At 37.6% G+C, this 121,896-nt stretch overlaps 14 protein-coding genes across 21 annotated transcripts; 8 read left to right on the top strand and 6 right to left on the bottom strand.

Moving 5' to 3' along the window:
* Positions 1–5,739: 5,739 nt before the first annotated feature.
* On the bottom strand, positions 5,740–6,474 carry LOC136408351 (helix-loop-helix protein 6-like). 2 transcript variants are annotated; one of them, XM_066389281.1, is made up of 3 exons: positions 6,056–6,474; positions 5,893–6,004; positions 5,740–5,833 (listed from the first exon to the last, which is right to left on the bottom strand). In XM_066389281.1, the coding sequence occupies exons 1-3, from the start codon at positions 6,310–6,312 to the stop codon at positions 5,759–5,761; spliced, it is 444 nt and encodes a 147-aa protein (XP_066245378.1). In that variant the 5' UTR covers positions 6,313–6,474; the 3' UTR covers positions 5,740–5,758. The 2 variants fall into 2 exon arrangements, with proteins under 2 accessions (XP_066245378.1, XP_066245377.1); XM_066389280.1 differs by having other exon boundaries at positions 5,893–6,474.
* A 3,864-nt stretch (positions 6,475–10,338) lies between these two features.
* Positions 10,339–15,383, top strand: Sec24AB (Protein transport protein Sec24AB). The gene is made up of 10 exons (XM_066389550.1): positions 10,339–10,472; positions 10,641–12,424; positions 12,480–12,550; positions 12,609–12,887; positions 13,331–13,559; positions 13,615–13,781; positions 13,833–13,982; positions 14,035–14,155; positions 14,206–14,678; positions 14,728–15,383. The coding sequence occupies exons 2-10, from the start codon at positions 10,650–10,652 to the stop codon at positions 14,976–14,978; spliced, it is 3,516 nt and encodes a 1,171-aa protein (XP_066245647.1). The 5' UTR covers positions 10,339–10,472; positions 10,641–10,649; the 3' UTR covers positions 14,979–15,383.
* A 1,090-nt stretch (positions 15,384–16,473) lies between these two features.
* On the bottom strand, positions 16,474–19,201 carry LOC136408528 (ESF1 homolog). Its single transcript, XM_066389562.1, has 4 exons — positions 18,674–19,201; positions 18,384–18,617; positions 17,241–18,331; positions 16,474–16,811 (listed from the first exon to the last, which is right to left on the bottom strand). The coding sequence occupies exons 1-4, from the start codon at positions 19,122–19,124 to the stop codon at positions 16,542–16,544; spliced, it is 2,046 nt and encodes a 681-aa protein (XP_066245659.1). The 5' UTR covers positions 19,125–19,201; the 3' UTR covers positions 16,474–16,541.
* Positions 19,202–19,562: 361 nt separating this feature from the next.
* LOC136408532 (leucine-rich repeat-containing protein 58) lies at positions 19,563–20,988 on the top strand. Its single transcript, XM_066389568.1, has 3 exons — positions 19,563–19,977; positions 20,038–20,732; positions 20,786–20,988. Exons 1-3 carry the CDS (start codon positions 19,778–19,780, stop codon positions 20,956–20,958), a joined length of 1,068 nt encoding a protein of 355 aa, XP_066245665.1. The 5' UTR covers positions 19,563–19,777; the 3' UTR covers positions 20,959–20,988.
* A 146-nt stretch (positions 20,989–21,134) lies between these two features.
* Positions 21,135–21,966, top strand: Spase22-23 (Signal peptidase complex subunit Spase22-23). Its single transcript, XM_066389576.1, has 4 exons — positions 21,135–21,353; positions 21,407–21,569; positions 21,624–21,727; positions 21,786–21,966. The coding sequence occupies exons 1-4, from the start codon at positions 21,211–21,213 to the stop codon at positions 21,913–21,915; spliced, it is 540 nt and encodes a 179-aa protein (XP_066245673.1). The 5' UTR covers positions 21,135–21,210; the 3' UTR covers positions 21,916–21,966.
* Positions 21,959–23,569, bottom strand: LOC136408537 (FGFR1 oncogene partner 2 homolog). Its single transcript, XM_066389575.1, has 5 exons — positions 23,411–23,569; positions 23,198–23,334; positions 22,393–22,617; positions 22,187–22,339; positions 21,959–22,130 (listed from the first exon to the last, which is right to left on the bottom strand). Exons 2-5 carry the CDS (start codon positions 23,330–23,332, stop codon positions 22,038–22,040), a joined length of 606 nt encoding a protein of 201 aa, XP_066245672.1. The 5' UTR covers positions 23,333–23,334; positions 23,411–23,569; the 3' UTR covers positions 21,959–22,037.
* A 274-nt stretch (positions 23,570–23,843) lies between these two features.
* Positions 23,844–26,907, top strand: LOC136408534 (N-alpha-acetyltransferase 30-like). 2 transcript variants are annotated; one of them, XM_066389571.1, is made up of 4 exons: positions 23,844–24,403; positions 24,455–24,618; positions 24,681–24,860; positions 24,914–26,907. In XM_066389571.1, the coding sequence occupies exons 1-4, from the start codon at positions 23,992–23,994 to the stop codon at positions 25,049–25,051; spliced, it is 894 nt and encodes a 297-aa protein (XP_066245668.1). In that variant the 5' UTR covers positions 23,844–23,991; the 3' UTR covers positions 25,052–26,907. The 2 variants fall into 2 exon arrangements, with proteins under 2 accessions (XP_066245668.1, XP_066245667.1); XM_066389570.1 differs by having other exon boundaries at positions 23,844–24,618.
* A 2,248-nt stretch (positions 26,908–29,155) lies between these two features.
* On the bottom strand, positions 29,156–34,527 carry crm (cramped chromatin regulator). Its single transcript, XM_066389033.1, has 13 exons — positions 34,102–34,527; positions 33,857–34,015; positions 32,926–33,121; positions 32,632–32,832; positions 32,345–32,573; positions 32,106–32,297; positions 31,877–32,054; positions 31,677–31,826; positions 31,297–31,623; positions 31,045–31,240; positions 29,858–29,973; positions 29,657–29,803; positions 29,156–29,609 (listed from the first exon to the last, which is right to left on the bottom strand). The coding sequence occupies exons 1-13, from the start codon at positions 34,282–34,284 to the stop codon at positions 29,346–29,348; spliced, it is 2,538 nt and encodes an 845-aa protein (XP_066245130.1). The 5' UTR covers positions 34,285–34,527; the 3' UTR covers positions 29,156–29,345.
* A 304-nt stretch (positions 34,528–34,831) lies between these two features.
* On the bottom strand, positions 34,832–53,099 carry wgn (wengen). The gene is made up of 5 exons (XM_066389572.1): positions 52,891–53,099; positions 48,400–48,704; positions 47,775–47,995; positions 36,468–36,629; positions 34,832–35,626 (listed from the first exon to the last, which is right to left on the bottom strand). Exons 1-5 carry the CDS (start codon positions 52,912–52,914, stop codon positions 35,547–35,549), a joined length of 792 nt encoding a protein of 263 aa, XP_066245669.1. The 5' UTR covers positions 52,915–53,099; the 3' UTR covers positions 34,832–35,546.
* A 1,251-nt stretch (positions 53,100–54,350) lies between these two features.
* Positions 54,351–56,352, top strand: LOC136408307 (mitochondrial import inner membrane translocase subunit TIM44). Its single transcript, XM_066389210.1, has 5 exons — positions 54,351–54,670; positions 54,726–55,167; positions 55,242–55,389; positions 55,444–55,722; positions 55,778–56,352. The coding sequence occupies exons 1-5, from the start codon at positions 54,620–54,622 to the stop codon at positions 56,109–56,111; spliced, it is 1,254 nt and encodes a 417-aa protein (XP_066245307.1). The 5' UTR covers positions 54,351–54,619; the 3' UTR covers positions 56,112–56,352.
* Positions 56,353–57,281: 929 nt separating this feature from the next.
* LOC136408196 (INO80 complex subunit C) lies at positions 57,282–57,795 on the top strand. Its single transcript, XM_066389059.1, has one exon. It carries the CDS (start codon positions 57,398–57,400, stop codon positions 57,752–57,754), a length of 357 nt encoding a protein of 118 aa, XP_066245156.1. The 5' UTR covers positions 57,282–57,397; the 3' UTR covers positions 57,755–57,795.
* Positions 57,796–60,214: 2,419 nt separating this feature from the next.
* LOC136408519 (uncharacterized) lies at positions 60,215–83,462 on the top strand. 6 transcript variants are annotated; one of them, XM_066389544.1, is made up of 19 exons: positions 60,215–60,505; positions 61,210–61,347; positions 70,979–72,973; positions 73,776–73,937; positions 74,202–74,552; positions 74,608–74,796; positions 75,921–76,067; positions 76,134–77,546; positions 78,780–79,214; positions 79,645–79,767; positions 79,827–80,126; positions 80,180–80,551; positions 80,601–80,687; positions 80,734–81,087; positions 81,204–81,497; positions 81,555–81,715; positions 82,018–82,288; positions 82,348–82,492; positions 82,742–83,462. In XM_066389544.1, exons 2-18 carry the CDS (start codon positions 61,279–61,281, stop codon positions 82,468–82,470), a joined length of 6,846 nt encoding a protein of 2,281 aa, XP_066245641.1. In that variant the 5' UTR covers positions 60,215–60,505; positions 61,210–61,278; the 3' UTR covers positions 82,471–82,492; positions 82,742–83,462. The 6 variants fall into 6 exon arrangements, with proteins under 6 accessions (XP_066245641.1, XP_066245639.1, XP_066245640.1 ...); XM_066389542.1 differs by having other exon boundaries at positions 76,134–77,657; XM_066389545.1 differs by having other exon boundaries at positions 60,218–60,505; positions 76,134–76,979.
* Positions 83,463–85,060: 1,598 nt separating this feature from the next.
* Positions 85,061–96,724, top strand: Ets98B (DNA-binding protein Ets98B). The gene is made up of 5 exons (XM_066389566.1): positions 85,061–85,375; positions 89,502–90,525; positions 91,858–92,012; positions 94,619–94,742; positions 95,524–96,724. Exons 1-5 carry the CDS (start codon positions 85,340–85,342, stop codon positions 95,859–95,861), a joined length of 1,677 nt encoding a protein of 558 aa, XP_066245663.1. The 5' UTR covers positions 85,061–85,339; the 3' UTR covers positions 95,862–96,724.
* A 3,840-nt stretch (positions 96,725–100,564) lies between these two features.
* LOC136408440 (uncharacterized) lies at positions 100,565–101,913 on the bottom strand. Its single transcript, XM_066389398.1, has one exon. It carries the CDS (start codon positions 101,811–101,813, stop codon positions 100,671–100,673), a length of 1,143 nt encoding a protein of 380 aa, XP_066245495.1. The 5' UTR covers positions 101,814–101,913; the 3' UTR covers positions 100,565–100,670.
* Between the last annotated feature and the right edge of the window lie 19,983 nt (positions 101,914–121,896).

Genomic DNA, 121,896 nt, shown 5'->3' with positions numbered 1-121,896 from the left:
AATGGACTGGTGGCGTACGAGCAAAGTTTTCTACAAGATTTTATGGACCAAGGCCTCAGAAAATGCACTACCCTGTATAGTAGTTGGAGGATCATATAAAATTTGAAAGCTCTATCTGCAGTAGATTAAACACAATAAAACAAAAACGTAATTTTTCCTTAACTTTTAGCACCCTGTAACTCCGCTTCCGATCGAGATCGGAAACATACTTATATGAACTTTTTTCTTTATTTTTCACTGGAGAAGACATATCTCAAATAGTGTCGTGCAATTCTGAAACGCCTTGTATAATTTTCCTTGTTTATTAACCTTCTTTCACTATTGTGTCAAACAGGCCTCAGGCCGGCATGTGGATAGTTATTTGCCGCTTCAAAATCCTTCCTTAATTGATCACGGACTTGAAAAAGTCCAATAATAAAAGATTTGTTTAACGTTTCCATATTAATATCGAACGATTTTGGCCAGGTGGTCAGTCAGAATTTAACCAGATGTAAAAGTTCAGCTGCCTGACCCACGTGCTTAGCAATATCTACGATGATTCAAAAAAGATGTATAATTAATTTTATGTGATTTTTGATTTTTTATGAACACCTGGAAGGCAAGGAGAACCCGAGAAAGGACTGCATCTGCAAGGAAAAAGTGTTAGCTTGTTGTATCAGTTCGAAGGCTAATGAGCCAATCATCGAGCGGACACATTTCCCTATACAGGGTGTAACAAATTCAAATCTATGTTTGGGGATTTCGAAAATGATAAGAGACACAAAGTCGGTTAAATGGAAGTGGCGTATTTTGGAGCTCAACAATACTCCATTTGTGAATTTTTAAAAATCCGGATACTTTCGGAAATATCCGATGAAAACCGAAAATTTGGATTTTAATTTTTTTCGAAAAACATTTTTCGGAGAAAGCTGATGATGAGATGTTATTAGAACACTTTTTGTGCACCGGTGTGATCGGTATTTTGACCACGATTGCTTTCTGAGATATTTTAAACTACTTTGGATTTTCTTATGGGCACCGTCTTGGATTTTTACAAAGTTGGAATCGACATGAAATTTCCTTTCCAGTAATGTATTATATTTCAGTATTTTAGGAGATTTTACATAAATAAAAGTAAAAAAACCATTTCCATGTAAGGAGCCTTGAGTTGCATTGTCACGTTAAGTCAACAAACGTCAGATTGTATCTTATTAATTTGTTTATTAAACAATGAAGTTAACAAAACACGATCTGACGTTTGTTGACTTAATATGACAATGCAAGTCAGGGCTCCTTACATGGAAATGGTTTCACTTCTTTTATTCATACAAAATCTCTTAAAATACTGGAACATAATACATCACTGGAAAGGAAGTTTCATGTAGATTCCAATTTTGTAAAAATCCAAGATAGCGCCCTTAAGAAAACTCAAAGTGATCCGTAATATTTCAATCTTCTAGTAAAAATATCGATCGCAACAATAGAAAGCTAGACAAAAAGTGCTCTAATGATATCTTATTATCAGCTTCATCCGAACGATGGCTTTCGAGTTTTTTGAAAGAAACTAAAATCCAAACTTCGGTTTTTATCGGACATTTCCGAAGGTATTCGGATCTTTAAAATTCGCAAATGGAGCACTGTTGAGCGCCAAAATACGCAACTTTGCCTCCATTTGACCGACTTGGCGTTTCTCGCCGTTTCCGAGATCCCCAAACGGGGACCCGAATTTGTACACCCTGTAGACACCCTGTATCTTCCAACAGGCAAGTGGAGACACTAACTCGAATGCGAAGCTAAAAATGAGTACTATGTCTGTCCTGGTTATGTGGTGCTAATTCCACTGTGAAACAAATTATCCAATACGGGCCTCGTTCTACTTTCCCTCTTTACGTAATTTGCGTAATCTACGGTAAGGAAGCGCCTGATTAGAGATCTGCTGTAACACTTCCAGGTACCGTTATTCCTCTAGATTAACCCTCGCGCTATGTTAACAACTGCCAAACATGCAACAATAAATAACAGTTCGCAAACTGTTTCACGGGCTTGTCTCAGACGTAAATAATCGTTTTCGCATTCGTAGTCGGTGGCCACTATCGTTATTATTAAATCAAGTCATACAAGGGGAATTGTTGTAAGAGAGGAGGTTTTTGCAATAACAATAACTGGACAGCCGCACGATGTGAATTTTAAGCGAGCATTGGTTCATAGCTTCAGAAGAAGTCAGTGACAGCAACGATTTTGCCGTTTCAACCTTCACCGATGGTGTTTCAATATAACGGAAATAAGTTCGTCGAAGCATTCCCACACGAGCAATTAAGCCGATTCCACCTTAAAGGATGTTTCTTATTGGAATTCCTCGCCTATTTCATCGCTACAATGTCGGTGATTCCGCTAAGTCCTCTAATTACCGGTAGACCGTAATTAATTCCCGACTCATAATTTACGCAGGTTATTGAAGGGAACCTGCGACTTTTTGACAAGTAAATTATACCAGACTTTTTCAACATGCCGGATAAGTAATTGCTGCAAGTGCGAACCGGTATATCGGGTATGATGTGTTTGACTTGGCTGGATCGGTGGATGGCTTGGATGGCGACCAGTGCTGGAGGCTGCACACCACTCTGCCCTTTCGATCCTTCCCCCTGTTCCAGGATTTCTTTCCATCGTCAACACTATCCAAATTGCGATTAGGACCTGCCCGTAGCCCTGCACGGTCGCCGGAGTTCGCTTTGTCTTCACGAAGACCAGAAACAACGCATCTCCGCCTCTGTGCGGAAGTACTTATCGACTTGGAAAATACTTTTTAGTTTTAATAAGTAGATTCTCGGAATCTTCGACAACTCGAGCTGTTCATGTGGGAATACCGTGAAGACATGACCGTTTCTGGGTAGGGCACCTTCTGCTATGTAAATACTAAGACGATTCGGTCATTTTGTTGTTTACATAATACAGAGTGATTCATTGACAATGGGACAACAGAAAGCTGGAGATACTACAGGTCAAATGATGAGGATTGGGAAAACATGCCTTATCCGAAAGTTGGTAATTTCGGATATACAGTGTCCGTCATATACATATATGGAATAATGGCGATAACTTTTTTAATAATTTTTCTATCAAGAAATGTTTCAAGTCAAAGTTACAAAGCTAATTTGTTGCCACTTTTTGATGACCTTGAACTTTTGTCTTGCCCCCGAACACTCCAGTGAAGTCCAACTATAGTTTCTCAAAGTCACCCTCTATTTCCGAATTGTTTTATGGAATGTGCACTTATTTGCCCATGCACATATATCAAATTTTACTAGGGTTAGATAAGAAAAATTTTGACAAAATATTATTTTCGTTATATTATTCGAAAAAATTAAAAAGCAAAATAATAAAAACGTCCTGTGTGTTTTTTAAAAGTCAAGGAAATAACATTCCGGGAATTAAAAAAACAGTCTCAATTTTTCGCTCGGTGAAATAGAATGGCCAACCCGGTCATCAGATTTAAATCCCTGTGACTTTTTCCTTTGGGGGCATTTAAAAGATTGACTTTATGAGGATCGGCCAAATAACGTAGATGACTTGAAGGCTCGTATCGTTGGTGTAACGTAATCAATCAGGCAAGACACCTATGTTCAGATGAGAAGATCATTCATGCAAAGAATAGCACTGTGTTTAAATAATGACGGAAAACATTTTGAGCAAATGCTTTGAACATTAAATAACAATGCATTCTTGTAAGCAGTAAATTGTTATTTTGCTTTTCTTATCGAATTTAATTTTTTTGAATAAACTAAGGAAGCTATTTGTTTTCTTGAATTTTTCTTGTCTAACCCCAACAATTTTTGATACATCTGTATGATTAAATAAGTGTAGATTTCATAAAATAATTCGGAAATAGAGGGTGACTTTGAAAAACTATAGCTGGACTTCCTTGGAGTGTTAGAGGATAAAAAAAGTTAAAGTTATTAAAAGGAAACAACAAATTAGTTTTGTAACTTTTACTTGAAACATTTTTTGATAGAGAAATTATTTAAAAAGTTATTGCAATTTTCCCATATATGTATATGCCGGACCCTGTATATCCGAAACTACTAACTTTCGAATAAGGCACATTTTCCCCAATCGTCACCATTTGACCTGTAGTACCTCCAGCTTTCGGCTGTTCAATTGCTAATGAATCACCCTGTATATTCTCCAAAATGTAGTTTTTGCAGCCGCTAATTCAACCTGTTTTATTTCAATGTTGTTCAGTGGCGAACATAGATGTAACCGGGCGCGGGGGAGCACTACCTCTTGATCGGCGCCTGATTGGAAAATAGGGCTCCATAGGACCAATTTCCTACCAGACCGGGTACCTATGAAGATTCCCTCCTTTAGGAAAAAAAAGGTTTCTCTCATGCCGGGTTCCCTGATGCGTCTGGCAGCCAACTGCCCCAATTTCTGCCAGCTAATCACCTCTTCTTTTAGAGATAATTCCTGTTCATGTTCAGCTAAATTTAATTCCTCTCCACCTTTATTTGTATCCGAAATCACTTCTTCTTCTCTAGGAGTGTAAAAGGGCCTTGGGCGCTTTTCTTCGTCCCAATTCGGGAGCAAATAGAATGATTTTCGGAATACCTTTCTCAGTAAATTTCTTCTTACTTCTGTGAATGCTGAGCTGTCCAGGCTGGTTTTGAACACCTTCAAATCTCTTTTCCAAGAGTAAAAATTGCGGTTTCAATCGAAGCTAGGAGGTAGCTGGAAAGGCGGTTGTGTCCTGCTTCTTTGTACATTTTAAGTTCGAGATTTTCAGGTACTTCGATGGAATATTATCAGAATTTAGTGGTATTTTATGAGTTTTTAGATCAGAAACTCAGTTATGGAATTCCAGAGTAGAGTGTCACTTCCGCCATATACTGGAGGTTGGAAGTCCGAAGAAGAAGGAAGGGAATTTTAAGGCAGGTCTTACCTAGGAGGTATGATTTTAGTTTTTGAATCATTGTTACAGTGATTTGTTCAAATCTTCTAATAAATCTTTTAAAAGCGGTTCTACGGGTCTTTCTTCATTTAAAATATTCATCAATTATGACAAAACCAGTTTCAATATCTTTGAAGTATTATAAGATATGAAAATTCTATGTATGGAAACAGCAACTCGGCACTAAAAGAAGGTATTAAGAACCCAGTTAAACCTAGAATTCTGAGGATTTTGCAGAGGGAAACTTTAAAAAATGGAATAATGACGTCTCCTGCAATATGCATTCAAAAATGCAAACTTCTCTTCTTTAAAATAGACATATCTTTGCCAGGTATGCTCCTCAAAGTCCATACTCAACCAGACCTTTAAATTATAAATACCCAGCGCAGACACTAACTGTCTATCAGAAAGAAGCTTATTATTAATGGATAAAAGTGTTAGAAAAGAAGCTCTTTACATTATTAATTAGCTTTAACCATATCCTTTGGAGGAGTACTATCAGACTGTGTCATATGAGTATGAGAGTGAGCATGCGTATAAGTGTGACCGGTGAGCTGCGACTTGTGAGTGTGACCTGTGAGCCGTGAGTGTGAACATAAGGGAAAGTACGAGTGTGAGTTTAACTTGTAAGCTGGAACCTGAGCGCGAATGTGAATGTAACAAAAACTGCTTATTCTTTGAACGCTCTTTGACGTCACGTTGATAATACCAGAAAGAGACGAATTTGAGAGATCTATAATAAGCTTTTTACTTCCTGAGAACTATTATATTCGATACAAAAAAATGACTAGATAAAATTGATTTCACAATTTGGCTTGTAGGAAGTAGGTGCTCCTAGCATTCCCTGCTCTGTGCTGCGTGTGCACTATAGCTCCAGTTGCCAGGACTCTCGTGGGTACCCAAATCCCCCTTAAATCACAAATACCTTATATTCCCTAATTCTAGCAGCCTCACGCCTAACAACATACCCAGTCGTAGCAATCAGAGCTGTAGCCTGCACACTCCCTCAAAATTCCATCCAAAGTGCGAATGTAGTCGATGGCATAGAGCAGTGTCTTGACCTTACTTATCCTCTTGCCTCTGCAATCATAATTTTTTAACGTAAATTGCCATTTTGGCAAAATAACAGACCTGGTGTTTTGAATGGGAATTGCGTTCTTCAGCTTAACAAAAGCATTGTTAACAGCATGTACCCTCCTCCTCTCCCTCGCATTCCTGTTCGCCACCACTTGCAGAGGTTTTTGGCTGTGGGGCACGTGCTTGTTTTTCTCCCTCAGAGGTCTCTTGGTCTGCGTCTCTTCGATCTCCCCATTAAAATATAAATGGCACTTCACGTTGTTGATATCTTCAAACCAATTATCGCAAGCTATTTCGTCCATTACGCTCATGTGGGCATCCCCTGATGACCTTTAACCGCCGAAACTTTAGTAAAACTGAAGATGGTATCATGGCTGTAAAAAGGTATTATCTATTTGACTCGTGTTGTTTTTTACCCGCATTTTACACCTGGACGATAGGGCGTGGTTAATAATGTACTCCTTCGCAACAAATTTCAGCTGCCTCCCGAAATACAGGGTGTCCATTTAACAGAACCTCGGACTCCTATGAGCTTACTTGTGATTTCATAAAAAAACCAATGTTGGGGGTGTATATGAGGCGAATTTTAAAATTAGGGGCAACCCTACGGGGTGTCCCAAAAAAGCTGGACGTCGTGAAGTGGCATTTTTTCCACGTGATAGAATGCTCTGTTGATCTTGTGTTTTTTTACCCCTGGATGCAGCGATTCGAAGCTATGAGGTTTTAAAAGAAATCGTAAAAAAATTAATATCTGTGTTAGCTTTACATAGATTTTGATCATTTTCGGACAGATTCTCATGTGATATCAGCTTAGCAGGCGTGAATACTCATTTTGCCAAAAATATACACAGGGTGTTCGCAATAGCGACTTTAATTTCCACCTTTTCAACCTCAATTTTTTCGATTTTTCCAAATAGAATGGAGTGTTTTTTGTGGTGTAGGATGAAAGAAAATTTTCTTCAATTCGATGTAAAATATTACAACATTTATTTTAAATGTTAATGGATTGATTAATTATTTCGGGAAAAGCCGCATTCACGGCTAAGTGCCTGAGTGTTAATCATACGTTGCCATGGCTCGATGTCTTTTTGTTTTAAATTTTGACAGCTCATTTGCTATTTTTGTTCCTTCAAAATCAGTTTATTTTAAACCTGGCCATCAAAGTGAATAATACTCAACAAGAATTTACTAGTGCGGTTTGTGTGACTGGTTCGTGTGATGGAAATTGTTCATTAACATAACGGCACAACGATTCCTAATAGACCACAGCGATTTCCTAATAGAAGACATCCCAACGTAAGAAGCCTAGAAAGTTTCAAGGAGCGTTTTGAACAAGAATAGGAAGTGAACAAGAAGTGTTAATTATGAAGAGAAAAGTTGAAAGAAGAGCGTCCTAAGAGAAGAAAATAAACTGGACATCACTTTATCAGTACTAGAAAATCCAAAAATTAGCGTAAGAGAAATTAGTCAGGAGGTTAATGAGCTGTCAAACCTTAAAACAAAAAGACATCAAACCATGGCAACACATGATTAACACTCAGCCACTTAGCCGTGAATGCGGCTTTTCCCGAAATAATTCATCATTTCATTAAGATTTAAGATAAATATCACAATATTTTGTACCAAAATGAAGAAAATTTTCTTTCATTCTACGTTACAGAAAACACACCATAGTATTTGAAAAAATCAAACAAATTGACGTTGAAAAAGTGAAAGTTAAAGTTGTTATTGTGAGCGCCCTGTATGTGTTATTGGCTCAATGAGTTTTCATGCCTGCTAAGCTGATCTTACAGGAGAATCTATTCTAAAATTACCAAAATCTAGCTTAAACTGACAGAGATATTGATTTTTTATAGGACACTACACACGTCTAAAATATCTTTTTAAATTTCGCAGTTTTGAGTCGCTGTATCCCAGGGCAAAAGAAAATTAGGAGCTAACATGGGACCAACAAAGAATTCCATCACATGGAAAAAAATACCATTAAGAAAAGGCCCTTCACGACGCCCAGCATTCCTGGGGCACCCTGCAGGATTGTTCCCAATTTTAAAACCTACTTTCATTAGATTCATATACAGGTGTTTTAAAAAAAGGGTTCAAGAATGAAGTGTGTGATTATTCTAAGTGAGCCCATTCTAAGAAAAATAGTTCCTATTAATACGTGTCTGCAAACTCACCGTTTTCGAGATACAGGGTGTCAAAAAAAAGAATGCCAGTGTTGCTGTCTTTGTTGTTGTTGTTATTGCTTTCTGTTCATAGAAATGTAATGTTGCAAATGTTATTTAGTAGTGTTAACTGTTGTGCTGCCAGTTTCTGTTAGTAAAAAAATACGTTTTTATACTAATTCAGAGATAGCCGATATGCACTGTATGTACGGTCGTGCAAAAAAATCGTCTAGCTTCTTTTCGGCGAAGATGTGAATTCTGTGTGCAAATGGCAGGTGAAGATGTACATCTTCCTTAAGTAAGGAAAAAAGTTAAAACTGTTTTTGATCTTGTTTTTTTTGACACCCTGTATCTCAAAAATGGCGTGTTTGCAGATCCATGTTAATAGGAGCTTTTTTCTTAAAATAGACCGAAGAATCACATCTTTCATTCCTGAACCTTTCTTTTAGCACCCTGTAAATTCCGATAATCGTTTTTTTACAAAATCACAAATAAACTAATAGGAGTATAAGGGGCTGTTAAATGGACACCATGAATATGCTTGAATTGGAGGACTGATTGGCACCTAATGAACGTGCTGGTCAGAAATTACGCGTAAGGGGTTGTGAAGCTTAAAAGCAATTTTTTTACTCATCGCCACAATTTTCCTCATTAGAAAGGTACCTACTGAACTTCTAGGGAAATACCAAATGCGGCAATCAAAATGCTGAAGAAGTCATTTCCTGTCCTGGGATATGTATATATGTGCATGACATATCGACGGTATGCGAAGGAATTCGACGATGTTATCCGTCGTGATATTCTTGCCTTATAACGTTATTTCTTGCTCCTACGTGCCGCCTCGACATAGAAGGTAGGTACCTCGAACAATTTTTTTTACCATGGTTCTCTATGGCATGCCAATTGACTTTAAGAATTTACTTCTTTAATGTTTCAGTTATGAGACCAAAGGTAGAGGAATTCAAAGTAGGGAATACATCGAAGGAAGTTGAAGACTGTGGTACCGAACCGGTCTTATTAAGGACGCTGCTACAGGTGAGCGGATATAGCAGGTTTCAGAGGAAATTGGTTCGGTGGATAGATGGTTATTTTCCCAGTTTTTGTTTATTTCTAGTTGGAGGAATGTTGTTGGTGTGAATGGCCACTTTGCTGGGAATAAATAGAATTTTTGATAAGTATATGATAAAATTCAAATATTCAACGCAGACTCAGAAATTGAATATAGATATGATCTTTGCAAAGCATGAAAACATTTTTGGGTCAGTAAATATAGTGGTTGTTCCAAGATTGAAATCAATATCTCGCAAACTGAAGGAGCTGTGATATGAAAATTAAACATATAAGTAATCCGTGAATTGTTAGGTTGAAATATTTATTTTGTATTTTTTCAGATATATTTTATATATTTTTCATTCTACAGTATGTCTCCATACGGGGTTCTCAAGAGGAGAAAGTTTCTTATTTTTCATTTCATGAAAAAAATGCATTCTTCATGAAAGTTTTTGCTTGTTTCAAAACGGTTGAATCATTTCTCGCTGTTTCAATTTTCCTTTTCGTTACAGAGAAATGTCGAAGAATAGTTTCGTTCAGTTGAAAATTTTTTACGTCCCAAAAATCGGTTCTCGTTTTCACGGCATCGTAATCTAAATATTTATTTATTAAGCTTTTATTCAACAAAAAGGAGGAAACTACAAATAAAAATTTCATTCGATGAGCACTCAAATCAAGGATAACCAATACTTTTATTGAGATATTGTATTCTCTGATACAACCACGTTCTCCACTAACGGTACTCTTTCATCTCAACATGTAAGGTACTGGATCCATCACAATCCCTATTTCCAAATCGCCCGTAATTGGTAATATTCTTATTATTTATTATAATATTCTTAGTACATCTTATTAGTCATTTTAATGGCCTATCTTTCTACGAGCATTTAGCTACGTATAACTTTACTGTATCTCTAATTTTCGCAAAAAGTAAAGTAAACGCAGAATACTTTAAGGTAATGCGTATTAAGGATTTTAAGATCAAACTCCTTGTATATCAAAAATTTAAACAATGCTATGGCGTCACCTATTGAAGAGAAGCTTAAGTCGCACACTTTCCTACGAAGGAAATCTACCGATTTACTATACAGATGGAGCCTCAACATTTTTTGAAGCGGCCACGTAAGATTTGACATTGACATTAAAACAGTGACGTTTAACAATTTGCAAAAATGTGAAATTGATAATCGAAAAAGAAGTTTTAATAATGTTCGCAGTTTTATAATTCATTTTTAATTAAATTGCAGTCCAATCAGGTTTGTATACCTACTTATTAATCCACACATTTCCACACCCAAAATTCCCACTTCAGCAATACCCTAGCCTCAATAGCCATAGCATTATAATTTTATTGTCCAAAGGTTGAATATATATTCTTAATAGGCAGTTCTCCTTATACATTAAAAAGTGCGTCACAATTTCAGATAAGCACCATGACTGAACCAAATAATGGGGTCGCAAGGCCGCCAGTCAAGGCTCAATATCAATTCAATGGCATCAACTCTAATAACTCCTCTAGGGGTGCTTCCCCAGTATCTCGTGCAGGACCAATTCCCTCATCGCAACTGCCCCCATCTAGAGCTAATATACCAATGGCCCAGTTGCCTCCTGCAAGAGGAACAGCACCCGTGATGGGATTGTCTCAAAGAGTCAGTCAGCTAAGTGTTTCCAGTCAAAATACTCCAAATTTAAGTCCAAATAAGTTCAGTGCCTCAACACCCAATCAAGAGCTGCAAAATAGTGTGTTTAATGACGTATCACCTATAGTGCCAAATGCATTGGAAAGTGTGCCATTAAGTAGTACATCAGATACTGGAAGTAAGACAACAGTCACACTTCCAAGTAATACTGCCATAAGCAATACTGTTTCAAGTAATTCAAACCAGAAAGTAAGTCAATATTTTGATCAAAGTGAGGCTTTCGAGGCACAACTTAACATGTCTCCTGTGGGTATGCAGCAAAGCAATCCTGCAGTGCAAAACAACCTTCCTCCATTTATTCAATCTTCACAGCCTAGTGGTCAAAATATAGCTTATTTATCACAACCCAATGTTCCTAAGAGTCAAACATCAGTTGGTCAGGGAAGCAGTGAAATGCAGTCTTTACCATCATTTAAACAAGCACCTAATGTAATTAGTCAACAACAACAAACTCCTATCAATTCACAAATGACGACAACCACTGCAGCACAATATAGCTCCACTGCCAGACAAAACCAAAACCCTCCATCACCTGCCCATATTCCCCCCTCAGCAAGTCAAGAAAATATGCTTCAAAGGCAAAGATATCCTCAGACAGTACCCCTAAATCCTTCACCTCAACAATTCAATACTGGGCTACCTCCAAGGAGTTCTCCATATAGACAGACAACTGCAGCCCCTTTACCATCTCAAAGGTACAACCCACAAATTAATTATAATGTGGGTCCTCCCATCAACAACCCAGCAATTAGCAATGCAAATGGACCTCTAAATATGCCTCCATCAGTCCAAAATCAGCAAAGGCCTCCAATAACCTCCAGTAGATATCCTACAGGGCCACAACCTCAAGGATATCCCACAGGGCCACAACCTCAAGGATATCCCACAGGACCACAACCTCAGGGATATCCCACAGGACCACAGCTTCAAGGATATCCCACCCAGCAGGGACAATATGTGTCTCAGCCCAGTGTTGTTCAAACTGGATTTAGTAGATTGTGGGGCGCAGAGAAATATGATTTACTACAAAGCCCAAATATCTTGCCCCCCACTAAAGTTGAACCACCTCCAGTTAATTTGGGACAGGAGCAGCTAAACCAAGCCAACAGTAGTTTAGAAGTGTTTCGATGCACCGTAACAAAGATCCCAGAAACTGCATCTCTTTTGCAAAAATCACGTCTGCCTTTAGGGCTATTGATCCACCCTTTCAAGGATCTGAACTATCTGCCAGTCATCCAGTGCACTGTCATTGTAAGATGCAGATCCTGTAGGACTTACATTAATCCTTTTGTGTATTTTGTGGACTCAAAAAGGTGGAAGTGCAACTTATGCTTCAGGGTGAATGAGCTACCTGAAGAATTTCAGTTTGATCCTGTCAGCAAAACATATGGAGATCCCACAAGGAGACCAGAAATCAAGAGCAGCACCATTGAGTATATTGCTCCTGCTGAATATATGTTAAGACCACCACAGCCTGCTGTTTATTTATTTTTGTTGGATGTTTCCAGGTAGGATTTAAAAGAAAAAAATTATTAAGAAAACTCTTGTTAATCTTTCTTACAGATTTGCAATAGAGAGTGGATATCTAGAAGTTTTAAGTACAGTATTGTTAGAGGAAGTAAAAAATCTGCCTGGTTAGACAAGTTCTTGCATTCTTGAGGTTTAAGATATGTTTTAAGTTGTTATTTATAGGCGACGCTCGAACACAAATAGGTTTCCTTGCCTATGACTCAGCTTTACACTTCTTTTCCCTGTCGGAAGGTCTGAATCAGCCTCACGAAATGACCATATTGGATATTGAGGATGTATTCTTGCCCACTCCTGATACTCTTCTGGTTAATCTGAGAGATCGGATGGAGCTGGTAGAAGATTTATTGAAATTGCTGCCTCAAAGATTCGCCAATAGTTTTGATAGTAATAGTGCTTTGGGGGCAGCGCTGCAAGTCGCTCATAAAATGATGGGTGCAACTGGTAAGTGATTTATTTTCATTTAGGTTAATTTACTTATTAGAAACGTTTTTAGTTAATAGTTAGTGTTCAGGGGGTTTTTAGGTTGAGGAATTTGATTTTTAGAATTTTTAATACTGACGGTATTCAGTGCTTCACAACTTTTTTGTGTCTTGTCTATTTAGGTTTTGTGTGAAAATATTTTTTTCCATCATTTATTGAGAGAAATTTACTCTCAAAGTTTGTAATATTAACGCTTTGTATTTAAGTTGCGAGAATTGAATCAAGTTAATGCAATTAAATCATAATAAAGACGATGTTTGCTTATCTAAGAATGAATCAGTAAGTATTTGCTGCTTCAAACAATGAGTAAACGATTTTGCTTCGGTTTGATATGATTGTTCCTTGTAATTTCGTTTTTCAATATTGCTGATACTGAAGTGATCATGGATTATCTTTACAACCAGGAGGTAGAGTAACAGCCTTCCAATGCGCCTTGCCTAACGTGGGTCCCGGGGCAGTAACTGCCAGGGAGGACCCCAGTCGAAGAACCACGGCCGAAACTCCCCTTTTGAATCCCGCGAACGATTTCTACAAAAGGCTGGCTTTGGAATGTTCAGGGCAACAGATTGCGGTCGATTTGTTTATAGTGAATTCGCAATATGTTGATATCGCCACGATCTCGGGCATTAGCAGGTTGGTGTTAATAGAATCAAGGCTATAAAACAAACAATCGCATATCTTGATTTAGATTCAGTGGAGGCTCAATTCATCATTTCCCGTTGTTCAAGTCGTCAAGACCGCAAATGGCTCAGTCTTTCCAAAGAGAGCTCAGGAGATATTTGAAGAGGAAAATAGGTTTCGAGGCGGTTATGCGGGTGCGATGCACTCGAGGCTTGACAATTAACACCTTTCACGGTATTCGTTAACTAATTTACGAGAAGATTTTGTAATTGTCTAGATTTGCAGGAAATTTCTTCGTGCGGTCAATCGATTTGCTCTCATTGCCGAACATCAATCCAGACGCGGCTTTTGGAATGCAAGTCGCAATCGAAGAGAATTTATCGGAAAGTCAGAGTGTTTGTTTCCAAGCGGCTTTACTTTATACTTCAAGCAAAGGTCTGCCTTTATTTTCTTATTTTTAATTAAGTGAAAATAGGAGTATTTCCAGGCGAAAGGAGAATTCGCGTCCATACTCTGTGTTTGCCTATCGCCAATACATTACAAGACGTTATTTATTCAGCAGATCAGCAATGTATTATAGGCCTTCTTAGTAAAATGGCCGTAGACAGGTACTAAAAATTACCTATTAAAGTATTAAATAAATAACTCGCAAATTCAGGTCAATGCAAGCATCACTATCCGACGCAAGAGAGGCTTTTATCAATGCCGCAGTGGACGTCCTTACATCCTATAAATTCTCCTTGAATATGGGCAACTCGAGCTCCGGACTTTTAGCTCCAGAGCGTCTTAAATTGTTGCCCCTCTACATAGCGGCAATTCTCAAACATCCCGCTTTCAGAATAGGGGTTCCCACTCGGTTAGACGACCGCGTGAAGGCGATGATCGACATGAAGACCTTGCCACTGCCGTTGCTGATGCAGCAAATTTATCCCGATCTGTATCCAGTGCATAATCTGGAAGCACAAGAACTGGTGCTTAATGGGGAAGAGGAACAAGTTCCCATGCCCCCCCGGCTTCAATTAAGCGCGCGCTGTTTGGAGAATAAGGGAGCGTTCCTCATGGACTGTGGAAGTCGTATGATGATCCTGGTGGGGCCTAATGTTTCCAAGCAATTTTTGAACGAAGCTTTAGGTGAGTCACTTAAATATGTCGATGTTTTATAAAATAAACTTTCTTGCAGGTGTCCCTGACTACAATTCTATCAATGAGGAAGCGAATGAAATTCCGATTTTAAATAATTTGGCCAATCAACGTTTGCATCAATTCATCAACTATTTGAACGATGAAAAACCGTTTACCGCAACCTTGCAAATTCTCCGAGACAACAGTCCCAATAGAGTGGTTTTCTTGGAGAGACTTATTGAAGATAGACTTGAAAATTCATTGTCATACCATGAGTTCTTGCAGCATCTGAAGACTCAAGTGAAATAGCAGTACGCGAGGGATTCTTATTGGTTAACGTATTTCGGGTCGGGGAGGTTATTTTAACGTGAAGCAATTTCGTGTTTAAAGCGGGGGTTTCACAAGACTATAATTGGTGAAATGTGTAAGTACCTATAGAATAGAGTGTAAAGACTTTTTAGGGAATATTATCTGATGAAGGGAAGGCGGTTTTGTTGCTACGAAAACGGATATTGTGTTTTAATGCATTTGATGGAACCATGGGTGCCCGTTTTGATTTACAGTGGCTTAGCTTAATTTCTGATAGTGTTTATACCAAAAAAACACAGTTTTATTACATCTAATTAGGTACATCTTTAATTAATTCTTGTCTAAACGTCAACTTTAATCTGTTATTGTTATGAAAAATATTGTATTAAAGATTAAGCACAGCAAGTTCTTGTGCATTGTGGAGTAGTAGTAGAAGTAGTAGTAAAGTGTGTGCACTGGGGGAAAGAGTCGAAGCTTAACGATTAGGTCCTTTTCCCTCCCCAATCCACCCCTTTTACGTGCTTCAATTCAAGAGTTGGAAATTCATCTCGGAAGAGAAAAGCGGTACTCAAAATTCTAGTGTGCGGGTTGGACAAGATACCCTACCTTGTGTATATCCCGCTGAATCCGGTATAGCACAAAACAAGTACGAGCCCTAACAACTAAATGTTCGAGCGTTCTACAATTTTTATAAAAAAATTGTTTCTCAGCACTACTCCAAGATTTTTGGCAATTCACCTAAACATTATTGTTGTATAATATATTTTATATCGTTATGTGATAACATTTTTATGTTTAATTTGTTGCATCTACAGGATTAGAATTTAACTTATTTAACACATTTTGCGTGCAACTTAATATTCGGACGAACTTACTTGGGTTATAAGAAATCAATTGAAATTTCATATTTGAAACCACTGACGTTGCTAATGTTATATAATCGATCCTTCGTGTTGAACAAGGTGACCGAACTTGAATGTTTTTAATAGGTTACTTATTAACTACTTCAAATAAAAAAAAAATAAAAAGATATTCCTTAAATATTTTTTTCGAGATAAGATGGCGGAATCCGGACCAATACAGAGAGAAAGGTGGAAGTTTCCCCTTTTCTTAGACTAGGACTAGGGAGCTTCTCTTCCGTCGATAGGCCTCACTCGAACTATTACCCTTCATACACGGACATGTGTTGTGTAAATCTCATTGTTTATGCAGAAGCCAACGTCTTCGACAAGTTGATAGTAAGTATCTTTACCTTTTTTTAAAAATAGCCTGTATTAAAAACAATAAAAATTTAATACACGATAAATCAATTTTTGTAAGAATGGCAGCTATTTATATTAAGTTGCCAATCTGTACGAATGACTTTAATTTTTTTATCTTCCACAAGCTAACTTTATTTTGATACTTTTTTGTCTTTTGTAAAATTTTTGCAAAGCATACAGTTTCTGTACAGTTTCATTGTTATTTCAAGGACACTTTGTATAACTTAGTTTATTTTCTGAGCATAATTTACAAAAATTATATCTACATTTTATCAAATGTTACTAAAACATAAATATTTAGTTAATTTTTCCGTTTAAATTCATGCGCTCTCCTCTTGATGTTTTTGACCAACAATTTTAGCTCCACATTTTTCATTTTTTCAAAACTCTTTTCCTCAAGCTTCGTTCTTTTTTTTTGTTTTCCTGCAGGGTCATCATCTTGTCTGCGTTTGATTTTCTCTTGTATTAGCGTCTCCATACCTTTGGTTTTTTTGTAATGTGGATCTGTGGGATCTATGTTGTAATGATGACTAGTGAAAATGGCGGAAAACCGTTCGTCCTCTACGTTAATCTGTAATAATAGAATGTAAAAATGCATTTAAAAATAGTTTGTTATTGGACAAGCACATAATGAAGGACATCATCCTCGACGGAGAAGTTAGGTTATTACCGAAGCGAGTGGCGCAATTCTCCTTAGGGGTTGATGCTCATTATATGCGTGTAGAATCCTAATACTTTGTCCACGACTAAATATCTATACTTTTCACAAATCAACTAAAAATCAATTTTTTAAAAATTTCATTAGCAAAAGCATTTGTTGTTTACCTTTTAACCACAAACTCCAATGCATAAATAGGCCAAATTAATATTAAATTAACTTTTTTTCAACATTTTCTTGTCTCCTGATTTAAAGCAGGCTTAATTTTATGTTTACAAACATAAGTAATATTACTCTGTTCTTATGAAGCCATAAACAAACAATTTTCTTGGAGGATCTTACCTTAAAATCATTATCACCACTAATTTCTTCTTGGACTTTTTTCTTATTTTTATTTTTCCTCTTCTTGCTTTTCTTTTCCCCATCATTCTCCTGGATCTTCTTAAGGCTAAAATGCTTTTTATTATCTTCCCCTTCCTCATTCATTAAGAGCAAATCTAGTTCTGCTCGTTTCTGATGCTCTTCTTCCAGATCCACTTCTTGCACATCTTTCTTTTTATTCTGTTTGCTCCCCTTTTTAAATTCTGGATTGTTGAATTCTTCAGCAAAGTATGGGTCATTCATATCTATATCAGAGGGTATGTCACTGTATGAGTCTTCTTTATTAGATGTCTTTTTCATTTGCTTCTTTTCTTTTCGTTTTTCCTTCCTTTTATCTAGGTATTTCTGGAAAGGGGTTTTTTCCTCCCCCTGTGCCAGTCTTTCTTTCATGAGCTTGTCAGTTTTTTCTTTGAGGCTGACACCCCAAGAAATCTCCATTCCAAGATCCTTGCTGTGTTTCTCTTCTTCCTTTTCATGAATGTCTTCCAATAAGGCCTTATACTTGTCAATTGCACTCCCTGACTTGAAATCTTCTAACTCAGAGTCTACACCACTGTTCTCTTCTTCTTCCTCTTCACTGCTGGAAGCTAAAAAATTCTGCAAATCTTTCTGAGAAATATCATCAATCTTCCCATTATTTAATTTCTCAGCAAACTCCAATCTCTCAGGGTTAGTTTCATCCCAAGTTAGCTCCACTTTAGCTTGCTGTAATGCAGTGGTAGTAAAAAATCTTGGCTCATATTTATCAGGCATTTTGTCACAAGATTCTTTTGGGATATCATCAAATGTCATGTCATCAGGAATGAATCGCAAATCCATTTTAGTTGCACTGGATTCATACTCCATTCCATCACATTCTGTATAAACTTTGTTAGCAGAATTTGGGCTATCAAAAGTGATAACTGCATAGTAATATTTGAGACGATTTAACTGGTATTGTCGCAGTTTCTCCATGTGGAAATTTAAGCCTTCTTCAGTCTCATTTTCTTCTTTGTTTATATGGTTGTTTTTAACTAGTTCAATTGGGCCTTTCACCTCTTCTTCTTTTAATCCTATATACACTTAAGGTGCAATTCATGTAAAAGAACATGTATGTATACTTACTCTTTTTACCATATTCTGATGGGTATATTACAACTGATTTGATAATTCCTCCAGAAGGCAAAAAGGAACTTAATATAATCATAACATCCATAGCTCTAATACGGTCCCAGTCTAAATTACAGGCTGCCAATCTATATGTTGCTTCTTCTGTTCTGTCAGCATCAGCATCAAGTTCCCCCCATTTGTGGTCAAGTTCTTCAGACTCTGACACCTCATCATCAGTTTCTTCATCATCTGTTAATTGATTTTCATTTAAATTACCTTCAATGCTTGAAGACCTTATTAATTACCTGAAGAACTTTCTGAGTACAAAGTCTTTTCACCACGAGCATAATCTATACCCAAATCTTTTAGCTTCAATTTCACCTCAACACTTATGCTTTTATCTCCTTTAGCTTTTGTGTTTAGTGTGTTGGTTTGATCCTCCTCATTGTCACTCAAACTAATTTCTTGATCACTATGAACCTGTTTTGAAAGTACCTGACCACATTTTTGGTCATTTTCATCCTCAGAAGAGTCTGATACATCATCTTCTGAGCTGAGCTCATAGTACTTTCTCAAGTCGTTCTTTGAGCGAAACTCGACTGGTCTTCCCCTTTTATCCGAGGTGTAATTCGCTTGAAACTGTTTGCCTGTGAACATGGACTGAAACCGCTTGTCGATTTTCACTTTGTTGTGAGCTTTGGGAACCTTGCGGAATTTTGGTTCTTTGGAAATGCGGTCAAAACGTTTGTCTGGCATTCTGGATTGTTTTCAAAGCGGGAAATGGGTGAAATTGAGGAAGTTTCAAAGAGAGGCACGCACAAAAACGCTCTAAACGAAGAATTGGTTTTTGAGGTTAGGTTTGTCTTCAGAACGTGTTATTTATGTCAATGTTTTGTCTTTGTTTCATATTGCGCGATAGACAAAGATAAGTTTGCTTTTGACTATATAATGGATACGTTTTAAGAATTTTAATTTTCTTTTGTTTTAGCAGAATCGTGTAGACAATGTAGAATTGGTTGAGAATTGTCAAGTTTATTTTATTTTAGTGCTAAGTTTTAATTCTTTCATAGTGTTTAAGTACTTATTATCTCTGGCAAGTAAATACTCAACTATCTGAATGAATCGTGGGTAGGTGATTTAGAAAATAATCTGCTGCTTAACACCGAGAAGAAAATGGTAAAAATAACTTTATGTTTCTTTAAATTTCGTTTCTCATTGTTTTGAAATCAGACCCCATTAAATGATAGATTGGGCCGCAGGCTAAAGGTCAGCCGCCTTATCAAATTACATCGTAATAAGCGACTGATTTTATTTATTTAATAAGACCTGTGGTGGAGGCCTAGTCAGCAGTAGCATGAGATATTCTACGCATAAAACCGGTTGTGAGTGTTTGAAATAGTGCGTTTAACATGGAGAACTATACATCTGATAGCAGCGATAGTGAATCGAGTAACAGAATTATAGATTTAGCTTATTTACTAAGGAAGCCTGAAGAGGTAGAGCGGATACTTAATGAGCATTTGCAAGATGATGCAAAAAAGAGGTTTGAAGTGGAGAAAATGATTTTACATCATAATGAGCTAAACTTTCTTCCTAGCAATTTATGTAGGTACGTAATAAATTAAATCTACAAGGCCATGGCGTCCAATACCTCACTAATACGTTACAGATTTGTTAATATTAAATGCTTAGATCTAAGCAATAATGGTCTAACAACTCTGCCTAATCTATTTGAACACTGCCAGTTAACAAACCTTCTTCTGAAAAATAACCTCCTGACGAGTGAAAGTTTGCCCAAGGAATTTAGTCGCTGCCCCTCATTAAAAGAACTGAACTTGGGAGGAAATTCCCTGAACGAATTCCCGGAGCAGATCTTCAGCTTCCCCAATCTGCGTTATTTGTATTTAGGGGGAAATGGCATGAATAATATTTCAAAAGATATTTGGAAACTTAAACAACTTCAAGTTCTGTCTTTAGGAGGGAACAACATTACAGAAGTGCCTCTCTCAGTGGGCCAACTGAAACATCTGCATATGTTGGTTCTCTGTGAGAATCAGATCGAAATCCTCCCCTCTAACATAGCAAATCTTCATAATTTAAAGTCTCTTTTGCTGCACAAGAACCGTCTGAGGACTTTGCCGCCTGAAATTATCGCTCTGAGAAATTTGTCAGAGCTGAGCCTAAGGGAAAATCCTTTAGTGGTCCAGTTCGTGAGCGATATTACCCACCAACCAGCTTCTTTACTCGAACTTTCAGCCAGAGTTATTAAACTTCACAACGTGGAAGTACGACCCCACGAAATACCGCACACTTTGAGTGTTTATTTGGATTGCGCGCATAGATGTGTTAATCCTTATTGCAAGGGTAAACAGATAAACAAAAACATTAAATATTGTTGATTTATACATTTTTTTTAGGTGTGTACTTCGATAACAGAGTGGAGCACATTAAATTTGTTGATTTTTGCGGTAAATATCGGATACCACTGCTACAGTACTTGTGTTCCTCGAAGTGCGCTAATGGTCCCATGGAAGAAGTTCCCATGAGGCCTCTCAGGAGTTATTTAATGAAGAAAGTATTATTAGGTTGAGAGATTGGTTGAAAATTTTTAATATATAAAACAAACAAGGATTTTGTGTTCAATTTTTACGCACCATAATTGTCCGCACCAGTATTTCAAATTGAGCAATTAAAAAAGCCTTGCGTGCTAGCACCATCTATGAGGTTTTCAGTAAACTTTTAATAGTGACAGTAAACCTAACCTAACTTTGCTCTATAGAAATTTTACTCGAGTTTCTGACGTGTCTTTGCACCTAAGGCTCCTTAACATTTCCCCTCAAAAATGCATTCGGTTTTACAAAGAGGCAATTCTATACTAGCTTATGCTCTCAGTGTCTTGGCAGTTCTAACTTTTTGTTGCTTCATATCCACAGTTTTCCTAAACTATACTACAAGCGCTGATATCAAAACTGTAACGGTTGTAGTGTAAGTTTTTCCTGTTTTCTTAGAGTTTTGGATAAACTAAATTCAATTTTCAGTAAAAATGTTCCAGACTATAGTGCGTCGAGAGAGAAAAACGACTTGGGATTCCTTACTTTCGATCTGAAAACCGATTTAACTCACTTATTTAATTGGAATGTAAAACAGTTGTTTCTATACTTGACTGCCGAATATACTACCCCTAAAAGTGAACTCAATCAAGTCAGTTTAGTAAAAAATTTTTATGAATTGTAGACAGAGCGCATTGTTTTGCAGGTTGTCTTATGGGACAAGATAATATTGAGAGGAGAAAATGCTGTTTTAGATTTTAAAAACATGAATACCAAGTATTATTTCTGGGATGATGGAAACGGTTTGAAGTCTGTTAATACTCATTAAGTTAAATTCATAGTGGCTCATTTAATATTAATTTTTCAGGGCCAATAAGAACATCACATTAACTCTCTCTTGGAACATTATTCCAAATGCAGGGCTGTTGCCAAATATTTTCGCTAGTGGGTCACATTCATTCCAATTCCCTGCAGAATATACATCGTCTAGAATGTAATTTAAAGTTTTTGTTATAAGTTTTCAATAATAAAATAAAAATGCTTTTCAAGTGCAAGTGTTTAATATTAAGCAAGATAAAAATAATCTATGAAGTTAAACAGTACAAAACAATAATTGTTATTATGAAGATTCAATTTGCATGTTTTTTTTATCGCTTGCATCAATTACCATATTATCTGGCTGTTTAGATATCTGCAACATTTCCCTTAATCCCTGAAAATGTTAAAACCAAGTAAACAACAATTGTACATTATTACAAAAAAGCACACCTGATTTTCAGCCTTTAACTGTGAAACAACTTCATCAATCTTAAAATCTGTTTCCTCTTCTGTATTGGCAGCTTTCCACATTACAGCAGCCATTTCCTGAATTTTATATGCTTGTTGTTGAATTATATGTTGGTAATTTTGATTTTGAAGAGCCTAAAAATGCAAAAAATTAGTTGATACTACACCTACCTTTAAAGTACACACACCTTTAAATTAATTTTCGACTGGTAAATTTGCTCCTGAGTGTGCTCTCTATATTTCATCATTATATGCTCCAAAGTATAATGATAGTCTTCTAAGGCAGACCTCAATTCACGATTCTCCTGTTGGATTTCTCTTAAATGTCTGTTCTCCTTTTGGATATTTGCTATAAGCTGAGAATGGGGCTTCTGATTAGCCACCTCATTCAATTGCTCTACTTCTTCCTGAAACTATTTTAAGTTTATTAGAAAATGTCTACTGCTGTCAGTGAAGTGGAATTCAGGGGTACTCAACTAAAACAACTAAAAGACTTATTTTTGTTCTGAGGAGTACTGTACAATTTGCCACCAAAAAGGATGATTCTGTAGACATTTTACGTAAAAAATATCTTACTAAAAATATGTAGGATATATGGATTTTGAAAAAAATTGCCTTTTATGATTGAATGCACCCAGGGCTTAACTAATTTCTTAAAAAAGAGTTGAAGTGAGCTGTTTCTGCATCATATTTTCTCAGAGGTTTTTCAATTTTAACCATGCAGCTTAAACAGTATCTGATGTAATGAGAAAATGTGATTTATGGGGCACTACCTTCAAAATGTTTTAGCTCATAGTTAGATTCTTTTAATCTCAGGAATTCCCTCCTGGAATATAAGAATGCTGTGATTGGGCATCCTGTATAATATTTTGAACAGATTTGTCTTATTAAATTCCTTTCAATACATTTGAGTATCTTTTAGTAAATATTCAGTAAACTCTCAATGTGTGTATACCAAAATTTATCAGTAATTTTCCTCTTAATTAAACATACTTGTTTCATGTCGTCTATTTTCTTGTTAACAGCATGGCTCTCCATAAGTAGAGCCCCAGCCAAGGCATCTCTTTCTTTGAGCCTTCCAGCCAACCTCTCGGCATCAGTAATGATTTGTTGGATAGTTAGAGACATTGCTGTGTAAGAGTAAATTTAATTTAAAATCGTAGCAGGAGCCTTCATTTCTTTTCATGTTATTTCTAGTGAACTTACCAGCTTTTCTGATTCAAAGTCTTAGTTTTCTTTGAATTTACATATTAAATTATGACCGTTTAAAATCGCAACAAGGGAATTCTAAAATAAATCAAATCAATAAAATTTTTAATAAACTTTAATTAAAAAAACAAAGAAAATATGTCATAAGAGCCTTGTAAAATTTGAACACGATCGCGTGTAGTTTCATCTTTTGTTTTAGCTGCAAGTTAAACAAAGAAAAGAAACTTCTCTGAACGATCCTAAATAATTATCAATGGAGTATTAAATTACCCATAAAACTATTGAAGATAGGTATTTCTTCGTCTTGTCTACTTAACATAATCATTGTATTCCTTTCTCTCGCATGGTGGGTGTATGTTTCTGTCTCGAAAGAAGTAAACATCATTCATGTTGACTTTGACTTACAGCTGTCAGTGTCTTTCATCCGTCGGTTTTAACCTCACATTTCCTGACCCTCGCTACTTCAGTTACTTGTCAAAAAATGTTTTCTGGGAGCCCTAAAAAAAGTTTCTTTTCTTTGCAATGAGCATAGTGCAATACCCCTTTTCCTGTTATTTCGACTTAGTAATTTATTAACAATGAGTACTGTAATGTCCGAAACGAATTCGGTCGAGAAGTGTCCCACGAAAGTCGTGAGCACAAAAGAAACTAAAGAATGCAACAAAAATGGTTTGGTAAATGGGCTGATGTACCATCAAATGAATAAAAATCTTAGCAGTGATATTAAGGAGCTTAATGAATCCGACGTAATATTGCCTAACAATAGTGAACCTGTGAATGACGACATTATGAGTAGTGTAGATAAATCGAAGAGAAGAAACAAGAAGAAAAAGCATAAGGCACAGACTGAATCAGATGATTCAGTTGAATTAAAAGTAGATCTTAATCATAGAGAAGAAAATGAGGTAATTGTGCCTGAAGAGCTCCCAACTCAGTCTAATGAACACCAACAGGAATGCATTATACCATCATGTAGTAATACTGAGAATGGTATCGATAGTCACACTCTTTCTAGCACAATGGAAAACTTGTTAATTACAGAAGAAGTCGGTGTTTCTGATTCTAAAAAAATTGATTTTGTGCCCTATGAGTCAGAATTACAAATGCCTATGATCATGAAAATCATCCAGAAAGACTTGTCTGAACCATATTCCATATATACTTATAGATATTTTATTCACAATTGGCCCAAATTGTGTTTCCTAGTAAGCTTAGATGATTTAGTAAATTGTAAGGTTATCTATAATTTTGACTTCATTATATTTAGGCTATGTGCGATGGACAATGTGTAGGAGCTATTGTCTGTAAACTGGATCTTCACCGTAAGGTTGTGCGTAGAGGCTATATTGCAATGCTGGCTGTTGATCAGAATTATAGAAAATTAAGAATTGGGTCCACATTGGTGCAAATGGCAATACATGAAATGACCAATGGAGATGCAGATGAGGTATTTTTGAGGAATACTAAAATTTTTGGATTTGAATAATACATTATTTGAAGGTCGTCCTTGAGACAGAAGTGACTAATAAACCTGCTTTGAAACTCTATGAAAAGCTTGGATTTGTTAGAGACAAGAGGCTATTTCGGTACTATTTAAATGGAGTTGATGCTCTAAGGCTGAAATTATGGCTCAGGTAGGGACGTGACTGCAAAACCCTCCTCAGCAGAACCACATTTAACCTATCGAGGCTATTTAGTAGTATGGAATGGTTGATTTGGCTGGTATTTTTTCTGCTCTGTTTGAGCTTATTCTCTATTGTCAACTGTTACAGATACATACTATTTAAACTATTCTCTTGAGATCATTTTATATCAGGGCAGGCATGATTAAAAACTAATAACATTTGGTTATTTATTTATTTAAATTATTCTTACATCTATCGCAGGTCATTTAGTGATTTCTAATTTTAAAATGATTATAGTTTTTAAATTTGATTTTTTTCTGAACAGTTATGGCCCTTTCTTTGAAGCTGATGGTGGCAGCATTGTTTACATATTATGAAGCTCAAATTAGATTCTAAAATGGTCTTTGAGTTTTGAAATTGTGGTCCAAGGCTATTTCTTTCGTCCACATCAGGGGTAGATAGTAGTTGAGGTTAAAGTTGTTTCGTGGTGATGACTGAGAGAGCACCTCGACCGGCCGTGGCATTTATAGTGTGTGAAGATCTTGACGACCTCTGGTTAGTCTAGGATAATAAATTGAAACTTATTTGAGATATCCACTTCATTGAAAAGTATTTGAAGACTTTCTGAAAGTGCATGTTATGCTTCTGTTGATTTTTCTGTTTGCTCCAACTTTAATATTTGTGCCCTGTTTTGTGGTAAGATTTCGCACCTCCATATGCTCGATTTATAATTATTCAAGTTGCAGATTCAACTCGATACTCTTTGCACTTTTTTTGTTTATGCACTTACTTTCCGCACTTGAAGCATAGCTGAGACCGGTCTGGTTCCTTGCAGTGTCTTGCAAACTGATCTAAAACCCAGCATTTAAAGCATCAATATTTTTTTGTCCATTTTGCATCATACATATCAAGTACTGATATATGTATTCGACACATGCATTTTGATTATTCTTCAACAATAGAAACTGTTATTGCTTGTGTCGTTTGTATTTTTCCTAAGGTAACTCAGGGCGTAATCTTTTTCATTTAGACCCCCAGTTTCTGGGTCTGCTTTTAGTAGTAACCCTGCTACATCCTTAGTTTCTCATAACACTCATTCTTCCATTGAAAATATGTTCTGGTTATAAATTTGGCAATGTTTGGTAGGAATTCTTTTTCAATACGTTCCATAGCGTTTCTAATTGATACCATTGTGAATAGGAACTCGATAACAAAACTGTAAAGTTAGGGAGTTTAACTTTTAAACGAACATCGCCTTCGATAATATCTTCTTCACGGTGAACATCGGAGAGAGATTTTCTTGGTCCAAGGCCTCAAAACCCAGAAAACGTTTTAGAATATAATTGTTTGCATATTATAAAAGTTGTTAACATTTTTGTTATTTTATGAGTTTTCCTTTAAAACGCTGTTTTGGAAAAATTAATTTTTGCTCCTATTATAAATTTACTAAACATTTATTTAACAGTGTGTCTCAAAATACTGATTATCTTGTGTAAATAGTAAACCGAGAAACGTATCTAAATTCGAAGACCGTGTGACTAAAGGTTTAGCTGAACAAGGGTTATGTAATAATTGATTTAAATCTTAAGGTATAACATTAAAATATGTAATATTAAACTAGTTGTGTGCTTATTGATTTATTTATTAACGCTCTTAAAGAAAAATTCTGCTTTATTCGACTTCTAGCAACAGCTGATAATCATTAAGATAAATAGGATTTTTCTGGTAAGGGCATATTTTTCGCAGGATGAATGTGTAGATCAAACATAACATCATTTGTTTATAGTTATGTATATTTCTGTATATAAAATCTTTTAATGTTTTACTTTAGCCTTGTAGCAAACTAGAATATACCAAATTTATTATTTAGATGGATTTCGTGTTTGTTTTGCAAGCCCCTAAAGTGAAAACGTAAGGTGATTCGGCAGTAGCTCCCTAATACTTGAAAAAAAATTTTTTGATGCACATTGTAACGTATATCAATAAGTTCTCTTTAATAGTAAAAGACAAAACGTTTCTAACATAAAAACTTTACCATGTTCACCTAACAATGCAGATGCAACTCTAACGCGTGAAAAATTCAATACGGAAGCTTTGTCGGATACATTTTCTATAACGTTAACGGAACGTCCTTCGATAACAGCTCTCTAATGCATCATCAGAAATATGCACCCATATTGCACCTGATGCACTGATTTACGTAGTTACGATATCACTATTGCCCAATTATTTTCAAGAAGTTCTTGCAAAAGATCGTTTTGAAACTCATAAATAATACAATTTCGTAAATTTCATAATTGAAAAACCAGTGGCGTACATGCCAATTTTATGCAAAATAATTAAGGGAAAATTGATGTGCTCCAATTTCAGCGAGATTTGGTTCCGCAGTAGCCCTATGATACAATTTTGATATGCCGCGGTCAAATCTCGAATCGGACAACTTCGATTTTTTGGCCCGAAAAATACCATGGACTTATACATCATGAAAATTTTTGACCCAAAAAATCGAAGTTATCCGATTCGAGTTTTGACTGCGGCATGTCAAAGCTGTACTGTAGGGCTACTGCGGAACCAAATCTCGCCGAAATCAGAGCACTCAATTTTTACCAAATTTTTTTAGTGCAAAATTGTCATGTACGCCACTGGTTTGACGAAGCTAAATTTTAAGGTAAAGTGCACATTATGGAAATTTTTTTGCAAGAAATTTTTTCAACAAAATTTTTTTCAAGGAGACAGTGGCGTACAAGACAATTTTGTGCTAACAAAATTTTTAAAAATAAGATGAAAATTGAGTGCTCTGATTTCGGCGAGATTTGGTTCCGCAGTAGCCCTACAGTACAGCTTTGACATGCCGCAGTCAAAACTCGAATCGGATAACTTCGATTTTTTGGGTCAAAAATTTTCATGATGTATAGTCCATGGTATTTTTGAGGCCAAAAAATCGAAGTTGTCCGATTCGAGTTTTGACTGCGGCATGTCAAAGCTGTACTGTAGGGCTACTGCGGAACCAAATCTCGCCGAAATCAGAGCACTCAATTTTTACTTAATTTTTTTAGTGCAAAATTATCATGTACGCCTCTGGTTTCGTTAAAACCAAATCGTTGGGCAAATTATAAAAAAATCGCCAAAAATTTCAGTTCAAAGTTCAATCCAAGTTTAACTGAACTCATAACTACATAGAATGCCGTCGTTTTCTATACGCTAACATTTTTCTAAGAGATGGTGCAAACTATGAATTACGTGACGCAATAGCATTTTTACACAAGTAGATATTTTTAATTTTATAGAGCTTAATTTGATCACTCAACTCTAGATGGAACCATATTAAAAATTACAGGTTTCTTACATAAATAAAGCAGATTTCTTCCGTGACATACTACTCAGTTTGTTTATTCATACCTAGATGGCGCATGCACAAAAACTACAAATTTTTTTAATGAAAAATTTAATAGAACGCTTTAAATATTTTACTCTAAAATGTCTATTTGTGAATAAATAACAACAAACAAAAATACTGCACTAACAATTTTAAGTTTTCAATTCACTCAAAATTTTTTAATGATTCTCTTGATGTCTTGCAGTTCTTCTTTCATAAACCCAACCGCCTTTTACAACATGAACCTCTTCTCATTTGCTAACTTTAAATTGGCCTCCAATTATCCAACATGCTACTCTGTCTTTCTCTTTAAACGATATTTTCCTGCAGTTCTTTAGTTTTAATCATCATAGTTACTTCTCGAAGTGTCATTCTTAGTGTTACCGAGTACCTGGTAATGCTTCACGTTTTGGCGAATGAGGAAAGTCTCTACCAATAGATTCGTAAATTGTAACAATTTGTATTCCTTACCATCTTCTCTCTGGGATGTTTTCAGAATAATGGTGTCTTCTCTACTTTACTACGGAGGTTCATTGTTGGTATCGCTATGACGCTATTTAGCGCTTTCTATGAATAAATTGGAATTGTCCGATTTGTATTCGTCTTGGGAAGACTTTTTGAGGTATATTTCTAAAAAGGGAGATCTAAGAAATTGCCTATGGTAAAAACCTATGCTAATGCGCCCCTGTGTCTAAAAATAGATAAATTATTTAGGTAATTTCATTAGATGATATAGGAAAGTAGCATATTAAAGCTTTATTTTAGCAGCAAGTATATATGTTAAAATTGTTCTTAGATAAGTATACGTCTCTTTATATAAAAAAGTAAATTTGGCACTTAAAAAGTTTACAAAAAGCAAAAAAACTACGCCCACTGCAAAAATACAGTGTCCTACCAACAAATTTTGACTTATAGAAACAACAATTTAAAACTACTTATCGTTAACGACACTGGCAGCCAGGTCTGCGAAATTGGCAGCAAAATCCATGCTACACTCGGTCATCAATGACCTAAGTTGCGCGTCTACTTCCCTGGATAAATCAGAGCCCATATTCGAGCTGGACGTCGCTGTAGGCGGAGTTTTCACAGGAATTTCCAAATGTCCCAGTAAACTGCTTAAGGAATAGTCCGCTACATCGGCATTAATCCAGTCGGCCTCACCTTCCTTCAATATTCTGGAGGGGCTCGGGGGCACCTACGAACGCAAAATCCACAAGCTGTGAAGAAAATAACGTTTCTTACCGTTGATACAACGCTATTCTCTTCCTCTGGGTCTGTGATGACTTGCTGGAGATTCAGATCTTCTTTTAACGTTGCCGGAGGCTCCTGGGATATAATGCTCATGCGAACTATTTGATGGCCGCTAACGTTGTTTGGCATCAAAGGAAGCTTTCATTTGTGGCTTTTATTAGTAGGCGAAATGAAGGAGTTTCATGGGCATACCTTCCTCTCCACTACAAGCGGTTTCTGTCTTAATCTTCGGCCTTTTTTGCTGCAATACTTTGGCTTCAGCTTCTGTATGGAACTGAGCTGTTGCTGCATACTAGAGGTTTGAGAAGCTGCAAAAAAGTGGTAATGAGGATAATAACTATGTCATAGTAGATATATATTTTTACAATTATTTAAACGTACGATTCTCTAAATAACAGACAGAAAAATACATGATTCATTGTAAAGGTCTGCTTTTAAGAGGTTTTAGTATATTAACTGTGAAATATGATGAAAATACTTAGGACCATCTTTGACCGTGACTGAAGCAAGATATCGCAACTTGAGCTATTTCGAAGATTTAAACATTTTTTTCAGGAATTAATATTGGATCCTTTTCAAGGATTATATAAAATTGATTTTTTTTCAACGCTGCAGATTATTTTAAAAATAAATCCGACGCGATGCCTGAAGTACAGATTAATTTTTCGAAACGAATTTATTTGTGTATTCAAGAAAACGATCAAAATTTTGAACATTTGGTATAAGAATTAAACTAAGTTGGTAGTTATTTAGAATTCAAACTGTTTTTATGTTTTCGTTTCAACTAAACAGCAATGATGAATTGCAAGGTACCGTAAATATATATATTTTTAATAGAAACTGTATGCTTGGCGAAAATTTTACAAGAGACAAAAAAGTTTTAAAATAAAAAAAATTTAAGTCATTCGTATAGGGGGTAATAATAATACAAATTTTTATGTGCAAACCTTGCGCCATTTTTTATATTTTCAAGCATTATAGAAAGATTACGTTCACGTTAAAACACGCCTAATTATGTAATAAATCTTAGTTCCAAAATTAATGAAAATCGATAAAAGCGTTTAACAATTATTTCGAAAAAACGATATTAATTTGAGAACTTTGGTGTTCTGTATCGGCAAAAGGAAACAACATTGGATATAGGTAAGTTTGCCTAGAACGTCTTATTTTTGGTTCAGAAATTTTAGGTCAAGCGATGCATAGCCATTTCAGAGACACCCTGTATATAAAATATAACAGTCAAACAATGTCTAAATTAAATTTTTTTTAAGCAACAAATACATTACATATAAACTTTCACAAAAAAGTGAAGACGCGATGAATTCCAATTAAAAAGTTGTGCTAAACAGTACCGGCTAAAATATATATGCAATGCTTACTTGTGGCACTTTGCGGGACCTCTAAAGGTGGCCTAAATATGTCAGTTTCTTGATTTTTAATGGCTGCATCAGACGAGAACTGCGCACCTTCTTCGAGTTTAATCACTATATTATCAGTCAAGTTCTTGCGCAACTTTGGCCCATTAACTGTGGCAGTTTTCAATGGTTTATCACTACATACGTGACCACAATGGCACTAAAATAAACAATTTCCTTAATATAAACTATTATTTCAAATCTCAGTTATTGCACCTTAACATTGTTTTGGCTATGATGCAATTTTGCCAAAGAAACCAACTTGGAAAGCGACGACGAGAAGCTTCGTTGCCTGATCTGCCAGGATTGTTCATATGACTCATTCCACATTTCCAGAAAGTTTCCAGAGGTGCGTGAAGGCTTATCCAGCTTTTCCTCCTCAATTCCATCCCAACTATACTCTAAAATCAGCTTCGCATCACATCCATACATTAAATAAATTTCTCCAATTGTTAAGTTCTGACTGGTCGCTTCAGACCATCCCCTCCTGATGTTCTCTATTTGCTCCAGGTTCTCTTCAGTCATTTTTGGCACTATTTCTTCCTGTAAATGTTTATTTACCCTTCATAAAATGACCTTTCTTTAATAGCAATCACCTTGACAATGTCAGAGATTTTAGGCTCCTCAGCTTCACTAGACTCGGACAACTGCCTTTCAAAATTTTGTAAAGATAAAATGGTGTTTACAGCTTCGTGTACCGCGTCAGCTAATAGAGAATCTTGCTCCCTTTCATCGACACTAGCAGCCTTCAAAGTAAGACTCAGTTCTGGCAGGTGCAAAAGCACTTTTATATCACCTCACGCTCCTCTAATTTCAGCAGCTCCATCTTAGTACTATCACAGACTTCAAGCTCAGATTTTTGTTCAACACACATTTTTGGAAGGGTTTTCCTTTTTTTGGGCATCAATTTCTTGATTTCCGTGTAGGTGTCCATCCCCAAACGACGCTCGTAGGCGGTCAAACAAATTGTTTGTCTAATGCATTAGATGGGTCTATTCATTGTTTTTTTTTAATTATTAACTCACCGTGAGAAATATCCACTTAAGTTTATAGAAGGGAGTTCTATTTTGACCTCTGGAGGGGGGCTTAAACGTAAGGGACGGGTAAGAAATACAGACTTTTCCTCTATCTCCTGCTTTGAGGGGGCACAATCACTTATCAAGGGGTTTTCAGGCAAAACTGCCTTTTCATAAATAACCGCTTCTATAGTTTTCCACCTAAAATGTTGCTTTCTTTTTCAATTCAACTGAAATTCATTACAGACCTTCTATTAAGACACTCAATGAGAGAACTCAGTCTTTTTTGAATGGGCAAAACTGTTTTTAACCGAGGATTCTGGGCCAGGCACTGAACCTTCAAAAAAGATGTCATATCTTTTGGCTTCAATTCCACAGTTACTCTATTGGGAAGTTTAACTTCCTCATATTTCTGATCCAGTTGGTTCAGCTTCACTAAGGCTTTGCACATTGGGGTTCTGACTCTCACATTTTTGCCTAGATTTAGAGTGATAACAATAAAAATGAATCAATATCAATAAAAAAATCAAAGTACCTTTAATTCGTACGCAAGTGCCTCCTCTATAAATTAATTCACTTAATTTCATTAAAGTTTTATCAGTAATAACTCCTAGTTTTCTGTAAAGTTCCCCGTAGTTTATCACTCCATAGAGTTCTTGAACCACTTTCTTGACGCCTTCTGAGAATTTTACATGTTTAGATACCTCATGAAAAGTTCTTATAAAAAACTGCCGAACTATGAAAATAAATTGAAATGATTAAATCACCAAAGGTGTACACTGTGAAAACCAATGTGCTATATTACCCACTTTGGGGCAATTACTCTTACCATGCTCCTTAGTTCTTAACTGTTCTTCACTTGATCCTCTCTTCTTAAGTTTGCTATTAATATATTGCTGAATTGCTTCAAAGTCTTTGCCAAATTCATTAACTGCCTCAAAAAACATCAATTTATCACTGTAGCTCCATTTTCGAACTTCCTTCTTTACGTCACCCTTTGGCTCCTCTTTCTTACTTTTTGATTCCTGATTATTGGTTATAGATTATTGAACATATATCTATCTCTCTTATATGACATTCTCTCCTCAAATTTTTCCATTAAACATCCAAAAAACACACATTTTATCTCAATTATTATTAATTCATTTGCCCTACACAATCTATGAATTTGTACTTTCTATACAATGGAAAAATTTCCTATATCATGAATCTCTTAAAAACTCATTACACATAGTCCTGTAAAATGTCTGATTATTAATTTTTTCCTTGCAAATGACTTCGAGCTTCTTAAAATCTTCACGCATATTATGATTATTATGAGTAAATAGAAACTCCAGATCGCATTGGGATGGAAAAAATGACCTAAATCATTTTTTAGATTTCTGAGCTCTGAAGCAGATAACAAATTTGTCACCAACAGATTAACAAAGATTTTGTCCAAGCTCTTATTAAAGGGTGAATCTTATTCTTGGTTAGTTATATCTGAGAATGGTATGTAATTTCAACCTTACTGGAGTGTGAGGCGTTATTCCTACATAACATTTTAAAAAAGCAAAAATATTTGCAATGGCAATGATTTTCAGTCATCTAGAGGAAATCTCTTTAAAAGGTTAAAAACTTAATTTTTAAGTTGCATAATAGTTATCTTTGATAAATGAGGCCTTTTGACTCTTGTCACCATGTCACATGACCAGGCTCATAACATTACTTAAACATATATTATTTAACATATCAAATACTGTATATTAATCAATACTTACTGTCACTGGACCACTTGCTTTCTTAACCAGCCTAGCACCACCTCTATGAGGCTGATTCTTGACCTCGTTCTCCTGAGGCTTTTCTGAGTTCCCTAAGATCATTCCTGGAATTTCTGAGTTAAGTGATGTTAAGGGTTCTTGGTTCACCATTTCATCATGCTATGGGTAGAATTACAACATATTTTCTTCAATGCAAACCTTATATTTCTATTTTAATAAGTTTAGAAGCTAACTGAATAGCCAACCTTCTTGTCTTGCTCCTGTTCTAGTCTCATTTTCTTGAAAACCCTGGCGCTGGAGCGTATTTGAACGCCCCTTTCTTCCTTCAACAAGGTGCTGGTAGTGATGGACCCCAATAGATACTCCTCCGGAATGTATGAACTTGTATTAACTTTGGGAATGTCCTCCTTGGACTCATCAGCTTCCATGGTGTCCCTGTCTGTTTTGGCGTTACATCCATATAAAAATCTTACGATAATTTCTTAAGTTCCAGTTAATTTACATGGTTTCGGCGATTGGAAGAATTTCAACACAAAAATACACCTTTTTTAATGCTTTTTACACGAATTATTACTCAAAGATGCTGGAAAAACGAGAAATTATCAACATTTTTATAGAAAGTTTTGTGTCCTCTGTCGGATTATTTTGCTGAGAGTAGGAAAATGTCATTTCAAAAAAGCAATGTTAATTTATTTGCGGAAGCATCACTAAAGCATGTCTATCTTTTTCTGTTTTATAGAGTAATCAGGCGATAAATATGATCAAGAAGTAATGATTGCCGCGCCCTCGGTTGACGTGACAACACAACTAATCTGAAAATTAGTCTAAACTTCAGTGGCGCATCCTATAGCTATAATAATAATAGCCGAGGTGTAGATTATGTAGAGAATAATCGCAATACTACGGCCAATGATTCTTAATTATTTAATTAGTTTTTTTTTATATAAGTCACGGGAACATTAAAAAAAACAAATATTCTAGGGCTTAAAACTGTTGCAGCAGATTTAATTTATTTATACAATTTTAGTTTACAATTGTAATATTAGATGCCTAATTATACACATATATTCACGTCTTAATTACGCTCTCGCGAGCTTTGCAATGCGCTGAATAAGATTAATTATCAAAAGACGAAGCCAAAATATACAGGAGTAATTTTCTTTCACAATGATAAATAAATGGTCCAATTTTCCCAATGGGGGGTCGGCTCCTTTCTCCCGGACGTTCCAGTATACACACACAGCCATTTAATGACTGAAAAGCTTATTTACAATCATATTACAACTTACCAAAGAAAAATAAATTATTTAATTATAGGTACGTTATTATTGTTAAGTCTATGATACTAAAAATCACCTATTATACAATTTTAACAATGCGTTTGATCAGCGTGTGATCATTGACATCAAAAGCAAATATGACTATAAATACAGATATGTATGGTTCCGGCTAATGGCTAATACATACATAAATACTTAAAACTACAATCAAGGAACAATGAAATTATTAACAACGAAAATATGTGTTTGTTCGTATTAATAAATAATAACATATGCAATCTCATGTTACCTACATCATTGTGCATACAACTTTGTACTCTCTGCTAAACTACCAATTCTTACGTTAAGTGTGATTAACCCTTAGGGATTAGTCACGCACTACGTGGGTGGTTAAATTTCGACAAAATTCCTTACTTTTTCGGCTTGTTTTCTTCGATGTAGACGTTGCCTTTTGGTCTGGAGCTGCTGTTCTTTTCGTCTTCTTTCCGAACTGTAACAAAACAAGATTTTCTTCAAGCCGACACATAAATAGGGCTTCTACAGGAAGCAGTCGAAAGTGTCACATGGTCTGTAGTAAGTTATTTCGGAATGATGCTAATTACGTGAACCGCACACTTCCTGCCTACTCGAAAACTTACCGACTGTTTGGAATTTAACGGAAACTTTTTAGATGGCACCTGGTCGAACAGAAATTTCCTTCGAAATAACCGACATAGCACATGTATCTACCTACATTTCGAACTATGCGAACGAAACATCTGGTGAAGATTAAAGGGAAAAGATGGTCATGTACTAATTGGCGTTTTTTAAGTGTCGGGTTACAGCGCCATAGACAAAATAATTCGGGTAGTCCCCCAAATTAGAAGACAAAAAATGCCGAGCTTCGCATTTTTTCTTTGAGAGTGGAAATTTCCAATAACGTTTGTATTTCACCGCTTCAATTTTAAGAATGTCGGGTGACCGGAGCGTCAGAGGACTAAATCTGAAGGAAAGCTTAAATTTGTATTAGCGAAATCGCTAAAATCCTTCTCATTTTGGAAGCGACAAAAAAACTTTCAGAAATGTTCGTTGAAGAAAGCGTTGAAATGCTGCAACGAAATTGAATTTTTTGCGGTTCAGTCTTAAATTAATTTCGCATCAAACGGAACGGTGCTATGCAGGCAATGAAAAAAGATTTATTGCCTAAAAATACGTCTGAGTTAAATTTAAATACACAAAGGGCCGTTTTATAGGGCCGCATCCCTTGCAGTCGGCCAAAACGGCGTTATTGCTTCGAGGGCCACGTGTTTCTGACTTTTTCCCTTTAGTTTACGGTATTTGATTGGACTTACCGCTGAGCAGTTGTTCCAAATAAACACATCTGGTGTTCAGATAGTTGGGATCTCCCGTCGAACTCGCCGTAAGAAAACCGGAACCTTCGCCTTCCAGAAACTCGCATTTCTCCGTCGAGGAAGCGGCCATCAAGGAGAGACGAGCGGAGAGCTCTTCAACATCTAGAAAAAATGAATAAATAATTTATTTATTAAATAAATGAGGTGTATAGCTGGGCGATCAATCAACCTGACCAGTTCGCGTTATACTAGCTGTCATCAATTCGAATTCAAGTGGGAGCTATTGAGTCGGGGAATTTTAATTTGTAAACATATTCGGGGGTGCGGTTTGAGGCCGATAAATCATTACTTTTATGCCTTTACCACCTACTTCAGAGCGCAATGTGAAACAACTAAATTTTCCAATTTCCTGTCGTTTTTGTTTATGGCGCTGGTTTATGACGATTGATATTTAATCAGAGAATATTTAGGTTGGGATAAAAATAGCCGAAAATCTGCTAAAAATAATCAGAAAAGGATTTTCGAATATTGGGCGTGTGGGAGAAAATTCTCTTGATTAAATGGCGAAAGAGAAGTGTACATTTGTGCATATGCTGAGCTGTCGCGTCCTAATGTAGGCCAACATCAATAGCAGCGCTTCAAGACATTTTAACCCATTTAATTCCAATTCGGAATCGCGAGATTATAAATTTTGATCCCGAAGTTAAATTCCTTCCCCGAAAATCGAATTCCCTAAAAGATACCCCTCAAAAATCCACTATGTTGAACATGATTTCTGCATCATATAAAGTTTTTCCCGTGCGTTTCTCTCTATTTGGAACACCGGTGCTTTTTCATTAATCTTAAAGGGCACCTTGACTTATTCGTATTTTAATTAAGTTCTCCAAGTATAATGTGTATCCTCTATTATAGTCGGTAGTTAACTAAAGCATCAATCATTGTTTACTCAACATTAAGGCAGTCTCTGAACGCAAACATAGCAGTTTCCCATTAAAAAAAAAGTAGTACCAAAAAGCTCTATTCATTGCTCGTTTCCTGCCTCACGCTTTCAAAAATCTGTTGAGTGGTAGCGCACCAGTCCGACGTAATTTGCACAATAATAATTATTTTAGGAACTACTATCTACATAATATCTATAGTAATTGAATGCTTTTGAGTCTTGACTAGGTCGTTTTGCAGGATGTTCGTAGTAATATTTTGTTAGCAATTAGCAGCCTTTAAACTCGGTAATATAAACAAGCCGGTCAATTTGCGTTTATAGAGAATAGCGAGAAGTACGTGCTAATTAACAACAATGATCACTAGCTGGTCCGAGTTGTGAAAAAATACCCATCAGCTTTTGTTTAAACATTAGCAGTTGTAAGTAGATGTTTGGTATGTACGGGCACCGTGATGGGTTTTTAAGTTGTTTACGTCACACCTTTATTGTTATCAACCGTGTTTTTATGCTCATTAAAAAGCAACTCTGTCGTAGAATAGCCGGTTACTAACATGGCAATATTCGAAACCCATTTGTAAATTGACTTTAAAAATACCTGCAACACCAAGAACACATCGTACACGTTTGAAATTTTGGCCCGACTTTGGGTTGGACGATAGATAAAAACTATCAAAATATCAAAAGAACATTTTTATGAATAAATTAAAAAAACTTGATAATAGGTGGTATCTCCCCTTAAATTAATACACTTCTGTAAGTGACGTGACGTGCTCAAAATTAAATCGTCAATATTTTCCTGTGGCATTGTATCCCAGGCAATTTGCACCTGCTCGTGGAGTTCATTTATGGTCTCTGGAGGACGAGCTAAATGTCAAAGTCTCCGACCCATTATGTCCCACACGTGCTCTATTGGGGATAAATCGGGAAATCAAGCAGGCCAAGGCAAAATATCCAAATTTTCGGCGTTCAAATATCTCAAAGTAACGTTGGCTACATGTGGTCGTGCATTACCCTGTTGGAATGTGCTTTCAGGATGGTTGCGCATGTACAGTATCGGTTTTAAGACATTATTAATGCATCTCTGAGCACTTAATCGATCATAAATGAAAACGAGAGGAGACCGACTACCATACTGGATGACTCCCAAACCATGACATCTGGTGTCAAGCCAGAATGGCGCCTTTCTACTAAGTTCAAATTTAATCGCTCTGTGCCTTCTACCAAGTAACCATCCATCCGATCGCTATAAACAAAATCGACTCTCAACACTGAAGATGGTCCTTCTCCATTCATCCACTCATTGCACCCTCAGACGCCACCACTCCAGTCGGGCCACCTTGTGGTCTCGTGAAGCCGGCGCAAAGGACGATATGAGCTTAGTCCGAAACTTTGAATTCTGCGATAAATCGTGCAAAGGAGACTCTTCGATTTAGGGTGGCTACCCAGTTAGTACCAAAAGACGGGATTATTTCAAACGGGGCGTCTGTCGCTGAACTAAGGAGTCGCCGATCTTCTCGATGGTTCGTCCTTCTTGGGCGATAACTACAACGATAACGATTTACTAACCCTTCGTTAGACCAATCTCTCCAAGCCCTTAGAGCTGTTCGATCCAATTTTCGCGCAATTTCGCGGATAGATAAACCCGATTCATGCATTCCAACAATTCTTCCCCTTTCAAAGGGAGTCAATTGACGGTAAACTGCCTCTTGGCGAACATGAGGTGTTTCGCGCTATCAAACGTTAAATGCGATGCGAGTAATAACGCCTTTATCGGTATCTGCCTCTAGAAAAAGTTGCGAAAGGAATGGTCGTCGCAGGCAAACAAGGAAGGGAAAAACTTCATGTCGCGTTAAGGTGTAAAATCGAAATTTTGATCGTTTCTTTCTCTTTCCAAGTCTAACATAGCAGTGAAATTTCAAATGCACACGGTGCGCTCTTCTTGGCGTTGCGGTTTTTTTGAAAGTCAGTGTGTTCGCTTTTACGCCGCAAACCGATCCTGAAAGGTAGCTTCGAGTAAACTTTTCGCGGAATCGGCGAAACGCATATCCAGACCGACTTAAAATAAAATCAAACATCTGGCACAACTTCGTGTTCCACGTAAATATTTGAGCTGACCAGTCAATGCTGGGAAAGTTACACTATCCCAGTCCTCACGGGCAACAACAGGTATTGGCGTAAAAACGGCTAACTAGCCAGATCCGCACGCACCTTCCCAACGTTCCGAGAGGAAGGAAGCCGAAATTTGGGACAAGAGATCCGGATTTTCTCTTTCGCAAATGCCTATTTGCGTTGGAAGCGCTCCAGAAATAACCCATAGTTTCGCCTATAGTCCTATTTCCAAGATAAAAATATACAACCCTAAAAATAACCGGGACAGGTTACTTAAGCCCCCGTGACAGAGCTAAAGAGCGGAGCCTGGCGGCTTTTAGAGCGGGGGAAAAACGATATTGATATGCCGCATAATTTTCTCGTAAAATGCACTCGCACTATCGCAATTAAGTGAGCCCTCGTGAAATTGTAAAGCCGAATTTTCAGGAGACAATTCTATCAACGACTAGTGCAACATGCGTGATCATCGGGCTTTGAGCCGATTAATCAGGCGGTTCACGTGTCTCGATGGTGGCCTCGTCGACAAAGAGGAAGTGTCGATATTGATTAAGTCCCCGTGTTAATAACTCCCATCAGTAAGATAATGCCTTTTTCGTAATTCTTCTCCCCAGGCTTTGGGCGGGCCCGGCCGAAATTCGTGCGTCGAAAAACGAAGTCGTAACATCCAGTATCAATAAAAATATCCGCTCTATAACGCGCTAGGTATCCCATTAAAGCCATCGTGAAACGGAAACTAAAAAGCCATAATTCATTTTTGTGTGAGTACAATTTTTTATTTTTAGCCAGCGGCGAGAGCTGAGATCGGCGTTAAGTTTTGGGTGCGCGTGGAGAAGAGGAAACCCGGCAATAAAACACTGCATTATTGACTTGGAATCGCTCGGAGAGGAAATTCGAAGCACAACAACACGATTTTGGAGAAAAGCAAGGTGCTTTACCCTCCGGAGGCACCGACAAACGATGCGGGCGACGAAGTAATGCACGAAATATTGGAAAGGCATAAACGTGTCAACAAATATTTTTAATATGAATATCTGAGACGACTAACGCGAAGACAAACTACTCCCGTGAGAAAGCCCTGGAAAGGGAGATAGCGTTCCATCGATTCTGAATAAACTCTGTGCTTGAATTGCTCTCTCTTAAAAACTTGGAAGAGAAAATATCTCTACTGTGATCAGGTCAGGTTGAGCCGTCCAGGGGCGGAGCTGGAAGCAAATGGACCGATAGTTTGTCCCCACCAAAAAAGTCGACAAACTGCAACTTTTGAACATTAATTACAACGTGAAAATATTAATGTCCGACTTACTCCTACGCTCTTTCTGTTCCATTTTTTTCCCACATTTGCTCCCACGCTTTTTATGTTCCAGCTTACTTCTATGCTTCTCCCCAAGCCTCTACTCGTATTGTTGCAGATAATTCGCAATCAGCATATGCTCCAATTTAAATAATCCTTGCTAAGTAGAACATGCATGCAATGCATGTAAATTTAAGTTCATAAAAGTCCAACCTCCAAAGCCAGAAAATTACGAATACAGGATCTACTTTTATGAGGTAATTTTGGAACGCAAACAAGGTACCCTAACTTTTTTTAAAATATAATTTAGTCAGGCCAGGCCAAGTTTTCCAGGAAAGGCTTTTTCAATGAACAAAATAAACACTTTTGGGCCGGTCATAATTCACATGCGGTTAAAGAAATTGGATTTCAAGAAAAAGCAAGTTTTCTGTCCCTCGAAGGACATTTACAACGAGCCGTTAAATTCCACCAAATAAAATATAACACTAGAAGAATGTCGCTACTATTGTTTCTATCTGGACGAAGTACCGGCTCATTGCAGCCCGGAGGTAAAAAGGGAGCTTTTTGGAGTGTGCAACAACTAACGGTTTAGGTCCACGGGATTGGCTTGCTAGATCTCCCGACCTTACTCCCATTGATTTCTACTTGTGGGACAAAATGAAAACAAAAAAAACAAGTTTACATCATAGCAGTAAAGAGGAATTGCGTCAAATGTGTTCCCGAGTTTGATGCAAATAAGATCCAGAGGGTCACACATCAATCTATAAATGCCCGCATTTTGAAGTGCTTGGAACAGAATGGTAGTCATTTCGAGCATCTGTCGCGTTTGCTAATGTAGAGGGTGTTCTATTATAAAAACGCATTTTAGGCAGGTTTGGCGTCTAAACGCATTAATTCTGAGCCACTAAATACAGGGCAGAACTACTTTCTCTATATGAGGCAAATTCGTAGATCTTTCCTAAACCATCTCCAAAATTTTGTGTTTTGGTGAATTCACATCGCGTCGTAAAGGAGCTTTTGTTAAGGTCTTACATTCGACAGAAAGAACGTTGTTTAATATTTCGCAACCTGCTAGTAATGGCTCTAGGAATTGTTCTTAACAGAAATGCTCGATCATAGTTTTTTCCACCACTGATGTCATCTGTATCTACTGACCTCACCGAGGCTTTCGATCAGCTGGATCGCTGCATTTTGTTACATAAATTTCGTCACGCCTTCGCCTTCTCCTATAGGCCTCGCCGTCTATTTCAGCTCACTTATCTTCGGCAATTTGTCGAGGTCTGAAAAGGACACAGTTCTCGGATTTTCACTCTCAGCTCTGAAATCGCAGGTGCATCTTGGGATCCCCGCTTTATATTTTGATTATGAGTGATTTGTTTCGAAGCATTTAGCTTCGAAGAACCTTGAAATTTTTTCCCACACGAGACCGTCAAAAACTGTTCAATCGCTTAAGTAAGAAATTAATGGAGTGTGTGAGCGGCGCTTTTCCTTCCAACGGGCTTCACTAGAATGCGGTTACACACAGTATGAAATCTATACTTCTTCTTTTTACATGTGGAACAGATGGCATCCGCGAGCGCTATTCGCCTTTTGACTATGAGAAACTGCAAATTTTTCGAGAATTTTTCCACCGTGAGACTCGCTCTTCTACGCGTTTGTCAGATCTGGAGTGCGTTGCTGCTCCATTGGCTCGATTTCTGCCGCTAAATCGATTCAAGAAAAGTTTATTAAACGTCCCATGTTTCGCCTCGAAGCACGACTTATTGCTATTCGGTTTTCAAGAAGCGCCCTTCTGAAGTTTTTTCCCGAAAAATCCCCGAAATTCAATGCAAATCACTTCACCGCCTCAGCTGTCCCTCGCTCCTACAGAACACTTTCCCCGGGGCTTCACCGACTTTCCGCCTTCCTTCTGCGCTCTTCTTCCGGGTGGCGTGTTGGTTCGGGGGGCGCGAGGGGTGGACCGGAGGCCCTCAGAAGGGAGCAGGCAAATTCTCACCTTACCTCACTCGTTTCCACGTCGGGCCCCGTTGTTTGGGCCTTTGGCAAGTTAAATATTTAACTTCTACAACAACAGTGTAGCGAGAAAATCCCATCACTCCGATTTGATTTATAGGGGGATATTAATTTCCTGGCGATTTTGTTTTTTAGATCGTTAGGTTTGATTGATGATTTATGGACTATCCAGATTAATTGAGCATTGAAACTTTTTGCGTGCAGCTTAACTCCTGGAGTGACTTCGTATGGGGGCCATATATCAGTTTTCTTTTCCATAAAGGAGAAATAAGCACGTGCACGGTCCATAAAAGCGATAAGTCAACATACGAAGACAAAAACAATAAGCTGTTGGACAATGTATTTTGTGGTCAGTATTGCGGTTAAGCCAATTACTAATTAATAAATTAGATGTCTGTTGTGCATGTTAAGCCTTGAATAACAACGACGTGACGGGCACGTTAGGTGGAGGAGTGAACAATGCCCTAGAAATAATGGGGCGCTTGAAAACTCCGAAACTCACTTGCTCGTTCCACCTAAATGATTTATTATTGCAGTTTTAAGGTGACAAAAACCTTAAGTCGTTTTACACGTACACCCGCAAGGTTTTTGAGCAATAATTCCATTACAAAAGCAATTTCACGATTTTCTATGGTTTTTCTAGGATTAATCTCACAATCGGTTACGGAAACCGCTCAGACGTGACCACTTCCAATCACACTCAATTTTATAGATCGCCCAGCACTATTTTTCTCTTTTATTTTCGGTCAACATTGACTCCACAAATAAATTCTCGGTACAGTCGCTCATATGCTCGTCGAATATAAAAATTCAAGTGGTAATTTCCCAAGGATGTATGTAAATCGTGTTTGGAAGCACCGAGATATCGGCTTTTCTTTGAACTTTTCCGTTGCGACACCCAACAATGGCACCATTCCTCCTTTGAATTAATATACTATTATGCACGATGTTCAAAGTCGAAGCTGAAGTGGGACAATAAACTTGCAGATACACACATACAATCTAAATCTTATTCGGAGAATTACCGGTTGACACTGCTGGTTAAGTATTTCGGTCAGGTAAGTCTGCAAATCAAAATTCACGCGGTTTCTACAAGAATATTATACGATCGGGGATTTTAAATCTGTTGGGAAGAATCTTGTGTAAAAGGCCAATGATTGAACGCAAATCACATGTTCCTGGTAAAGTTAACGAGACGTTGATAATTCGGCTTTCAAACTTACGAATGGAACGCTCTCGCGACATGTTATACATGAGCAGAACAAGGACAGATGCATGACTCATTCGGCTGGATTAGTTTTTGTAGAGAATCCGAAAATTCGGCATTGGAAAGTTTTTAGAGTGTTTCTGGGGCCGGCCTTCGACCGCAGATATGTTTCCGGGCCCCCCGAGCTGTTCGGTTCGGTGTCCGGAGGTCCTGGGCTCAAGTGGGGCTATTCACGCGTTTCTGGCAAAGTTATCACGAGGTTGGCAATTTGGCTTTTAAGCTTAGGAACGAAACGCTCTTGCAACGTACGTATGTACAAGGTGTCCCATATTTAACTCTCAACGTGGGGATCTCGGAAACGGTAGGAGATACAGAGTCGGTTAAATGGAGGCAAGGTTGTGTCTTTGTGAGAGGAGTACTTTGCCTTTTTAAGTGTTTAAAAATTCCGATTACTTCCAGAGATATTCACAAATAACCGAAAATTTCTATCTCCTTTTTGCCGCGCTTCAACATGAAAATAGCTTTTCAGAGATATGACTTTTCGGTTTTTCAATACCATCGTCAACTTTTTTCTTTCAAATGGGGATCTGACCGTTTTTTTACGAATTCGGTTAGTAATTGATAATTGAAAAATGTGTCACACTTGCCGATTTGCAAAGTCTAGATTAAAAGTATTCATTTTCGGGAGAAACAATATCCCAACATTTTTACATTCTGCATTAGTGCACCCTACTTACTCCATTTTCAAGGTAGAAACTGAAAACTCTTATGTCGAAATAAATAGCTCAATAAATATCAGATATTGATCACACGACAAGCATAATGATTGGCGTCACTGACGCGGTCTATTTGTCTATTTTATTTATATTATTATTGCTAAATCGAATATTTCCAAATAAGTGGATGGGTAACCGTGGTGCGGCTCATTGGCCTGCCCGCTGTCCAGACCTAAATCAACGACCAGAATGTTTAAAATATATTTTCAAAATCATGACAATGAATATTTTGATCTAGACGTTGCAAATTAGCAAATGTGACACGTGGCTATTTGGGAGCGATATCGCGGAGATTCAAGTTGGAAATAATGTTTACCACCATTCAACGAAATCTGGAATATGTGTCAAACATCAATCTCCAGATAAATTTATCGTTAAGTGCTACTGGATCAATAATAGCCGAACAGCCATTTCAAACCACTGTCAAGGCCCAGGAGGAACTTCTTGAGGTGCCACGGATTCCGCATTTTTCTCAATTTTAAAAACGAAAAATCTGACTCCAACATCTCCAGCATAATTATCTTTTCTTTGGGGAACTAATTCCCGGTCATGTTCAGCTTCCTCTAACCTGTTCCCAGCTTTATTTATATCCGAAATCATGTTCTCTTCTCTAGGAGTGTAAAAAGGCGTTGGGCGTTCGCTCTCATCTGCAATTGGACGGTAAATAAAATGATTTCCAGAATATTTTTCTCAACGAATTTGGGGGATTTCTTCAGTTCTGTAAATGCCGAACTGTCCAAGCTGCTGTTGGACACCTGCTGACTTTTTTTCTGAGAGCTGAAATCGTGGCTTCAATCCAAGCTGGGAGGTCCCTGAAAGGGCGGTTTTACTCGTGCTTCCTAAGTATACTCGGTTTTATGTTCTTAAATTTTAAAAATGTGTGAGAGGCCTGATAAACCAGTGGTTTTCAAAAATATTATGAGATCATAATTTCTAGTTTTCACACCGTATGTGGCCTGCTACGTATGTGTCGTAGTCGAACCGGGAATTGCATAAAGTCACTCAATATACAGGGTGTCTGTAGATCAGTTTATCTGACTATAATCAACAAGCAGAAATGTGTATAGACTACAATATGTGTACTTCGCCTAAAAATAAAAGGAAAAAAAAGATGAGCTCATAGCTCTATTACTCGTTTTACGAGAATATGATTAAAGCAAAACATGCGCTGTTCGAGGTTTTTTGCTCCCTGAAAATATGCCACAATTTTAATGCTAAATAACTTCTAAACCTATCGTCTGATTTGAGTGATTTTTAGTGCTTTTGCCTGAATTGTAGGTCAATTCATCAAGAAGACGTGAAACGATTCACCGCGTCTGTACCTTTTTAGAGAAAGTCTATTGTCATTGAATACCGAGTGCGACAAACGCACGCTGTTTTTTCCTAAAATTTGAAGTCCTGCATGGGCCATTCCAAGGTTTAAAAATATTTCAACTTAAATCACTTTCGAGGCACATTTTGGCCCAACATTTTGTTTTTTGGGTCACTTCTTTGGCTTCGATAAGAAAAGAGTTGCGGACATCTGGACATTGCAACTATTCTTACTTTGTCGAAATCAGATTATTATTTTACTCACTGCATGTGGCCTTTTGATATTTTCCGCGCGAGTTGTTAAGGGATCTATTACCTCAAGGTGACAATTCTCAATTTTATTCAATTTTAATGCCTTAATAAAGTTAAATTTAAACCCTTCGAACGCTCGACTTTATAGAAAAGTGGGAATGGAGCCTGAGTGTTATTGATCGAAATTCGGGTTTTCGATATTGAACCAACTTCGTGTTAAAGTTAACGGCACATTAACAATCCGGCCTTTAAAGGGCACTTTGAGCAATTCCAGAAATACAGAAACTGTGGGAAGCGATGGGAATTTCGGTCTTCTCTTGAGGATTCATCGATCAGAGCGCAATCATTGGTAAACATGTGTCTTCGAGGTACGTAAACAAAAGCATCAGATATGTCCACGTCTAGACAGTTAAGACCAAACCTTTGCCAACATAAAGAGCCCAAAATGGGTTTATCCTTGCTTGGAAGAAGGCCATCTTGTTTTGTTCAGTCAGCCTAGTTAGTACGCAACATGTGACTCGGTACTCCTTTTACAGGTTATTTATTACGAACTATCAATCCGCTTTTGGTTTCGGGAGACATCGCGATGGTATTCGTAGTACCACCAAAAATATTAATGAATGACTGCAACGAGACTGCGGAATGATGGCATTTTGTAATCTAGGCCTTTACCGAGGCAGATAGGAAGGTTCGGCGTCGTTGTTTACGTTGGGGTTCCAGATGTTGAAAATATGAATGATTGTTTACATGTAGCACGCGTGTTTAAAACCATAAAGCCGGAAATGAAGTTCTTATAACGACGTGTTCGCTTTTACACAGGAGGAAATTGTCCAAGCAACGTTGCCTACCTTAATATTAATTAAAAAAGGATAGTACCATGATACGTCACCTTCAAATACTTTTTCTTTAATGATCCGTAACAAACTTCCGCCATTTCATTCAATTACCTTTTTCTAACCGCACTTGGTCACACACACGCACACATGATGCCGGCTGGATTGACCTCTATAAACCTTCAAATCGACGTTTAGATTATGCAACGAAAATTGCAATGATTGCCCTTTATTGTCGTTTTTCACGGCGCAATTGAGACAACTCAGAATTGAGAAGAGAAATTCATATAATTTTTACAAGAAGCGGATATTCTGTCGTCTAGAAGTCTGCAAATCAAATTTCAATTCGAGATAACTGGATTTTCGCATTTCGCCCCGAGATATCCGCCATTAATTGGCTTCGTTTAAAATTTTCCTTGTAAACCCGGATTCCAAAGGGAGGCTTTGTCCGAAGCCGGGATCTCGTTAAATTTTGTTTACGGCCCGGAGAAAAACGGCTCTAATTAATTAGAGATTAAAGGCGTATAAATTTGAACTAGTCCGAATGCGGACCAAAACTAAAACCCATTACTTACCGGCCTCAAAATTTTCCTTGAGCCTTCGCCATTGCCGGGCCTGGTGCAATGAGTACAGGGTGATCACAAGAAAAAACAGGATGCAGGCGAACACTGCTGACGTCAGAGCGATTGCCTGCCAATCCCAAACCAGATTTTCCGCGCTGGAAAATGGAGCCTCCGAACTGGCGACGTCCATGGCCGCCGAGAGGAGACCGCCCCCTTTAACTGCATCTCCATGTCTGTAACAAGACAAATTCAAATTTTTCAAACATACTTCAAAATTTGAATCCGCAATGACGTCTTTCTTACATCACTTTCCCCATGCCGTGGGCAGAGTCCCACCACTACTACACTGGGCAGAAACTGCTGAACTTTTAACATTCGAAACGCGCACTTCTAATAAGCTAATCGTTCGTGCAAACACTAAATGGTAGGCCACCATGTACCACCGTACCAACCCGTCTGACCCACTTTAATCTCTGATTTTCTGTATTTTACCATTTAGCACCAATCGTTACGATGGAATGGTTCGAATAAAGCTATTGCAAGACCGATTGTGGTGGCGATTAAACACGGATGATTACCAATGGTTTATGCTTAACTACTACTAGCATTGAAAATATGAAAAAAGTAATCTTCTTACCTCCAAGCCGTCTCTCCATCCCTGGTTCGATGTCTGTCGTTTCGATGCTTGTCATGATGATGTCGATGGGGATTCCCATCGTTGTTAACAAAAAGATCGTCTAAATCGCTAAGAGGGCCGCAATAAGTGTCTCTGTGCAACTCGCAGGGCCTTAACACTACGGTTCCAGGGGAACATTCTGTACAATTCATGCAACGTTGCCGTTGGGCATTCAGGTACTGTTTTTGGGGACAAATTGAGGCAAGAACAGTGGAGGTGGTGACGATTAGGAGGAGCAAAGATGGGGTATAGGCTTCTACCTTTACCTGAAAAATAAAATTTATCTTTTAGAGAAATATTTTACAGTCCGGCAACGTGGCACTAACAGCCTCAGAACGGCCATAAGAGGGTTTCTCTCTCGCACTTGTGCGTAAATTCTATACAGTTGACATGATTTTTTGACAAGTGAACAACGCTTTGTTGCCATTTAGAGAGATGCAGACTAGAGAACCTGGATGTTGATTAGCTATAAAGGTCCGTTTTTCATGGCAAATATAGTTGTTATTGAAGTTAGAGGCACATGGTTTTTATAATGCTGTGCTCGATATTTGTTTGACGAAAGTTAACAGAGACAGACAAATCGTCGCTGTTCTTGCATCATAGAATTCAGTTGCGTAATTGATAAATATGCAACTGGGAATAAAATTTAATTAGATATTTGTCGATTATTTTCCCTCTCTGCATAAAATGGCGAATGCGCGGAATATTTTTCTCGCCTAAGTGCACAATTATTAAATTTCAGATTGAAAGTTCGTTGACTTCAACAAAACTTCGACAAACAAAAAAGAATTACACGGCCTCTTGATTTTTTCTTCTCAGACCATTAATTTTATGTAGTTATTGTTCACTTGAACATTGTTTTTTTGGGTGCCGCTAATTGCGTTATCCTTGAAAACGGTCATGCCTAATGCCTGCGTCTTTCGTCAACCAAACAATGCTCCTTTTAACATGTCTCGTACTCAGTTTCTGGGTATGTTAATTCAATATTCCTTAAACAGATTATAATGTATGAGATTCATACAATGACTGGTTTCTCCTATTTTTTCTCTCTCTCTCTCTCTAACACATGTCCGCGATCTTTAGAAAACCTAAAGAAATGAGTCACCTACATATAATAAAACCTAAAGTAAAATATAGTAGCTCTCATGAAAGTTTATACAGTCCAGCACACGAGATTGCCATCTTAATGATTCAAGATATAGAAGCCATTTGTCTTGTATGTTATTATAACTGTAGATCTCGAAAGTGCTTGTTATACCTTACGTGTTGAGTAAAGAGCAAAGAACTTAGAATATCGGACATTTTTTGACCTCGAGTAATTTCTAAAAAATCAACTTCAAGGAATTTTAAACGTGCACTCACTAAATGGCAACAGGGCGATGTTCACTTGTCAAAATTACCTGATCGACATATCTGCCTGAAGTGTAAGTGTGAGAGAGACAGCAAAATGTGGAGGCTCTAAGGTTGTGGTGGTATGTTGCCAGAGTTTCATAAATATCATTTTGTTAATAATAAAAGATACTTTATCTCAACTTTAAAATGTTATTCAACCATACCGAAGATTCCATTCCCACATTAAACTCTCCATTTCCGCCCGTGATTTGCTTTCTGTAGTAAACTAAAGGAAGTGGTAGCTGTTAAATTGTGAAATTGTTATTTTTACCACTGGCAATGGTAATAAAATACTACCGTATACCCTACTGGACGTGCATAGTTTTCAACCAGAAATTTTGCGTGAAATATGACCACTTTTACGTATTGCAACCGGTAATCAGGCAGTAAGGCTTGAAGCCATAGAGGCATTTGACCTCACAAAGCAATCCTAATGGAGCCCATCTGTTGTCATTTCTTTTAATTTAAGACTGTACGGAGATTTAAACGATAAATAAACGAGTCCATTATTTAATTTTCTACATAGGGAGATTCTCTTGAGGACATTATGTCATCGGCTTAAGTGAAATTGAAATTACCATTCGCAATGGGAAGAAAAGGTTTTTACCTTGAGAGTGTGTCAAGTGGTAAAATCTCTTGAAAGTCGCCCTATTGTCTTTGTCACAAAAAACCTGGTGAGGTGAGTGGGATTCATATGGAAATCGAGTGGTATCAAAGATTTGAGAGAGACAAACGCCCTTTTTGAATACATCACTCCCAGTCACAGAAACAATAGAATAAGCACAAAAGACCGGGTTTTTGTATTTATTTTTGTTAGAAGACACATGACAATTTAGGGTCTCTCCAAGGGGTTGTTCAGGAGTTTGATTTATTACAGAGACAACGATGGTCATTCATTAAAGCTCTAAACTAAAGATAAAACTATTTTACTCTTTAAACCCTCCTATGCATATCTCTCACTTAGAGAACAGGCTTTAATGTTATGGAATAGAGGACAGAGGTCTCATGTCCCGCATAATTCCATGTGTATGCCGAGAAATAATGTAAAAACCGTTTTGGCAGGACATCATGTATAATTCACTCTTATAATACGAAAACGAACCCGAGTTGGCACACGTTTAATGTACTGGAAAATCCGGAAAGAAAATCAGACGTTTTGTTTTCTTTGTTGTTCTATGTAACGACATGGAACTAACCCGATCTGGGTCACTCTATAGGTATTTATGTATCTTCCAATAAACTGACCAACTTTCGCTTTTTTTCCGAAGGCTATTTATCAAGGGGAAATGGCCGTCCTCTCTCCCCATTCTTGTACCAGCAAGTAAGGGCCAAATAGGTGACTGACACTTTCAAGAATGGAGGATATCTAGGAAATTAAGGTGGAAAGGATTGCAAACGTCAGGAATGTACAAAATGGGGAAAATGATGTATGTTCGGGATATCATTTATTCAGAGGTAATATCGACGCATGGAGAAATTAAAACTCGCCATTAGTAAATAGCAACGGCGCAACGTTCATTTGTCAAAATGACGTGGCCAATGCATTTGACTTTCATTTGAGTGCAAGAGGAACAAAGAACATGGACATAAAGCGCCAGGTTGCCGGACTTTGAAAAGTTTCTTTATTCTACGAGATTTTTATGTCAATGCTTTCCATGAAACGCGAGAAGCGAAATGTGGTCTTAATACTTAATATTATCCACCAAGCGAAGCCCATCAACAAGGCCATAAAACACCGACCAAAGAAAGAATAAAGAAACCAACTCCATAAAATCCGCATGGAACTAAATCTGGCGTGAAAGCGTGCTATGCGAGTATTCCAAGAGTATCTGCTTCGTCTGCCTTAGGTCTCGCCTGTTGTTATTTCATCTTTTTGTCACATCTTGCGAATCTATTTTGACTGGCTATTTTCAGCTGCCTAATAACACCCTCTATAATGGAGAAACATACGCACAAAAATACCTTCAAAAGCGTCCTAAGCCTGTTTCATCCACAATTAATTACGCTTTTAGTCGGCTATATGTAGTTAGTAAGTTTAGTTTTGGCTTAATGTTCTGTGGGATCTACATACATAAAGAAAATGGAAATATGGCCTCATTTGAGCGACGGAGCGTCTAATTTGTTTGCCATTAGACGGGCGAGTTTAGTTGTGTGGGACTCGGAGAGCCTTAACATAACACTGGATTATATGGGTCTTAATGACTTGAAAATATCTTAAAACGATGCTCGAAATAAAAACGAAACTATGCCTCGATATATAAACTCTTGAATAAAACCCATTCCGGTAAAAGCTCGGGAAGGGTCAGTACTTCCTCTGATCTATTGAGGAGATTACGCTCCATAAAAGATAAAATTCATTCGCACCACTGACCATGCGAATGTGCGAAGAGGGCATATTTCAGATTTGTGGAAATCACCCACGTTTCATCTAAGCAATAAAAGGACTTTTACTCAAACGCACATATCTACAGCGAAATAAATAGGAAAACTATTGTGAAAAACGTTTTGTCCAGGTTTCTTTCGACCGTCCATTGTCCGTCTAATGACAGATGGTCTTCTTGAAGTCAGTGACAACTACTACACTCTTATACTCCTTTGAAAGATTCAGCACAGGATGAAAGACGGATGAGAGCGTAAGAAACTTAGAGTTAAAGAATAAGGCAACCGTTTAAAGAATTTGTCTACAATGCAGATAAAATATGGATTTTCTTTTCCAAGGCAAGAAATTAATCGCGAAATTGAAGAAATCTCTCGAACTCTGACAACACTGTACTCAGAACATTGCATTGGTCATTTCTGTCGCACTCACATGTCAATTAATTATATCCATCATGCTATTCTGACGAACGAGCTTCGCATTGTTGTCATTTTTGGGTCACTTGAAAATCTGGGTATTAAAAAACAGTTTTCAGATAATTGGTTCATTGGAAGAATTTCAACGTCCTAAAGTAAGTCCACTCAATGAACTGCAAAATTCCAATCTCTTAACTTAAAATACTTTGTTGTGGGAAGTTTGATTTTTGAATCTTCCTTGTCATCTAAAACCCATCTTAGCCTTACCCTAAAGGTCTTAAAATCCGCCATACGTCCAAGGAAAGGTATCCTGTCTTATAGGTCTATCGCAAAAAACGCCTGCTTCCGAGAACACTCGTGATGGGGAACAACATAATCTTTCCTGGATCGACTGTCGTGAAACTAATGTGAACCCGGCTTTAGGTGAACGCAAACCATCCGATTCGACACGCAAAACGCGACTGGTTCGACGAAATCGAAAGCCCGCGCTATTTTCGAACCAACCACTGATGCGGCGCGCAGGCGATTTGGCACCCACCAGTGTAAAGCTTTAAATGCTGGTTCTACAATTAACTAATTAATTAGTTAATTAAGATTCCAAAAGAAACTCTATAGGGTTTAAAAATTATCCAGGAAAGTTCCAATTTGTTGGGGCACGAAAACACCACTTCTAGAGCCAACATTGCCGGCAAGTATACTGCTACTTCCGCTTGTGACCTTAAATATTCTAATTGTATTCGATCGGGGGACGTTTGGTGCATACCAATTCAAACCCGCACCACAAGCCTCAATCATAGTAAAGCAAAGTTTGAAGGGCTCTCTATTCTAGTCCCCATCTTAACAACGAGGACGTATATATGATGATGGATTATTCCTTCAAACTTGAAATACATAAAGGCAGAGGTCTCGCATCAGGTGTTTAGTGGTTCGTATTTAGATTGCAGTCATTAATTTCCAGAGGTAAATTCTGGGTTATTCTTAGTGCCAGAACTGTATCCTACACTAGGAGGAATCATTCATGAACAGCAGACTGTTTGGCTCTCAGCCCGGTTGTAACTTCTAATTAAAATACGTATAAATATGCACATCTGGTTTGTGGCACTATGGAAATAGGTACAGAGAAAGGTTTTTGGTTCTTTTGGGAACAAAAAAGTAAAAATGGTTTATCAAGGAGAAATTTCAACTTTTAGTTATCAAAGACGCGTCTATACTTAGAAATATAAGCGGTGGCATCAAACTAACATAAACATATAAATATCTCGGCTCATAAAAACTAAGAAACTAGATTACTCAGAAATATGAATGAACTTCTGCTTCTCATTTACTTTGGCTGATGGTTAGTCAAACGTTCCACTTGGGATGAAAAGCTAAATTTAGCTAAATTAAAACAGATTCAAAAGCAGGAATTTATGCCTCATTGAGGTGATAAATGATCAATCTGATAAGAAATATGTGGTACGTCAATGAAAAAACCTAATCAATCAATATTCATTTCGGGATTCCAAACCAACTATGAATTATTAAAAAAATAAAGGTACAAGTACGACATTTACGTAATCTACAGGGCCATGATTTTTCACATTGTTGACGTCTCGATCTCCCTTCACCTACGCCCATGCTTCGAGAACATTTTATATTTCAGCATGAAACGTCACATACACGCGTTCTCTCTCTTATAAATGTACGTAGATAAAGAGAGACGAACTCAAATGGTAAGAACGATAAATATCAGCGACAGTGACAGACCTCGCAATCATGTAATTTGGCTTTGTCAAAAAAAATTATTAAAAAGCTTAAAAAAATGATTATTTGAGCAAACTTTAGCTTTTTATTAGATAAACTCTTATTTTTTGTAAATAATTCTCTACAATTAGCAAATATCGCTCTTCACCCCACAAACAAATTTTGAGGTTAGGCGCGATCAACCATCAAAAACGTGTCAGATCTCCCGCAAAATAACCCTCCTCAAAGTTCTTACTACGTGACTTTCTGCACAATGCACCAGATAAGCAAACTCCTTCTCCTTCAGTCGACTTCCAGAAATGCTGTAAGTTTCTCGGCTCAATCGGCCATAAATTGCATAATATATAAGTGTGTTTTAGTTGTGTTATTACTCGAGAGAGCCCCAAAAAAAAACCACATTCTTGTCCCGCCTTTATGATAATTTCCGGGATGAAATGAACAAAAACAAGGAAATGAAGGAGTCCTTAAAGAAATTCAAAGAGGAAGCTGAAAAGTTGGAGCAGAGCGAGGCATTAAAGGCTGCAAGACAAAAGTTTGAGAGTGTGGAAAAAGAGGCTGCAAAAGGGAGTGACGTTTTGAAAGAAAAATTATCTACAATTAGAGGAAAAGTTCAGGGAGTCATCGATGAGGCAGGGAAGACAGAAATAGCAAAAAAAGCTGGAAAAATTACTGAGGAGATATCAAAAAAAACTCATACAATTGGAGAGAGAGCTCAAGAGATTGGTAAAACTGGAGCCTTTCAAAGCATTAGCAAAGCTACTGAGGCAGTTAAAAATGAAATTGACACCACAAGTATACAAGGTAATGCTGTAAGTTTTATTTTTTATAACAACCTCTGGTTGTATGGGCTTGAATGTAATGCCAATTCTTATTAGGTAGAGTGTATGTAAGTCCCATAATACTGCGAAAAAGAACTGAAACTTCTTCGGTACGCAACCAAAAGTATTATGAACCAAATACTGAGGCAAGTGGGATAGAACTACACAAAGATTCAAAGTTTTATCAATCATGGCAAAACTTTAAGTAAGTTTTCCTTACCCAAGAATCACTGTGTGCTTGATTAAAAGAATATTTTAGGGATAACAACACATATGTCCATAAAGTAATGGACTGGAAACTAAAATATGATGAAAGTGAAAATCCTGTGATTCGAGCTTCTAAACTCTTAACAGATAAAGTGTCTGATATCATGGGAGGGTTGTTCCAAAAAACTGAATTATCAGAAACTTTAACTGAAATATGCAAAATTGACAATACATTTGATACCAAGAGATTTCTAAAGCAATGTGAGACTGACATTATTCCCAATGTTTTAGAAGCCATGACTAGGGGAGAGTTGGAAGTGCTCAAAGATTGGTAAATTTCATAGTTTTACAAGACCTTTTAAGTTATTACATTTTTTAAAACTTAGGTGTCATGAGGGGCCCTACAACCTATTTGCAATACCAATCCAAGAAGCTTTTAAAAAGGGCTACAAAATAGAAAGCAAGATCCTAGATATAGACAGTGTAGATCTAGTCATGGGCAAGGTAATGGACCAAGGCCCAGTCCTCATAATCTCCTTCACCTCACAACAAGTGATGGTGGTGAAAGACATTCAGGGGAATGTAGTTGAAGGCGATCCAGACAAAATAATGCGAGTGAATTACGTGTGGGTTTTGTGCAGGGATATTACAGAGACGGATCCAAGAGCGGCATGGCGATTGCTGGACTTATCAGCCAGCAGTAATGAACAATTGGTCTGATAAGGGATTGGTTTTAGATTCGGTATGAAGAACTGAAAAGGTCACGGTTTGCCTTCTTGTTGTTTTGTTGATAAGTCAAACCAAACGCGATGTAGGACTGGGCAAGGTGGGCATGGAGATCTGATTGATATTACTTCAGATAAATGTGGAACTTTCCAGTTGTACTTTATTGGTACAAATTGTAATTATTGTATAGCTTTTTAAGTTATGTAAAATATATATGATTCTTTTTGTAATTGAAGTATTGGCAAAGTTTGTTTTATTATCAATTTTCAATCCTTGAAGGTCAAAATTTTCATCTTTCATTGAGGATTTGACTTTAAGGGTAGGTTTTTAAGTGCAAAAATAAGTAGGTAGTTTTTATTCAAAATACTCCCTTAATTTTTCAGGTTTCCAAATACAGTGATATAGCTACATTTCTGCAAGGCAGGAAAGTAGTTGAGACCTTGTTAATAATGGGGGTTCAGCTTCATTGATATGTCAAAAATTGCCTCATGTAAAGGTGCCCCATGGTCATTTTATGTTCACTGTCAAAGCCTATTACATTAGCACTAAGAACCCTATGAATGAGGGGAAATGTCATTTTTAGTTAATAAATCTAGTAAAATAGTTACACCACTGCTTAGGTATAACCTTTTGTACCTATATTTAAACTTATGGTTTGACCCGCCTACTCTTAGGTCTTCAAATAAATCCAGGTTTTAGTGGGAATTGGACCTCGAGGACATGTTTAAAGTGGGGATTCTCTGGTATTTTTTATATGGACACTCACATAATTTAATATCGCAACATTTACCTTTTAGCTTGCTCTTAATTTTATCGCCTAGATGTGTGCCTGAAACTTAAAATCCACAATCTAATGTGAACTGAATTCAATCTAGAACCGTCCAAAGTGAAGGGACCTCTGAATATCTCACTGCAAAACTTTTTGAGATATTGAAATATTTTAATAACAGTCTGAATTAAACAAAGAAGGTAATAACGTTCAATAAAGTAAGAACAAGTAAAATTTCTTAGCAAAAGTAAGAAAAACGAAGAATTTATTCAGACAAATTAACAATTATTATGGAGTATGGCTACCGATATTCATTTGTCCTCCAAGTGCCTGTTGACGTTTAGATTTTGACATTTGACTGATTTGTTTGAGTAATGCAATATTCCAATTTTTGAGGTTAGATATCCGTTTATTATCTTCATAATTTTGTTTATTTATATTCTCTAACATTCTCAAATATTAAATAAACTCAATTTTTAAATCCATTTTAAACTATGTTTTTTCTGTAGAGATGAACTCAGACCCTCAAACTCTCGACCAAAAGCCAGTGTTCAAATCCACTTCTTGGTTCCTATTCAGGCAAGGTAATAAAAAACGCTCCTGGAAAGGCCTTAAACAAATTGTCTCATCGGAAAAAATCCTGCCATGGGCTGAAAATGCCTTGCACTATAGCTGCATTAATGCCCCACCATCATTTAAACCTGCCGAAAAGTTTTCTGATCTCTCTGGATTGGTCGCCCCATACACTGATCCTCAAAGCAGGCTGAGGTATGCCAATAAGGAGGAATACGCCACGATTATTGACTTGCCTATGGATATTACTGCTGGATATTTGGCTTTACGAGGGGCTACCAGTATTGTGGGTTAATTAGAAAAAAAAATGGTGATAATCAACTACTTAAAATTCTACAAGTGTTAAGGCTCCATAAGGCGTGACATAAAAATTTGTACAATTTGTACTTAAAAACATTACATATTAGGTAAAATTAAATAAAGTCCTTGTCATTTACAAAACATTTTGCGTGTTTCTTTTGATGATTCCCATTTAGAGGATATAAAATACCCCTCAATATGCAAGCTTGTAATGTGTCTTCCTTGGAACTATCAGAAACCTCATCTTCAATACTTCAACTGGAGTCTTTCTCACAGATTGATCCTTTACCAGAACTATCCTCCTCTGAGCCTGACTTGTCCTCATCACTACCATCTGGTTCAGTGCTTTTAGAAAGAATTCTGATATCAGCACAAGATCTGAAACACTAACTAACTTCCACAACTAAGATTTTCAGTGTCATCCTGGCACATTCCTCAAGAATTTCTTTAAATACACTATACCACAAATAAGTTTTTAACTAAAAATGTTTAAAAGCCAGTCCTATGACCCCTCAAGACACGTTTCTCACATATAAGATCCTCAGGTAATTGAGATACTCTGCACGGCATCAATATGAGAAGAAGTGATTTGGAAATTGGCCTGCCCATTTGCTAATTTTAGCAACTTGAAATATTCCTTTGTTTCGGCCTCTAATGGATTTTCTAGTTCACAAATGCTATAGATAAGAAGTTAGAGGTGTTTTTTTGTTCAATATTTTATTATTTGGTACTTATTGGTACTTCCTGAAAATATAAACTTCCCAGGTTGTTGGCTATGATCATCGAAGTGACTTTAATCGTGGAACCTACAGTGTAATTAGCCACGATAACTCCATTGCCGAAAGTGCCTCCGTTTTCGTTACTTATGAGCGCTAGGTCGCTTCAGTCGTCTTCGCATGGGCCGCATTGTCCATGATGTTTCTCATAACGAATCTTTCGTTTTGTTATGCAAGAGTTATTTTTTTAATTGAGAATTACTCACACGAGTTGCTCCATAGAAATACTCATTACCATTATAGTTGGCTGGTTGGTCCAGTCAACCCGCCAAAGTGAAGCCCTATTAGGGGGGGGGGGGGGTTGATCGTGTAATCATATCCGCTCACTTAATTTATGAAAAGTGAGCACAGAAGAGCTAGAACTCTTAGAGGCGTCATATTGAGGAGTTTTTTTTTACTTGTTATGGACGTGATTGACTTCCTAATAGGCTTTCTATATAAGAAATGAAGAAGAAAATTTGAATCTGATAGAAAAGGTAGAGTCTTAACAATCTTATCTATTATTAATAGATGATGGATCGCAGCTACTTCTTGTTAGCAATAAAAGAAAATAGATACCACGATCAGAAATTACTCTTTCTGGCGCGATATTTGAGTATGAATGAAATTATAGAATAACTGTTCCATGGAACTTGCATAAAATATTTTTCAAAACGCCCCCAATACAACAAATTTCAGGTAGGAGGAAGCAGATCGTCTGCACGCGTGTCCTACCGGTTTTTTTTCGATGGTGGGAGTCTCGAAAAGCGTAGCGGTCCGATCACTAAATATTAAGCGGACATTTCTGCACTGCTGGACAACTACCCATGGCATGCATCAGACTAAAGTCCGGTTTTTCGTACTTCTGGTAACTTTTTCGGCAAGATAATTTCCATAGAAACAATGGAATTAGAGCAGAGGATTTGACAAAAATTCTATAGAAATAATCTTGCTGGCAAAGTTACGAGGAGTTTGAAAAATCGGGCGTACACACAGCTGGTCAAGATGTTAGACGACGAGGCTTCTCCTACTTAAAAGGAGGATGAGCATAATGACCAGTTTACTAATTGTCCACTATTACTTCTCATGACGTCAATCTGTCACCAAACTCCTCCCGTGTTTCTGGAAATGACGTCAAAATTGTTCAATTAACGTAGCTCAGCCATGCGCAATGTCAGTAAACTCACGTCACTCTGACGTGATTACTCGGGAGAGCTCTCCTTCGCATATTGAAGAATTTATTATTTCGGACGTGCTGGAGGAATGTCCAATTTTTTTGTCCCGAATGTAGTACTTGGAACAGCCAACCCTTTTGCTCAATGAGATGGAGTTGCACCCCGGCTGCATTAAATCAGCAAAACTAATGGCAACTTTCAATCAATTAGCCATTCAATAGATTGTGAATGGTAACGCTGGTACCAGTTTAGTTATATTTTTCGGGTAAAAAATTAATCTTAGGATTATTGTCTTAAAACGTCTCATTTCTGTATTAATTGCTGCAATTGAAACTGTCTCAAGGTAGTATTGAATGCATGGTTGTTGTATATCCGCGTGCAAGAAGTGAAGGCGACAGTTGGTGGCGGCCACTTGGTTGGACCCCCTACCATGGGGTACCCCATAAGCGAGGAGAAAGGTTTTTAAGAGCGGCACCACGCCACAGAATTTTCCTTCGCGTATCTCCACAAGCTGCCAAGCAATCGATGAGCAGTGCTGCTGCAGCTAAGAAAAATTGTTTAGGTGACGCCCCCCTCAAGTGAGAGGGAAACCAATGAGTCTTTGGATTTTAGTCGATTTTATGAAATTTTTAATTGAAATACATAACCGCCGCTAACTGTCACAGTTATATCTGATTAGTTGCGATCGTGTCATACCGGGTGTTCGCACGTTTACGGTTCATTTTCGAAATTTGGTTCATATACCGGGTGATTTGCGGACGTTAGGGATAATCAGGAGAGCCGCCGAGTGGATTGCAGAACGGGAGGAAAGAAATGGTAAGATTTAAAGGGGAGCTGGGCACGAAGAGCTCTTTTACTAAATTAGAATTCGGCAACCAGGAAGGGGAATAAAGTTGTCACCTTATGTGTCTGAAACGAATTTTGTATAGTTAAGCCATGATATTCCGCCTTTCCAAAGTAACCTAAATCCAGTTTTCGCTTATTATGTGTTCGTATTAATACCGGTTTGCATACGGATAAAAAAGCTATTTGGCATTTTCGCTTTAATATAGCAACTATCGCAAGAACCATGTTATTCTTTTTCACGTACATATGTTGCAACTCACTTTCGGACATGTTTCGGCCTGCTCCTTCTGGAAATACCGGTCAGGGGCGCCTCAAAATTCAGTTACGTCTTGCGAGCCCCTTATCCGCAACCTTTGACGAACAGTCTTAGGACGAATCGACTGCGATGATAAAAACACTCTTAAGAGAGTTATGCGGTCTAAGATGATTAAGCATTGTTACATAAGAATTTCCGCATGTGTGCATTTAATGAGGTGTGCAGGGAAAATGCGTGCTAATACCCACAAATTAAGGCAAAAACTGGCCTCAGATAAGCGTTTTTGGGTTAAATTTAATGGAAAATTGCGCACTTATGTGATATCTAATTGGGTTCCTTAATAGTAAAGTGGTGAAAATTCAACTGTAATTATTTCGCTATGTAACACTACTCATCAGACATTTGGGTTCCTTCGCAGGGTTTCGTTTGCAGTCACATGGATCTTCGGGTTCGCTGATCTTTTCATGAGTGCCTCCCCGTCCTGAAAATGAAACTGATCCTGTGCTTCGTCCTTTTCCTGTGTTGGGTGGAGATCTACGGGCAAAGGAGCAGGACTGTAAGTAGTTTTTTCTGTTTAGTATGCATTTGAACTTGGATTCGTATGTAAATTCGCTGGTCTTATAATGACGAACATGGGAAGACTGGTTAAGTAATTCGCGCCCATGTGTAGGCTATTGGCATTGTATTCAAATGTGCGTGATTGAACTAATCTCTTTTGGCATTTAAGAGCTTAAATCTGCTACGTAACAAGATTGTTTCTGATAGTAAAGTAGCCACTCATGATCGACGTAAAATGCCACAAAAATTCGAGTTAAATTAAGTATCATACGCGCGTTTGAGAAAGCAAGGTAAGATGGTTAGAATCGATTGATTAATTGAAGATTGGATGGACTTAATAAAATATCAACCTCAGACGTTTCATCAGCAAATCACTGGCCTAGGAGCATTGTGCAAGAAGCGTGAGTCGTACTTTAAGTGTTAACAGGCCATTGTGGCAATTTATTATTATTATTTCACTTATGAGATTCTCGTTACGAGTTACCGAAGGAAGGTGGTCAATAGTTTAATGATTCGGCATAACAGATCGTTCAAATTTACTCCTCATCATTTTAAATGGATGTCCATTTCACCCACTTACTTGTACAGCAGATGGGCGACAGTTATATAGATATGAAGAAATCAAGGTACTATTGCATCTGCGGATGGCTTTTGCGCCTACATTGCAGAAACATGCAAATTTCGTAGATCAATTTGCTTAATGAAGAAGCTGCAACACACCAGTAAAAGGTTATTAGAGCTTTTCAAGAAGAAAGTTCTTTCCACTTAAGTCTCCGTTTAGTACTAGTATTGAAGAATTTCTTATTGGTATAACTCCATATGGTGTTTCTTGTTTTAACGGATTCGCATTGGTAGGAAGGCCCAGTAAGAATTTAATTTCCATAGCGAGTGAGTGCGAGCGACTGGAGGGGGGCTAAAGTGCTTTTATCTACAGGGCGATTCATTAACAATGGGATAACTGAGAGCTGGAAATACTACACGTCAAACGGTGACGATTGGAGAAAATGTGCCTTATCCTAAAGTCGATAGTTTCGGATATATACAGGGTGTTGCTCTAATAGCTGTTAAATAACCTTAAATAGATTTCTCTCGAAAACGGATCGAGATATCGAAAAGAAACAAGAATGCATGATTATTGGAAAAATGATTGCTCTTTCATATTTTGAACCAAATTTCATCAGGTGATAGGTTTGTCAAAATAATTTTTTTTCCAATTTTGAGATTTCAATTTTCCTTTTTTTTCTTATTTGAATTCCTCTTACTTCAAATCTAAATCGATCGATCTCTTATTAGATATTCCTGAATATTTGGAAAATCTCTGAATATATGTTGAATCTATTCCTATACAGAACGTCCTAAATTTTCTTGCTGAGGCTCAAAACTAGTTGGCTACTATCTTTATGCTCTTTCTTTTGGGAGAGAAGACGCTTCGCTGGTAAGGCTTTTGATCCAGCTATGTGTCGCTTAGTCTGCTGTTTAATATGGGCCATGAATGGTAAGCTATACAGGAACACCCCTTAATGATCAATCCCAGTGGCAGAATGTCACGCTTCTGGAGATTCCCACGATCGGTCCAGGCCCGTAGGGCACCGTTCCAAAATTTTGTCTAGCCGAACGATCTACTTTCTTATTGCCCCGAATCTCCATGTATTTTAGACCTCAAAGGATACGAATTTTGTTGCTTTTCCTGGAAATAATTTTCGGGCTTCTTTGTTGTCTGGAACACACGAATCTAGTTATTTTCCTAGAGGGAGAGAAAGTTTCCGGGGTTTCTCGTTACCTGCGACACAGGCTTCTTCACATGAAATTTGTTTTCCCCCCGAGAGAGTTTCCGGACTTTCTCGGTGTCCGATATGATTGGACTATATTTTTTTTGAAAATTCGGTTGACAATCATACGTATTTGAATATGTTATATTTTCTAAAAAAAAGGTTGGATGACCTATCGATTAATTATCGCGCGAGGTGCTACTTTCAACAAAATGATTGTCCTGCTCACTATGCACGAATAATTGTGGAATGGTCGAATCAGAAGTTTGGCGAGAATTGGATCGGTTGAAATGGTCTTCTAGTATGGCCACCCAGGAGTCCTGATTTGACCACGGCAGAGTTTTATCTTTGGAGCCGTTTAAAACAAATAATTTGTGCGAATGATCTTCCTTCGAACGTAGAACATTTGAACGAAAAGATCAGAAATGCTGTGGCGTCTTCACCGCTCCAAGAGGCCCGAAGAAGCTATAGTGAACCGCGTCGAAGACTTGAGCTGCGCGTTTAAGAAGGTGGTGAATAAATTGACTGATTTTTTTTGTATTTCCCTTTTTTTGTCGAATAAAAATCCAGATTATGGTTGGTATGAAAACGATAATTGATTTTTGGGATTTTTTCAACTAAGTGGACCTATTTTTCGATATTTCTCTGTAACGAAAAGGGAAACAAACGTTGAGAACTGATTCAACCGTTTTGGAACAAGCAAGAATTGCATGAAGAATACATTTTTTTAGTAAAATGAAAAATAAGAAACTGCCTATTCTTGGTATACAAGAGTGGAGAACCCTCACTGTAAGTGCCTACATGGAGACCGCTTTTAGAGCTAAATATGGGAGAAGCGAATTGCGCTTCATTAACGTCATTTCCGTCGTTCTTCCCAGAGATAGTGAATGCTCTCCTCGTTGCAAAGGAACCATTAAAGGTATTCTACGAGTGGCAAAAACCCCATTTTCAAATCGGCATCTGCAATCTCCGAGTTGACCAACATAGTTAAACTTACGGAACCCACCCACAAAACCAAATGTATATAATCCAGTCCTTACACAACCAACTAAATATTCAAAGTAAGAACTACAGTTTGGTCTGCGAGCAAAAAACAATGTCCGAAGGCAAAATAGGAAAGACGTAAGAAAATGAAAGGCCGTTCGAGCGTTTACCGGTGCTCCACATACTTCAAGAAACCGAATCGATCAGTTCGGCCTTGTCCAATTGCGCAGAATCGACTTATTGATTCCCATTACGACTTAATCATTTGTTCATCTACACCACTGAAGGGATCTAATCACTGCATCCTTGTATATGAATGTGAGCAAGTGACCTTTCCGACCGAAAAATGCTCTTTATTGGGTCCCGAAATATGGTTTCAACCAGTTTTTTCGCACTTTCGAAATTGCCTTGGTAGCGCAGACTTATCAGAGAAAAAAAATCTTTTTTCATGCTCAACTGACTCAGCAGGGTTAAGTCGTTGCTAAATAGTTTTAAATATTTATGAATTGCACCGGCAGCAACTAATATAATAATTATTGTTATGCAGGCCTTGTTACTTTCAACGTTGTTGTCCGTGTATCAAGAAATAGCTTGACAGCTTCGAAACAAGCAGAAATTGGTTAATTGGATGCGATAATTTGACCGAGGCAATTACAATTTTATTATTTTCTTACGCAACTTGTGCTGCAAAGCTCCGTCTTACTGCACGCAACTTCGGAGCTTTCGACGTAGCTACGCGCAAAATCACGAATCGACTTTAATTTTCCATAATAGCGGTTTCTAAACCAAATTTTAGTATTCCAAACCACTTACATGTATTAGTGGCTGCCGTTAACCATTTAGTAAATCATTATTGCTCAACCAGGAACGAATCTCTATTTTTTTGTCTAAAATTAACGTAAGATTCGCCTCAATTATTCAAATTTAAACCACATTTATGTGCATAATAAAAAAGTGAAACTTGACCAAAAAATATTATGGATTTAGTGTGCATTTAGTGATACTGCGAAAGTGGCCCATTACGCAACTTGGTTGATGCTTATCAGGGGAAACGTTCAAAGATTCCCTTGGATATGAATTTTAATGTTATGTTTATGAATATATATCATGTGAATGTTGCTTAGATTTACTGCGCGTTTTGCATGGCAATTTTGTAGTTGTATTATGGACATCTTGATTATACATGAATATCCTGTAAAGATAAATAGAAAATTCATCCTTTAATGCGTACCTCGTGGGTATATACAGGGTGTCTCACAAACATACCGACAAACTTTCAGAGGATATAGAGCCCGTAAAAACAAATATTTAGGTCAAATAAAGTTAGGTCTGAAATCGCTTCGTCTCTAAGATACAGAGTGTTTAATTTCTTTTTTTAATATTTTTTAAATGCTTCAAAAACGGTTTGGGACACGAAACTACGGACACGAAACTAAGGACATACTATGGCGGGATAAATGTGCACGTTCTGGAGTAGGCAGAATATTTCTACCTACACCAGTGGCGTCCGTGAGGCGGGGTTCAACGGGACGTTGTTAATGACAAAATGACACGATACTGATTTTTTTTAATACGAACATATTTTTTTAGTACTCCATTAGTTCTTAATAAAAAAGGTCTTTTAGTGTTATGTTGCTCAAGTAGCTATTTTCAAGATAAAAAATAATTTCTCACTCCTGTGTCTACCAAAATATTGATAGAGGTTTCCAAGTGAGATTTAAAAAAAATTCTTTAGGATAAATTAATTTAATTCTCTTTTAATAGAGGACATAAAGACAAATATGTGTGAAATACGTTTCATCGTAAAATAATGCTCTTCCTCCAAAGTATGGTTCCGTTAAATTCTGAGCAATTTACACCTGTAGAAGCGTTTCTAGGCGTCATAATGCTGCACCATAGTTAAATTACTTGTTTTGTCATTGTCATGGAAACCCAATGTAATTTTGTTTTAAACAAAGCAGTTCTTGACGGTTTAAATATATGTTTGTCCATAAATAACCGTTGATTTTTTTATCGTTAATTTGCAGACATATTTTATCAGACAAAAAATGTTTTTTTCCATGTCCCCTACCTCTGCTAAAAGAAAATTAAATTTAATTCTAATAAAGAATTAAAAAAAGAATCGCGGTAAAATTTTTTTCACTTTATTTTGTAATAAATTCTTATTTAAAATATGTCATTATTTGATGCAATGATCGCCAAAAATTTGAGTCGCAAATTTCTAAAATAACTTAAAAAAGGCAAACATTTTAATCTTCGAAATTTACTTAAAAAAACACTAACGGCAACTGAGAGCTTCGGTTTTATTTAAAAACTCCTTTTTTTTTAAGTAAGTTTTCGTTTTTTTAATGGTATATTACATGTGATACAAATCATTCAATAAGCGGTGGGAATTAGGGGTGCACCTTTGCAAATACTTTAGAGCATTAAAAGACAAATTTTGATCAGGAGGATTTAGGCGTCATTTTCAACAGTGAGATAAGAAATGCGCCTGTATAAGAAAGGCAGGAGCCTAATTTGAGCAAGATTTGTAAGGAACAATTGCAGCCTTTTTTTATGTCTTGTGTGTGCAATAAAGTATTTTTGTATTTTAAAAACTTTCCTTTTCCATTATTTAACTTCCTACTAAATCATTAATTTAGTCCTAATAATTTAATTGCACAAGTTATTTCATATCCTCAAAGAACTTATTGCGGCATTGTTCGAACCCATTCGCTACAATTATTATTTTTAGAGTCCATAGAAGTTTTTAAATAAAACCGAAGCTTTTAGTGGCTGTTAGTTTTTTTTTTTTTGATAAATTTCGAAGGTAAAAATTTTGCCACTTCTAAGTTAATTTGGAGCGTTGCAACTAAAATTCTTGGGGATCGTTGCGTCAAACAATGATTTATTTTAAACAGGAATTTCTTTCAAAACAAAGCGAAAAAACTCTACGCTGAGACAACTGCCGCCAAAACAGTTTTATGGGTTTGAACGGGAGATTTTGGGTGATTCGAAGAGGAATCTTAAAAAATTAATTTCTCAGTAGCCACAGCGCTTAGGACATTGGAGCCAAAAACCGTGCAAATGACCCTACCAATCCGCAAACAAAATTTTGACGGTTCATGCGCCGAACACCCTGTGTATTGGCGAAACTTTTAGACGCTTAAGAAGACGGTTAGAGAACGGCAAAACTAGATTAAAAATAGAGATTTCTGAAGTTTCTCTAACTCGAACAAATCCACGTTGACTTCGATGAGGAGCATGCTGTCCACGTTTCGATTTGATGCGGTTCAATGCGTTTTTTGCGTATGTAAATCTTTGCAAACGCAACAAAACCATAAAACAGGGGAATAATTATCATCTACGAATTTTTTTAATTAAAAAAATTTCTAACGCAGAGGCCTCGTCCGTACCGGCACGTGATGGCAAATTCCTAATTTTCCCCCCCTAGACGAGCGACAACTTTGATTTCTGATCAATACTTGAACCGTTGTCTCATTCGACATTGTCACGTGGTAAATCCATCACGGGTTTTGAATAATTGTGTGCACATGATAAATATCATGCTAATCCTTGCTCCATATGTTTCTGGTTACCGTACGCTTTGATACGGTTGGAATTTCTCCAGGTGAAAGTTATTGCGCAATTGTACTGCCCAAGTCGCATATTTTGATCAGTTTTAATTATTAATCTATTTCTGATGGAAATATTGATCTTTGACTGCCTTTCACACACACACACACACACACAATAGAATATTACATTACCAATCGACCTTCGTTGTAGGTTTTTTTTCTGCTGCTGAATAAACATAATTCCACTAGGTAAAACGTTATCTAGCTTAAGCCTATGCAAGGTGGAAAATCAGTACCACCACATAAACATTATTGATTGGAATAATTTGCCTGTTTTTGCCAATTGTACCGTGACTTCATAAATGCTTTCCTGAAATTCTATTGTTGATAGGCTAAGCTCAAGTACCTATACAATATAACAATTTCTAATAAATATTCATTGAAATTGACAGTTTTCTAAAAACGCCTAATTGCCATGTGTCCCATTCGAAAGCTTGTGTTGAAAGGAAAAAGATCCGCTTCTATGGACACAAAATTTTTTACAAATTATTACTGCTTCAGTGATAATAATAGAGCAGGTCCCCTTTGAGGTTCAACGCTTGAATAACTCACATTCCCACCAACTTCTTTTAAAAGCAATTTGGCAATATTCATCATCTACTGAGTGTAACAGGAAAAACCTGTCCCTTGCAACCGTGATATTATTACACCGAATAAGTGGCCTCAATTGTTCTTTATTTCGATGATTTCATCAAGGTTGACCAGTGTCCTTTATTAGCCATATTAATTAAGCTTAAGGAAATGACATTTATATCAATCTGGAGTTGCCCTAAACAATAAAAAATTGCTTAATTCTCTCTACGGGGCGATTCACGAACGGAGGACAACCGAAAGTTGGAGAGACCACACGCCAACCGGTGACGATTGGACAAAATATGCCCAATCGGAAAGCTGAAACTTTCATTCATTTTTTTGTCATTATTCTGGAAGTATCTAGGTCAGACAATTACTTAAATCATTATTGCGTATATTAATTGTGTCTTCTAGAAAATGAAAATGCGCCTGGTTTGTTTCGCTTTTAATTCTTGTAATATCAAATTTAAACACGGTGTTTGTTAAATAGATTTTTCTCGAAAATGGACCGAGATAATGAAATGAAACAAGAATGCGTAGTTCATCGAAAACTCAGATTTTGAATCAAATCTCACGTTAGACATACAGGGTTGAAAGTAATTAAATGTAAATTCGTAAGTGGCGGCCTCTATTAGCGACGCGGAAAATGAAACATGTATCTTATTCATCATCTAAAAAATATAACTTTACAAATTTTCAAGTGTCCCAGATATTTTCGGAAAAAGGCAAAAAAATGAATAAAAATTTTAACTTTCAGCACCTTGTATATATCCAGAACTATCAACTTTAGAATAAGGCACATTTCCTCCAATCGTCACCGTTTGACGTGTAGTATCTCCAGCTTTTTGTTGTCCCATTATTAACGAATCACCTGGTATATCAATCACAAATTTCCGCTGTCGGTGGTATTTACACGGTACCAAGAGAGTGAATTAAAATCCATTCAGACTGCAAAATTACTACTGCTGGCTATTAAATTATTTAATGCTGCTTTTTCTAAGAGACATAATAAGAAACCCAATTCTGACGGCGGTTTAGTTCCTGTAGAATTACATGATACAAGGAATTTGCGAAGGCACCAGAGCACGGATAATTGTTAAAGCAGCTGAGTTAGTTCGTTTGTTGGTTTAACACGCACTAATTGAAAAAAAATCAATTCACAAGAACCACCAGTATTTATTCAGAGTTGAGGTAAACGGAATTGGTTCTCATTAACTTCAAGTGTAATGATAGAAAACTGCAAATTTGTGCTGATGATTGTCGACTTTACAGCGACAGAGATTTGGATAAACGACGCGTGTAAGTTTGGTTGCCTACGCGAGGCTCAGCTACAGCTATGAGGGGGAAAACTTGCAAGGAATATTATGATTTAAAAATGATTTTTTTAAGAGCATAGTTGTGCTTTCTTGTGAATTCTCGATAAGGTTGTGAAATAAACTTGTTTTTACTTGCGTAATACATATCCTTATTGATAGTTCCTCGTAGAAGCGCCAGTATAGATCCTTGCAGAAGCGCCATCTACAATTCATGTCAGTACTAAGAAGGCAGTGGGAGAAAATGTCGATTTTAAAGAGAGAATTATCAATTTCTTCCACTAAATGTTTCGGGATTTTCCTAAATATTGCAATTTTCCATAGTAATTGACCATTTATTTTCGAATTGACAGTGGCAAGCAAGAGTTAATTAAAGTATGAATGAACGTGAACGAATAAAATTATGAGAGAAGTGAAAATTATTTTTCAACATTTCGTCCCACAGTATTATTCGGTAGTTTTCTTTAAAAAACTGGGGATTTTCATCTTTTTCGAAGGTTTAAAAACTAAAATATTGCGTACGTAATGTGGCCTATGAATATTTATCACTCTTGAACTTTCGCAGCCCTCAAAGTTGGGTCAAAAGTTTTGCCTCGGACCGCATTATTTTGCTTATTCAAAAAGCGCAGAACTGATTCACAATTTCATCCAAAACTAGTTGCGGATTCTTCACTTTCACGTCACTAAATTTTGATGAAAATCGTTGTTTTGGACTACACCTTCTCGGCATTCCCAAGTCTCAAAAACTGGAGAAGTTGGTTTATACATTGATAAAATTTTTACGTTTTAAATCTTTAAATTATAGAAAAGGGCTGAGCAAAAATTGTGTTCAAAGTTCGAGAGTTCTAAAGGTGAAGGTGCAAAAGATAGGTCTCTGAGGTTTAATTATGACGCAAACTCCTCACTTTCTGGAAGATTTAATTCAGGGTAAAAGTTTTTCAGTCAACTCTACTTGCTACGGAAGTGCTGTCCTAGTTTTCAACATTGCAGGTAAAAGCCTATCAAAGGACACTGTTAGCTATCCGCAAAGAGCTAAGCTTTTGCACACATACACGTTCCTCTATTCTTCCATATTAAAATCAATCTTCCGATTAATGAAGAGAAAGTCCTAACAACCTACAATCAAACCTAACAATGCTATTATGGTTTATATCCCATAATCAATACCTACCTATATGTTTACACTATATAAACACTTTATAAATCATTCACAATGAGTTCAAGGCAAGCGAATACGTTCATTTTACCCGATTTAAACGTTCTCATTTTGTTGCGATATTGTGTGGTAAAAATATGTACCAACCGGGGAGCTAATTGCGGTTTCCGTTAACAAAAGAATAATTATTAAAACAAACATTTCTGACTTGTTTCAGAACCAAGATGCATCCAAAGAATCTCAAGCACCCACGCGAAGTAGGGGAAAATCCAGGTTTTCGGCCACAGAAGAATTTGCTCAGTTATCTGAGGAACCTGCTAGGACCACATCAAACAGAAGAGCCTCCACTAGAACGAGAATACATTCAAATAACCCTAAAGCGGCTGCTGATAGACGATCTCGACCTACTGAAGCTCCGAAAACTTATTCAATAGAAGAAATCAATAACGACTCTCCTATAGACTCGTTTGTTAGGCGAAGCAAACCTAGAGTGCTCTCGGAAAGCAGATTTGAAGTCTCCTCCCCTAGAACTCAAACGTTCGAAGCCTCCAGTCCTTTAGTTGATGTAGAAGAAATTGGATTTGGAAGCACTGCCAGGGCAATACTGCAATCCCGAGGGGAAACTCCTCCTCCAAAGACAACTACTCCAGTTGTAGATGAGCAATATTTGCTTACCAACTTTGGCAGCACCATAAGGTCATTAGCTGCAGCATCAAAAAGTGCTCAGTCAGGATTTCTGAGTCAACGACCTAGTCTTCTACGATCAGAAGCTCCAATTTTGAACGCGGATGACATACCGTCTCGCAGGAGTTCTATTAGAGCTGAACCTTTGCCTTCCTTAAGAGGCTCTGAAGTCACCTCAGCTCCAGTAAGATCAAGGAGTAGGACCTCACGTCCCAAACCTGAACCTCCAATCACAGACAGGCCTATTGTTGAGGATTATGTACCTGTAGAAACTGAAGAACCGTTGATTGCGGACGGCTTGGAGGTAGCTACAGAAGCCGATTTTGGAGATGTTGTTTTACCAGCGGGAGAGGAAGTGAAAACCGCACCTCCTCCCCCTTCTACTACTACAACAAAAAGGCCTGGGAGAAGAAATGGTTCAAGATCTAGGGTTTTTGAGGAAGTCGATAATGCGGTGACTGCAAGGTCGCGATCGCGCACTAGACCTAGTGAAGTCCCCAGACAAAGAGCTGCTCCTAGAAGGAAGGTGGATGATACATTAGGGGCTGAAAGCATTTATCGAGGACCTTCAGTCTTCACTGCAAATGAGCAGAACTCCAAACCTCGCCCTGGCAGGAAAATTGATAGCAAATTCGAAAAGGTACCTGTCAGCATTAGTGACGTCCCCATTTCTAGAGGCATCAGACAAGGAGTAAGGAGATTTGAGACAACCACCACTGCCTCTTCTATTACCCCTAGCACTAGCAGGACTGTTAAAGGGCGTGGTAATATCAGAAGCAGGGCTGCTAGACCTACTGCTGCCGAACCAACTGCAATTCCTTCTAGACGAAATGAGAGTGCTAGGAGAGCTCCAGTTGCTTCTAATTCAAACCGACAAGAGAGTTCTACAACTCAAGCGTCATCTAGAAGAAGAGGTGGTAGGTTTCAAGTAGCTGAATCTACCACTCAAACAGTGCGTTCCACAGCTAAAACAAGTAGAAGTAGCCAGAGGTTTCGAAGTAGGCAACCAGACATGCCTCCTAATATAGATGAATCGAAACTGGAAGTCTTACCGCTATTTGAAAGAGAGTCGAAGACTCTGGTCTCATCTCCGGTTATCAAACCAAAATCAAGATCTTTCACAAATCGCAGAAGTGGGATTGATCATATGCACGTAAGTGCAACCGAAAACGATGTGAAGTTTGTTGAGAAACCTACCACTAATGGAGTCACTAGAGTCAGTGTTACAAAGACTGAGAGCGTGCAAAGCAGCACTGTTACTACTCCTCTAGTATCTTCAGTTTCACCTCCAATTGTAAAGGAATCTGTAGTGGCTGAAGTGAATCAAGTGATATCGAAGAGCACCATAACCAGGAGGAAAAAAGTGCCCAAAGCCAAGGCTGCAGAAATCCTGTCTAGGGGCACCAAGAAAGCAGAAATTAAATTCACAGATGTAGGAAAAAAGAAGAAAAGTTCCGAAGAGGAAATCGGCGAAGACGACAATTACCCGGCTCCATTCAAAGCTTTGATTCAGTCGAAGAAAAACAAGGTAGGAAACAATAGCTTCTGATAGTCCTTGAACCCGCTTAGAGAATCGACCTGGTGATCTCGTCTTCTTTCGGTTCCTCGGTCACGGTCTTGGGAACCTGCTGTAACGAAAGTTTGACGTTACGTAACGGAACCATTCAGGTTCCATTAACGATCCGACTTTCTCGTCGCGATTCGATAAGGAAAATGTTTTGCAGACGGGTATACGGTTTTTCACGGCTTTCGTTACGCCATTTTCTCAATTTTTTCCTCGAATATTTGCCATCTTTTAAGCCCAGTCGGGGGCAGAATTTGGAAATGTTTAATTTACAATTTAAATCGGTTAGGAGACTACCGTTAAAATATGTATTGTAATTCATCAATTGCAATGCAATTTTGATTGTTATGAAATTAGTGTCGGCGGTGAATCAAATTCAGATTGATGTTTAAGAGCTAACAATGAATTTATCATATAGTAGGATGGATATGGATCATATGCATCCCAGAGAATCTTCGAGGAGGATTATTAGTCAGGAACGCATTCCGCTAGATGGTGTTCATGCGATGGTTCTAAGTCATTATATTAATAGACACTCGATAGATGTCGTCATAACAATTCATCTTCACCATTAGGTCAAGAAGATTTTTTGCAGGCGAATATCGTAGAAACTGTGGGAGTGAAGATTATGTGGACTACAAATTTTCAATAATCCCTATGAAATTCTAAGATTTTCTCGATAAATTCAATAAAAATTGCAAAAAACATTCATTTTTCCGTCCAGTATTCCCAATAAAAAATAAGGCCAGCCTTCAATTTCTTGTAGGAAGAACCAAAGTCAGGGTCATTTACAACCACGACTAGCGCTCCTGCGTCTACTGCGAAAGCAATCGTGACTTCCAGCACGGCTTCACCTAGAACATCATCCTTCTTGACTCGTGCCATCACGACGCTACCTTCGAGGAAACCCAAGAAGCTGAATGGGGCCGTAAGTTGTCACAATGATAAGAGCCCAGCCCGTCCCTGTAGCATGTAAAATTCCGCACTAAAATGCACTTTCTCTTTCCTCGAGTCAATTAAAAATATGCAGGCAGGGGTCAACGTGTATCAATTAAATCGCAGTTTTTGTTCTTATTTTGTACATTTTTTGTTGCGAAACTCGTTTTCTTTGCCAGATGGCTAAACCCAGGAATGTTGCACTGCAACGAGGGGGAATTATTAATATTCTTATAACTGTTAACTGCACATGTAGATCACTGAAACTGACAATGAGCTGGACTCTAAATCGACCACGACAGCCCGACCAGTAAGAGCGAAGTTTTCGGAGAAGCCAAAAATCGGAAGGCAGAAAGAAAAATGGCCGCTGAAACCTTCCACTGTGAGGCCAAGTTTGGAGAAATTGAAAACTTCTGCCACTCCAAGGAAAATTTACACCACCAGAGAGTATTCTGACCACCATTCTAGAAGGAAAGCTCTCAGATCCACTGCTTCACCCCCGTCAACCACCCCCTTCAGCTCTATTAATGAGGCCAAGTTTTCTGCCAAATTCATGGAAAAAGAGGCTAATGAGGCCAAAAAGAGCAAATTAGATGTGCTCAGTCAGGTAGCCACCAGTGTTTATACAATTCTTTTGCGGTGGTCAGAAGGGTGTTTTTTAGGACACTAAATCTGCATTTATCAAAAAACCCACCAGTAACTTCAGTAGGTACAGCTCCAGATACCGCAGCGACACCTCTACTAGGAGTACCGTGTTGAAAGCCACCACGATAGCCCCATTTTACATTCCCACCATACCCACCCCTGCCTACGTACCCACAGTGCCCACCATCACCCCACCTGCACCATCGGTAAGTAACTTGACAATATGAGTATCGAGGGGTATGATTAAGAGGATAAAATAGTACGCCTGGGATAGTAATTTTTGTCATTTTGTGAAGGAGAGACAGACGATAAGGTCGGATCTCAGACCGCTTGACTACACCTGGTATTAAGTGAGTGAAGTGAGGACACATTATACACAACACCGCTGCTTATTGTTTAGATTTAGATTGTGCACTATATTAGTTGTTCGTCAGCTTTGTGGAACTTCATGTAAAGGTCCAAAACCTTTGACACAAACCGCAATAGGATTTGAATATTGTACAGGAAATCATTCAGCTCACAATTTACTACACAGAGTTATCCTTAAAAGACTGAATATTTAACTTGGTCATGAATTATTTCAGCTGGGGTTTTGGATTTACCACATTCACAACATTAACACTTAGATTTTAATCTAACTGGTGCTGGATTTCATTCTTTCCTATAGTTAAGAGTAGAATCATTGTCGCCAATTAACACCCATAGTGGACTCGGAATTTGGACCGACTGTACAGGGTGTTCTACCAGGAATGCCGTTAATTTAGTATGAAAAGAAACGTTTTTTAACTTTTTAGCAAAAGTTTTCTATACCAGATCTATGGGATTCCCAGTGGGACACCAGTGTACTTACCCGCATCAGATCATCTTTTAATATTTTTAGGTGTACTATTTTATTTTCTTAATAAAGGAATTTCAAGAGTAACGGAGTTTTTTTTGTTTGCAAAACTTGCATGGGTTACAGATTTGGCACAGTTTCGCACCATTAAGGTGATGGTTGACTAACATTAGAACGTTATAAGGTGTACTATCTTATTCTCTTATACAGTGGATTTATTTAAGTTCCTTATTGAATTTAACAATAGTTTAAACCGGGATTAAACAGCTTCTCAGGGCTAATTGCTGCCGCCTCTAATCTCCCCTTTGCTCCTTTTTCCCTTGGAATAATATTGGGTAGTTGCACAATTTTCTTGCACTTTATCTAACCATGTTTAATAATCTACAACAATAAACACTTTCGCAACCGGTTTACATTTGTTAAGTTCGACAAGGGGCCCTTTTAATCCCCACTAAGACAACCCCACTGATTAGTTTTTCTGACTGACACTTTCAGGTCGAAGACGGGATTGAAGCAGTAAAAGACCGCGACTTGGGAGTGGAAGTTATCAGTTTCGATGATCCTGTTAACACCATTCCGTCGGCCGACTTGGTTAATGGAGAATTTCTGACTACGGACAGAAATCTTAAAATGTCCCCAACGGTAATTAAAGAGAGAGAGGAAAGAAATTTAAATACACAGAAGAGAGGTAATTCTTTTTGTTTAAAGGTCAAGGATGGCATGACTGAGAAACCCGTGTCTATAATCGAGAGGATCATTAACTCAATCACGATGATTTCGACTACTGCGGCCCCTTCTTCGGCTGCAATCCCCGTGACTACTGAAGCCAACGGCAACTCGGCCATTTTGAAGTTGGCTTCGAAAAAACCGACTACCAGCAACGACAAGACTAAACCTGACGTTCGTACTAACATAATCGAGACTATAACCAGCGAAAAACCGACTACGATTATCGAGAAAATCCGAAGTTCCTTGTCTGCTATCCAAACGAATGAAGTAGGTACAGATCTCGAACCTTCTTCCACCACTCCGCTGTCCATTGTCACTACTAAGTATTCGGCAAAATTTAGGGGTGGTTCTGTAGGTACTGCTGAGCTTCCTGCACCACTGCCTTTAAGCACTTCTGTAAATCCTTTGAGCGTATTAGATCAAATCGGCGAAAATCAGGTGATTGAGCAAAAGACCATCGGGAAGTTGCTGGACATTCTTAACGGACTGGTGTCCACACCATCCTCCAGTGAAGCTCCGGACAATTTAGTGGTGGTCACCCCCAAGTCTTTCGGGGGTTTCGTGTCTACTACATTTTCTCCGCAAGAGCCCATCGAGGCGATCACTGTTAGTGACCTGATAACTACTCCTGTATATATTTCTTCGAGTGTAAATACAGCTGCCACAACAGACGTGCCAAGCACCACACTTCTTTCTGAAGCCGAAACACTTACCAGCACTGATTCTATTACCACCACAACGGAATTACCTAGTACCACCACGCAAGAATCTTCCACAGATGTGTTATCGTCCACACAAACCACACTTCTGAATATTCCATTTCAAGTGAGTCCCGGCAGTGTATCTATTTTTTCTGCTAATGACTTATTGTCTAATTCCGTAACTCCCGATCATAACACTGTTACCATTGCGAGTAGAGTAGGATTTGATAACACTGTGCTAACGTCTACTGATGACTCTACGTCTACGACAACCACTGATACTAGCACGGTATCTGCGGAGGCCACCACAACTGTGTTAACCACTACTGCTGTGTTAACCTCTACTGATGTGTTAACTTCTACTGATGTGTTAACCTCTACTGTGCCTACCAGCACTTCGTCTTCTAACACCCCTAATTCATCCTCGAGGGCTGGTAGAGTCCTGTCTGAGGACGTGGGCGTACCGATAGACGACAATAGTATAGAGGGCTCCACGCCCTCCACGACGACTTCTACCACTCCCGACTACTTCATTTTCGCCGTTCTTAACAATAACACAGTTTTGCGCAAACGCCCTCCGGCTGTGCCTAATAAGGAGGTCCCGTTCATCGTAGTGGGACTGTTTCCGAATAACACCGTTGTAAGGAGGTTCCCCAACGGAACCATTGTTCCTATGGACCCCATTATAAAGGTTAGAGGCTTTGATATCAGGCCCAATCCCCCGCCATTGGTAGAAATAACAAGTAACCAAGTAACAGATACCGCCAATGGATTGGCTCCCCCGGACAGTAATTCAATTACGGTATTCACTCCTTGTGTTGTAGAGGGCTAGAGGTGTCGGGGGAATGCCCTTAAAAGAAATTCTGGATATTAATTCATTCAATATCCAGGGTTTTTAGGTTTCATTTAAGGCTGAAGTTTCACCAAAGCACTCGGATTTTCGTTGTTTTAAGTAGGATTTTGCCAGCTTTGCACGCTTTTCTCCACATTTTGTGTCTCTGAATTTTTTGTGATTAATTAGTGTTTAAAATTAAGGTCTGCTTATGTCGCATGATTGTGGCTTTATGTGCCTACGTTGCTCAAAATTTAATCCAGTCCGAGTGTGTATGGAAAGTTGCATGTGCGGTGGAGTAGGGAAATGGTTGGATTTGTAGAGGATAAACTTTTATATTTGAGAATTCGGTTGTTGTCATTACTCGGAAACCGACAAGAAATGTTATACCGTTGCTGAAACATGTGCAGTTTCAATTCTTTATTTTAAAAGATTCATGTGCGTTACTTTTGAGAACACCCTGTAATATTATAGAATTTGGGACACTCTGTGCGCAGAATCATAACAATTATTTGGTCCTTAAATTGCCAGCAATTATCTCAACTGGCCCTTTACTGATCAGTAATTTTTTAATTCAAACTTGACGCCTAGAACTGGGCCATATTGAAAGTTACTCATGATAATATCGAAATCATAATGTTATTCCGATGTTGATAATGTATCAAAAATAATTTCCAGCGCAGTGGCGACATCTCTCAGAGGATTGCTCAATCTATTAGATCTCAGTGCCACTCATAGATGTGGCAGTTTTCGACTTCGGGAAGTTACTCGTAGCGGAAAAATTTTCCTTCGCCATATTGAGCAGAAAATATGAAATTTTGTGCCATTTTTTGATTAATAATTCTTTCCACTGACAAAACAGACTTCTTCGGTATTCTCACTTGTAGTTAGTACTTTACTCTCTTATATAAACTCTTTTACCCTGTACAACTCGTGACGCTTTCCCTATTTCTATCATCTCCCTCTCATCTTCTCATCTGCCGCTTTCATTCGTAGTTCGCCTCATCGCTTCATCATTCGGTACAACTGTCGAGGCTGTACCTCATCATCCTAGCCTCAAACGCAATTTCACTCTTCTTGTATTTATTTTAGGTCGAGTCGAATAAAATGGCTCGGGTACTACAAACCGAGCGACGTTACACATCCACACCTAGAGTTGTAATTACTAGTACCACTTCTAGTCCGCCATCTAGCACGATTGCGACTAGTATCCCTAGCACTACTCTCCCTCTTAGCACTACTATGCAAACTTCTAGCACTGAGAACGTAGTCGAAATTATGGCGGTACCCGGCGAGACGAGAATTAGTAAATCACAAACGACGAGTGCTAATATCGAAACCAGCACAGTACCGTTAAGTACCACGGAAGATAGCACTCTGCTAGTATCTTCCAGCACGATTTCGCAAAGCACTGAAACCATACCACCTGCTTTAGGGGAAATTTTGAACGGACGGACTGTCGAGGCTCTAAATATGTTGATTAAGCCTCAGCCGACTCCTAATTTTAAGACTCTAAAAGTCAATCAGGTGAGCATTAGAAGTGTCTTTAGAGGTGCTTGTGGCTTATTGCAACCATCATCATCTTTTTTTGGCAGTATAATGAGGTATTGAATATACAAGACTTGTTAAGTCGAGTCAATGGGGATGTGGTGTATCGCTGGAAGCCGGTCACCAAAACTGAGTATAAAAGCATCAAGGCAAGTCGTGTAGACAGCAGTAGTTGTTTTGGTAGATCTAATCCGACTAACAGACCAACTGACTGATGACTTTATATGAACTCACATTATCATTCTTATTAACATCAAATCATTTCTTGGCTCCCAATAAGGCGACTGAAGACACTGTTTTCCTTTAATGTAAATACATAGTCTTGGTACTCACAGCACGCAGCATCGCATGTTCTTTCTTTCTCCTGGTTAATTTTTAGGCACCAAAGAAACTATTTACTTGTTTTTAGAACTCTATAGTTAGTAGTAGCACTGATTCGACTAGTACTACCGGAAAAGAAGCGCCCCTGTTTACTTCTCCTCTTTCAACTACTAGTGAGGTGAGTCCTACTCAGTCGACTACTTCTAAGCGGGTAAGCTATTGTGCAGTGCATTCAAACTACAGCTTAAAGTTATACTAATCTTCTCATAGTTTTTGTCGACAACCACTCTGCCTCCTAGTACTACAACCAAAATACCCAGCACAATCACCACAAAGAGAATTGAAAGTACCACTGCCGTCGCTTCAACTAGCCTCCCGCCAAGAACTACCTCTACCATGGAGGTGCCTACATTTACTCCTGCTTCAATATTCCCGACCATTTTGACTACTTTATTCCCAAATTTGCTCAAAGTAACTACACCTAAAAGCAGAATTTACAGCACTAGCAGTCCCGAATTTTCTAATAGCATTGGAAATCGATTTGAAGAGTTAACGGCTGCTGGTACCACTGTAAGCGATAAAAGGGAAATTTTTGTAAATTACTGATATCTGTCATTCAATAGGCGCGGCCTACAATTGTACTCTCGCAAACTCCGACATCGCAGAGAATTTCCACCACAACGCCTAGGACTACAACCACAGTTTTTACAACTACCAGCGAACCTGCTACCACAACCACTGCCACTACTACAACCACTAAAACCACCACCACCACCACCACTACGACTCCTAAACCCACAACTAGGAGGACTACTCAGGCAGCTAAACTGACTTCGGCCAGCAAAGAAGAGACGGATAAGATTTTTAATCAGCTAAAAAAAAATGGAAAATTTAATAATTTGAATGAAGAGCAACGCAGGAATTTGCAGGAAATTGAGAAAATTGAGCAGGAGCAAGCAGAGCTGTTGAAGCAAATTAATTTGCTCACAAAAATGGTAAGTCATATTTGTTCTTGGAGTATGGTTGGTTAATGAAGATGTTTAGTTTGGAGGGGCGAATGCGAGAGCTCCGAATTTGCCTCCAATAGCAAATCCTCTTGCTGGAGGGACTGCGAATAATCTGGCCAATAGAGTAAGTAGTAGTTTAAGAGCTAATTTGGTTAAACTCAAATCTGAAGATCATTGCAATGGCTGTGGAACGAGACAAGTCTCACGCGACTGAAACAGCCGCCCCTCCAACCACAACACGGAGGACTACCACTCAAAAAACAACCACAGAAAGGCCTACCAGCAAACGTCCCAATTCGATCCAGGACAAGCTACTTCTGACAGATTTAGAGGACAGCACAAAGAAGACTACTCCCTCCTTGGAGGACGTCTTGAGGCAATATAATCTGAACGGATTGACCACCAACACCCCTCTTACTTCCACTTACGGAAAAACTGACGAGGCAGTTTTGGCAGCTATTCTGAAAGAACACGGGATTGGGCCTACTACCCCTAAAGTTCTTGGGGAGAAAGTTAAAGAGGCTGTAAGTATAGCCATATACAGCGTTGTCCACTAAGCGCGCGTCGGACGATTACGGCCCTATTTATATTATACCCTATCTATATATCTCGAGATGGCTAATTTCTAATCATTTTAAAGGGGATATTCGAAGAGATTCCAGTAACGAAGAAACCAAAACCCAAATCCAGGGCGGTTGGTACTACCGCAAGACCCATCGGGGGTAGGTTGATGCAAGGACTCAATTGGCTGCTAGATATCTTGGACCCTCCTACCACTAAAAAGCCATCTTCAGCTCGGAAAAACAAAGCCAAGGTGCCTTCAAAGGAAATTGGGGCTGATGAGGAGTTACTGACTAATCAACCCACTAGGATTACGCCCATGGTGACCGCAGCTCCGGTCACTAAGCCTAGTTTATCACAAGAAGAAATACAGGTATGTTTCCCGTTTAATTAGGAACTTGAAAGCAGCGATAATTGGCTTTGTTAACAGGTATTAATCAAACAATTAGAGGCTGTTCAGAATAATCCAAATGCAGCCGATCAGCTAGATTTTTCGAAAATAACGAGTTTACATAATTTGATAAATGTGAATGAGGGGGTTCAAGTTACGCATGCAGGACAGCACGGGGCTACATCGAGAGCCACACCCAGGTATGTCATAGAGGGGCATGTGATGTATTTTTTGGATATATTCAATCTACATTAAATCAGAGTTTTAGGGCCTTTACGAAAGCATTTCTACAGTAGAATGTTGTTGCGCGTGCGTCTGCTACTGTCTCTTTCTCACTCAGGACTCTTGCTAACAATAACTCTTTTTATCGCCACGTCGCTTGCGGCCCCATCAAAGTAAACAATTGTATTTTGGTCAAAATGTCCACCATATTGTCAAGAATAGCAATTCGATACTTTTTGAGAAAAACTTAGTTTAAATCACTAATTTCCCTCATACTTAGGCCCCAAAGAACCACAACAGCCAGCCCGATCGTGGCTGAAATCCCGATAAGACCGCGTTTTTCCACGGTGTCCACTGTCAGCGTCAGCAACAGCATTGACGACCTGGAACTGGATGTGACCACACCCAGGCCGCGCCCTTTACCACCAGTTAGTTTAAACCCGATCCCTGGAATAGACGATCAGGGTGACTCAATGGTCAGAAGTAATTTGCTGACCGCAGCTGTCAATGTTACCAGAGCTATATCTAGTTTCCTGGGATCTGCCATACAAGTAAGTGTTGGAGAGTTTTTTCAAAGTTTTTCAGGTTTGAAGTTGGAATGGATTTGTAGGACGCCGCTCAGCAAGTCAGAAGCGTATTTTATACCGGTACCTCTGGTGTGCTTAGCAGTCTTTCCTCAGGTTCTGGGGTGCCCAGTATTGCGGGTGCCAGCAGCAGTTCTAGAGTTAACTGATTTTAAAATTTCCCCCATGATGGTAAAGAGCTAAATCACATTGAGCATTTCCGAGCTTTTTTCTTCTATTTCATACTTTATTATCTTCCTAATTTATACTTTACTAATGTTGAAGGAGGTCCAAAAAATGTTTCTCTCATATCATAACCCTTTTTAATCAACTTCTCAAATCTGACTCAAGACTCAGAGGTTCTATTTCTTCTTTATAGCCTGACTTAACAATTTACAAGACTTTGCCTTTAAAATACTAATGAACGATTGAATTTTTTAGAGTGCCAGAGTGGGAATTAGGTCTCTAATTGGCTCAGGATCGAGAACAATGGGCAACTTCTCCCAAGCATCTAGCGCTGCAGCCGGTTGATTTTAACAACATTTTTACCTTTTTTTATGTTTTTTTGGTCTACTCAATCTTATCTCAAATTGTACAAAAAAAATGAGGTACTTTCCCATCATAGCCGATGTATATGTTGGAGGATGTATGCTTTAGTTATTAGGAGGAACGTATGAATTTTACGGTTCAAGTAAAACGAACGTCATCCTATACTATTATTAGTGATTTTTTTATTGGAAAATTCGATTAACAATTTGTTAAGGTTTGAACAATCGTTTTGTTCCCTTAACAATACATTTCGATACATAGGATTATGCCACTGATGTTGATGGATGTTGTGTTAAATCAGGGGGACTGCGAAGTTTTGAATTGTTACATATTATATCGTGCGGTCCTATCAATGTATTTATAGTAAATTATTGTCGCTATTCATTCGTAGGCTCCATATAATTTGATCTGTGCCTATAAACTTATCGTACCTATAGGTGAAGTCCTATCTTGTCTTGTTTATGCAGTTTTGTATATAACCGCACACTATTCTCTATTACTTTCTATTTAAAACTCGATTTTTTACTTCCGATTTTATGTAAATTATTATGATTATCTTAGCTATTTGTAAAAATTTAAGGTCATATGTTAATTGTAAATATACCAGATATGATTAAAATGCTTGTTTTATTCAACAAGGATAGGAAAGTATGCTTTATTAGTCCCATTCAAACCATTGCTATTATATTATTATACGTTAAATTCTTCTCTGGAGTTGATGAGTTGCGAATACGCTTGAGGTTTTAGGTGACCCCAAACGTAAAAATCCAGAGATGTGAGGTCTGTGCTTCGCGGCGGCTACGAACAAACGAGGAAAATGGCCAGTTTCCCTCGAAATTTGATGAGCTCTCACAAATGTTTTGTGATTGGGAATATGTCGTTCTGTAAATCGACGCTGATACGATCTAACCGCTTCAAGGCATTAGCTGCATTAAAAATAACAAAAAAATACGTAAAAACCATGCCTGCATATTCCTCGTTAGTAAACATTTTTGTAAATAAAAACACGCTTACTCTACGACTGTTGCTGTTTTAATTTGATCAATTAGAGATAATGCATGTTGACTTTACTTTTTTTTCAGAAGATATGCAACAATGTCGCTCACATCAAGAAAAATATAAAATACGAATATCTCTCAAACAGTTGGAAATCAGGCCATCAGTTATATGCCATTTTTATTGGAAACAAGCTATCTAATCATCCCCTGAAATATTTTCCTCTCGTCAAAGAACACCCTATATTGATTTCCAGTTCAACCTCGCAGTTCTGTTCATAGATGGCACCCGCGGGTGCTGGGAGCAATCTGCAACTTATTATCTTGTGGAGACATTTAAATCGCCAAATTGTCAAGAAAGTATTAACGATTTCTCCATTTTTCTATACTTAATTACAACTAATTAAGCATTGCAATAGACCCTTCAGGAAATATAACCATTCTGTACGAATGTAACATCATTTTCCCAATTAGCCGATAATGACTATGAGCAATCTCACGCGAAATTAATGAATGTTGAGGCAATTAGGCGGAAATTTGCAAGAATATGTTTGGTTTTCAATTACCCAGAACGTGTTATGTTTGTTTGTGCACAATTGGAACGACAATACTGATCAATCATGTACCAGGACACCTTAGCCGATCAACAAACAACAATAATAATTGCTTACTACCCGTGTATGCAAATGAGCGCGGTTTCATAGTCTGAGATAAGAGTTTTGCGGGTAACCAGAACCACTTCGGCCCAGACTACCAGCAAACCCAATAAATAACCACCGCCCACGGGTCTTGCTGGGTTTTCCACATCTCGATAAGGCAAATAGAATCGATATTGCCATTACGTAAGTAAGTGATCTAAATGACTTTATGAATATTTAACAATCGCAACTGGGATGTCCACTTAGATCACCTGAAATTTTTTTTGTTTATTTAGCCTATTAGTGGAGGCAATTTGTGAAAGATTTTTTCCCCGCCGTGGGCCAAGACAAAGGATTTTTTTATTAATGCATGAGCTCAATTAAAAACAGTTCAAAAAGTCATAAAATAGAGGAATAATTAAATAATGCTTGAGTATTCAGATTAGCGTAATAACACGATAATTAGTAAAATGTACATATTTTCAGTCACAAGGTTACCTACGCGTAACTAGTCGCTTATCTGATAGCAAGCAAACAAACCAGCTCTTAACGAGCTCGACTGTTTCTCGTCTTTCACTTGTATGGGTTTCTTGTATAGGTACACGCAAGTCGATCTGAGCGTGGTACTACCCGAAAGTAGGCCGAGTACCGCGACTCGCCATCGCGTAGCATTCAGCATCCGAAGCTCGAGTTGCGCGGACCGCGAGCGATTCGCGCCCAATTTTTTGAACTTTTTGAGTGAATTTTTCGAAAAAGTTGAGCGTTGAAAGACTCTCCAAGAAAACGTGACTGCACGAAAGCCTGCTAAGAGCGATCAAGGCCGGTAGGGCGATTCAACACGCGATTTTCCAAGAAGTATGGTGCTGGCGGACAGGTTGATCGTCATGGAGTCGGTAAGTGGTTTAAGCAAGATGTTTGCTAGTTAGAGTTTTAGCATTTAATGCATGTTTTTCTACTTGCTAAGTCACCAAAGAGCTTTGAAACGGGTTCCTATGGAGGATGCCACCCAAGTGGCGCTCTCATGTTTTTGCCAGTTTTTTGCATAATCTGATCAACGCACTTGAAATTTCAAAATATTCTAACTTAAACGCACGCCAATCATGGATAAGGTTATCAATCTCCAGAACCCCAATGGCTTCTTCAAAGATAGGTTTTCGAGTAAACACGTTATCGGTTTTTGGACGACTGATTACAACTTTAACAACTAAGGCACTTGCGGTGTTATCATACTTTCTACTGATAGTGCAGAGTTTCTAAATCGTCGTACAAGGTGTAGTAATGCGAAAACAGCGCGTTGATATGGTATTACGTGTTCTTTTGGAAAAACCTACCAACCTTGAAACCCAACAACCAAGCAATTATCTTTCTCTGCTCAAGAAGCTGATTTAGCTAAAGACGGTATTGGGTTCTTTGGGCGGTGCTTTTATACCAGGGATCGCACTCCAAAACCTGAGACTTTGAATTTCACTCGTGGAAACTTAAATGAAAATTTCCGGCCAGCAGATACCTCTTTGAAACCCAAAATTGTCAATTTGATCTACAGAAAATCTGTGGCGTAAAGAAAAGTCTATTTAAGTAATCCGAGAGTGTTTAAAATCAGCAATTTTGAGATTAAACATTTTCTAAAATTCATTATAAATAAATAGGTCAAGTTGCGCCACTACAGTATTTGCAGTTCGACCAGATGTTCTAATGAAAATCGGCGGCGTGGCAATCCAATGAAATTCAAAATTTTGGAATTCAAACCTTCAGAAATTCACAATAAAGACGTAGGTATAGTACATTCGAAACTGAAAATTTTAATTTAACCTACACAAAAGCAGTGGCGTAGATGAAAGGAGGACATTTGGGCAAATCGAGGAAAATAAAAAATATCCAGTTCTAAAATTGTTATAAACACACAATAAGTAAATTGATTAAGCTGCGCCTATGTATTTGCTGCAGTTTAATGGTCGAAAAAGGTTTGAGGAAACCGCAAAAATTTTGATTTAGGGAAAATCAGCGACGTAAAGAGGGCCAAATCTAATACATTTTAAGAAGTTTAAAAACGACTATATTTAGAATAGAATTTGTTGCATCTATGGATTATTTGCAGTTTGTTGCCCAAAGAATATCTCTTTTAATTTAACACCCATTCGCCGGAACTCTCAGTCGATCGTTTGATCTCTTGGTTGCTGTTTTTATAGAAAATTATCAAATTTGTGAAACTGGCCCAATAGAAAAATCGGCAAATTTGTTAAACTTCGTTAAATCTTTAAATAATTAATTTTCCAGTCAGCGAGAAACCTCTACAATTAAGTTAAAACTCTTTTCTGAAGTTCTATCCACTTAAAAGTCGATAAATCCGCTAAGTTTTAGACTTATTGTACGCCACTGAAGCCCAGGCAAGAACCTAAAAGTGTTTGAAAACACTTTCTTATTACTGCTCCAGTTCTTGGTATCATATCCAGTGGTGTAGCTACTCCCTTAGGAAACTAGCGAATTCCTAGAAATTGACCCTACAGAAAAATTCATAAATTTTTTAAGTTTTAAACCATGAATTACTTAATTCTGTGCGCATTTAATTTACAGAAAATTCGTGGCGGCAAAAGGGAAAAATTTGGCAGATTTCAGGAAAATAGAAAAAGTCCATTTTAAAATTCAAATTTGTAGAAAATCACAATATATGAATCAATCGAGTTGTGCTAATCTATATTGTACATGGAGCATTTCAAATTCGACATTCAGCATTGAGATCTCGGAAACTAGAAGAGATACGAAGAGTTTAAATGGGGACAAAGAGCGTAATTTAGCGCTTGCCGTTTTCAAAATTTGAATTTTCCGAGTAGTTCCGAAGATATCCGAAAAAAACTTCAGATTTACCACCCGACGTTTCGTCTTTCGGCTACCATCATCAACTTTATTTTTCTTATGGGTGCCACTTTGGATTTTTCGACAGAAAAAGAATTGGTGCAACTCGATTGATTCATATATTGTGATTTTCTAAAAATTTTGATATAATATAAATTATATATAATATATAATAATAAAATTCAAAATGGGCCTTTCGATAGGGTTGAAAATGTATCTTTCAAACTGGAAATTTTGAACATTTTCCCAAACAAATCAATGGTGAAGAGAAGAAAGATTCGACCAAATGTGGCGGAGAATAAAGGAGCTTTTCGGGTTTCGCAGTTATTTAAGGATTGAAAGGTATTCCTAATTACTGAAAACACCCACGTACATAGCTATCTAAAACACTGTGGGAACAACGAGATATTCCCTTGTTCCCTTCTTGAAATTTATTCATAACGACTGCGAAACCATGCTAAGTGACCATCGCCATGATCTAACGCCCCAACAATTCGCATTCGACTTAAAAGTAAGACCATTCATTATTCTACGGTACATTTTCGTACCGAAGAAACTTTCTCTTTTCTTTCTTCGAAATTCTTCATAGAATGACGTGGTCAAGTATTTTGTAAGCGTTTCACCAAACTGTTTTCGGTCGCCCGGTCTTATTTACGTAACGTTACACAAGTCAATTTCGGTCATCCCGTAATGTGGATTTAATGGTACGGTGGGCAGGAACCCGTTAAATTGGGCCGTCATTTTCGCTGGTAAATTAGCAGGGTTTGTTCGGTAATTCTAGAAAATCCACTTTGTGATGTAACGCACAAAAGTTCTAAACGTTATCTGTAGGCAAACATGATTCCGCGTTTTCAAGCTGGTGCCATAAACATGATTTTCATCTGCGACATTGAGTACTCTACTATCTGCTACTATCTAGATAAGAAATTAACGAATACGACCCGCAAATGCCCATAAAACACTTTAAAATTTTTAAGAAAGTGAGCAAAAATAGCTGTTCGTACGTGACTTTCCGAAATCCGGAAATATGGACTCTTGCGTCATGAAAGTTTTATAAAGAAGTCTTATGACCATCTGTGACTCGCTCGTCACTAAAATAAACTTTACAGTAACAAAATTGCGCTACTGTTTATGACGTCAAACGATGTTAATTGCAAAATTCCCTATGACAAAAACCCGAGCTCTTAAAAGTGCCAGATACAGAAACAGAAAGATCATTCGTAGTGCTGGATGAGCTTACTATTGTGCAACTATAACTAATGCAGAGCGGTCTCAAGTAAGCCTTCAATCATGAAATTTAATGTAAGTCATACACCAAGGTTGACTAAAATATCTTAACGTACCAGATAGAGAAGGAACCAACGGAAAAACCGTGACATTAGACAAGGACATGAGGTGTTTCAAAGTTTTTTTTTTCAAAGCAATGTGCATAATCACCGTGTGCGTAAGAACCATTAGATTGGGTTAGTGAATGAGTCGCGGAATCGTGATGGTGTGCTGAAATCCTTTTTGTACCGTGGTAGTAACATATGTAAGTAACGAATTAGCAGTGAAAATGCCTATATAATGCGAGCACTTTGTTATTTCAAGCCTTTAAATTTAGAATCGGAGTTTAAAGCAAAATAAATAAAGTGCGGGTAGCCAAAAGTGAACACATTGTGCCGTCATGTAAATAATATTAATACGTCAAAACGATTTTAGTACGAAAATCCTTTTTAAATTAGGTTGATAACGGCCATTTACCGACCCGGTGGCACGTTAAAGAGGCACTTAAGTAGATACAGACATTAATTAAACTAATACAAATCGAATATATTATGACCGTATAGGACATTTATGTTCAGGTTGATATTTTTTCTTTCACCTTATTTGAGATTATCGCCACGTTGGTTCGTTACAACGTAAAAGAAGAAAATTAAACGGACATTCCCCATAGTGTCAAGAAATTATCCAATCAAGTTTAACTGTTCTGACGCTGGCTGGCGCCATCCATGATTGGCATGGTTGACGCCATCTATGCGTTTCAGAGATTACTGGCAAATATCCTGTCGCCTCCTTGTCAAGAATTCTTTATTCTCTTGATCTCCAGAAATTTTAGAATATATTTTTCTTAACTGTATCTTTCTGACAATAATCATCTCTCATTCCGCTTTTTTTTGTTTATTTCAGATGCCCCAGACGGTGCCCTCAGCAGGTTTTACCCCGCCTTGCGACTACAGTATTTTCGCCGAAAACTTCGATTTGTCACTCCTCCCCGGAGGTGATCAGCCCTTATCTCCGTCCCAGTTGTTTCAAACGGACAAACAAACTCAGCCTAAAATCTTCACCACATTCTACCCCAGCTCCCCTGGAAGCCAAGCTTCCGACAGCGAATTTCAGCCCGACTTTCAGGCTTTATTGGGTGACAATAAGAAGTACTTGTCTCCACATTCTCCCATACACCTAGAAGTACCCCAGCCGAGCTCATTGGGGAATTCGGGATCGCTGTCTCCGTACTCCCCCAGTTCTCAAGGGCTTCTGTCCCCTAATGACCAGTTCGTTAACTATCGGGAACAGACCTTCTATCCGAGCAGCCCTGAGTACTCCCTATACACTGCAAGTCCCTCTTCAGTATACTCCAAATCTCCCTGCGAAGAAACTTACTTACAGCCCGGATTTATTAAGAAGGAAGCTTTGAGCGGTGCCGCATCGCCCTTGCCCTGCTTATCCCCATTCGGGATCAAAGAAGAGAATTTCCTGCCGAACTTGAACGACAGTTCGTCTCCAGTGTCCCCAGCTGCGTCCAACTACTCAAGTATATCTTCCCCCGAACAGAAGCCGATTAAACAAGAGAGCACAGTGGACTTCAGCGAAATCCTGGGAGATCTCCAAAACACAGAAACCCTGCGGGGCCTCTTGAGCCAAAAATCCCCCCAAGTAGTACCTGAACCTTCTAAAGACCATCAATTACTGAGACAGTTTTTGAGAGATACGAGCTTCCAAAGGAAATTCAACATTCATCCTATCGATTTCAATTTCGTTAATGGCGACATCAAGATGGAGGAACCAGGCGCCCCGGAAGATGGGGCTGATTTGATGATGGGATGTGAAGAACAGATTTCCAGAGAGAGTATAGAGCCCGTCCTTAATTTGGCCATTGAGCAGATGAGGAAGGACGTAGACGACACATGTAGTCTGTTGGGGATTTCACCTGGTAAGACCTTGAAATTTGCTTCTTCTTAGTAAACACGATGGGTAAATGTTACGTTTTAAATGTTAAATCATGTTTGCGTGAAAAAGGCTCGGTTTGGCTAGATGCCGTTCTGAAGATCCGCCTCAAGAAGACGACTTTATGCAATTTAGAGGTCTTTAAGTTGCGAGTATCATAACAAACCGTTCTTAAGTGCCCAATCTGCAGGCAAAGAAATCATTGTTCGTAAGTTTCTTGGGTATACAATTGCAGGTCCGGACTAAGCAAAAATGTTTTTAGAAATTTTTATGAATTTGAATACCCTATATATTATTTTCTTTAAAATAATGTGGGCCTTCGATAAAGCGTTAAAAGCTGTCTTTACCATCTTAGTTTCATAATTTCCACACGTACCATTTTGTCTCAGCAACAAAACATTTTTTGAAAAATTTTAAATATTTAATAATTGTTCAAAATAAACGCCATCTTTGCAATGTAATAACGAAAAATTAAATTAAATAATAACAATTACAACATAACAAAAAACAGTTAAAAGAGATATTTAAAACGACTACCATTCTCTTTTATGCATTTTTTTGCTCTCAGCGAAAGTTGCATGTCGTTTAAAGTTGAGATTATTTCTAATTGTCGCACAGCTCGTCGCTTGTGTTTAGCTTTCGTTTATAAACCTCAGATTTTAAATGCCCCAGAAGCAACAATGCAATAGATTAAAATCTGGCGATCTAGCAGGCCACGTACGCAGACCAGGACGTTTTCTCTACGATATATGGGCGAATTTGAATCATGGTAAAGTACTCTAACACCTGGTAGCGACTGTACAGTTAACTTTGAAACACCCTGTATACGCATTAATATTACCAAACCAGACTACCGAAGAAGTGAATATCGCACAAAAAGCAGTCTACTGAATGGGTGCGGTTTTGAAGGCCAATAATTGGTATGTTCTTTGGGATTTTAATGTTTCTGTACAACACTGTTGCTGTATTTACTTAGCACACAAGGGATTTGCAGTTCTTTTAATTCGGTCTGAAACCACGTCACGGAGACCATGGCTGAAACAAATACCCTCAGGTTAGCTGGGTATACGGTGGGTGGAACTGGACTATAAATAAAGCTCTATTGTTAATCATTTTATATGGAACTGAAAAAAACTGATTCGTGATTGCATAACGGAAACAGTAGTAGTAGATATGTGGAAGAGAGGGTGTGCCCCATATACGTTTTTTCTCAAATATCTGTTACAAGGATATAGATCATATCACTTCATGGTTTTTACCAACGTTTTATAACTGAACTGCGCAAAAAACACCTATACAAATCAAGTTTTTGTTTCAGACCCGTCGAAATGGAGCCCCTCAGACGTTCTCTCCTGGATACGATGGACATCCAGACAGTTCAGCTGTCCAGAACCCATATCTGAGAATTGGGATCTCTCAGGGATGGATCTTTCAGCTCTGTCAGAGAAAGATTTCACCAATCGGGCGCCTCAGGTAAGGATTATAACGTTTCTTTCGCTGATGTGGGACTTACATGGTGTTGCGTTTGAGGCATGCAACTGCAATACAAGACCAGTAAGATTTATCTAGCTGTTTAACCTAAATACCATTAAACACGCCTTAATCGGCGTATAATAAATAATATTGCGAGGACGTGGAAGCTGAAAAGTTTTCTTGAGATTTTGAGAATGGCTATGACTGCATTGATTCTTGGAAAAATCAATTATTCCAAAAAAAAATATTATAATTACGAAATACTCTGGTACCAGGGTTCTTGGTATTCGCTGAAGAAAGGAATTATTCGATACTGACACAGCAAGCTTAATTTAGGTTTCACTAATGAGTGCTCTTTTACATCTTAGTCATAACTATCGATGAGATTTGCGGTCGATAAATGTGTAGAAAACGTCCATTATTGTGGGAATTTTTAATACGTGATTGTAGCGAAAAAATCATTCTGACCTTCCTATAAGTGATCACGTTCTAATGCTGGCTCTTTACAATATAACTGTCTTGAATCTGTATTTTTGATTAAAAGAGTTTTTTATTGTTCCGTGATTTTTTTCAAGGCTGTAGGGACAGTTTTTCATCAGCGATATTTACCACTGTCAGGAAATCTCTAGGGTATCGGCAAGAGTCCGTTCATAAATGGCGCCAGATGGTACTTAAAAGTTTCATAGGCACTTCTTAGCTGAAAATGTATCTTTTTTTTCATTTACTATGAATGGAGTCCACTCGAATCAGTTTTCACGCATGGTCGAACGATAAAGAAATATACAGGGTGTTCCATTTAAAATTAAAAAGTTGCCAGTTCGCTTTATGGTTGCATTTTTTGTTTTTTTTTTCTGTACATTCAGATAACTTACATAAAAATACGAAACTCTTGTATTTAACTTTTTCTTGTATTTTTCTTCATAAGTGTTGTCGATGTAATTTTAACCGTATAATCCCTATAAACGTTCGCCTGAACGTCAAGAAACCGCCGTTTTTCATCTCGACTTCGAGGGTGATGCCGCCGGCACGTAAAGTGTGACATTAGGTATTATCTTGCTGAAAACTCATTTTGATTTTCTTTGAGCTTTTATCGTAAATGGAACATTATACGACTTTTTAAGGGCTATAGAAAGACTGAAGAATATACAGGGTGTACCTTTTAAAATTAAATAGTTATCATTATGCTTGCCCATTTATTACTAATATTTGATTTCCCCGGCGACTTGTCTTTATATGTGTATACAGGTTATTCCTAAATATCACTTACATACGGAAGGGAGTAAGTGTTGAGCTTATTTCATAACTAAAAGTTCATATAAAGATAGGTCCAAAAACGCTTCGTTATCTATCCACGGAGCGTTCGCATTTCAGAAATTTTTCAATTTTTACATTCTCGGCTTTGTCTTTTAACGACTTTAACTCGGCTAAATCTTTTAATTTCCAAATAAACCTTTGAAATCCTTAAAAATAGAGAATTACCTATAATAAATAATTGCTTGCCCATAATAAATTTTAATTTCGTCTGGCGAGTTACAAAACATTGGTTTTTATTTTTTCTCAATGACCGAGATAGATGCGAAAAAATTACAAGAGACCAAAAAGTTTCTAAGTAAAATAAAAAGTCATTTTATATTTGAGAATCCACAAGCGGCACACAGCGAAGAAATTCAGGATAAACTATATTCCAAATTTTAGCTAAATATCTCAAAAACTGCTAGAGCTATAAAAAACTGAAAATTTCGGAAATTTAAACACCCTATAGATAGGTATCGAAGCGTTTGTGGACCTACGTATACATGAACTTTTAGTCATGCAATAAGCTAAAGAATTACCCTTTTCTGTACATAAATGATATTTAGGAACACCCTCTACATGGCTTATGGAAAGGGGCGGTTGTTACAAATGAGGGCAATATAGTTTTTTTGCAATTTTTCGGCACGGAAAAGGTCGCTTCCATCTAGGGACCGATCCTGGATCCCCCTTGAGTGCCGACACTGGGTTGCGCTGATAAGCCAAGTGCCGGCGTTCTACAGCGGTGACCCAAGATCGATTCCGGCTTCCGCACAATTTTTTTATTTTATTATTGCGCAAAAAAAATTGTTCATACAACAGCACTTTGTCACATTTAAACGACTCTGATAAAATTCCAATTTTTTATATTTAGATGCATTTATTTTTCTTGATAAAGCCAGCACGTGACGATAGCTCTGCGTCGGCCATTATCTTACGGACAACATTTGTGCCTCCAAAATGCCAATATTTAGTTAAAGAATGCAGCATTAAACGTATGCAAAAACCGGCCGTTTCAAACGTTTCTTCTGGCAATGTCGTTCACCGACCTTACGAAGAATTTCTTGACTTCACGTTGCGGGGAAGAAAGAAGAAATTTATGTTTGTGTATATTTAGAGGAGAAAGTTAAGTTGTTCGCGAGGCTCGACCCACATACCCAATCGAAAACACATGGAATTCGCTTTATCGTCAATTTCATCGACTTGTACCTGTTTATGCACCGTGCATACGTTTAAGCCCATCTCGATTATCCTTATTGTTGTTATCATATTATTGCCACATAACACGATTACATATTCTGCAAATGCTGTTCCAGGCTGGCATGATCTTGCACGCGCAACTAGAAATATGGAAAGCGGCCTACTCAGAGGAAAATCTGAAGAACTGGCTGCCTCCAGAGAGCGTGCCCAGCAACGCGTCCAGCGGCGACGTTTCGGAAGGTAAGAAGTTCCTCAGCCATAAACCAAAATATGTTTACACTGGTGATTTGGGTTTCCTGAAACCGTCGCTAATTTTTAAGACAAAGGCAAACAGTGTAGATGATTCCGAGATAAATCGTAGAACCAGATAACCTTGATGGTTGGTTTCTCGCGACGAAAAATATGTAGGTATACGTGCGCTATAAGTCGACTTTAATAAGGTTAAAAGCAAAATTAATGTTCGCATTATGGTTTATATTGAGTATTGTGGCATTTGGAATTAATTGTAGAATCACCAAGCATAGGAGCAATTGTCATGGAACATTACTTACAATAATTGATCGAATGTTAGCCCATTGGAATGCATACGGTTGTAAGGAAAATTGCTTTCAGACAGAAACTAGGAACGTTATAGAACTTTAATTATCGTGGCAAGTCCATGGATAATGGCTACACAAAGACTTTCAAAATTCCGCGGAATTTAAAGAAAAAAAAACAACAGGAGAGGCATTAAAATGAGTATAAAACTGAGCAATAACAAGCTTAGAAGGTCGTCTAAAATGGGAGTGGCAAATGGACGAGCGCAAAACCTTGTTTTGTTGTTTAGTTTAATCGAACCTTTTCAATTTTGACCGAAACGATTAAAGCGATTGTTTCATTCACCGTTAATAGCGAGAGGCGCAGACAGGAAGATTTTTTCTGGTTTTAATTAATGGTTCAGGAACCGAAGACTTCGAACCCAAACACGACGGACCAAAAGAATCCCTTAGTTTGCTTGATCGTACCCCCCTCTCTTTTCCAGATGAGGATGAGGAGTCTCACCTTGCATCCGACCAGAACAAGCCGAGCACCTCCAGAACAGGTTCGCACATCCACCTCTGGCAATTCCTGAAGGAATTGTTGTCGAACCCTCAAACGCACGGTTCCTGCATCAGGTGGTTGGACCGCACCAAGGGCATTTTCAAAATCGAGGATTCGGTGAAAGTGGCCCGGCTCTGGGGCAAACGCAAGAACAGACCTGCCATGAACTACGATAAGCTGAGCAGGTCCATTAGACAGTACTACAAAAAAGGTATTATGAAGAAGACTGAACGGTCGCAAAGACTGGTGTACCAGTTCTGCCATCCGTACAACTTGTGAATCTTCTTCAGTAACAGTCAAACGTCCTCGCGTCCAATCATTGTAGGTCATATGATCTCATTTCTGCCCTTTTGACAGTGCATATTGCTCCGCACGACTGTTTGGCTCAACAATATATATTTATTTGTAAATTAGTGGGAATTTTAGTAGTTATGGGTTAAGGGCTAATTTGGTGTAGGTGTATATAAGGGCACTTTGAAGTTATCAGAGTGCCGAAAGTCTGGGCGGGGCGGGGTATTACCGTCGTCGTCTTGGTTCGCGCATTTTTAGCGCCTATTCGGAAGGTAATTTCCAAATGTTTCAATCGATTAAAGTATTTACCAGGGAGTAAAAACCCAGTGAAACAATGAGCAAAGCAGGAAGTGCTTTTTTCGCAGTTCCGCTTTGGTGCTCAGGCCGGAAAGTTCCGGCTTTCGAAGCTCGAGTTGAACCACGAGAAAGAAGCACTAGATCTCAGGCGACATTCATTCCCTTGGGTTCTGAAAACTGGTGATTTTGGTCCCATATATCTATGATATATTAAGTAATGTAAGTTCTATGAACAATGAATTCCTTAGATTTTGTATATTAGTCTCGACTTGGGGAGGTATCAATCCTTGAAAGTATCCTTATAAGCTCTCTATTAATTTTTCCTTATAAGCAACAATACTCACATTTATATTTCTCGATTAATTATTGTATAATAATTTCCGTATTTATTGTTAGAAAGCATTAAGTGTTGCCAGAATGCTTGAGAAGATCTTTTAAACCTAAGAAGTTAACATAATTTATATTATTTATTTTATTATTTTGTTATTAAAGAGTGAATTTATTAATGGAATATCGATTTCGTAAAGATTTAATAAAGCATAGTTATCAACTAATTTGTAATTGAGCGTGTTTTTCTCTCCTGATAAGTGACATTGCTTAGTGAAAACAGAGGCGTTCCGCGAAGAAAAAGAAACAACAAAATCATAAAGGTCGTACCGAAATTGGCTAAAAAATCAAAGCGTCAAAGAAGAGAAATTGATTTCCTTTGGATTTAGGATCGGCATGTGTCAATAAAAATCTTAATTAAAGGCTGCCGACCTTTCGTAATTTCATTATTGGATCCTCAGGACACATGCGGAATCCCCATGCCCTGCATAAAACCGATATTTGAGTTACCGGTTGGTCCAGAAATTCCCAGAATGATGGATTAACCGAGGAAGATTGCGTTATTGTGAATTTATTGTGCCATTGATATATCTTGATTCTAAATCCAATGAAAAACATCACTGTCTGCAGAACACTCGTTCAAAACAAATTCACGATAAAGCGAAAGAAAAGGTCATCACTTATTAAAAAATGTGAACATATGTAGAGGCTTTAGACGAAGTATGCCACGAAGTATTTGTGAATATGGAAACTTGTACTCAAGAGTCGTAGAAAAGCGGTGTAAAACACTGTACGCCACCGGTTGTTACCAATATTGATAGTTTACAATCTGGCATGCCCATGGGAAGGCAATATCGAGGTCGTACCGAGAAGAGAATACCAAAAATCTATGAGAAACTAGGTAGGTACCCCACTTGTTTTCATAAATATTTTCTAAATTTATGGAAAAAAAATCAGGAGCCTATCTCCACGGAATTCATAATAGGTCGCAAAGCGGAGCAGCGTTTATCAATCTAAAAGCGTTTTTTTTAGAAAATTTAGTACCAAAGTATATCGAATAAATATTGATATTTGAAAAATTTCTGAGACTGGGACTGCGATATGCCAATGACTATAAAAGGTTTTCTATAATATAATTAAAAAAATCATCCTCTAGGTATAGTAACTGAACGCAATATCGAATTTAGAGGTGGAGCAAAGAAAAATGAAGAGGACAAAATAATTTCTGAAAATTGCTGAGTCTAAACACATTCTGATTCGTCCATAAATTACTTAAGCCGGTTCTGGATAAAGGAAGGGGACAATGCAGCGAAAAGAATCCGTGAGGGCTGAATTGCAGACTTCCCCCGGTTTAGTACTGCGACTACTACCCTTAGATCATTACACCCTAAACATACATAAGTCAAAAAACTAAAAATCACCCATTCAAGACTATAAAACACATATACACCATAGCGTCAAGAAACATATTACATTTCTAGGCTGCTTTATGATGATTCCCAAAGATGGCTCCCTATGTGAAAGCGTGTCGAATGACGTATTATCTTATCCGCAACAGGTCGTACTCCATATTGTCAAGAATAGTGAATTTTTCCCATTATATTATTTATTAATTAACATCTGGTATGTGCATCTCTTTATCAATCTCGAACACAATATAAACCTGCTGTCGGCAGTCTCTCCTTTGTCGCGCGTCCAAAAGCGACGTGAAAGAAATTTACATTTTTCCACGATGAAAATCGATCTTTCTTTCTGCGCCCTTAGACCGGGCCCTATGTAAATCTGCCCATGAAGCAGTATGCATATCGCGATATTATGTAAATTACATATTACTATCTTGACACTGATACCTTTATTCTTGCGGAAAGGCGGCGATCGGCGCGTCCGTATACACGTTTATGACGCCAGGAACTGCTTTTATTGTATTTAAGGACTGACGTGCATGAACCTTGAAATGAAAAGGACGTCAGCAGTTTAGTCCTGAGAAAATGGCGAATAGAAAATTTTTCCTTGTCACACTGCGAATGTAGTAAAAATGGTTTTCATAGTAGTCTCCCTCGATGACGTGCTTTTCAACTTGTTTGTGCGCCTCATGCAGGGAGCGTCGAGACTTCATTACCCCAGAGGATTATTCAAACATTGCTCTGATGGCACATGCTTAACGAAGCCATTAGTTCCCTTGGAAATATATGGGCACAAATTAAAGCCCAGGAAAGAATTTGCCGCAAGGCGGTTTTCATATTCAGTGTTAGTTGAGTGTATGCAAATTTTCTTGTATATAAAAACGGGCAAGCTTTTTTTATAAATTTCACCTCGTTAGCTGTCACAGTAAGTTTAAATGATACAACGATGAGGGATTTGTTTTGCTGGGGGTTTTCTGATCATCAATAACACAAAAGCCGTCTGAAAATTCTAATCTCGTGCCATTGTGGAATAACGTTGTCGTCGATAACAATAAGCGAACGATAAGCTGTCACCGAGGCCGTAAAACAATTTAAATCCATCCCAACCTGAGAATTCCAGACGAAAATCCTGGAATTATATCCTGGAAATTATTTGTCATTAGTCCCTAGCGACGGGGCGCTTTGAATTTAAAATAACGCGACAATGCGGGTTTAATGAAACGGCTTTCGAGCTGACTCTATGACTCTCTAAATTTTCTTAAAGTTCGCTTTGTTGTTGTTTCCTATTCTCCCGGCGCTGATAAATACCTCATCAAAATTGTTAGTTGAGGACTGGGGTTTTGGGACTACTTTTGTTCCAAGTTTGTGAGGGAGGAACCTCAAAACGACTACAAACTTTATTAAAGACGTCATACAAGCAAAAGATAATCGTACTCTGAAGCTACTTATCGTTGGATTCTGATGAAAGATGATCCTAAAAGTAATTACAATTCAGTAGAAAAGAAGTTTTAACCGATAAAAATAGTTCTAGAACAGAGAAGTATGCTCGTGTCATACGATATAGTTATTTTCATTTCTGCAGACAGCCGTCTTATTCCTATTTAATAATTGCTTTTATGTCAACTGCAAGCTCTATTTTCTGGCCGTCTGGGAGACAAAAGTATTTCTCCATGTTGACGGATTTCAAGCTTATAACGGCGAAAAATTCTATCTATACGTTTAGTGCTTATGCCTCAAAATGAAAGGGACAGAAACCTACGATACTCATTGAGCTAACTGCAGACCTGAACTAACTCATTACTCGACAAATGTCCGATCTGACATATGCACATTGGCAACACTGTTGACAGACCCACGTGATTTCTGGATGGTGCCAACCTTCAAACGATACTTGTCAAAATTGTATGACATTTTGACAGTTTACAGGGTACAGCGGTTGTAGTGATAAAAAAATAGAATTTCGTATATTGACTAAACATTGCTTTTTTAAGAGCAAAAATACTGTTCAAGCCAAACTGGCTTGATAAAAGCTATGGACACTCTGTACCAGGGAAATCAATTATTGTTGATTGGCATGCTGGATTTAAACATCGATGATGCTGAACGCTCTGGTTGCCCAAAATCGGCAGTTGTTCTGTAAAACATAAAAAAAAATCCGCAAAATAATTTTGAAAAACCGTAGGCTGAAGTTGCGTGAGGTAGCTGGCGCCATAAAGATATTAGAAGGCAGTGTTCTTATTTGAAAGTTGTATCCTCTACGCCCTTGTTTTTATTACCTCTTCGGCACACCACTGGCTTTTTATCCGAGTAAGTAATAACTTAAAACTATCAATTTTGAATATTCAAGAAAAACAGTAGAGTACATCAATTCTTTACAACAACCTTGGAATTTTCACAATTTTGAGTGGCAAGCGAGTACTTTTTCTTTCAAACTTTGAGTTTATTAACTTTTCTAATCTTAATCCAACAAATGCAATTAAATATAAGGATGATTAATTCGGAAATTTTTATTTGCACCCTTCAGCAAATTTCGCACTTTTTGGACAAAAAGGCGAATGCGCCGTCAAGGAGGTGCAAAATTACGCAACTTCGGGACGATTTTTCAAATAATCGGCATAATTTCGTCTGCTTTAACTCAGTATTTCGAATGCACCTCAATTCATCAACTCAATATATTACAACAAGGATAGTAAAAAACAAATAAAAAAATAAATATTAAAAACGATAATATACATTAGTCAGTCTAAATAATAATCAACTTTAGGTTAAATCAATACCTCAAAGTCTGAGCCGCAGCAGGAGGAGGGGGCCTCATTGACACAATTTTATATGGGTCTTCTTGGTAGTTTACCGCATTTCCGTATCCTAAAGGGTTGTAATTTTGGGGAGTGAATTTTTGAACTTTATGCAGTTCTTCCTGCATGGCAGCTTGGACCTGTCGAACATCAAAGTGAATGGGGATTTTACCGTATTTGGATACATCTTGATTGCCCTTCAGGGAGGTGGTCAAAACTGGGTCTTGTAATAGACTGGTGTCGATAGGGAGGGGTTTTACACCTTTGAGGTTTTCAGGTATGTGTGACTCAATGTCCAAGTCAGCAGGGATTTTATTTTTATTGGCTCCAGATACAGAAAGTGTAGTGCTATGCCTGTCTGATCCTCCAGAAACGTTGTCAAAAAATTGCCCGTTGCTGCTGTCTCCGAAAGAGATCTCGCCATGCACGTTGCTAAAGTCGAAAGTTTCACTGTTCTTTAGAGCAATTTCGTGGTTAAAACTGGCAAATTGTTGATTGTCCCTTGCAGCTTCTTTCTTAAAGTACTCGTCGAATTCTTCAGGCTGAATTGCCTCTTCAGTTTGGCTGGCTGGTGTTATGCTCTCCCATTTGGTGTAATCATACTGTACAGGCTCAGGTCTTGTAGACCTCACCACATCTTTAAATATATTTTGCTGCGTGTTGTAATTGTTGAATCCCGACGAAGATGATGACGGAGAGAATCTGATTTGAGTAGAAGTATACTTAGTTTGAACTTGAGGTCTCAATTGCTTCTGGTACGCATGAGAAACAAATTGCTGCGGAGACATATCAGGGCTTAAAGGAGCCCTTACTTTCTCGTTGTTCTTCAAAGTACCTCTGATGACCTCAGCGTTTTCAAATTTTTTCCCTGTGGTGATCTGAGGGTAGCGCTGCTGTTGAAACCAATTGAAGTTCTTATTGGGCTCATCCTTAAACCTCAAATTGTACCCCACGTTGAAATGACTCCCCCCTTGAGGCTGCTGAACGTTGGTATATTTCACCCTCCCCTTGTTATAGTTATTTAGCTGCTGATGGGGATAATTGGTGTTCACAGAACCCTCAGCCCTCAAATCCCCGTACCCCTGCACGGCATGGACTTGATTAGGGGAGTAGCTCATGCGGCGCTGCACCCCTATGGATTTGGGGATCCTTTGAGCCCCCACTAACACCAAAGTGCAGGTTAACAATGTCTGAAAGAGAAAGACGAGGCAAATGAATGCGTGAAGCAGAGCAATTTGAAGTAGAGCTTAACATGTTAATTATTGTTAATTACGGCTGGTGAAGTGGAAGAAAGATAGAAAGTTCGAGAGGAAATGGAATGGTGCGGAAATTCCACAAATTTCTTCCAGCGAAGTTTGTGGGAATTTTGGAGTCTATAAAGATTTGCATGAATAAATAAGTTACATCAACTTACCTGAAAAATCATGTTATTCTTTTCCGTTCTCCTTGCACAGGAATGCCAAAACCACTAAGAGCAAATGCAACTGAAACTTGTTTTAAAAGAATAACGGGTTCGTATCTACATATCTGCTAAAATTACGGTGCAATGTCAAGGTGAACTGAACAGATCTGAGTCAAATAGTCTAACTTATATGTAAGTAGTTCCCCCTGTTCAATTGTGTGGTCGGACATCGGTGCAATTTCAGTACTTTCTCTGCTGCTGCCGTTGTAGATGAGGAAAATTTTTAAACTACGGGGCTGGATTTACATGTTTTTTAACTCGGATTTGTTAAAGCGTAAGGAATTTTAATTATTTACTTGCGATTAAATATGTTTTATTTGCAATGCCAGTTAAAAAGTAGAAAGTAGCTTTTTCACCGGATTTGTTTAGATAGAGAGCAAGGTTTAGTCCAAAAATCCCTGAGATTATGCAACAAGATGAAAGCACCGAGAAGGAAATGAGAAGAATATTCCTTGTACGGTCCTAGTGCAACGTTTAGGAATCGCCATTGAGATTGTTCGATGAGGTGATTGACTTTCAGACATCGTACGGTTGGATGAGCAAGATATGCAAGTGCTTTTCAAGTTTATATGAACAGTCGATCATAGATTTATTATCAAAAATATTAGAGAAAGCTGTAGAAGAGTGTGGATTTATCAAAGGAAACAATTATTGACCTTTATGATGTAAAGTTAGTTGGAATTTCTAACGTTTAGTCAAAAGTACGTACAACGAATATAAAGTGACAAAATTTACTAAAGAATTTTTCATAGAAACCAAATCTTCGATTCAATTACGCAAAGTAGGTGTAATTTTTAAGTCTTCAAATCCTATTGAACGATTCTTCAAAATTCCCCCTCATATAATCAAAATTTCTAGCAAGAACCCTCTTTTTCGCGAAAAATGGCAAAAATCCAATTTATCCTTTCCCAGGAAAACTACTTGCTACTATAAAAAATGGCAACAATGCATCATTCTTTTGTTTGAAAGCAGGTGTGAGCTTAGATCGCGTGACGTAGTTCTGGCTATATTAAAGATGTTGCCAGATTTAAATTTCAGCTTTTAAAGTAGGAAGACTAAATCTTACGTCAAAATTACTAGATACTCACATATCTGGCTCAAATACTGGACAACTTAATCCATAACGCTTAATAAGTTTCAATGGCTTAGGCAATGATGTTTTATTATAAAATTACTGAAAATGTAAAACTGTATTGAATTTATGATGCGAGACAGCTTCCTCTAAAAGGTCTCTGTGCAATCAGAAAGTTCAGAATTTAGTCTCAGAGGTATTCTCTATTTAGAGAGAAAATAAGAAGATTGAGGCTTTTGTTAAAACATTAATAAAGGTCTGAAATATAGCCAGTTTAAAAGCAAAACTGTCTTGAAGTTTGAGGAACTACAGCTCGCTAGAGATAGTTCCTGTTCAAGAAAAAATTTCAGGGCTTATTTTCTAGGATATTATCTACTAAGAGAGAACGCAAAAAAGCTAATATCAAGGTTTTTACTAGGCTGTTCAACAATTTTCTCAAATAGAGTAAATTTAGAAGTAAAAACAATTTTATAATTCGCTGGAGTTTGACTTACAGATCATTCTGGAGCCTCTATTCAAGTAAAATTTTCAGTAATCATCCTCAGAAATGTCCTCTAGAAAGAGAGGAAATACGAAGTTAATTATGAGGTTTTCAGCAGACTGCTCAATAATGGCTTAAATTGAACAAATTTAAAGGTTAGACCGTCTTTAAATTTGAGTTTAAAATGATCTCTCTAGAGAGTCTTAATTCAAGTCACATTTTCAAGACACATTCGCAGAAGTATCTTCTGCTGAACGAGAAGCAGAGGCAAATTTGGAGGTTTTTATTAGGCCGTTCGATAAATTTCTTAAATAATTTGCGAGTACTCCGGGGACGGAAACGCTATTTGTTGAGAGACCCTCTTAATTGCATTGGTGTTTTCGAGAGCCTGTCTGCCCCGTACAGTTTAGGGCCAATTAGGGACAAAGGGCAAATTTATTTTATTCAGATGCATTGATGTTTTTGGTCAATAATTTGGCTATTTTCGGTTAACCTCGCCGCCTGGCGTCTATGTTTTTCGTAAATTACCGCCTTTTCCCCTTAATGGGTCGGTATCAGTGTGAGGTAGACTAAACCACGAAAACACTAATGCAATTAAGACTGTCTGGCAACAACAACGTTTTCGTCGCCGGAACAAATTTAAAAGTAAAACTGTCTAGAACTTTTGAGGAGTTGCACCTCCCTCTAGAGAATCTCTAGTCAAGCCAAACTTTCAGGATTTGTTCTCTGAGGCATCCTTTGCCTAGAGAGCTAATATTAAAGTATACATCAAACTGTTGAGCAGGCTTTTCAAATGCAGGAAATTTGAAAACAAACTCCTCGTGCCAGGCTTGCCTGACATCAAAGTTCTCCTTAAGCAGCTGTTCAGATAGTTTCTATGGGGGGTTTCCGTGGGGGTATTTCTGTGGGGGGTTCTATAGTTTCTGCATTCTTAGAATATAATCATCCCCACTACACTTTAACCACTCGCTGGTCATCAAAGCCAATCTTCTCCTTAGATGAAGTGGTCCCACATTTCCAAGAACAGGCAGCCATTGGGTGGTACTTTTGATGGTTCTCATTATGGTTCTCATAGCATCACATAACGTCGTTCAACACCAATAATTATCCCCTCAATGTTGGTGGCTTCATCGAACTGTCCAGTACTGACTGACTTGAATTGATCAATTTTTAATTAATTAGGATCCTCTCGAAACACTCCAGTCACTCACACTGAAATCCCGCCCTAATTTTCAGGCATCCGAATTAAAATAAGTTAATCTTGCCGCTTCGCGTCTATATTTTTGGTAAATTACATCCGCCCTTTGCCCTTAATGGGTTGGTATCAGTGCGAGGCAGACAGGGCCTCGAAAACACTAATGCAATTAAGACGGTCTCGCAACAATAACGTTTTCGTCCCCGGAATTGCGCGAATCCTTTACTTCGGAATCTGAAAGTCCGACCCTAATGCCCTTCATTGAGCGGGGTATTATAAATTTAATCAGTTGAGCTGGAATGCGGTGGCATTTTTCATTTAATTAGGGCTAAATGTCTATTTAGAGATTGGGCAAGCAAGTACTGCCCGCTTCAAATATCTCGAAAACTACTTCAATTGTGAAAGTATATGACTGTAACAACATAAACAAGTTTATTATCAAATTGCTCATTAAGGGGACAAATTGGTTTTTTTAACGTTATATAAACTACGTACACATCAGATTTCTTAGCTGAAGCCATTCACTTTAAGAAGAAATGCGTCCCTTTCTCTCCGTCACATTCTTATTGAATAATTAGAAACACTAATTGGAACAGGTTCTTATGGTAATTTGGAATGGAAGTTGTGTAACAGTTGATTAAAGGACTTTTTAAAGAGGAGCGGTGTTCAGTTCTTAACAAGTCGGTGTCAAAATTGCTACATGTAAAATCAAACATGTTAGAAAAGGACACCGGCATGAACCGGAGTAACTGCAACTTGACAATCAGAATTTTGTTCAAATTGCTGTGGGGTGAAATGTCGATTTTGCTGGAAATAACCACTTTATTCCATTTACATATTGGAAAATTGGTTATTGACTTTTCAGGATATGAGTGCGGCTTTTGTCTACTTCAATCTGAGAAATAAAGGAAATTGAGAAAGGATAATATGACTATAATTTGTCTCTATTTGGAGACCTACGTTAAGGGAGTAACTGCAACTTGATAATCGAAATTGCGTTCAGATTACTGTGGGGTGAAATGTCGATTTTGCCGGAAATAACTATTTTATTCCATTTACATATTGGAAAATTGGTTATTGACTTTTCAAGATATGAGTGTAGCTTCTTCAATCTGAAAAATAAAGAAAATCGAGAAAGGATAATATGACTACAATTTGTCTCTATTTGGAAACGTACGCTATCCGAGTAACTGCAACTTGATGATCGAAATTTCGTTCAGATTGCTGTGGGACAAAGTGTTGATTTTACTGGAAATTAGTGCTTTATTTCACTGCAATAGATCTTGGAACAGCAAACTCGGAAAGGGCTTACGAAGTAATTTATTTCACTGCTAAATAGTGCACCTCAACCAGGTTTACAAAAATGAAGAACTCGGTTAACTAAACACAGGTCAACGCGACAACTTAACTAAGGGAGAGTTTGCAAATCGTGTAAAGTTCTTAAATGCTAGAACTGAGGGCTAGCACACATAGGCGTACTATGATTACAAGGAAATCATCGACTAATTTATTATGTATATCTTTAAAGGAAAACAAACACTTAGATGAGTAGTTAGATTGATCTTTCATTGGGGTGTTGCAGTTATACCGATTTAACGAAACGTGGTTGTATTTAAACTCTAGTTCTTATAAAGAAAAAGGGTGAAAGTTTTATTATACAGGGCACCCGGTATTTGAGGATAACGGGCACTAAAGTCTAGCCATGCCAAGTATATTACCGAAAAATTGTGATACATGGGCGTAACATAAGGGTGTATTACACTACACACATACTGGAAAATTGGTTATTAACTTTTCAGGATGTGACTGAGACTTCTGTCTATTTTACCCAGAGAAATAAAGGATATTGAGGAAGGATAATATGACTATAATTTGTCTCGATTTGGAAACGTATGTAGGGGAGGAGTATCTACAACTTGACAATCGAATTTTCATTCAGTACACTGTGGGGCGAAATGCAAATTTTGCTGGAAAAGATTACTTTATTTGATTTACAAAATGGGGAAATTGCTGATTCTCGAGTTAGTTCGGGTGCTTGCGTACTAGTTACAATTAGTACCACATGAATTCTCCAATGCAATTTTCTGTTATCATAGTAAATGGTGTAATTTCGAGTTTTTTATTAAAGAAAATATAGTCTTATTTTCTTATTCAAAGCTTCCTGTATACACCTACGCCAACACAAGCGCGAACTTAATCGATTGAAATAACGCGTTGAACTCTGTTTTGAAACAAACATCCCCGAACCGTTCAACCTCTATAAACTGGATATAACCCCATTAAATTTTCCAAGCTTGCTTTGCCCGCAAATATTTATCTTCGGATGTAGTTCTTGAGCGTTGACATTAAGTTTAAAATTCGAAATTAATTAAAAGTATAGTCCCGTTCGGGATTTGCTGTCTTACCTGTGCCCTCTTCAGGACTCGGAAGTTTAAATTGAGTTGGACATAATTTTCTCTGATTTCAATATCGACTTTTTTCCGTGAAATGGCCCCAGTCCGAGCCGGCTCTGTTTCGGGACTGGAATATTAATGAACGAACGGGGGTTTATTTCCGCCAAATAAATTGTTCCCATAGTTGAGAGGCGGATATTAGAATATAAATCCTACTTTGTGTCAGTATCGGTTCCAGCTGGACCTACATTATTTAGCAAAGAAAAAGATTTGTGTCAGCTTTATCAAAGATTTATTCGCTCAAAAAACCGGTATCTTGGGGACATCCAGAAAATAACAGCAACCATGAAAGAAAAGGCAAATAAGAAGTCGATTATCTGCCCTAATACACATGCAACAAAACTACTCTAAAACTTGAAGAAGTTTAGGAAACTTTTAGACCAAACTGAGCGGAACAAAGAATAGGTTACATCAAATCACTTTACGATCGAACAATTTTAATATCACGTTTCTATCTCCTGTTTCCTATTTTGTTCACTGCTTTAAAAGGGGATTGAGAGAGCGTTAAGTCGAATCCAGATTTATACAAATTTCTTTTTCGCACCGGAGTAATGGCGAATAACGATCCGTTGCCGCAATAGCTTCTGTAGAGGTTTTTTACCTTGTAACGACGATTTTTTCCTTGGTCAATTAAACCGAATGGTTCCACAAGAAAAGATGCACTCGCATATAGGAAATTAAAACCTAAACTTTCTTTTCGATAATCGTATCACGAAAACTAATCGCGTTACGTTAAACCATATTGCATGTTGCTGAAAGTAGAACTCGTTGAACACTGGAAATGCATTAAAATGTCTTCGGAATTAATGGTTTTACTAAGTCAAAAATTATTTGTTTGGTAAAGAGTTAAAACCACGGAAACTCATATTTCACGAATAAATCGATTTGTTTAAGAGATACTCACTGGTTTTCTGGAGTGGGCAATGAAAGTAGTTTAATCAAATGTCTCTCCACTTCAATGCGTTTTAACACGAATTTTTCAAATGCGACAATATGTGTGTATATTAATTGGTTTTTGAAATCTGCCCGGCTTTAGGGAAGTTTTTCCGTATAACGAAGTTGGTAGCTACTTCCGGTATAACCGGAAGTGCCGCCATTTTGAAAACATTTTACTTGGATACAAAATAGTCGATTCTAATCTGAAACTAAATTTCATTGGGCTACTATAGTGGGAAGGCAAATATTTTCTAATGAAGTTGTTGCGTAGCTAACTCTGTATATACTTATTTCGAATTTAACCAACGCCCATAGGTTGTTCTAAAAAAATAGCTCTCTCTTAAGGACCAAATGCTATATGTCTTGTATACTGTTACGGCTTCGTTCTCAACAAATAGCTTTGGCCTCTGTCTTAATTTCTGGCTAACTGTTGAACTGTCCACTGAATTGCAAGTGCTCTTGTGCACCTGTGCTGTTGCAAGTTTCTACTAGTAATTATATGAGAATTATATTCAAGAGTGTGAGCCTTAGTATAACCATGTATTAGTCTAACCTTCCTGATGGATTTTCTATAGTGAGTTCCAGGTAATAAAACACTCATCTTTCCCCACTTTACAGCCTTAGATCCGAACATATTTGCGAAACTTAGAGATGTGTAGGAAATTTGTGCTATATAAGTTTCTATAGTTATGTTTACCTCTTTTTGAGTTCTTGAAGGGTTTTCTCGAGGAGTAGTACGGTTTCCATGGCGGAAACTTCAGGGATCAATGGAGAATTGAAAAATAATATGAATTTGTTTGAGAAACATTACCTTTTAGACATACCGTTTCTGAGATACAGAAAGTGGAAGTTTCTATTCAATTTTTTAAAAAATATGTCATAAACGAAATGCGATATTAAAAAAATATTTAATGAAGTAATCATGGAGAGTAACTATTTTCTTCGTCCCTGATGATCATCAGTGGCGTTAATCGGGAGTCAATATTTCTTGCAAAAAAATTATATTGCAGGATGCACCGTTTTCGACTCGTGTAACAGCTTGTAAATGTGTAGTATTTTTAATATCAGTTGAAACCTCGCCTACAGAAGGAACGATCAAAATATCACGATGGAAAATGAAATTATAATCGATAAGGCCTTGTAACATTCCGGATGCCTAAGCCAGCGGACCAAAGCGAATATTGCCCTGGCTTGGGTTGCGAAACGATGAATGTTTGACATGCGCCGCTACTCCGTGCGGAGACCGGTACTCGTAGGTGTAAATAAACAAAAACCAGTGGCGCCGACGAAGGGCGTTTCAAATATTTTTTTTGTCCATTTGTGGTGTTACATAGTTAAATTAAATTATTCATAATTTTACATGTATATTTTTCACAGGATTAATTATATTATTACGAGCGTAATAATCTGGTAGGTATAGCTTGTTTGAAGACCCTTTGAAGACCATTTGGAAAATAAAGTTAATGTGAATCCTGCAGAGGTTAGTAGCGATTTTACAAGCTAAGACATGTGCAGTATCAACGTCTCGTTTAGAATATTTATGACTGTTTAAAGAAAGAAAACAAGCACAATTTAGTTAAAAATAATGTAACAAGAATAGGAGAAATGACTAAATTATCATTGTTGACGATTTATCGGGTTATCAAGGAAAAAAACGTTATAGGCCATAGTTTGGAAAGGAAAAGGAATTCTCGAAAATTTAAAACTAATCGACGATGGCAACACAGCTGTTGTTCGAAGAGTTATTTATAATTTTTACAAAAAAAATATGGTGCTTACACTAGAAATGATTCAAAAAAAGCTAAAAGACTACCCACATTATAATTGCTTGAAAACATTGCGAGTTATTACGATGGAGTGCGGCTTTAAATAAAAAAAAAATTGATAATGGAATGGTGGTAATGGAGTCACCATGAATAGTTGGTTTGCGGGGAGAATATTTGCGTAAAATTAGGGAGTATTGACAGTTAGGAAGATGGATAGTTTATTTAGATGAAACGCGGTTCGACACTCACGACATAATTAAATGTGGCTGGGTACATAATTCAAAAAAATTACAGTTTAGGTGCTCCATGTTCGAGAGGCAAACGAATTATTATTCTGTACACTAGCAGTGAAAACGGATTTGTGCCAAAAGGCTTGTTATTGTCCGCTAAAAATATAAACCAATCCTCTACTGATTACCATGAATACATGACTGCTCAACTATTCGAAAAATGGATCATCGAATAACTGTTACCAAACATCCCCCCTAACTCAGTCATTGTAATGGAAAACGCCCCTTATCATTTCCGGTTGCTAGTCAAGGCCCCTAATAATAGTATAAAGAAACAGGACATAATCAAATTTATGAGGGACAAAAGGTGCATATTCCAGAAAAAAGACCACAAAAAAAGAATTATTAGACATAGTGAAGTCTTTAAATTTGTTGCCTCAATAATTATTCAGCCGAGTATTGACAGTGAATCCACTAATGATGAGAATGATGAACCCTGTAATTAAATTTAATTAAAAAATAACATGTACTTACTAAAGTCATTTGTTATAATAACTCAAACAATATAGTTTTTGTTACGTCTATGTCCTGAGTTCCTTTAATGTATTCTGCTCAGAGATTTTTTCACAGTTTCAACTGATAATAAAAATACCATTATACTAACGGTTTTAAACTTTTTTGCATAAAAAAACGCCAATGGCGTAGAAAGTCTGATAACGAAAAGGGTCACCATTCCAGTTGACCCCATCCATGAAGATCCAAAACATATTCCTGCTTTGGAATGGAACTACATATTTCATATGCAACACCCTGTATGTTGATGTCTCATACATGGTTTTATAAATTCTTTTAGCAGTTTTCGGGGCCTAAAAAATTTTCTGTAGCGTGTATTTCATTCATTGCCTTAGAAGTGGACTTAATGAAATGCGACACCCTGTGTATTACAAATTTGAAATCAACAGGTTCTCCCTAGGGGTTTTCGTGCTTTTCAGATTCTTATAATTTCTCTAATAATTTCTAAAAATATGTTCCTGAATCACTAATGATCTATTAACCTTGTTTTAATCCCCTTCCCAATGTTCTATCCTAATGCATTCTCTGTAATAACTTTTCAAAGCTTTTCTGCAAATGCCTGAAACTTCTAACGTCCTCTCTGAAAATCGTTTCTAGTTTAATCCCGAAAATGAATGAAAACTGAAGCCTGAAAAGGCTTTTAGCTGAAATTTTAATACAACATTCACATAAAATACACCTCCCTTTGTAACGGATGGGCACCGTTTCTAATGAATTCGTTATAAAGCCAATTCTCAAAATTCCGCTCGAATTTGCGGTGAAATGGCGCCTCTTCAAGTTGATCCTGAAAAGGGTATTCGTTACAATATTAATGGATCTTCCCAGTTAGCTTTTAAAATGCTCTATGAGTTTTCTACTAAATATTGTGAATTCTTTAGATGTTTGAATGAATCACTCTTGGGTTTCTTAAGTGCTCTTAAATTTTCCTCCTTTAACATCAGTATAAACAAATGGGTCCAGCTTAGCCGTAAATGGTGCCTCACATTAACCGATTAGAGTTTTTTCAGAGTTCAATTTATGTTTCCCCCAAATTACCTCGGAAGGTTATAATGGTAACTTTGAATATAATTCCTGCGAAAACTTGCGCAATTAAATTTTCAGGAGCGATAATCCGGTAATGACTTTCTTCAACTTTGCGGGATTAGTGCCCAATCTCCTTTTCGGTGCTTAAAATAATCGCTTGACTAATAACTTTTAACGGTGCACCTATATTTACTACTCTTTCCTTACACTAGTAGAGACTATATGGCGTAATATGCTTATTGAGCCATCAAAACGTGATAAATCCTCCGAGGCCATGTATCAGCATAAAATTTACTCGAAGGAGCGTCATAAAACCCTACAGGTAATTTCAACTTACATACTCAGGAAGTTCTAGATGCTCGTTTGAAAATCGTTGTACAAGGAATACTAAATTGGAGTTTCAATACATGATTGTTCAACCGTGAACTGACTTCGTATATTATGCAGTTTCTTCAGTGAAATATCTGATACAGATTGCATTCAAAATGCGAAAATTTTCGCAGATTTAGGGTTCTTTCTTTGGGCCCTGTTTATTGCCTCTAACATATTTGTATCTCAAAATAGTTTCCGACATCTCTTTGCTCAAATGCAAAAGTTTAAAGATGGCGCTTTTAGGGAAAGTTGAAGATGGTTGCCCAAAAATCGAAACGTCAGGTTTCAACTGTAACACCGCTACGTTGCACAAGAGGAAAAGTTGCAGTGATGAAGCGTCAATCGTTTAGAATTGAGTTTGCTAATAAACTGAGGAAAAATAAAGCCTTTTTTTAAATTTCGGTTTTTTCGAATATCTCTGAAGGCTATCGGAATTTTTCACATTCCAAAACGGGACATTCGTGAACTCTAAATTGTACAACTTTGTCCTGATCTAATCGGCTTCACATCTTTTATGGTTACTGAGACCCTCATGATTGAACAGACACCCTGTATATGCGTTATGGATGCGCTTATGGATGTTTAAAGTAACCTAAACGCGAAGTATCCTGTACCTCCCTATTTTTACAATAATAAATATTTGAGCTAAAAAACAAAGAAAATGCTTTTTCCAATATTTTTTACTGTACCGGAAAACACCGGTGCTTGCTTTAGCTCTCACGAACATCGGGTATCACCAGTTTAAATCGGAACATAGGAATTGTGCAAGTGGGAGAAGGAACGCATAAGGTTTAATATACCTCCGACAAAGGCCACCTACGTAAGTTAAACAATATCGAGCACCCCACCAGGCCCCGATGTCTAACACGGCCCATGTGGACATTTTCCTAGCAAACACCAATGTAGCCTGTGGCGCTCGGCCTTTTAAGTATTTCGCCATCCCACATTAATTCCCCATAGAAAAATGCTCCCGATTCTGAACATCTAGCAATTAATCGTATTTATGTTTTAATGCATTAGTTTTTAGCTTAAATTTTACACTTTCCAGAGGAGAAATTTTTAAAATCAACCTAATGAAGTTCTTTGTTTCCCCACCACCGTACCCTTGTAGAAATGTCCGTGACTCTTAACATTTAAATGAACTTGATTTTTACACTGTTTTAAATATTTTGTAATTTTTCCTAATTCAGTTGAGTCCGTCGAGTTTTCAGTAACGCACTAAATTTATTAAAACGTAAACCCTAAAACTGGATGCAAAATGCGTTGTTTTAATTCGTCGTCAGGTACATATACGGTGTTATATAAATACATGGCCAAACTTCAAGGGGTGATTTTTTCAGTGATTCTTAGACGAAAAATTTATATAAACATAGGTTCGGTAATGCTTCGTTTTCAAGATACAGGGTGTCAAACTTTTTTTTGTTAATCCGTGGAAGAGAAGTAATGTGGTTCATGCACTATAGAGGTCCATCTCACTTTAGCATAGTAGCACGTCAATTTGTGGACACAACTTATGGAGAAAACTGGATCAGTCGCGTGGGTCCACAATTATGGCCATCCAGGTCACCGGATTTAAATCCGTTAGATTTTTTCCTTTGGGGACGTGTAAAATCCTTCATTTATAGAACTCTGGTTAACACTGAAGAAAAATTAATCCAACGAATGCGGGATTTATGTAATCGGATAAGATATACGCAGGGAATATTTCAATGTGTTCGGCAATCGATGTTGAGACGAGCTAAAGCTTGCATTGAAATTGAAGTAGGACATTTTCAGCAACTATTTAAGTTTCGTGTTACTTATTGTTAAATATTTGTTTTCGTAAAAAAATGCGTACTATTTGTTTAAGTGTAGTTTTAATAAACGTTTTTATTGTTTGATTTTTCTCAAATTTTCATGTGCACGCCACTAGCAAAAGGAGACAATTGCTAGCTTAAAAATTCCTTTGTACCACATTAAAAATTGTCACCAAGATTCAACGTCATATTACTTTGCGTCTTCTTGTTATTTAGCAGTTTCTTAAAAATGAAACGAATGAAAAAAAAAGTTTGACTTCCTATCTTGAAAAGGAAGCATTACCGGATCTTTGTTTATATAAATTTCCCATCTTAGAATCAATCAAAGAATCACCTCTTGAAGTTTGACCACGTACTCGAATAACACTTTGTATAGCGACTCCCCTGATATCTCGAGTTTCTTCTAAATTCGAAATTGAAATTCTGGAACTCTCTATAGCGGGAACTCCAGATTTGGGTTATTGTCCAAATTTGAATTACCGTGGTGATCATGATTGGATTAGGATGGAGAGTTTAAGATTCAAAGTGATGCTATATTTCACGGCGAAATTGGGCAGCTTTTAATTGAAATAAATCTTGCACGATAGCTCTATTGGGAATGTAACCTGAGTAGAAGCTTTAGTGCAAAATTCATTAACAATTTAAAATTGTGATTTCCGTTAATTTGGCCGTTTTATCGGATCGACGTTTAATCAGCGAGTAAATTAAACTGACATGCAATATATGCAAAGAGGAGTACCGATTTTCGTTTTAATTAGCGTTAAACGCATTTCAGCAGATAATTGTTTATCATTTCGTGCTACAATTTCCCCGGACTTTTCGCATATATTATATTATCGACCAATTTAGATCATGTGCCTGTTACGCAATTTCAAAAACATTCAAGACACATACATATACCTTTAAATTTACATACAAGAAAACATAATTCATACCCGATTCTGCCACACCTGAGAGTTCCCACGGGGATTGTAGCAGGGATTTCTGCCTGGAAAAAAAAATTCGATTTTCGTTTTCAATCACTTAAGTGGCCCTTCAAAACACATTAATTTAAGGTAAAAAATACATCTCACCCTTTAAAGCTAAACAGTTGGGTTATTGGCTTCTATTCTATGGTAAAGGGGATCTATTTTGGGTGCCATTAAATCCAAATTTATGGTGGCAATCTGGAAATTTGCGAGGCGTGGCTGCCAAATTTATTTTATGTAATCGATTGTGCTTTTTTCTATGCAAAACCTGAATGAGACGCTTTGCTATTGCGTCCAGAAATTGATCTTTATAGGTGGAATTGGGATGAATCGTCGTAGACTATGGATGAGAGGGCATAAAATCGAACGTCACGACATAACGAATGCGGCCCTTTTTAAATATTCACCCCGAATTGTGAGGAGATGTACGAGGGCGCCATTATAAATCACGTAACGGTTCTGGATACGTGAGCCGAATGTGACAATACTTCCAAATTTAAGTGCCTTTATTCGATATGTAAAATTAAAGCGGATAAATCTGTATAACAAAAGATGTTTTCACTGTTAAATTTTAAAACATTATTAAGTGTATTTCCAGGGTTCGAAAACCTCAACTAACTCATCAAGGGTTAATCCAAAAATAATTGAAATCGTTAGATTTAACTGAAAAAAAAAACGGTATCAAAAATTTGTTTCTGCAAATTTCCAAAGTATCTATTTTTTGGCGAATTTCAGATTTTGACTGCCGATATCCCGGAAAGCATTAGAGCAATTTTGGAGATTTTGGAATGATAGGGACTAAATTAGCGAGGGCGCTGAATTGATCTCTTTACGGACACCAGATATTTTTAACATACCTTCTTTGAGCTAAATAATTTGAATCACGTGAGTAGGTCGTAGCGGCCGCACGATGTTTATTCTCTTTAAAACCTGAGAATATGTTGATATGTCTCATTTCCTGGCACAGGAAAAAAATGAAAATTGTATAAAAGCAGAGAACTACACCAATGGCGCTTTAGAATAAATGTTCTGAAATTGTCCTCCTTGTGTGGAGGCACCATTTTTGTTGACTTATGAATATCAGAATTCGATTTTGTTTAATTCTCAAGCTCAATAAAAATACAAAATATTGAAAGTAGATATTTACATGAACGTAAGTGTAATTAGGTGGTTGTCCAGTGGCGACACAACAATAATCAAAATTAATAATCAGCAGTCGAATTTTTCTAGTTTCTAAAGGAGTTTTGAATTTTTAGATAAATAAAATGAAAAAAGTTTATACTACTACCTAGCCGAATGAAATGTAAGCCCCAGAAATATGCCAGATTTGACCCAGTCAGAACTCACGATGATGGAGATTTGCCCCGTCTCGAATCCGAAATATTTTTCATCATATCCGATCCGGTCTCGTGCGAAATGTGTAATTTTATTGAAATTTGCATTCTCTGATAGTAGAAACCATCCGATAAGATGTTGTTACCCCTGGAAGTTCGATATGTCTCCAAAAGTAAAGAAGGCAGAGCTCAATTCTTCAGCACAATTCTTCGATTAACACAATTTAAAAAAAAATTCAAAAATCATTAATAATGCATAATTTTATCGATGTTAACACTTCTCGATGTTGGAATGATTCTGTAAAAATGTACTTCTACTCCTCCTTCGCGGTTAGAGGAGGGAGAGACTTCAAGAAACTTTCGCGAATTTAAAATTAATCGAACTTTTAAAATTTCGTAACTTTTTTTAGAGATACATGAAGTCTCTTTGATAAATATTTTCGGGACTTTGGAATTTTTGGGTGACAAGGCCTTGAATTGTTCTTCCATTCTTTAAGATCTATTAATTATCTATAGAACAAAAGACATTAATTTGCCCAATGACTGCATTCGCCATTCTGTCGAGAGATCATAGTTGTGCTATTAATTTTCTGTGGCACTATGGAAGGAAAATGTATTAAAAAATGCATATATCTCAAGATTTAAATAAAAGAACTTGAGGGAAACTTCTGTATCTGACGGGCGGTAATAGAATTCATATCTCAGTAATACACAGAGCGCGTTTCACTTTATATTACTATATTACAAGAACTGGCATGCCGGATATTAAAATAAAAAATGTCGGCCATATTTTATTTAACCGTTAATTAAATGTATATAAGGGCATTTTTGCGCGGGTTTTAAATAAAGGGAAATGGCCCATAACTCTTGGCCGTGCTTGCCCGCGAAAATAGCTGTTTTTAATTTAGAAATTATGTGTTTTCTCAAAGCTCGTTCCTTATTACTTTTTTGCCTGAGCAGTTTTCCGTTTTTGCCGGAGAATTTTAAATAGGTAGCGGGTGGGAAAAGGACGCATTTCCTGCTCGTTTAAACCGCATTTATTTAAGTGAAAAAATAACCCTGACCTTTTCAGAGCCTAACGTTTCGGTTATTGGTTTCTATTGTATCGTAAAACGGTCGGTCCTTTTTGGTGCCATTAAGCTCAAATTTATGGCAGCAATCTTGAAGTTTTCGAAGCGTGAATCTTGCCAGGGCCCAGATAAATCTGAATATGCTGTTGGCTGGAACAAGTAGCTTTAGTTTTGTGACCGCGCCCTTGAAAAGGTTATAGAGTATTAAGGTTGTCCATTAATTTGGCCCGCTTCCAATCTGCCAGTGAAATGGTAAATAACAAAGGGAGGCAATATATTTTTATCCAATAAAAACTCGGTTCTTATCCACTTTAATTTGAGACGGAAAATCCGTATTGACTACGCTCACGCTTCTGCGGTTCCCAAAGGCGATATACCCGAATTTATTGCAACATATGTTACAGCCAATATCTTAATCAGAAATCTCGTATTTTCTTTAATTCCGGGCACGTTCCTAACAAGAATCTCCCGTACTCGATTAATGTCTTTGCGGGCAAAAAATGCCATCGTTTACCATGAAAAACTGCACGCCAAGCTGGGGCGGCAGGAGTTATAAGGGCAACACGCGAAGCTTCTATTAGGCCGAGATGTGCTTAATTTGTCCCTGTTTTCGGTTTCAAACTGCATAGATTCACCAATGCCCAAAACAACATTTTTATCCCGAATTTTCTGCTCGCAGAGATTTTTCTTGACAAAGTGGTGCAGATAACAGGCGCCTGGTACGTTTATAGTTTTAAAGCGCTATTTCATCCACTAATAAGAAATTTGTACAGGGTGAGTCAAAACGAAAAAAAACGATGCAGTTTTTGACTGATAAGCTATTTGGAATTTGCCAAAGTTATGCAAGTGACCAATATCCTAAATGTGGCATTATATCATTATTTTACATTACATTTTACTGATAATCTCTTTAAATTTGGTTTGGTTATATTCCACAAAACAGTTTTTATCAAAAATGATAAGGTTTTCGATAAATTTTGGAGGAAAATTAGAAATTTACACACTAACTTCGGAGGTCAATATCTCCTCAATTATGAACTGTAGAAAGAAATATATTTAACAAATCATCATATTTTGAGATTCCTTATGTGCACCTATTCTGTATCTGTTCCGTTACGACTCACCCTGTAAAAGCTGTTTTTTATAAGAAACAATTGGCGTAACACAAGGGCTTTAAAGGGTTTTTATTTTCTCCAAGAAGTCTATAATAAATAAAATTTTCCTAAAAACGGGGTGCCCATATTTTTAACTTGAAGGATATTTTTGCTCATTCAAAACTGAGAAGTTCATACCCACCGAAACTTATGAAGTAAGTAATACTGAATTGTATCGTTGTTTGCGGAGCGCCTTGTATATATTCTTTTTGTTTGATATATCCCCGAGACATGAATGATTGAAAGGGGAAAAATATAAACCACCCCCATTGTGGAATTTTTACAAGAGCTATTTTTCGTTTTAATTGACTCATATTATACTGACTGTGTATGCCACATTTATTAGGCTCTGGAGCCTCGAACATCTGTTTGCGGAACTTTCATTTTGAGGCCCTGGCAAAATATAATAATTTTAATATCATCTCTCATAAGGCTATTGGGACTATACAAAGCGACAAAAAGAGTTCTCGCCGAACACGTGTTGTTATATGTCGCGATGAAAGTTTCCTCATTTACCCCGCTGCAGAGTGGCTAAAAAGGGTATTAAGCGAGAGCACTCGGTATTGCGAAGGAAATTATTTTCCAGTCATTACACTTACGAATCTACACAGTGGCAAAATGTCAAGGAAAACAATTTTCCTATTATTCCCTTTAGCCGTGGCCCATTCTGAAGGCGTTTTGTTAAATGGCCTATAAACCGGGGTTGCGCGAATACGACCTCTTTTGTAGCCCTAAATAACAACCCTTTGATAACATCTCAGCTTTTGTTTCTGACGTATATATTTCAATATTATTCTGCCACTTAATGCTGCTTCTGCTGTTTATTCCTGCAGATAGCTGCTGGAATTTATGGGCTCTGGAAAGAAGAGCAAAAATTACCATGTAATGCTTAGCTACAGAACTTGTTCTATTATTAAGGGAAAACGCTTTAGGGTTCGCTTACATATACAGCTCTGAAAGCGTCGCTTAGTTTGCGTCAAAAGGTGCATTATATTCATTCTTTTCGCTCTGTGCGTGTTGATAAATAATGTTCCTCACCAAGTAAACACACCACAAGTGGATGCGTTTACGAGGTTTGCAAACGTGCATTGTAGGCACTTTAATAAGAGCTACAAGGTATTTGCGATAATTTTACTAAAACTTCAAGTTTTTTCTCCTCCAGGAGTTGCATCAACATTAAGTTGTATTCGGTAATTTGAATTCGGGCCACGCGGGTACAGTGGTTTAAAATTCGCAGTACGACGACCATAATTCCCAGTTTTTTCCAGAAAAGAATTAATTGGCTGTGTTAAGAACTAAATTTGTCTGGCGGATTTGCATGGAAATTGCTTCTATTAAGAGATCGTGCTGAGATGAGCAAAGTGGTTTCTGTGTCGGATTTGAGGACAAAATTGGATTTGGCAAAAAAACCCCTTCTGATTCATTTGATTAATAAAAAACCAACTTTATCTTGGTAATTTTTGCCTTCCAGACCACTGTGTCCTTTCGGGGAAAATCCCGGCGAGATTTGAAAACTCCAGATTAAGCCGACTTGGCAAAAAACGTGTAATAATTTGTGTATATTTAAGAATTTTGCCTGAAGCATGAGGGGAAAGACAATGAACGAGAGCCTAAAGCTATAGTACAAATTACGTAACTTTTTATTCACGTCCCAGGCTTCATATCAGCACCGACGCCACATCTTTTCAAAATTAATACGTTGCAGGAATTTGTCAGGTATTGGTGCAACGCTATCAGGATATTAATTCCAAAATATTAGAATTCAGCTTACCTCTCTAACTAAATCCAATGGCAATAGGAATCCATTACTTTCCAATTCTCTTTCAAATAGTTCATAAGGGATGTCGCAAGCTCCGTACACCGACTGTTTAAGAATTCAGGCATTACACCAATAATAACAATAACAACCCCGTTAATAAATAACCAGGAGCACTATTTTAGTTCTCAAAATAACAGATTTTTACCGTAAAAGCTGATAAACAAAGAATACAAAGGTTTAAAACACCGAAAACAATAAAAATTAACCAAAAAACTGAGGCTTTCAGAATCTCAGCTGTCAAGTGAACCGGGAAACGTCAACAAAAATAGTGTTGTGTTTAGACATTCGAATATATCTTTATCCTTTTTTAGCACATTATATTTATATGGCTTGTCACTTTACGTCAGGCGACTCTCAATCGCTACATTTTGTGACGTGAATAAAAAGTTACGTGATTTGTACATACTATAAATGAGGAGGCTCCATTATCTGCAAATTGTTTTGCGGATAAAATCTTAGTGAAAAGATCTGCTTCGGAATTGATGACATACAGTATATTTTACGACACTATAAATATGAAAGAGTGTATGCTTTTCACGATTCTCATTTATAGTATACAAAAAACGAAATAAACAACGGAAATCAGGTGTCGTACTGCATGAGGTCTGCAATGTTGTCAGCTGGCTTTATTTATAACATTTCTAATACATATTATTGTTTCACGTTTAAAAGTTGTATTTATTTTCTTATTTAATTTTGTAGAAAAAAACGATTTGATATAATTTTAATAGCAAATTTTAAATAATCAAGCAACCTGGTTGTTTAAAAGCAAGCCGGCAACATTGTAAAGTTCATGCAGTATGACAGCGGATCTCCACTATGTTTACTTCATTTTTTGTATACTATAAATGGAGACGCACGGAAGCATACACTTCTTCATATCGCTAGTATCGTGGAATATACTGTATAGAAATAGCTTTGAGGAAAACATGGGCAATCTGGCTTCTGAGATATGCACCCCTAGAAGAGAAACAAATAATCAGCCATCTCCCTACATTTCCCAAGCCTGGAGCCAAAAGTAAGTGGCATATTTGGTTTCTGAGAATTTACACAAATTCCCCAAATTTCGAAAATAAAGTATAATTCCTTTCTCGGTAGGACTCCGACTTCCTCATAGCAAAGCTACCAAATAGAAATTTATCACCTAGCAATATCCATGAAAAGCAGTGGCGCTGTTTTTCATAGCTTCTACGAATCTTGAGTGGCAGAGTAAAATGTACCCCTAGGAGTGTTGACCTTTTTAACTCTATGTGATATGGGGCCCCTGATTTTCTTCACACAGAATTTGCTAGGTAAGCACGACTTTTTCCCCGATTTTGTCGTTATTGATTAAAACGTCAGAATTATATTTTATACGCCTTTTTTTGGTGCGAGACCTGTTTCTATCAGTGGCGCATTAGGGGGTATGTAGGCTCTCGGGCGCATTACCGAACTGCCCGGTTATATCCCCTGCCACTGAATAATTGTTGTTAATTGCCGGGAGTAATTATGACTCCT

This window comes from Euwallacea similis, chromosome 4, assembly GCF_039881205.1.
Source record: "Euwallacea similis isolate ESF13 chromosome 4, ESF131.1, whole genome shotgun sequence".
NCBI lineage: Eukaryota > Metazoa > Arthropoda > Insecta > Coleoptera > Curculionidae > Euwallacea > Euwallacea similis.
This window is presented reverse-complemented; position numbering and strand designations above follow the sequence as displayed.

Bases quoted from the DNA above. Each gene is read 5' to 3' on its own strand.
- Ets98B (XM_066389566.1), top strand. From the start codon at position 85,340: ATGGTGCTGGCGGACAGGTTGATCGTCATGGAGTCG. The intron at 90,526-91,857 runs GTAAGACCTTGA...TTTTTGTTTCAG, and splicing joins TCTGTTGGGGATTTCACCTG to ACCCGTCGAAATGGAGCCCC. The intron at 94,743-95,523 runs GTAAGAAGTTCC...TCTCTTTTCCAG, and splicing joins CAGCGGCGACGTTTCGGAAG to ATGAGGATGAGGAGTCTCAC.
- Sec24AB (XM_066389550.1), top strand. From the start codon at position 10,650: ATGACTGAACCAAATAATGGGGTCGCAAGGCCGCCAGTCAAGGCTCAA. The intron at 12,425-12,479 runs GTAGGATTTAAA...TCTTTCTTACAG, and splicing joins TTTTTGTTGGATGTTTCCAG to ATTTGCAATAGAGAGTGGAT. The intron at 13,560-13,614 runs GTTGGTGTTAAT...ATCTTGATTTAG, and splicing joins ACGATCTCGGGCATTAGCAG to ATTCAGTGGAGGCTCAATTC.
- Spase22-23 (XM_066389576.1), top strand. From the start codon at position 21,211: ATGCATTCGGTTTTACAAAGAGGCAATTCTATACTAGCTTATGCTCTC. The intron at 21,354-21,406 runs GTAAGTTTTTCC...TTCAATTTTCAG, and splicing joins AAAACTGTAACGGTTGTAGT to TAAAAATGTTCCAGACTATA. The intron at 21,570-21,623 runs GTCAGTTTAGTA...ATTGTTTTGCAG, and splicing joins CTAAAAGTGAACTCAATCAA to GTTGTCTTATGGGACAAGAT.
- LOC136408440 (XM_066389398.1), bottom strand. From the start codon at position 101,813: ATGAGCTACTCCCCTAATCAAGTCCATGCCGTGCAGGGGTACGGGGAT.
- LOC136408196 (XM_066389059.1), top strand. From the start codon at position 57,398: ATGAACTCAGACCCTCAAACTCTCGACCAAAAGCCAGTGTTCAAATCC.
- wgn (XM_066389572.1), bottom strand. From the start codon at position 52,914: ATGGCGGATTTTAAGACCTTTAGG. The intron at 47,996-48,399 runs GTAAGAAGATTA...GTCTTGTTACAG, and splicing joins GATGGAGAGACGGCTTGGAG to ACATGGAGATGCAGTTAAAG. The intron at 35,627-36,467 runs GTAAGTCCAATC...GTTTTGTTACAG, and splicing joins TTTGGAACAACTGCTCAGCG to TTCGGAAAGAAGACGAAAAG.
- LOC136408537 (XM_066389575.1), bottom strand. From the start codon at position 23,332: ATGTCTCTAACTATCCAACAAATCATTACTGATGCCGAGAGGTTGGCT. The intron at 22,618-23,197 runs GTATGTTTAATT...AACTTAAAATAG, and splicing joins AAATAGACGACATGAAACAA to TTTCAGGAAGAAGTAGAGCA. The intron at 22,131-22,186 runs GTGTGCTTTTTT...TAACATTTTCAG, and splicing joins AGTTAAAGGCTGAAAATCAG to GGATTAAGGGAAATGTTGCA.
- LOC136408307 (XM_066389210.1), top strand. From the start codon at position 54,620: ATGCACCAGATAAGCAAACTCCTTCTCCTTCAGTCGACTTCCAGAAAT. The intron at 54,671-54,725 runs GTAAGTTTCTCG...AGTGTGTTTTAG, and splicing joins AGTCGACTTCCAGAAATGCT to TTGTGTTATTACTCGAGAGA. The intron at 55,390-55,443 runs GTAAGTTTTCCT...AGAATATTTTAG, and splicing joins CAATCATGGCAAAACTTTAA to GGATAACAACACATATGTCC.
- LOC136408534 (XM_066389570.1), top strand. From the start codon at position 23,992: ATGAGTACTGTAATGTCCGAAACGAATTCGGTCGAGAAGTGTCCCACG. The intron at 24,619-24,680 runs GTAAGCTTAGAT...CATTATATTTAG, and splicing joins GGCCCAAATTGTGTTTCCTA to GCTATGTGCGATGGACAATG. The intron at 24,861-24,913 runs GTATTTTTGAGG...CATTATTTGAAG, and splicing joins CCAATGGAGATGCAGATGAG to GTCGTCCTTGAGACAGAAGT.
- LOC136408532 (XM_066389568.1), top strand. From the start codon at position 19,778: ATGGAGAACTATACATCTGATAGCAGCGATAGTGAATCGAGTAACAGA. The intron at 19,978-20,037 runs GTACGTAATAAA...AATACGTTACAG, and splicing joins CTTCCTAGCAATTTATGTAG to ATTTGTTAATATTAAATGCT. The intron at 20,733-20,785 runs GTAAACAGATAA...CATTTTTTTTAG, and splicing joins TGTTAATCCTTATTGCAAGG to GTGTGTACTTCGATAACAGA.
- crm (XM_066389033.1), bottom strand. From the start codon at position 34,284: ATGGAAGCTGATGAGTCCAAGGAGGACATTCCCAAAGTTAATACAAGT. The intron at 32,298-32,344 runs GTCTGTAATGAA...GCAACATTTTAG, and splicing joins ATTGAGTGTCTTAATAGAAG to GTGGAAAACTATAGAAGCGG. The intron at 31,624-31,676 runs GTGATTGCTATT...AAACATTTACAG, and splicing joins AAATCTCTGACATTGTCAAG to GAAGAAATAGTGCCAAAAAT.
- LOC136408519 (XM_066389542.1), top strand. From the start codon at position 61,279: ATGAAACTGATCCTGTGCTTCGTCCTTTTCCTGTGTTGGGTGGAGATC. The intron at 76,068-76,133 runs GTAATTAAAGAG...TTTTGTTTAAAG, and splicing joins ATCTTAAAATGTCCCCAACG to GTCAAGGATGGCATGACTGA. The intron at 79,215-79,644 runs GTGAGCATTAGA...ACTTGTTTTTAG, and splicing joins AGACTCTAAAAGTCAATCAG to AACTCTATAGTTAGTAGTAG.
- LOC136408528 (XM_066389562.1), bottom strand. From the start codon at position 19,124: ATGCCAGACAAACGTTTTGACCGCATTTCCAAAGAACCAAAATTCCGC. The intron at 18,332-18,383 runs GTAAGTATACAT...AAGTGTATATAG, and splicing joins ATCAGAATATGGTAAAAAGA to GATTAAAAGAAGAAGAGGTG. The intron at 16,812-17,240 runs GTAAGATCCTCC...CTATTATTACAG, and splicing joins GTGGTGATAATGATTTTAAG to ATTAACGTAGAGGACGAACG.
- LOC136408351 (XM_066389280.1), bottom strand. From the start codon at position 6,312: ATGAGCGTAATGGACGAAATAGCTTGCGATAATTGGTTTGAAGATATC. The intron at 5,834-5,892 runs GTATGTTGTTAG...TTGTGATTTAAG, and splicing joins GCTCTGATTGCTACGACTGG to GGGGATTTGGGTACCCACGA.